General features: G+C 42.1%; 5 protein-coding genes across 11 annotated transcripts in view; 4 read left to right on the top strand and 1 right to left on the bottom strand.

The window, feature by feature from the left end:
* The window catches only part of LOC124040744, a 10,105-nt gene extending 4,687 nt beyond the window's left edge, over positions 1-5,418 (bottom strand). Inside the window, exons 1-3 of one of the 2 annotated variants that reach the window (XM_046357834.1) lie at positions 5,186-5,418; positions 3,706-3,865; positions 2,955-3,165 (exon numbers count right to left, since the gene is read on the bottom strand). In XM_046357834.1, the coding sequence (XP_046213790.1) occupies positions 2,955-3,165; positions 3,706-3,764 (270 nt within the window). In that variant the 5' untranslated portion in view covers positions 3,765-3,865; positions 5,186-5,418. The remainder of the gene's footprint in view (positions 1-2,954; positions 3,166-3,705; positions 3,866-5,185) is intronic. The other variant, XM_046357835.1, reaches the window with a different exon arrangement.
* A 2,815-nt stretch (positions 5,419-8,233) lies between these two features.
* Positions 8,234-10,175, top strand: LOC124040743 (probable rhodanese domain-containing dual specificity protein phosphatase). Its single transcript, XM_046357833.1, has 3 exons — positions 8,234-8,527; positions 8,820-8,956; positions 9,090-10,175. Exon 3 carries the CDS (start codon positions 9,161-9,163, stop codon positions 9,740-9,742), a length of 582 nt encoding a protein of 193 aa, XP_046213789.1. The 5' UTR covers positions 8,234-8,527; positions 8,820-8,956; positions 9,090-9,160; the 3' UTR covers positions 9,743-10,175.
* Positions 10,176-11,394: 1,219 nt separating this feature from the next.
* On the top strand, positions 11,395-28,027 carry LOC124041209 (prolyl 4-hydroxylase subunit alpha-1-like). Of its 3 annotated transcripts, none has more exons than XM_046358515.1 (15): positions 11,398-11,568; positions 19,049-19,146; positions 19,400-19,496; positions 19,580-19,731; positions 19,916-20,053; positions 20,128-20,367; positions 20,769-20,992; positions 21,210-21,386; positions 22,001-22,071; positions 24,833-24,932; positions 25,189-25,242; positions 25,703-25,768; positions 25,890-25,958; positions 26,072-26,168; positions 26,837-28,027. In XM_046358515.1, exons 2-15 carry the CDS (start codon positions 19,050-19,052, stop codon positions 26,905-26,907), a joined length of 1,653 nt encoding a protein of 550 aa, XP_046214471.1. In that variant the 5' UTR covers positions 11,398-11,568; position 19,049; the 3' UTR covers positions 26,908-28,027. The 3 variants fall into 3 exon arrangements, with proteins under 3 accessions (XP_046214474.1, XP_046214471.1, XP_046214473.1); XM_046358517.1 differs by lacking the exon at positions 11,398-11,568 and adding an exon at positions 13,129-13,185; XM_046358518.1 differs by lacking the exons at positions 25,189-25,242; positions 25,703-25,768; positions 25,890-25,958; positions 26,072-26,168; positions 26,837-28,027 and adding an exon at positions 22,737-22,948 and having other exon boundaries at positions 11,395-11,568; positions 24,833-24,906.
* A 5,733-nt stretch (positions 28,028-33,760) lies between these two features.
* LOC124041208 (alpha-actinin-2) lies at positions 33,761-52,429 on the top strand. Of its 2 annotated transcripts, XM_046358514.1 has the most exons (22): positions 33,761-34,090; positions 39,517-39,631; positions 39,730-39,849; positions 40,174-40,260; positions 40,490-40,577; positions 40,785-40,863; positions 42,258-42,339; positions 42,893-42,978; positions 43,342-43,434; positions 43,682-43,912; positions 44,151-44,298; positions 44,497-44,647; positions 46,091-46,199; positions 48,436-48,576; positions 48,904-49,086; positions 49,190-49,324; positions 49,504-49,683; positions 49,841-49,987; positions 50,389-50,466; positions 50,925-50,990; positions 51,156-51,314; positions 51,517-52,429. In XM_046358514.1, exons 1-22 carry the CDS (start codon positions 33,962-33,964, stop codon positions 51,673-51,675), a joined length of 2,766 nt encoding a protein of 921 aa, XP_046214470.1. In that variant the 5' UTR covers positions 33,761-33,961; the 3' UTR covers positions 51,676-52,429. The 2 variants fall into 2 exon arrangements, with proteins under 2 accessions (XP_046214470.1, XP_046214469.1); XM_046358513.1 differs by lacking the exon at positions 50,389-50,466 and having other exon boundaries at positions 33,762-34,090.
* Positions 52,430-60,033: 7,604 nt separating this feature from the next.
* LOC124041207 (ryanodine receptor 2-like) lies at positions 60,034-143,156 on the top strand. Of its 3 annotated transcripts, none has more exons than XM_046358511.1 (102): positions 60,034-60,092; positions 62,353-62,472; positions 62,576-62,680; positions 62,790-62,864; positions 63,032-63,110; positions 63,271-63,383; positions 63,654-63,777; positions 63,926-64,010; positions 64,138-64,212; positions 64,485-64,641; positions 64,739-64,903; positions 65,083-65,204; positions 65,445-65,628; positions 65,769-65,904; positions 66,053-66,148; positions 66,363-66,481; positions 66,560-66,693; positions 71,605-71,846; positions 72,101-72,293; positions 72,500-72,704; positions 72,849-72,953; positions 73,117-73,220; positions 73,306-73,389; positions 73,475-73,634; positions 74,836-74,983; positions 75,181-75,389; positions 75,564-75,738; positions 75,836-76,044; positions 78,294-78,616; positions 78,757-78,871; positions 80,081-80,241; positions 80,407-80,566; positions 80,790-80,876; positions 81,110-81,336; positions 81,558-82,452; positions 82,599-82,799; positions 85,154-85,259; positions 87,676-87,819; positions 87,935-88,211; positions 88,452-88,566; positions 88,660-88,792; positions 88,970-89,073; positions 89,235-89,370; positions 89,483-89,669; positions 89,982-90,090; positions 90,450-90,570; positions 90,860-91,029; positions 91,541-91,761; positions 91,949-92,039; positions 92,152-92,292; positions 92,613-92,776; positions 93,204-93,282; positions 93,470-93,556; positions 93,711-93,848; positions 94,143-94,220; positions 94,302-94,377; positions 94,662-94,785; positions 96,269-96,384; positions 96,501-96,574; positions 97,179-97,300; positions 97,524-97,573; positions 98,623-98,683; positions 102,241-102,470; positions 103,392-103,473; positions 103,694-103,824; positions 104,060-104,380; positions 106,128-106,368; positions 107,695-107,782; positions 107,866-107,958; positions 108,134-108,298; positions 110,617-110,679; positions 111,219-111,353; positions 111,561-111,670; positions 113,603-113,699; positions 118,751-118,875; positions 119,746-119,797; positions 119,922-119,963; positions 120,173-120,272; positions 120,447-120,526; positions 121,020-121,096; positions 124,428-124,501; positions 124,663-124,743; positions 124,853-124,941; positions 125,087-125,215; positions 125,504-125,608; positions 125,777-125,858; positions 125,958-127,288; positions 127,517-127,584; positions 127,792-127,924; positions 128,042-128,128; positions 128,243-128,467; positions 128,950-129,080; positions 129,389-129,431; positions 129,625-129,761; positions 131,741-131,801; positions 133,545-133,691; positions 133,780-133,914; positions 134,457-134,613; positions 134,929-134,993; positions 138,267-138,367; positions 141,766-141,817; positions 141,930-143,156. In XM_046358511.1, the coding sequence occupies exons 1-102, from the start codon at positions 60,045-60,047 to the stop codon at positions 142,023-142,025; spliced, it is 14,925 nt and encodes a 4,974-aa protein (XP_046214467.1). In that variant the 5' UTR covers positions 60,034-60,044; the 3' UTR covers positions 142,026-143,156. The 3 variants fall into 3 exon arrangements, with proteins under 3 accessions (XP_046214467.1, XP_046214468.1, XP_046214466.1); XM_046358512.1 differs by having other exon boundaries at positions 62,772-62,864; positions 90,860-90,984; XM_046358510.1 differs by having other exon boundaries at positions 62,772-62,864.
* Positions 143,157-144,179: the final 1,023 nt, after the last annotated feature.

The following is a 144,179-nucleotide window of genomic DNA, read 5'->3' as shown; positions in this document are numbered from 1 at the left end:
GTTGTGGTCAGCAGTTGAGTGGTCAGTAGATGAGTGGTCAGTGGTTGTGTGGTTATGGTCACTAGAGGTGTTCAGCAGTTGTGTGGTTGTGGTCAGAAGTTGTGTGTTTGTGGTCAGTTGTTGTGTGGTTGTGGCCAGTATTTGTGTGGTTGTGGTAAGTCATTGTGTGGTTGTGGTCACTAGATATGGTAAGCAATTGTCTTATTGTGGTCAGAAGTTGTGTCATTGTGGTCAGTAGTTGTGTGGTTGTGGTTAGTCATTGTGTGGTTGTGGTCACTAGATATGGTAAGCAATTGTCTTGTTGCGGTCAGAAGTTGTGTCATTGTGGTTAGTAGTGGTGTGGTTGTGGTAAGTCATTGTGTGGTTGTGGTCACTAGATATGGTAAGCAATTGTGTTATTGTGGTCAGAAATTGTGTGGTTGTGGTCAGTAGTTGTGTGGTTGTGGTCAAAGGTTGTGTGGTTGTCGTCAGAAGTTGTGTGGTTTTGGTCAGTAGTTGTGTTTTTATGGTCAATAGATGTGGTCAACATTTGTGTGGTAGTGGTCAGAAGTTGTGGTCAGTAGTTGAATGGTCATTAGGTGTGTTATCATAAGTTGTGTGGTTGTGATCAGTAGTTGTGTGGTTGTGGTCACTAGATGTGGTCAGAAGTTGTGTGATTGTGGTCACTAGTTGTGCGGTTGTGGTCAAAAGTTGCGTGGTTTTGGTTAGTAGTTGTCAAAAATTTGAGTTATCAGTAGTTGTGTGGTTGTGGTCAGGAGACTAGTAACCGAAAGGTTGCAAGTTCAAACCCCCCAGCTGAAATGTATTATAAATAGAAAAGTGAAATATCACATTTACATGTTACATAAGTATGCAGACCCAGCCCCTGAACAGGCAGTTCCTAGGCTGTCATTGAAAATAAGAATTTGATCTTAACTGACTTGCCTGGTTAAATAGAGGTTTAAAAAAATGAGGTATTGTGTGTAGATTGATGAGATGAAAATATATATTCCCCGATATTCTATTGTTTCCAGTACTTGTCTAATATTATCTCCAATATATCGTCCATGTAAAAAAAAACTGTCTGATTAGGATAAATAATATCTGAAAATACCTTTTTAATTCTATGCTCCAAGCATTTATCTGGAATTTTTGCATTCAGCACTGAAATGTAAGAGGCCTCCAATTTTTTAAATGGACTGGATCTTCATACTGTATATACCACTTGGATCCTGTTTCAGTAATAATTAAATCAGACCTTCTTGTTGCATGACCGATAATCTACTGTTTATATAGGAGTGGTTAAAACATGCTAAAAATGGTCCTCTGAGTATATCAAAAAAAGTTTGGTATACTTCCACCGGTATGCCATCCAGCCCTGGAGTTTTCCCGGACTTAAAGGCTTTAATTGCATCAAGAAGTTCTTCCTCTGTAATTTGGCCTTCACACGAGTCTTTCTGTACAGATGTACATTTTACATTAATAATAGGAAAAAAATCTATACAATTAGCTTCGGTTAGTGGAGATGGGGGAGACTGAAATGAAAACATATTCTTAAAGTACTTCACTTCCTCTTTCAAAATATTGTTCGGTGAATCATACAGGACTCCATCATTTGTAACAAGTTTCAATAAAAAAATTGGTAGCATTTCTATGTTGAAGACTGAAAAATTATTTTCCCCATATTCCATCCAGTCCATTTCTTTTTATAATATGTTACACTGGATCTTTCTTGAATAAGTTCCTCCATTTCTAATAGTTTTTCCTCTATCTTAACATATGCCTCTATGGTACAGTTTTTATTGCTATCAAACTGTACTGTTAGTCCTTCAATTTCCTTTGTTAATATGTACTCTTTTGACCTAAATTGCTTTTGTTTTATTGATGAGTACTGAATTGCATGGCCTCTAAAGGCACATTTAAAAGTGTCCCATACAATAAGGGGAAGATGTACATTCTCCCTACTTCCACTCACACTACAACCAGCACTGCAGCTGCAATGAATGAGTGTAGCAAAGTGTTCCAATGAGCTTGCGTTGTTATTATTAGCGGCTTCTGTCTTCTTTATTATCAAGGAATATTTCACTTTCTCTGGTTATAGGAGTAATGCAGGAATAATGCAGTGTGACTTGAGTTTTGCCATCAACTGGAAGACTGTGTCCCCTTTTCTCAGTGGAGGGAGAGAAAGTGGAAGGAAGGTGAGTCGGGTGAGAGGCAGCCTCAACGCTGCTCTTTGCCTCCCCTCAGACTGACCATCAGATGCAGGCCATCAGCTGAGTAAAAAAAAAGCTAATGATTATGCTCACTCAGCTGTGCCTCACAAATTATACAACAAATGACCTATTACCAGTGTGATCATATACTGTACACATCTTTTTTTATATGTGTATATATAGATGATTTCAAAATGGTCAGAGAAGAACAACATTGGCAGGGCAATTCAAGCATAGCCAAAATGCAGTTATAATGTATTGGGCCTATAGCTTACTACACAAACGTCATTGGAACAGAACTGTTTTTAATTGGTTAATGTTGCATAGGCTTACGCTGTTGAAGTCATGTTTAAAAATAATTTGAGTGGTAGATCTCGGCTTGACTCAGAAATTGATCTCGACTCAGAAAAGGTTGGTGACCACTGCTGTAAGTGTACACATACATGGAGACTCCCTAATATACAAGCATACATGTTCACTCATAACCCCATTATATAAGCACATAAATCAAATCAAATTGTATTGGTCACATACACATATTTAGCAGATGTTACCCATACTAATATATGGGAACAGATTGATAATATGTGACTAGAAGCACATTTCAGGAATTAGCAATATTATTATTTGTAAAAGTTACCACATAGGAAAGGCCTAATGATGATAAGAAACATTATGTTGGCTCATGAAAAATCCCAACACCACAACTCAAAACCCGACACAGATTATTCCTATAATAACCCTGAACAAATGGTGGCCTACCTGTACAAAGGTGATTGGTACAGCAAACGGGTAGTGGTACTGGGGAATGAAGATGTCAGCTACAAAGCTGCGGAGCCGATCTGCCAGGGCATATAACACCACGACCACAAGGGTGGCGCTAAAGCAGAGTAATGGCACAAGAGGCTTCCATACATCAGATGAAAGCCTCCTCAGTGTACAAGCACTCCTCCTCCATCTCATCCACCAGGGACTGCTCAGGAAACACAATGGTACAGAGTGTTATACGCATGGAGTGTAGTTCATGAGATTATTGATTAACACGTACACTAATTGGAATGCACTGCAATTAACTGCTTATCAAACAAGTGTCTACATTTAAGTACTATTTAACTACTGTCTACTATTATACAAAACAGGTCAATCAATCAATCAATCAAATTGTATTTATATAGCCCTTCGTACATCAGCTGATATCTCAAAGTGCTGTACAGAAACCCAGCCTAAAACCCCAAACAGCAAGCAATGCAGGTGTAGAAGCATGGTGGCTAGGAAAAACTCCCTAGAAAGGCCAAAACCTAGGAAGAAACCTAGAGAGGAACCAGGCTATGTGGGGTGGCCAGTCCTCTTCTGGCTGTGCCGGGTGGAGATTATAACAGAACATGGCCAAGATGTTCAAATGTTCATAAATGACCAGCATGGTCGAATAATAACAAGGCAGAACAGTTGAAACTGGAGCAGCAGCACAGTCAGGTGGACTGGGGACAGCAAGGAGTAATTGTTAGGTGAATACCATTCTGTGAGGAGACAGCCCACGGTAGTGGGGTGGGTACCCCTGTGGTTCATTGTCATAGTCCAACTGCCTCTCAGCGAGGGGAAGAGGGGCTGGAGTCAAACTATCAGCCCTTCTACTGCAGCAGGTAATGGAGGTAGAGTCATCGTTCCTCCACTCCCTAAATATTGGGCGATCACCGATCACTTCCATGGCATAAATCACATTGATATCTTTATTTCTTTATTATTTTAACTTACCATTGCAGTGAGGTACTGTAGTTGTAATTTCCAAAACACTTTGACAGAACAATAAATGGAATACACCCTATATATACTCAGACACTAATCTATAAGCCCTGAACTTTAGACTCTGTCACTAACCGGCTACCACCTGGTACTCTACCCTGCACCTTAGAGACTGCTGCCCTACATTCTTAGAAAAAAGGTGCTATCTAGAACCAAAAAGGGTTCTTTGGCTGTCCTCATTGAAGATCCCTTTGAATAACCCCTTTTGGTTCCAGGTAGAACCCTTTAGAACCCGTTCTATCTGGAATCAAAAAGGGATCTCCTATGGGGACAGAAGCTTTTTTTTTAGAGTGTATATGCTGTACATAGTCATTGAACACTGGTCACTTTAATAATGTTTACATACTGTTTTACCCACTTCATATGTATATACTGTATTCTAGTCAAGGCTTGTCCTATTTAAATACTGCTGTACACACCTTTTCTATTTACATACGGTCTATACTGTCTATAAACATAGCTAATTTCCTGCAATGCTATTCATTTTGCATGGGGTTTTATACTGTGTATTTATATACTGGATTCTTGACATAGCTCACTCTAATATATCTACACTACATATCATTCTTAGTTCATCTTGTGTAAATGCATCCGGTGTGTACTGTATATGTATAGGTTGCATTTGGATTACTGTTACAGTGCTATTTCGTTCTACATTTCTTCATTTCTTGTTATTTTAATAATTTTCGATTTGTGTGCTTGTTTGACATTTTACTGCATTGTTAGGAGCTAGTCAAATAAGCATGTCGCTGCACCCGCTATAACATAGGCTAAACTGTCTACGCAACCAATAAACTTTGATTTGATTTATAAGAAAATGTTCTGCTGTTTCCTAGACATTTCATATCCACCTTTCTATCTGTAATCTGTAATATAGGGTGGAAAGATTGGTTTGATTTTACAAAAGGGCATGCTATTAGTAACATTACCAGATTGGAAATGTCATTATGTAAATAAACCATGCATACATACTTATTTTACATCTTGGTAAATGGAACTTACTGAAGGGACGATGATACTGTACAATGGTAGTGTACATAGCTAGTCTGTTATGTAACCTCACACACGAGAATCATAAACATGTGACATGGGCACCATATAAGACTCAAATAGACCCAAGCACAAGAACAGCAAATCTAACAGTGTTACACTTAATATGTGCATGATGAAAACGGTCAAACTGATGGACTTACCATTGAGTCTCTATTCCATCATGGTGTTTTTACAGTAGGTGTTTATTCCACTTATTCAACATTCCACAATCCCCTCCAGCGTCCCTCTTCTTCCTCTCCTCTCCAAGCAATATCCACATATGAAACAGGTTGGTGGGGTATATTAACCACAGAAGCGTGTTCCATATCAACCAGGTTTAAAACAGTGCCCTTCCTCTGTTCTGTGGGGTAGCGGTGGAGTGTGTGATGGCCAATGGCCCGAGCGGAATGCATTTTCCATGAGAACCTACATGAACACTAAGCACTCATTTAGGTATTGACATCTAGATGGACTTTAACCTCACAAAGTGTCTCTGTTGGTGGGCAAAATCCACTAACAAATAAAGTATGTGTCTATATATTCTTGAATAGGGAAACATTGTTACATTTGCATTGCATCAAACCCCATCTCTATTTTGTTTAACAGAAAAGGATTAAGCAACAGTAGCCCTCTAAAATGAGTGATGAACAGTTGTTCTACACACCATATGTAAATAGATCACCCAACGGTGGCTGATAAAATCCCTAAAAGGAGAGGTGTTTTCAGATAGAACAATCTGACAGATTTTACCCAATGCATGCCAGCTGGTTATATACCCAGGATGAAATTGTAGGCATTGTATACCCTGAAGCTATTTGGAAAATAACTGTGAGCCACATTGTAGATGGTCGTAAACATTGACACATTGTACAAACAGCAAGGCTTGTTCCTGGTTTTATGCTATATGCTTGTAGAGCTCATACTATATGTAGCCTATTGTTAAAAGCATACATACAGTACATGTATGTGTCATGATTGCTTTCTGTACTGTATGGAAGTTCTGTTAGACCTATGTCTGATCTTTGACTTTCCTTTCTTAAATTCCTAAATAAACAATGTATTTGTCTGATCTATGCTCAGCATTTGTAGCCATACATATTTACCTTATCATTCAACTAGGATACTAGAACACAAATGTGACATGCCATACTGCTTAGTATGACTTCATGGAGGTGTGTCTAATCCTACAGTAACCCTGGTGGGAATCTCATCACTGATCATTCACAGCGTGGTACAGACATCTGCTTGTGACATTGTTGACCCCCCGTCTCAATTCAAAGGGCCTTATTGGCATGGGAAACATACATTTACATTGCCAAAGCAGGTGAAATAGATAATTAACAATAGTGAAATAAACAATAAAAAATGTAGAGTGAACATTACACTCACAAAAGTTTAAAAGGAATAGAGACATTTTAAATGTCATATATCTCTCTACTCTCGCTCTCTCTGTCTCTCTCTGTCCTAACTCTCCGCAGCACTGACACTCCTGTGCTATTCAAGCAGAGGAAAACAGCAATTATCAAGTATTTCTGAAAAAGAATATGCATGTGAGTGTGTATACTAGCTGGCCTCTGTATCTCCCTACCAAACTTCACAACACCTCAGAAATGTCTAGTAACCTGAGCCATGCAGCCATCTGGGCAAAGCGCTCAAAGTAAACAGACTCATGTGACTTGAGAAGAGAAGGAGGTCCTCTGGTCTCTGTATTCAAACAGCAGAGAGGGCCTAATGCATAGCCAGGGTACTATAGCAACATGCCTGATCAAACTACACAACACAGTGTGGAACCTGGAGAGACGGATTCATCAAGATTGGTTGATACTTTATCAGTAACATCAACAGTTCTATTTATCAAAATAATTAATCAAGCTGAAGTCCTCACCATTGTGTGGTTGTGTTGTATTGTATAATAATATAAGCTTATACCCCTAATATATTTCAGTGTCTATGTCTGGCTTAGGTATTCATAAAAAGATCAACAATTGAAATATCTGTTGAACATGTTGGAGGTGTTTAATGGATCTGTCGATTGTAGAATAATATAGAATAATTATTGACTGAATCATTTGAATTGGGAGGGATGGAGTCATACGACAGGGGTCCATGAGGAAAACCTGATTTGGGGCGGTGTTCATGGTCTGACTATATGTTAGACTGAGACCGAAGGCCATTCTCTTCTTTCTATCACTCTCCTCCCTCACCTGTCACAGCCAGCACCCATGTGGCATTCTAGAGCACTTATCACTGCTAAGTCGTCAAGGCAACACGCTAAAATAAGGCCCTGACAAGGAGGTGTGAGAGTGACTGAGACAAAAGGCAAGGAAAACAACTATTTTACAACGGAGCCAAGCAAAACAGTTTTGTGGCAATTTGACAGACATTTAACCGTATATATATTTGGTTGGCTGGTCAAGAATTTGCCAGAAATTTGGACTATTCTCACTATGGAAGGATATCTCCCTGATAAGGGAACATAGGGGGCAGCAGCTGCGCCTCCCAAATGTCTGGCACTGGGAAACAACATGGGCATAGTGGTGTCCAGGTGAGTGTAAGGTCTAACTGCTAGCTATAGGCATCTCAGCTTGTGTCAGTAGTCTAAAATGGGTTACCGTCCATGCATCCCTGAAGAATATAATTATGTTGGTCAAATATATTGCTGAATAAATAATACATCTAATGTCCTTTGTTAACGCTGGGTAATGCAGCTCTGTCTTTGTGTATTTGTCTCAGAGTGACTAACTGTCGTGTAGAACCATCCAGAAAACGCAGCAGCGCCTTGCAACCAAAAAACAACACCCCCTACAGGAAGGTCAATGGTACTATCAAATCATCCCAATGTCACACACTGACTCCAGTGCAGAGACAGACCCAAGGTAGGTTATCAGCCCATATTAGATCAAGTGGATATAAGATTAAGTATAAATGTGGATTTAAAGTTGTGACTGGAGTTATCATGAGGGGATTTATGATCAAAGGACCACAATCTGGGCCTCCCGAGTGGTGCAGCGGTCTAGAGCACTGCATCGCAATGCTAGATGCGTTACTACAGACCTGGGTTCATTCCCGGGATGTGCCACGACCGGCCGCGGACGGGAGTCCCATAGGACGGCACACAATTGTCCGGGGAGGGTTTGGCCGATGGGGCTGTACTTGGCTCATCATCATCACGCTCTAGCGACTCCTTGTGGCGGGCCGTGTACCTGCAAGCTGAACCCAGTCGCCAGTTGAACATTGTTTCCAATATGCATTTCGGCTCTGTATGATTTTCTCTGATGTGTGTGTGCGAGCGCAGGTACATGTGTGTGTGCATACTGTTGTCCAGTAGTGTGTGAGCCTGAGGTGCAGGAGGTGTTAATTCCTACCTTCCCAGAGAGGGTAAGTGTGCAGAGAGGCTACATCACCCCCCAGCAGGTATATAACCTGTTGAACGCAGAGGCTGGACATCCCGCTCTACATGATCCGAATTACATCCTCATCCTGGACTGTCGCAGTGCAGAGAGGTGGGAGCACTCACACAACACAACTTCAGAACACAAACATGCACAACCAATGTAGCCACTTGATCACTACACCTCACAAGACTTGTTGTAGATACATGTAAGTAGTGTAGGGGCCTGAGGGTACAGACTTAATGTGTTATGAAATCTGTTAAAATTGTATAACTGCCTTCATTTTGCTGGACCCCAGGAAGAGTAGCTGCTGCCTTGGCAGGAACTAATGGGGATTCATAATAAATATAAATACTTACTGTAAAAGCATTGTGTTGATATGTGTGTGTTCATTGGTTGTCAGGTACAAGCAGAGTCATCTGGTTACAGCCAGGGCTAGTGTGACAGTGATCCACCCAGATCTGGGCTGTCTGATCAGCTGTGTGCAGCTCCAGGAGTTCTCTATCATATTGTTGTACGCTGAGGAGGGCCACAGCCCAGGTAATACACTGCACACTCCTTTGCTACAACATCCGACACAATCAACACAGACACTGTACAACCTCAGCCACACAAAAGCACCCTTGTATCCTTCACTGTGTGGTTGTTTTATGTCTGTCTGTGTGTGTATCAGTGGGCAGTTTGGAGGCCAGGGCAGCCTCCCCGTTCCTCCAGCGCTGCTTCTTCCAGCTCAGTGACCTGGGCATGGACCCTGTCATCCTCCTAGGGGGCTTCGCCGCCTTCCACACCCTCTACCCCTTCCTCTGCAACTCCCGCATGGCTCTTCTAGAACCCGACAGGTACGCCCTCACCATCTACCCCTCTGAGATCCTGGAAGGGGAGCTCTACCAGGGCTCAGCTGCTCAGGCCTCTGACTACCACATCCTTGAGAACCTTAACATCACCCATGTGGTCAACGCTACGGCTGAATGCCCTGATGCATTTCCCAGCACCCTCAGCTACCTGAGGCTGCGGCTGAGCGATGACGCCCAGCAGGACTTAGTGGAGGCGCTGCCCCAGGCTGCGAGGTTCATCGCTGGAGCCCTGAGCAGCGAGGTTGGGGGTAGGGTGCTGGTGCACTGCAGCATGGGGCGGAGCCGTAGCTCAGCGCTAACGCTAGCCTTCCTAATGCAGCACCAGCGCTGGACACTGCTGCATGCCATCCGCTGGCTGAAGGAGAGGAGAGCATGCACGGCGCCCAACGTGAACTTCCTGCGGCAGCTGTTGACCTACGAGGAGCAGCTGTTCGGACGAAGGCTTACCTCGCTGGACGACATCCGCCTGTGAAGTTATGTGGTTTGGGCAGTGCAGTTTCTGTGCATAATTCATGGAGAGGGAGGTGGACTGTGGACAGAGCCCACTGTGATTCAAATAATGCCGTTTTTAAAGACTCATTGGGAGAGTTGTATGACCTTGATGGTCTTAATAACTTTAAGCAGTTTGGTTTTCTTTGTCATTGTTGCCCTAGGTCTAGGACTGTGTTTTATTAAGGGTTATTTGAGGGATGATGTTTTTTCAGAACACTAGGATGCTGATGTTGCAGCATTAGAGTCAATAAGGGGAGAGGAAGTGAATATATTTGCATCAGTGCTGATACCAGCTTATACAGAGGCCATCTGTGTATTCAATGCTTGGTTAGAAACTTGTTCAGCTCTAATATTTTGTCTGGGACCTGGTAGAGCTACAAATAATATAAACATATTTCCCTGTTCTCCTATCACTGAACATAAAACTACTGAACAGTTATGCTTAGAAGAAAGCAGTCATTTGGTGGTTACTAGACATTTTGCATTCAAAGTGAGGATGCTCTGTGTATGAAACAAGTGGACATAAATTCCAGTTGAAAGGGCCTCAAGAGGTCAAAGTTGGGTTGTTATTGCCATATCGTTTACACCTGTGTCCAGGCCTTTGAATGGAGTAATGAAAGGCAGAGGAAATGGAGGAAGTAACCTACATAAATTAGTACAATAGTGTGTTTTAAAAACTGTGAACAGGTCACTGCAGGGATAAAGGAGAATGGGTATTGAGTTGTTTTTTCCCCCAATACAAAAGTGGACACACATACAACAGTTTGTTCACACTGACTGTACCATGGAGAAAGGTACTCTCTTCCAAAGTAATAGATGGTCGTTTCTGTACACAGTGCTAACAGTGGATTATCCCATTTGATTCATAAGACTGAATGTGACTGAATGTGGCTGTACCCCCCCCCCCACACACACACACACACACATACACCAAGCTCCTCCCCTGCAGCTCTCTCCAGCCAGCTTCTTTCTAGAACAACTGGGAAGCAGATCGAGACTCTTCTGGAATGTGGAAGGACTACTGGGGTGAAATTGGGGTCTATAAAGTTCTTAGTACCTGTGCCTGTTAAAGAAATCACCATGAAACTTACAGTTAACAAATCCAAATGGAGAAATTCAGTTTGGTGTGACTATTGCAGCCTGACCTTTAGGCTAAGGGCCTATAATGGCTTACATTGCTTAAATTAGTTAGATACACATATTACATTTTTAGGGGCAAACTGTCAAAGTAAGAATCAACCAACATAAAAGGAAAAAAACATTTTTAGTAGGGCTTGGGTCTAGGCTAATTAAATGTAAAAGTGTTCAGATGTGGACATAAACCAAACACTAGTGGTCCTCCACAATACACACTGTAAACAGTAGTGCATTCTGGAATGCCTAATAGGCTAATTATTCATCATATTTAGGAGTAACATCATTTTATCACGTGTCTGGAGCAAAACGTCCATGCTAATGGTTATATCCCAATAATGACAGGGAAGTAAGGGAACACTTCAGAATTGGTGTGGAAGCATGCTCAAAAATTCTCCCCTGAAATTCCCCAGTACCAAACTAGGGTTGAGTGCGTGTGTGCGACTCTGCACGTAGCAGTTTCCGTGGATAGAACCTACCGCCAGATGGCGAGCCGAGGACCGATGACACGCCGAGGATAAGAGCGACTGGAGGTTGGGGCTGTCATAAACGGTACCAAAGCAACGAGCAGGGACACCTTTGGAGAGCTTGCGAGCGGCTGCCGGGAATATATTTTGGCCACCGGAGTGTTTTTGTGCCACCGTTCCAAGACAAGTCTCTCTTATCATTTCGGTAATAATTAATGTTTGTTTGCATGTTGACAATTATATGTTTGTCTAAACCTAGCCTAGTGTTAAATGTGATTACCATATCGGATGAGACCTGTATTATTAATATATCAATAACTTTCTCTACAAACACGTTGCATGTCCAATATGTGATATCAATTGCTTTTAGTCAGCCTATTGTCTCTATTCTATCAATCACTCGTCTTGTCATTTATTTATTTGTAGCCTACTTTACGCACAAAACCTAGCGCCATGCATCCTATTCCAAACCCATCCACTGCGTAAAATTCCGATGCAACGTGGGTATGAGTTTATTTACACATGACTGTGCCTGCGAAATCTCTCCGTCTCAATAGACTAGAATGCTTTGAAAACGTTACAGATATTGCTATATTAGGCTATATTTTAAAATGGACATAGTTATGAATATGCTATGGCATTAGCAGGCTATCAAAAGGAAATGTTATACAAACCTTCCTTGGCTAAAAATTAATAAACCTGACACTAAACGAAATCGACAACCGTGGCTGTTACATCGTTGTTTGTGATTGTTACATAGCGGCAAGTCATTTATGCACACGTTGTTACATAATTAACGTGTATTTACTGACCTACAAAGGTAAATTGTGTTTATTGACTGAAGGGGCTAACTTAGTTACTTACTGAATTAAGAAGTTGTCTCAATATTCAGTTTCTTGCCGATTGCACGTAGTAGAGCGATCACATCATTCACAAACTCACATCCCGAGAAACGTCCTTGCGGGGGAGGGGCGAAGACGTGGCAGTGCTCTCCACCTTCTCTCTAGCTGATTCTGGAACTTTCACTCATAGCTACAATACCGGTCAAAAGTTTTGGAACACCTACTCATTCAAGTTTTTATTTATTTATTTATTTACAATTTTCTACATTGTAGAATAATAGTGAAGACATCAAAACTATGAAATAACACGTGGTAACCAAAAAAGTGTATAAACAGATCAAAATACATTTTATATTTGAGATTCTTCAAATAGCCACCCTTTGCCTTGATGACAGTGGTGCACACTCTTGCCATTCTCTCAACCAGCTTCATGAGATAATCACATGGAATGCATTTCAATTAACAGGTGTGCCTTCTTAAAAGTTAATTTGTGGAATTTCTTTCCTTCTTAATGTGTTTGAGCCAATCAGTTGTGTTGTGACAAGGAAGGGGGGTATACAAAAGATAGTCCTATTTGGTAAAAGACAAAGTCCATATTATGGCAATAACAGCTCAAATAAACAAATAGAAACAACAGTTCATCATTACTTTAAGACATGAAGGTCAATCAATACGGAACATTTCAAGAATTTTTGAAGTTTCTTCAAGTGCAGTTGCAAAAACCATCAAGCGCTATGATGAAACTGGCTCTCATGAGGACCGCCACAGGAAGGGAAGACCCTGACTTACCTCTGATGCAGAGGATAAGTTCATTAGAGTGACAAGCCTCAGAAATTGCAGCCCAAATAAATGCTTCACAGAGTTCAGGGAACAGACACATCTCAACATCAACTGTTCAGAGGAGACTGTGTGAATCAGGCCTTCATGGTCGAATTGCTGCAAAGAAACCACTACTAAAGGACACCAATAAGAAGAAACACGTAAGTCTTTATTCTTCTTAGCCTGGTGTCATAGACTAGATTTAACATATTCAACTTAAATCCGGATCACTAAATTGAGTATGTTAAGCTTGGCATGGTTACATAAGACAGAAGGTTACTTAACACAAATACGAAAGTAGGGTGGCTGGTTAGGCATATATGGAGAATGTCATGCAACATGTTCGAATCTCATCACAGACAAGTTTCAAATTTGTGCTCATTAACAATTTTACAACTACTTAGCATGTTAGCCAAACCTAACCATTTAACAGAACTCCTAACCATATCCCCTTAGCCACCTAGATAATGTTAGATAAAGTTGCGCCCTTGCATTGTATGGTTTATGTTGTATAAAATTGTAAAGATAAGACCTTTATTAAATGACTTGCGAGGTTAATACTTATCTTCTATAATATCAGTGGTTTTGTATGTCTAGGATATTGCAGGTTTTACAGAGTATCTGTACAGACGGGTGCTCCACGACTCTCCCTGAAAACCACAGGAATGGAATATCTACATTTCAAGTGTCAAGTCATGCAGTCTGAAATTCCTCCATGGCATACACTCTTAGCAAAATAGGTGATATCTAGAACCTAAATGGTTTCTTCAGCTGTCCCCATAGAATAACCCTTTGAAGAACCCTTTTTGGTTCTAGATATCACCTATTTTTCTAAGCGTGTAGGCCATGGAGGAATTTCAGACTGCATGACTTGACACTTGAAATGTAGATATGAAGGCTCCATTCCTGTGCTTTTCAGGGAGAGTCGTGGAGCAGAGAGGGTTCTACATGGAACCCAAAAGAGTTCTACCTGGAACCCTTTTTTGTCTTTGTGGTCATAACAGATCAGTTAGCATCTATCATAACAGGTGATTTTTATTTAACTAGGCAAGTCAGTTAAGAACAAATTCTTATTTACAATGATGGCCTACTGGGGAACAGTGGGTTAACTGCCTTGTTCAGGGGCAGAATGACAGATTTTTACCTTGTCAGCTCTGGGATTCAATCCAGCAACCTTTCAGTTACTGGCCCAACACACTAACCACTAGGCTACCTGCCACCCCCTGTGCTTATAAGATATTCCAGTTGAAGGTGAAACAAAGCTCAAACAGAAGGTTTCATTCTAATAGTGTAGGATGTTGACACTTAGTCTGGTCATCCAAAGTTTAGTCATGACTGTGTGTGTTTCATCCAGCCTTTGAAATACACTAACAGCCCCTATAACTCCCTTTTAAAGTCAATTTAATACAGTCATTAGTTATATTACAACTTCACTTCACAAATGACGAAACTGTAACAATGTGAGGCTAATGATCTAAAACTTTTTTTAAATGGGATTGACAGACCGGGATGTTTTTTTCACTCACAAGTGATATTCTGTCTGTGGCACTGGCACAATACCTCTGTCACCTAATACAACCACCAGCTGCTTTGACAATCCCTTGTCAATATTTCATTTTCCCACTGACTTGCTCTCTGTTTGCCATGCATTAGTAACTGGAGGGTAATGACTGACTTCTGTAAGTGTAGCTTGGACATAAGCCTCAAACTGTGAATGAGTGATTGAACCTCATTGAGGTGTGTGTGTGTGTGTGTTTCCCAGGTAACACATAGTAATGAGAGAGTTGACGTAAAAGGACTTAACTCTACAGTAGCACTGGATAACACTAACCTCAGGCTTGTTTGAAACAAGTAGGCCCTACAGACATATGACAAGTACTAACAGATTATTGGTCCAAGGAGGTTAAACCTCAGGGAAAGAACGCAGACTCATTTTGTAAAGTGGTTCGTCTGTTTTCTATACAGGCATAGTGATTTCTCCTGGGACTGGTTACGGCTAGTTGAAACCCAGTTACTGATGGGCGTCTGTAGAGCAGCCATTTGAGGTTAGTGGCTCTCAGAGGCTTGGTAACAGTAACACTTTACATGCTCTGGCATAACACTTTGAGACCATTATCATAACAGTGACACTGTCACTACTGTCTCTCTGCAATAAGATTGATATTCTTATGAGTTTTATAGCAGATTGGCAGCATAAGTGAAGTGTTACTGTCATTTGAGCAGCAGTGAGAAACATTACTGTAAGTGGTGTAGTACTGTGTAAGACAACTCTGTGTCTCTCTGTGATAAATAGAATTGAACACGTGAACGTATAAAGCATTACAGTTCTTGGCTTCTGGCTCTTTCCACTCCCTGTTGACCTTCATAGAAATATCACCTGTATGTTTCCTTTGTTTTCAATCAAATCCTCACTCTGTTTAAGAAAATGAGGACTTGCCTAAGCCTGTCCATTGCCTAAACCCTCAGTAGATAGTCTCTGTTGGCTGAGTTGGTGCCAGAGGGGGGAAGGTAAGTGCAGTGACCTTTACATTGGCAGCGGGTTAGTATTTTTTATACATACTTCATACTTTGCGCTGCTTTCAATCCTGTCTCTCTTTGACCTCCTTATTCATATCATGGTGAGTTATGTGTAAAGGTAATCCTATATGCCATAATTATAGATATCCAAATATTATAAATAGTACTTGTGACCTTATTTTTTGGGTCCTTCCTACTTCCTCACCTTTTTTTTTTTTTTTTTGTCTATTTGTGATCACCCTGTTTTTTACATTTATTTAACCAGGTAGGCTAGTTGAGAACACCTTTATTTAACCAGGTAGGCTAGTTGAGAACACCTTTATTTAACCAGGTAGGCTAGTTGAGAACACCTTTATTTAACCAGGTAGGCTAGTTGAGAACACCTTTATTTAACCAGGTAGGCTAGTTGAGAACACCTTTATTTAACCAGGTAGGCTAGTTGAGAACACCTTTATTTAACCAGGTAGGCTAGTTGAGAACACCTTTATTTAACCAGGTAGGCTAGTTGAGAACATGTTCTCATTTACAACTGCGACCTGGCCAAGATAAAGCGTAGCAATTCGACACATACAACAACACAGAGTTACACATGGAATAAACAAAACATACAGTCAATAATACAGTAGAACAAAAGAAAACAAAAAGTATATATACAGTGAGTGCAAATGAGGTAAGTTAAGGAAATAAATAGGCCATTATGGCGAAGTAATTACAATATAGCAATTAAACACTGGAATGGTAGATCGGCAGAAGATTAATGTGCAGGTAGAGACACTGGGGGTGCAAAGGAGCAAAATAAATAAATACCAGTATGGGGATGAGGTAGGTAGATAGATGGGCTGTTTACAGATAGGCTAAGTACAGGTGCAGTGATCTGTAAACTGCTCTGACAGCTGGTGCTTAAAGCTAGTGAGGGAGATGTGAGTCTCCAGCTTCAGAGATTTTTGCAATTCGTTCCAGTCATGGGCAGCAGAGAACTGGAAGGAAAGACGACCAAAGGAGGAATTGGCTTTGGGGGTGACCAGTGAGATATACCTGCTGGAGCGCGTGCTATGAGTGGGTGACCATTGAGCTGAGATAAGGTGGGGCTTTACCTAAAAGAGACTTGTAGATAACCTATAGCCAGTGGGTTTGGCGACGAGTATGAAGCGAGAGCCAACCAACGAGAGCGTACAGGTCGCAATGGTGGGTAGTGTATGGGGCTTTGGTGACAAAACGGATGGCACTGTGGTAGACTGCATCCAGTTTTTGAGTATGTACAGTAGATAACACGTGCACAGTAGAATGCAGATGTGTGTCACCAGCTTGTATGTTTTAGATGTCAGCGACCGTCAGTCTTGTGTCAAGTGTCTTCCAAACTATCTTCGAGGTTGCCAGATTGGTATTTCCGCATCAGTGCAGCTAGGATTTAGATGTATGCACCTGTTTTGAGTTATGTTTTGACTGCAGGATTTAAACAATATAAACTCTTACACTAGGATGAATTGGTGTGTGTCAGCTACAGGACAAAGAGTGCTTCTGCTTTCAGCCAGACCAGCTACTGTTAACACAGGGAGGTTATACTGCAGTCTCTGTCCAATGTTGCCATTAGTTCTTGCATGCTTAATGAGTAGTAGGTATGCTAGGTAAGCTAATGTGTAGAGTGGTGATTCATTTTTGTTGCTAAATAGATAATCTGCTGGATAGTACTGTGGCATTCACGGAACTTCCAGTGATAAAGTTTCCCGCAATGTGGTCTCTATTGATCAAATCAAATTTTATTTGTCACATACACATGGTTAGCAGATGTTAATGTGAGTGTAGCGAAATGCTTGTGCTTCTAGTTCCGACAATGCAGTAATAACCAACAAGTAATCTAACTAACAATTCCAAAACTACTGTCTTATACACACAAGTGTAAGGGGATAAAGAATATGTACATAAAGATATATGAATGAGTGATGGTACAGAGCGGCATAGGCAAGATGCAGTAGATGGTATCGAGGACAGTATATACATATGAGATGAGTATGTAAACAAAGTGGCATAGTTAAAGTGGCTAGTGATACATGTATTACATAAAGATGCAGTAGATGATATAGAGTACAGTATATACGTATACATATGAGATGAATAATGTAGGGTATGTAAACATTATATTAGGTAGCATTGTTTAAAGTGGCTAGTGATATATATTTTACATAATTTCCCATCAATTCCCATTATTAAAGTGGCTGGAGTTGAGTCAGTGTGTTGGCAGCAGCCACTCAATGTTAGTGGTGGCTGTTTAACAGTCTGATGGCCTTGAGATAGAAGCTGTTTTTCAGTCTCTCGGTCCCAGCTTTGATGCACCTGAACTGACCTCGCCTTCTGGATGATAGCGGGGTGAACAAGCAGTGGCTCGGGTGGTTGTTGTCCTTGATGATCTTTATGGCCTTCCTGTAACATCGGGTGGTGTAGGTGTCCTGGAGGGCAGGATGAGGTATTGTCTGTGTGTTTTAAAGACCCCAGGCTAATAGGGATGTGTGTTTGTGGAATAGATGTAATATCTATGTGTGAAGTCCCCTCCTCCCCTATCTGGCCCATCCATCCCCCTCCACGTCCATCCCTGAGGGCAATATAGACAGGCATGTTTGTTCAAACAAGGCCCACGCTACTTCCCTGACACACACACACTGGACGTCTAGTGGAGGCTCGCTATGGGGGTATGAAGAGCACAGTACCACTCCCGCAGTGCTAAGTCATGTCTAGATAGGGGCAGCCAGGCAAAAGCCATGACAGTGCCAACTCCAGAGCTCATGTGCCAAACTAGTCACTCTATGGCCACATCCTAGGGGTTATATTCATCTCAGTGTGGTGGGTGAGGCAGAGAGGAAGTCATTCAATGTTATACTGTTTTAGAGGACTACTCTCTTTGAAACACACGCGCATGCATGCACACACCCACCCACACACACACTCACTCGCTAACACTCCCTTTCTATTTTCTGTTTGCTATTTCCCCATGGCTTATCCTTCCACGGCCTCACACTGACGAAACCACTCTTTGGGGGTTGAGGATTGAGGCCTTGCTGTGTCAGCCTGCAGACAGCCAGGGTTAGGGTTTGTCCTGCCTTCAAGGAATGTCCATTCCCACTTCTATTTTAAGTATTTGAGAGGCAGCACAGGTATAGCTAATTGTATGTGTTTTCTGACCTGTGTGTCAGGATAGTCTAAACTGTGGGGGGAAAAGATCAGTGGACTATGATGCTATAAGTTTCAGATGTATCGGAGAAATTCTGTGAAATATAATTCGCAATTATATTCTTCATCGAGAAATTCTCTCCTGTAGATCATTGGACCATTCTGTCAAAAGGGAACGGCGCTGTTGATTATGACTATTTCTAGTACATTAGATGACAGAGTGTTTGAGTGAGCAAACCATATACGTTCATTGTCCTTCTTTCACTCCTCCTCATTCTGGCCTCGTCTCTTTTCCTCTCTCTGCCACCTCATCTTTCGCTATCTCTCTGTCTTTCTCTCTCCCAGTATGTCCAGGATGGAGCGACAGTGTTGGTGGTATTTACTGGTGTTGAGCTGCCTGTTCCAGACTCTTTCAGCCCACAGTGACTTTTACACATCCATCGGTGAGACTCCTCCCTTCCCTATGAGATACATAGTCATATGGCTGTGAGACAGGTGTTGGGTCTGCCCCCAAAGCCTGTCTGTCAAGCACATACTGGGCCTTTTATCTACCCGGAAGTACGGGCTTCTACTCATTTCTCATCTACACAGAAGTTGAAAGATATAGTACACAGTGTATTCCTTATCATCACGTGTATGATTGGTTTAACTAAACTTAAAATAAAGTTTGATAATGTGTGTATTTTCCTCCCTTAGGTCACATGACAGATCTGTTGTACACAGAGAAAGACTTAGTCACTTCACTGAAGAATTATATCACGGCAGAGGAGAACAAGCTGAAGCAGGTTAAACAGTGAGTGTCCACACGCACACGAGCAACAGCACACACACACACAGAGTAGCTGAATTGTGTCTCTTCTCCCATCCCTCTCTTAGGTGGGCAGAGAAGCTGGATGTGTTATCAGCCATAGCCATGCAGGACCCCGAGGGCTTCCTGGGAAACCCAGTCAACGCCTTCAAACTGATGAAGAGGCTGAACACAGAATGGGGAGACCTGGAGAGCCTGGTGCTGAAGGACACCAAGGAAGGTTAGATATGATGACACAATGAAGTTCACATTAGAAGAGATGAAAAGGAAGTTGAAAGGTAGTCCCAAAGCAGAAACGACAGATACTAGTTTTTTAACAGAAAATATTTGCTGCAATGTTTGTTTGTCTTTTAGATGCTCACAGTGAGCATCCTCACAAATGAGGATCTCTGTCCATCTCTCAGGCTTCATCTCTAACCTGACCCTCCAGAGGCAACACTTCCCTACCGACGAGGACCAGACAGGTGCAGCCAAGGCACTGCTCAGACTGCAGGACACCTACAGACTGGACACCAACACCATCTCTACAGGAGACCTGCCAGGTAATTTGTTAGGGAGCGCTAGAACCTCAGGCCTTTTATAATTTGTAAGTTTGTAACCACTGACTCATCCAAAGGAGTGACGCACAAGAGCCCTATGACGGTGGAGGACTGCTTTGAGCTGGGGAAGATTGCCTACAGCGAGGTGGACTACTACCACACAGAGCTGTGGATGGAGCAGGCCCTGAAGCAGCTGGATGAAGGAGAGGAGTCCACCGTGGACAAGGTCACCGTGCTGGACTACCTCAGCTATGCTATTTACCAGCAGGGGGATCTAGGCAGGGCCCTGGAGCTCACCAAGAGACTACTCATGCTGGGTGAGTTACCCTAATGCGGCTCAGAATGAATGAGTTAAACTAGTCACACCGGGAGTGATTTGAAGGACACACTGACAGAGTTAAAGGAGAGCACACTAAAGGAGCTAAGTTACGGGTTGGGTATACTTGGAGGTTAACTGGTAGTGTAACACTGTGAATGTTAATGAGTGCTGAGGGAATATGAGGCCCTCCAGGTGAATCATTGAACAACAGCTGCTGACCTGTATGCCCAGTATAAACTGGTATAGAGGATCACTCATGAAATGTCCCAGGTGGCAGTAGGGTCTGAAGTTAGTGATTCAGATAGATCCAGATGAAAATTCTAAATGACTCTTCCTTGTCCGTTTACTGTATGAGCATCAGTATTCCATCTCACTGTCCCCTCTCTCTCTTCACTCCAGACCCGGAACACCAGCGTGCCAACGGCAACCTGAAGTACTTTGAGTTTCAACTGATAAATCAGAGGAAGGCCCAGGCCCAGGAGGCCCAGAAGGCCAGGGAGGAGGGCAAGGAGCGAAGGAAGAGACTGACGAGTGATGCCTCCAAGAAGAAGAAGCGCTTCAGGGAGCCTGTCCCAGAGAGGAAGATGTATGAGATGCTGTGTCGAGGGGAGGGCATCAAGCTGGTGAGGAGGAATTACTCACTCACATACACACAAAAAAATATATCAACCCCTACGAAAAATGTCCAATCATTATAATCAACATAATAATGAATATTTCCTGTTACTGCAGGATTATTTTCCTGCTATAAAAACTGGCTCAAATGAAGATCCTACATCTGTACGTGTCAATCTGTCTGCCTTCTTACCTCCCTCCGCCCGCCCCGTCTCTGCCTTGTAGACGCCCCGCAGACAGAGACGGCTTTTCTGCCGTTACTTTGACAACCACGGTCACCCCAAGTACCTCCTGAGCCCGGTGAAGCAGGAGGATGAGTGGGACCGGCCCTACATAGTCCGCTACCATGACATCATCTCTCACGGCGAGATCGAGAAGGTCAAAGAGCTGGCCAAGCCCAGAGTGAGTTCCACTCTCTGTCAGTGTGTGTGTGTGTGTGCTATATTGAGATAATAAGGGTTCAGAAGGGTGTCATGACCACACAGATATGTCTGACGGGAGGGTTTCATGGTCCTACAGAAGTGGATTTGCTGTGGATATGCTCTGAGGCTCGTACTAGTAACTGTCTGACCAGCTGCAGCTGTGTCTGCAGAGTCAAGGCCACTAGTAGACAGAACGAATAGGAAATGTTCATGCTAAACATAAACACTCTTCCCACTGGGTACAGACATAATTTCAACATCTACTTTTGATTTACATTTGGTTGAGTTATCAACTAACATGAATTCAAGAAAACATGTCACCATGTCATTAGATTTAGGTTCAAAGACAGCATTTCCTTACATTGATGACTTTTTCAAATCCAATCAGTCAGACACAGGACTTTTGCTATAAATGGTTAGACAGGACGTATTCCCAGAGGGAACAGCAAGCTTTTAGTGTGTGTGGTGAGGGGTGTATACCAAAGAGCCATGGAAGTGGAGGTAGGTTGAGCCCTGTTAGCCCACCCAAAGCAGGGTCTGGGGGGTGGAGGTGGTGTCAGGGTACCCTCTAAACCCCCTCTCCCTGCCTTATAGCTCCGCCGGGCCACCATCTCCAACCCCATCACTGGTGTGCTCGAGACTGCCCCCTACAGGATCAGCAAGAGGTAAGGTGTAGCCAGGTGCAGGCAGGGGTTGAGGAGGGTGTCGAGGGGAGGGGTGGAGCAGGAGGGAGAGCACCCATAACCCCTCTCCTCATTCACACCCCAGCTCAAACCCCTCCTCCTATACCTGCCACTGGCCTATGCCTCTGAGTCCAGACCGTATTCCTCCCTCCCTCCAATGCTGGAAGACTCCTCTGCAGAAGCACAGAACCATACTTTTACTGAACCCTCCTTCATGAATCATTGAATCATTTTCTTAGTCTAACCATAAATCAGATTCTAGAATAGTCCAGGGGTGTTCTAGAAGCTCAGAGTATAAGCTAATGAATAAGGAGATATGATTGTATGGTCCTGTCTGTGGTGAAAATGTGTTTCTGCTCAGGAGTTCTCTAGGATGTGAACCCAGTGGAGTGGGAGGAGAAAAGGTGTAGTTGCTTTTGGCCAACTAAGGGTGTGTCGGGAGCAGTACTTTTCACAAATCCTCTGTTCCTTTCATCACTAATGTAATCACTAGTTTAGCATTCTCCTAAACTAGAGAATAAACCATTAAGTTATACTACCCTTGGTTAAAGGACTGGCGCTGAAACAACCCCTGGCATACTGCTGGAATAACATTAACCGCTTGTGACCGAATCTACTTTTCTCTCTCCTCTCTCTGTTTCTTTCAGTTCCCGTTTCCCTCTACTTCATCTATCGTTTTGGTGTGTTATCTCTCTCGCTCTCTCGTTCTCTCGCTCTCTCTCTCTCTTTCCCTCTCTCTCTCTCTCTCTCTCTCTCTCTCTCTCTCTCTCGTGTGCCCGGGCAACTAGCCATGGCAGCCACAGTACATGACCCCCCTAACTGGGAAACTCACCACGGCCATGTACAGAGTCTCCAAGAGGTAAGGGGTCAAAGGTCATAATACATTTGGGTCTCCAGAGACCCCCCCCATCCCCTCTGGTCTCCCATCCCATACTGCCCTACATCCCCAGGATGTGCTACCCAGGTTTTGGAAGGTCTTTGGGTCAGTAGGGCCACCTCTTTCTGCAATGAATCTATGCTGCTCTCTTACAATCAGATTAATGAGGTCATTCTGGCTTCTCTCCTCCTCTGTGCTACTGTGCAGACAGGGCCAATTACACCTCAAGTTTGTGCACACGAACGAACACACATCCACACACATTCTCTCTCTCAGTTCATGATTTTGATGAGTAGTGAGTGCCCACTTGTATAGATCTAATATACCAGACAACCCCAATCTATGGTCAGACTGCTGATTGTAGGGGAACATGCCAATCTTTAGTCATAGTTACTTTAATAACTTTCATCTTCTTAAAAATAGAAATGCTCATGCCACACCCATACCACACCCACACCCATACCATCCCACATCACTTTGGTTTTTACTGCCCCTGCTTATTACTGTGTATATTGGAGTGTATATTTGTGTGTGTGTGTTTGCTAGGGTGTGCACGTGTGTCTGCATGCAAGTGTAGATGTGTGTGTGTGTCTGTCTGCCTGTGTGTCTGGGTCTGTGTCTTCGTGTTGAAGTTTGTGCAACTGTGTGTGTGGTGAAGGGTTAACTGAACTGAGCGTGAACCTCATTTAAACTGACAACGAGGTCAAAGTGGGAGAGTAATCACCGAAGGGAGAGAATTTGAAGGAAGAGAGACTTTTTGACCTAACCACCACTCTATCATGTCCAATTTATATTTTACTGTCTTCACTTCCCTAACAGCAACTTCTAATAAATCACTTTACTCACACACACACACACATAGACTAACACACATCTTAGTTTTGAATTTGGCTAACCTCACAAGGAATTTCAGTATTAAGTAATACACACAGTATGTAGCACTGGGAAAGAGGAGTCATCTTATTGGCTGAGAGATTCAACAATGTATCCAATAAAAAGGGATGGTGTGTGTAGAGCAGATGGCTGAACTTGAATGGACCTCAAACGTTAGCCCTCTCGCCGTGAAATCATTACGGCCACAACTGCTACAACTCTCACTTTATGCAGTGTATGGCAAATCTACTAAGCAGAGAATCTACCATTTTAATGCTATTTTCTGTGGTTTGACACTTTTTATTTTCACACTGTGCCTTGTGGTGCATGACCCAGAAAAACGAAATAATCTTGAGGTCCATGAAATGACAGATAGGTTATTGTGACGTCTTTATATGATATGTGAAAGAAGCCATGACTCCCAGTGAGAATGGAATGCTCCCTGTTGGAGGGGGTGGTTTAGACCACTGGGCCAGGGTGGATGGTGAAAGGCTGGTAGTGTTCACTAAAAGCATTCAAATAATTCTCCCCTCTGGGCCCCTAAAGTAAACTCATCAACCTCCAAAGCCCTTGTGACCTCCAGAACTCTCCCAAGTCACGCGATGACTGCAAACTCAGAGCTTCAACCTATAGAAGGCTTACATTATTGAAAAGTACATAAAAAATACGCACAACTGTATTTAGTTACTCCTAAACTTCACTCTGACCAATGTACGCTGAGCTGATTGGAGACTCTGTCGGGACGCTTTCTAAAGTCCTTCCTCTTCCTGTCTTTACGCTCCTCCCACTTCTCATGTATCATCTGCATGTAACACATGAACCTATTGTAGTTTATATATTTAATCTTCAGCAGTAGCTTGCAGCATGCTTTGTCTGTTCTCTCTCCCTCTCCTAGACTGTTCATCTGTAATAACTACTGTACAATAGTGACTCTACCACCCCCCTGTATTTGACCTGTTATCCCTGCACCCCTGTGCCCTTCCCCTGTCCCAGTGCATGGCTGACAGCGTATGAACACCCAATGATTGACCAGATAAACCAGCGGATTGAGGACCTCACAGGTCTGGAGATGGACACTGCGGAAGAGTTGCAGGTAAAGTGTGTGTGTTTGTAATAATAATAATAATAATAATAATAATATATGCCATTTAGCAGACGCTTTTATCCAAAGCGACTTACAGTCATGTGTGCATACATTCTACGTATGGGTGGTCCCAGGGATCGAACCCACTACCCTGGTGTTACAAGCGCCATGCTCTACCAACTGAGCTACAGAAGTGTGTGTGTCGTTGATTGAGATGGTTGACAGTTACATTTCCAATATTAATGATCTCACTGTCGCTTTGCAGGTTGCAAACTATGGTGTGGGTGGGCAGTATGAGCCCCACTTTGACTTTGGACGGGTTAGTATTGCCCTGCAGCCTTGATTTAATGACAGCACACATTACTGCTGTATGACGTTTTTGGATTGCATATAGCAGGAATCATCAACTAGATTCAGCAGCCAGACGATTATTTTCTTGAGCAGATGGACAGGGGGCCGGACCATAATTACTAATCATTTGTGGACTGCAAATTGACCGCAAGAAGCCCAAACAGTTATGCTGTATGTGATTGTACACAAATGTTAGCAAGGTTTGAAATTATTATGTTTTAGTCAAATGACATATCTCTCTATTATTTATGGGACTACTTTGGAAGAGAATTCCAAAATTAAAATAACTTGGAGCTGTTTTGATGGTGTTGTTAGAGTCTTTTATGTAAACAAGAAAATCGAATGGGTAACCGTGACATTTAGGATCTGGCATTTCTGCTCATAATGATCATGTGATGTCATGATCATTTGTTTTTCTCGCTCTACAGAAAGATGAGCCTGATGCCTTCAAAGAGCTGGGCACTGGAAACCGCATAGCCACCTGGCTTTTCTATGTGAGTGCTCTGTATTCATGGGACTGCTTCCTTCTTTGCCCCCTAACCTAAAATAAATACTATTTTTTTGGTCTCTTGAAGAGTCCAAGGTGATAATAGTTTATTCTTTAATCGATTCTAGATGAGTGACGTGGCAGCAGGAGGTGCTACAGTATTCCCAGATGTGGGTGCTGCAGTATGGCCCAAAAAGGTGATTAAAAGCTTGTGAGCAATGAGCATGTGTATTTGCAGCCTAGAGTGTGTGTATGACTGTAGGTACATAGTTCCCAGTAACCTGTCTCTACTGTGTGTGATGTATTACAGGGGACTGCAGTGTTCTGGTACAACCTGTTTCCCAGTGGGGAGGGAGACTACAGTACAAGGCACGCAGCCTGCCCAGTATTGGTGGGCAACAAGTGGGGTGAGTTTGTGTGTTGAAACTACCTAAATTTAGCTCTGTAAATGTCTATGACACTGTTATAACCATAGACATCCTATTAAATTACCATTATTACTAGTTACTAGTTCATTCCTAAATCTGTAGTTATAATTCCGCTACTGTCATTCCATTACTTTTCTCAAGTGATCATTGTTGTGGTCTTCACCAAGTTATCTCTGATATAAACTGAGTGTAGAAAACATTAAGAACACATTCTTAACATTGTACTTTGGATGGGGGGCCATTCTTAATACACACTGGAAGCTATTGAGAGTGAAAAACTCAACAATGTTGCAGTTCTTGGCACATACTACCATGCCCAGTTCAAAGGCACTTAAATATTTTGTCTTGCCTATTCACCCTCTGAAAGGGGCACATACATAATCCATGTCTCAATTGTCTAAAGGCTTAAAAATCCTTCTTGAACCTGTCTCCTCCCCTTCATCTACACTGATTGAAGTGGATTTAACAAGTGACATCAATAAGGGATCATAGCTTTCACCTAGATTCACCTGTCTATGTCATGGAAAGAGCAGATTCTCCTAATGTTTTGTACACAGTATTCCAGACTAGAGTACTGTAGATTTTTTACCAGACTAGGCTATGGTACAGTAGCCAACTTCTTTCTCTGTCCTCCTTGTCACCCTCAGTATCTAACAAATGGATCCATGAAAGAGGGCAGGAGTTCCGGCGACCCTGTGGCCTGAATGAGACTGCATGATAGGGGAAGGCTTTCCCTTCCACGCCCCTCTTCCTCTACCCCTCTCCTCCTCTATCCCTCTCCTCCTCTACCCCTTGCTTTCTCTTCAACCCCAGGGCCTGAGAGCACTGCTGTGGATGACAGGCCGTGAAAAGGGGGCCATTGGCATCCCTCCTTCTACTCCTCATCCTACCTCCTTCACGCCATCCATTCCTTACCCCAGCTCTGTACCTCTCTGAGCCCAGGATGTTTTGGGGCTTCCAGCTTGGACAGTATTAGTGGTGTTCTGACTGACATGGTGCTCTCATGGCTCTTTGATATGTCTCAAGTGAACACGTTGTGTGTTCACCCTTATGTCTTTGTTTGCACTCTTTACGGGCTCTGTACACAGCAAAAATGGTCATTTCAGAGCACAGGTTCTGCGTCTTGCTCTGTTCTAATGTAAATAATATGTCCTCTCTAAGTGCATGTCCATAGTATGCCATGGACTATTTTCTCAATTCAGGTCAAGTGTTCACTCCATCTCTTATTTCAATACTGATGTCGCTCCAGTTTATACTAACATATCTCTCTCAAAAACACACACCACACACACTCCAACACTCCCACATACAGCACAGACAATCGTATGTGACGTTTAACTGTTTATAGCTGAGGTATCATTTGTTTATTGTTTTTTAAGATCTGGTTTGATATTTAACCGACTTTGGATTTGAAAAGTCACTCACATTTTTAACAGAACATTTGATTCTTTGGCCATACAGATGAGTTGCACTTGCCCATTTGTGTGATGGAAAAGAGGGAGGGAGAAACGTTGGACATGGTGTCTTTAAAATCTTGGAAAATTCAATCAGATTCATGCAACCTTAAAGTGTATCAATGTGGGCCCATCCCAAAAAAGTTGTGGTGTTTTTTAGAAGGCAAGACAAATCATTTCTGGTGTTTTCCCCAATTAAAAAAGTATTGTGAGGCCTGTTTCTTTATATAATACTATCTGGGGGCCTCAAGGAGAAACATGATATTTATATCTGACAAGATTCACCCATTGTGTGGTTTGTACGTCCTTTCAAATATGCAGGAATATTTTTGGAAGTGTGAAATTAATGTTTTATATAGAAATAAAGTCTAAATGTCATTGCTACCCACCTGAGTGATGTTGTTTTTCCCCCCTCTCATCAACTACATTTTTAAAGCCCTCAGCTATGACCCCTACATTTTCAGGTGGGTGTTTTGTAGGCCATCTTCACTAAAATATCCAATAGGAAGTAGTGTAGTCTATGATGGTTTATAAAAGCTACAATGGATGTGAGAGATGCTATGTACTGTTTATGTGTGAGGAAGGAAGAGAAAGTGTGTGTGTGTGGTCAGCTGTAGATACACGGGGCCATATCAGAACACTGGCCTGGCTCCAGATTGATTGGAAGGGAGGAGGCTTCTGTCTGTGTTGGTGAATGAAAGAGTGTGTTTGGTATCATCAGAAATACAATATTGTGTGCATGTGTGCATGGATGGGTGGGTGAGGATGCGCCTGTTAAATCACTGCTAGGACCTGATTTCTCACACACCCTTGCCTTATTAGAGTCCAGAATAACATTCCTAAGATCTGCACTGTTGGAGGGGACAGTGTCCAGACCTGGGAATTCAATTCCAAGAGCTAACTGCGGCTTCTCTCCCTAATCACTTCAATTATCCTATGGTGTCCTACAGTGCCTCTGTGTGTACACAGATGGGAAAGCACTTATTATCTCCGAAGTTATTATCACTAGGGCCATTTTCTTTTCTTTTTTTTACCTGGTATTTCCAGCATTATCCACTAGGTTTGCTGCCTGTAGAAAATACTAAGAAAAGTTATATAATTGACACAAGCTGTCTCCAATCAATGAATCCGACCGGGACTCAAACTCGGGTCTAGCACCTGTCAAGCCAACAAAATGAACTATAGAGTACCACAGTATGAGTCATAAGTACTACTACTGCAACCACATCAGTTGAAATTATATTGTCAATGCTTTGGATGCTAAGATGAATTGTGCTGCCCTATTCCTAGATTTGTCAAATGCTTTTGATGCAGTTGATCATTCAATCTTGTTGAGTAAGCTGTCTGTGTTAAGCCTTGGCACTGATTCCTGTATGGTTTCAGAATTATCTTAGCGACAGAACCCAGGCTTTTATGATAGACGGATATATGTTTAATATTGTGTATTATGTGTTTTATTTGTAATGTATACAGTGCATTCGGAAAGTATTCAGACTCCTTGACTTAGAGCCTTATTCTAAAATGGGTTTAATTGTTTTTTCCCCCTCATACTACATACTATACCGCATAATGACAAAGCATGAAACAGGATTTTAGAATTATTTTTTATTTTTACATTTTTTAGAATTGTACAAAATAAAAAACTGAACAATCTCATTTACAGAAGTATTCCGACCCTTTACTCAGTACTTTGTTGAAGCGCCTTTGGCAGCGATTACAGCCTCAAGTCTTCTTGGGTATGATGTTACAAGTGTAGCACACCTGTATTTGGGGAGTTTCTTCCATTATCTGCAGATCTTCTCAAGTTCTGTCAGGTTGGATGGGGAGTGTCGCTGCACAGCTATTTTCAGGTCTGTCCAGAGATGTTCAATCAGGTTCAAGTCCGGGCTCTGGCTGGGCCACTCAAGGACATTCAAAGACTTGTCCTGAAGCCACTCCTGCGTTGTCTTGGCTGTGTGCTTAGGGTTATTGTCCTTTTGGAAGGGGAACCTTCACACCCAGTCTGAGGCCCTGAGCAGAGATGGAAAAAGTACCCAACTGTCATACTTTATTAAAAGTAAAGATACCGTAATAGAAAGTGACTAAAGTTAAAAGGAAAGTCACCCAGTAAAATAATACTTGAGTCAAAGTCTAAAAGTATTTGGTTTTAAATATACTTTAAGTATCAAAAGTAAATGTAATTGTTATATACTTAAGGATCAAAACTAAAAGTATATATTACATTTCACATTGCTTATGTTAAAACTTCTACGGGATTGGTGTCCCCCCTGTCGGACGGTTGAGCTAACGTAGGCTAATGTGATTAGCATGAGGTTATAAGTAACAAACAAAATTCCCAGGACATAGACATATCTGATATGGGCAGAAAGCTTAAATTATTGTTAAATCTAACTGCACTGTCCAATTTACAGTAGCTATTACAGTGAAAGAATACCATGCTATTGTTTGAGGAGAGTGCACAATTATAGATAAATAAACAAATAAGGCATATTTGGGCAGTCTTGATGCAACATTTTCAACAGATATGCAATGGTTCATTGGATCAGTCTAATACTTCGCACATACACTGCTTCCATCTAGTGGCCAAAATTCAAATTGCACCTGGACTCGAAAATTATGGCCTTTCCCTTGCATTTCAAAGATGTTTTTTTTTAAACATTTTTTTTCTTTGTATTATCTTTTACCAGATCTAATGTGTCATATTCTCCTACATTAATTTCCCATTTCCACAAACTTCAAAGTGTTTTCTTTCAAATGAAATCAAGAATATGCATATCCTTGCTTCAGGTCCTGAGCTACAGGCAGTTAAATTTGGGTGCGAAATAACAACACAATGTCAAATACAGGTAGCCTGGTCAAATAATTAACATCCAATCACATTAACTGTTACTCTCTCTTGGGAATTCCACTAACGGTCCTTATGTAGCCAAACGTAGCTGCTGCTCATTCCATTTGCTCGAAAATTGATGAATGGTTCAAAAAAGTAAGGCCCGCGTCCATGGAGACATACCAGCTCTACTGGTAGTACTGCTACTACCAGCAGTACTACACCTGCACCTGTCGACGACACAAGTTGTTCTTCCACGAGCACATCCAATGCTAATTCTACATTTGTTGTAAACCCAGCTAGCATGGACTCTGACAGTGTGAATCTGATGCAGCCGAAGAACCACTGTCCCCTTACCCGGGAAAGCACTGAACAACAGACAGGGAGGTTGGACAATCGAAGAGGCGCAAATATAATGAGAAATACATTGATTTGGAGTTCACTTATATTGGGAGTAGTGCCTTTCCTCAGCCACAGTGTGTTATATGTGCAAAAGGACTATCTAACAACTAGATGAAACCTTCACTCTTCAGCAGGCATTTAGAAACAAAACATGCCAATTTGAAAAAGCCACGGGAGGTTTTATTGCGAGAATTAAGATTACTTTTATTTTTTAGAATAAGGCTGTAATGTAAGAAAATGTGGAAAAAGGGAAGGGGTCTGAATACTTTCTGAATGCACTATTGTGTTTTATTTATGTATTGGGTTTAATTTGTAAACATATACAGGGCTCTCTTGTAAAAAAATAGTTTTTTAAAAATCTCAATCCCTGTTTAAATAAAGTTTTATACAGAATAAATCATATCCATTAAACCTAGCGGTCAAACAGGGAAATGGTTCCAATCGTTTTTCCACAATTCATTTTTCCGGTAGGGGATTTTAGAAAGACTAAAATAAGGGCTGTTTCGTGTAGGCTTACCCTGGCATGACGTTTTGATATCCATGTACATCTCTCTAGGACAAGGTGACTTTTATCAATATATTCAGCTCTATTTACTCTCAGATTCGAGAATGCTAATCAGCATCAAAGTAGACATCAAGCAAAACTACAAATCCCTGCAAGCTCCTGCGTGTCATCTCTAGCTGAGACCTTTGCTAAAAGGTGTTGTGTTAATTTAAAACTTGCACAAGACAGTTCACAAAATTGCAGCTTTTTTCTTGTTTTTCAAGCGAAGGTCTTTCGGGAGTATGCATTGCCTAGCCAAGTTCTGCCAGGAGCAAACCAAACCTATCTATGCGGACACTATAAGGGGATAGCGTTTCTTCATTTTTCTCTTTTCCAAGCCTCTCACTTGTACACGCCTCTCCGATGACCTCACAGGCCCCATACCACTTCTGACAAGACAGTCAAGCTAGACCAGATGCTTTTCAACTTTCTTTGGAGAAACCGTACCCATTACATTAGGAAAACTGTTGTAATGAACACTTATGAGAATGGTGGACTGAATTTTCTGGATTTTACTACTTTAAATAATACTTTCAAGATCAATTGGATAAAACAACTCCTAAGAAGACCCACTTCTATCTGTAATTTTATTCCTCATCATGTCTTCTCTACTTTTGGTGGCCTTAACTTCATGTTGTTTTGCAATTATAATATTGACAAAGTTCCAGTGAAACTTTCTGCTTTTCATCGGCAGGTTTTCTTGTCATGGTCCTTAATTTATAAACACAATTTTTCTCCACACAGATATTATATATGGAATAATCGGGATATATTGTATAAAAATACCTCTCTGTTTTTAGAATATTGGTTCAGAAATAATATCCTATTGGTGAGCCAACTGGTAAATGCAGAGGGTCTTTTACTCAGTTATAAAGAATTCTTATCACTTTACAAGGTCCCTGTAACACCGAAAGATTTTGCAATTGTTTTAGATGCCATTCCCTCAGGTGTTGCTATGTTATTCAGGAACATGTCAAGACCTGGCCCTCAGAGCCTACCTTCTATTGACCCTGTTGACTCATCAGTAGGAAAGATTTGTTTCTCTTTTGGTCCATTCAACAACAGAGCGATACGATCCTTGTTTCAGCAGGATGTTGTATCTATACCTTATGTCATGCCTTATTGGAATGGATTTATTGATAATATCTGTTGGAAAAAAGTTTGGATGTTGCCACAAACATACCTACTTGTTAACAAAATTAAGGAAGTTTCCTTTAAAATTATTCATAAATATTATCCTGCCAACCACTATATGAAGAAGTTTAAGGAAAACATCAACTCAAATTGCTCCTTTTGTAATGACCACCCAGAAACAGTTGTGCATCTTTTTTGGCATTATATGCATGTAAGAAAACTGTGGCAAGACATCAGTAGGTTTATAATTGAACACATTTATGAAGATTTTACACTATTGTGGAGAGATGTACTGTTTGGATTCTTTACATACAATAGAAATAAGCGGAATCATTTTTATGTAATTAATTTCATTATTCTTTTGGCCAAATTTCATATACACAAATGTAAATTTACAAACAGAAAACCACATTTTCGTATCCTACAAAAAGAAATTGAACTGTATTTTAAGACGGTTAAATGCTCTACTAACAAAAAAGCTGTTAGAATTGTAAGTATATGCATGTCCCTTAAGGTCCTTGTGTAATTGTAATGTGATATTGTACCCCCTAGCTCGATTGTCCATTGTTTGTAATCTATGTATGCTTGTGTTCCCTCATGTGCTTTATGTATTGATTTGTTGTTAATAAAAAATAAAAAAATATTTTTTTTTAAAGACAGTCAAGCCAACACATGCACCATTACGCCAATAGGTCGGACATTTTGGTATAACGGTTAAGGTGTTGGCTGGACAGTCACAGGGTTCGAGTCCAGGTCCTGCCAACTCCCCGAGTTCGCCACAACATGGTTTCATTGTCTCAACTGCCCCTAATTTACTACAACTTCCGAGTGCTTTGGAGAAGGTCATCTTAAGCAAAGTGAGGTGTAGAATAACTGATCTACAAATAGGATTCCTTTACAAATTATAGGCTTTGTTCAATTAAGATCCGTAGAGTAACGCCTCCCCTGGCTTATTAGCCGATCCGCCTACCGATCCCCCACAATCATGATGGGGCACACTCTTTTCACGCCACTTCGATACAAAGTGATATTCGTAGCAGGTTAGGGAAGCATTTTCACTAACCCTTTCCCTAACTTTAACCTCAGTCTCCTAGCCTGCTTTATACGTTTCCCTAACCGGCTACATCGAAGTGGCGTGATAAGAGTGTTTCCTCTAAGTGTATAGCGCCCTGCGCGCCTGTCATGTGACCTGTCAGTACTAATTGCTATCAGCATTTGTTCCACTGTGGCAACTGCGGCCAGACCGAACACCGGAAAGCGTGTGAGAGAGGGAGTCAAATAGAAAGATAGGGAGACAGAGGAAGTTACCCAGCCCAGAAAAAAATATTAAATTATCAGTCTAAATAAACAAGGATATTGGAAGACAAAAACTAATTGAATTTGGGAGAATACAAAGACTTAAGACGCAACGATGACCGAAATAGAGACGACAGTGCATTATAATAACGGATTCGGGGATGAGGAGGACTACATGATACAGGAGGATGAGTGGGACAGGGACATGTTGCTGGACCCTGCCTGGGAAAAACAGCAAAGAAAGGTAAGTCAAGAGAAGATGACCTGCAGATAACCAATTTAACAAATTCACTTTACGCAGTACAGTAGGACTACTTTACGCACGTGATTGGGAGTTCATATGAGAGCAAATTAACATTTGTTCGCATTTCCATTGTTTTATTAATTTAATATTGAATTATTCACGTTGAGCGCAGGCTCAAAACTCTGTCTCTTGTTCCTGGTATTTGGTTCAGCCGGAGCCGGGGGTCTGTCTTGGCTCCAGTTGACGGGAATATTGACGGACGGATGCGGTGGGTACCAGCTAACAATAGCTCAATGAGCGGCTCTTAACTTGCCATTCCACTGATACGCGAGGAATGAGAACTGTCAACAGATGCTTCTAACACATGATGACGTCCTTGGGATTAAAATGGATGCTATATCTAATTTTAGAGTCGAGACCAAAAGGCATTATAGTAGGTTAATCCAGTGTCCTTAGTGTGGAATTATTTAGTTTATTGAAACCACAGAATACTGTTCCAAGCATCTGAATATTAGGCCCCCAAATCAGTATCCGCCATGAGGGTGCTGCAGCACCCCTGATAAATCACAATTTGTAACCTATATTTAACTAGGCAAGTCAGTTTAAGAACACATTCTTATTTAAAATGACGGCCTACCCCGGCCAAACCCAGTCCCAATCACGGCTGGATGCGGGACTGTAGTGACGCCTTTTGCACTGATATGCAGTGCCTTAGAGCACTGCACCACTTGGGATATATATATATGGGCTCCCGAGTGGTGCAGTGCACCCCTTCTTCCCGCTGCGATGAGCATTTCGAAAGGAAGACATAATAACCTTTTGTTTTACTATTTTCTACATTGTAGAATAATAGTAAAGACATTAAAACTATGAAATAACATGTAGTAACCAAAAAAAAAGTGTTAAACAAATCAAAATATATTTCAGATTCTTCAAAGTAGCCACCCTTTGCCTTGATGACAGCTTTGCACACTCTTGGCATTCTCTCAACCAGCTTCACCTGGAATGCTTTTCCAACAGTCTTGAAGGCGTTCCCACATATACTGAGGCTTCTTTTCCTTCACTCTGCGGTCCAACTCATCCCAAAACATCTCAATTGGGTTGAGGTCGGGTGACTGTGAAGGCCAGGTCATCTGATGCAGCACTCCATCACTTTCCTTGCTCAAATAGCCCTTACACCTCCTCCTCCATGCTTCACGATGGGAACCACACATGCGGAGATCATCCGTTCACCTACTCTGCGTCTCACAAAGATAGGGCAGTTGGAACCAAAAATCTCAAATTTGGACTCATCAGACCAAAGAACAGATTTCCACCGTTCTAATGTCCATTGCTCATGTTTCTTGGCCCAAGCAAGTCCATTATTATTGTTGGTGGCCTTTAGTAGTGGTTTCTTTGCAGCATATTCGACCATGAAGGCCTGATTCACGTAGTCTCCTCTGAACAGTTGATGTTGAGACGTGTCTTTTACTTTACCTCTGGAAAGCATTTATTTGGCTGCAATTTCTGAGGCTGGTAACTCTAATGAACTTATCCTCTGCAGCAGAGGTAACTCTGGGTCTTCTTATCCTGTGGCGATCCTCATGAGAGCCATTTTCATCATAGTGATGGTTAGTTTTCTTGAAATTTTCCATATTGACTGACATTCATGTCTTAAATTAATGATGGACTGTAATTTTTCTTTGCGAATTTGAGCTGTTCTTGCAATGATATGGAATTGGTATTTTAACAATTAGGGCTATCTTCTGTGAACCACCCCTACCTTGTCACCTCACAACTGATTGGCTCAAACGCATTAAGAAGGAAAGACATTCCACAAATGAACTTTTGACAAGACGGATCCCAGGTGACTACCTCATGAAGCTGGTTGAGAGAATTCCAAGAGTGTGCAAAGCTGTCATCAAGGCAAAGGGTGGCTACTTTGAATAATCTCAAATATACTTTTTTGGTTACTACATGATTCCATATGTGTTATTTCATAGTTTTGATGTAGTCACTATTAATCTAAAATGCAAAAAATAGTAAAAAATAATGAAAAACCCTGGATAGAGTTGGTGTGTCCAAACTTTTGACTTGTAATGTATATACATACAAAAATTATAATATTTGTGCTCTTGGTCTTTATTACTACTGTATGAGCGGGTTGAAAAATACTTGTCAGCAGAGCATTTCACCATTTCCCCAAATTTTATTGCTATGAAAGAGGTTGAACTGTACCTCAAATATCTTGGTTTAACAAGGAAAAACAAATATTTATTTTAGGGGCATGCTAAAGAAGACCTACAGTTGAAGTCAGAAGTTTACATAGAGGTTGGAGTCATTTAAAACTCGTTTTTCAACCACTCAACAAATTTCTTGGCAACAAACTGTAGTTTTAGCTTGTCGGGTTGGGACATCTACTTTGTGCATGACACAAGTAATTTTTTCAACAATTGTTTACAGACAGATTATTTCACTTATAACTCACTGTATCACAATTCCAGTGGGTCAGACCTTTAAACAGCTTGGGAAATTTATCGAAAATTATGTCATGGCTTTAGAAGCTTCTGATAGGCTAATTGACATAATTTGAGTCAATTGGAGGTGTACCTGTGGATGTATTTCAAGGCCTACCTGCAATCTGAATGTCTCTTCACTTGACATCATGGGAAAATCAAAAGAAATCAGCCAAGACCTCAGAAAAAACATTGTAGACCACAAGTCTGGTTCATCCTTGGGAGCAATTTCCAAATGCCTGAAGGTACCACGTTCATCTGTACAAACAATAGTACGCAAGTATAAACACCATGGGACCATGCAGCCGTCATACCGCTCAGGAAGGAGACGCGTTCTGTCTCCTAGATATGAACGTACTTTGGTGCGAAAAGTGCCAATCAATCCCAGAACAACAGCAAAGGACCCTGTGAAGATGCTGGAGGAAACAGGTACAAAAGTATCTATATCCACAGTTAAGCGAGAGCTATATCGACATAAACTGAAAGGCCGCTCAGCAAGGAAGAAGCCACTGCTCCAAAACCGCCATAAAAAACCCAGACTACAGTTTGCAACTGCACATGGGGGCAAAGATTGAACTTTTTGGTGAAATGTCCTCTGGTCTGATGAAACAAAAATGGAACTGTTTGGCCATAATGACCATCATTATGTTTGGAGGAGAAAGGGGGAGGCTTGCAAGCCGAAGAACACCATCCCAACCTTGAAGCACGGGGGTGCCAGCATCATGTTGTGGGGGTGCTTTGTTGCAGGGGGGACTGGTGCACTTCACAAAATTAGATGGCATCATGAGGTAGGAAAATTATGTGGATATATTGAAGCAACATCTCAAGACATCAGTCGGGAAGTTAAAGCTTGGTCACAAATGGGTCTTCCAAATGGACAATGACCCCAAGCATACTTCCAAAGTTGTGGCAAAATGGCTTAAGGACAACAAAGTCATGGTGTTGGAGTAGCCATCACAAAGCCCTGACCTCATACCTATAGAGAATTTGTGGGCAGAACTGAAAATCTGTGTGCGAGCAAGGAGGCCTACAAACCTGACTCATTTACACCAGCTCTGTCAGGAGGAATGGGCCAAAATTATTATTGTGGGAAGACTACCCAAAATGTTTGACTCAAATTAAACAATGTAAAGGCAATGCCAAATATTAATTGAGTGTATGTAAAGTTCTAACCCACTGGGAATGTGATGAAAGAAATAAAAGCTTAAATAAATCATTTCAGATTCTTAAAATAAAGTGGTGATCCTAACTGACCTAAGACAGGGAGTTTTTACTCTGATTAAATGTCAGAAATGGTGGAAAACAGAGTTTAAATGTAGTTGGCTAAGGTGTATGTAAACTCCCGACTTTAACTGCATGTGCCTACTGAGGGCCTTCTGCCTGATATAGTTGGATAGCAATTTTGACCACGTGGGATTTGTTTCAGTTCTCAGTATCTTTTCTGGCGTCTTAAGTAGGACTCTATATTAGTTTTTCTAATAATTTCCCTTAACTTTAATCCTTTTACCCAGTAAGAGCCACAGGGGAAGACAGGGCTGCCCTTGAATAAGACCTGCTGACACCCTGAACTGTCCTTACCTTTATACAGTATCCTAACATGCCCATTAGGCTACAATGTTGTAGCACATGCTAGGTGTTCCACCTGACACAACCAGGTATGCCACCCACTGATTTGGCCTGGTGTCGTGAAAATAACCTTGGCACATAAGACATTCTCGGAATCAAGAAGAACAATGAAGACACAGCCACAGGTGTTTGAACAAGTTTGAAATGATCTAGTAAAATCACCTATTTTTCTTTCATCAAATAAATGTAGGATTCTTAGACACCTTACAAAACATTATTGAACTTAGATTCTTTACCTCCGGAACACACCCCATAAAGCCACAAATGCTCAGCTACTTCAATGACGGGTGGTCCTCATTGGACATGATTCATAAATATATTTAGCTCTGATCGTCAGGGCTGATGGAGGGGGGGAAAAGGGGTGGGGGGGTCAGCAACTCTGGCGGGGTCGGGTCTGGAGGGCCAGCCATGTTCTAACTAGGAGGCAGCCGTTCAATGTCACATACACTTTGGTCTCTTTTGTCATGTGGAATGCGGCCTTTGTTTCAAAGCCTCTAATATTCCTAATTTGGACAGGCATTCCACCGGGCAGCCTCTCCAGATGGGTGACATTAACCCACAGCCTCTGGGGGACCAGGCTATGTGCTATAAGAACTTAAGGGCCAGAGGATCACTCTCCCAGTCATGCTGCGTGAACTGGAATGGCTTGAAAACACAGCATGTCAATAAAGCCTACAGACATTCCCTGTGTTTACACACAGTACCGTCAACACTGTAGATGGAAGCTGGAGGCAGATTTAGAAATCACATTCCTGGTTGTTGTAAGGAGTCTAATTGAGGCTGATCCACTGAGGCCTTTTGAGAAGAGATGTTCAAAGTATCCCGTTCAATTTACTTTAGATCACTCCCAGTTTGTGATACATCCAAGAAATGACATATTTAGGTGTTTCAAATTAGTCCCGGCTAAGTCCTGCTAAGCTGTTCTCTTGTATGTTTACAACCAGGCTATATACCAGAGCTGGGCGATATGGACAAAAATCCATATTGTGATGAAGGAAATTGGGGAGGTAGCTACATTCATAACGTTGGTTGGCAAACACTTTCAAATGGGAAGCGTATATGATCCTTCCAATTGGAAAAGTTCATGTCAAATTCACTGTTCAAGTTTTAAAACGTGGAACATTCTACTTTAGATGAATAAGACCATTGATGGAAAACTCACTCAAGGTTCTCTGATGAGCTCACAGGAAGTCTCTATCATCAATGCTCAACGCCATCCTAATTTGAATTCACTGCATCAAAGTTATGTGAAAATTAAATTGTACTATTTGTATTCTACTCACCAAAATATAATTTCCTTTGTAGACCTTCACAGCCTGGTGTAACTCCCACCTGAGGAAAGCAGGAACACAGATTGAGAACATTGAGGACGACTTTAGGAATGGCCTCAAACTCATGCTTCTCTTGGAAGTTATTTCAGGTAATGTTTGTTGAATATATAGTTGTATACATACTGTAGTTGAATACATTGACTTGTAGTCATTCAACTTAGAGTTGAATGCTGTTTGTTTCTCCCAGGTGAGAGGTTACCCAAGCCTGACAGAGGGAAGATGCGTTTTCACAAGATTGCCAACGTCAACAAAGCCTTAGATTTCATCACCAGCAAAGGAGTGAAACTTGTCTCGATTGGAGCTGAAGGTGATGTTTTATTCAGGCAGTACTTCATGTTCAGACAGCTCAGTATCTTTTGATTTGATTAATCCATTCATTATTTTATATTTTAGTCATTTAGCAGACACTTTTATCCAGAGTAATTTACAGGAGCAATTAGGGTTAAGTGTCTTGCTCAAGGAGACAACGATAGATTTTTCACCTAGTTGGCTCACGGATTTGAACCAGCGACCTTTCAGTCACTGGCCCATCACTTTTGATCGCTAGCCTACCTGCCACCCCATTATCTTATTGCAGTTCCCACTCTAATTATGTGATAGATCTGATGGTAATTGGATGTTTTCCCCTCAGAAATTGTGGATGGTAACATTAAGATGACACTTGGAATGATATGGACCATCATCCTCCGCTTTGCCATCCAGGACATCTCTGTAGAAGGTAAGATACAACAATTCAAACAAAATAGGATACTTAAAAAGATGCCTTTATTACCATTGTATAATAGATGATGTCCTGCATATGGATACACAGTGTTTTTATACTGCAGCTACCTTCTTAGCCAGGTCTCCCTTGAAAAGAGATGATCTGTATTGACTTCCTGGTTTAATGAAATAGAGATCTCACTGGGGAATAGAGCTGTTGAAGAACTATTTATCTCTCCTCTCAGAAACCTCTGCAAAGGAAGGCCTTCTCTTGTGGTGCCAGAGAAAGACTGCCCCCTACAGGAATGTCAATGTCCAGAACTTCCATGTTAGGTGAGAACACTTTTTAGGCTTTGACTTATATGTATTTTTTCTATTTTATTATATTCGGTACTAATGTGTTAGTACTAAGTGATAAGATAGGCAAAGCTTGCAAACACTGTAGCTCTCTAGGACCAGCACTGGTAAACTTTACTCAGTTATCATACAACTCTGACTTCTGACCTCTGACCTGGTTATCTCTGCTGCCTGCTGGTGAAGCTGGAAGGACGGACTGGCCTTCTGTGCCCTGATTCACAGACACAGGCCTGACCTCATCGACTACGCTAAGCTCAACAAGGTCTCTTGTGTGTCCCAAACACTAACCATGATGGTGTCAAGTGCCTCCCACATACTAACAGAGAAGGGTTCCCTATGTCCAGAGTAATAACTCCACAGTCTTTTCCCACAGCGTGGATTAACAGAAAGTTATTGACTTTTGAGAAGCAGATATTAGAGTGCTTTGTTGTGTTTAACTCTCCCAATTTCTCCTTACTGATGTCTGCATTCACTGTCTTAATGACATGCTCACCTGGCCCACCATTGTATAAAGCTGGAAGGACGGTTTAGCCTTCTGTGCCCTGATACACAAACACAGGCCAGATCTAATCAACTATCAAAATCTGAAGGTATCGTATGTGTAAATAAAAAGTAGACTATGTTGTGTGTTGAATTGCGTGTGCACTGTGTAGTTGTATGCTGTTCTAGGCATATCCTTTGGTAGACTGGGTCACTGTAGTGCGTTCATTAGAGTTCAAGAGTATATTGGTGTATCAGTGTTCAGGTGTTGTGTATAGACACATATTGTCAAATAAAATGTGTACATGTAAAGAGTAGGCCACAGTGTGGAATATACATGTCTCTCCTTACACTATGTAAGCTGTGGTCTTTTTAATAGTGACTGACATTTACATCTCCATCCTGAACTGACTTAGTCCTGACTGGGAATAGACAGAGAAATGTGAGTCACATCCCAGGAGAGCCCAGGGTTTACCTCAGCTGTGGCTGGCAGATACCTGTGCCTGGTACTGCTCTTTATAGGGCAATCAATCTATTCACGGTTGTTTGGAAATAGACAGGAAAATGGATAGATCAGTGGAGCCCAAATCTTTTGGAAAGCCAGAGGCTTTGGGTTTCAGTAGAGGAGTCCCCCCTCTCTCGTACATACACGCACACACACACCTATATCAGAATCACCTTTATATGCCCCTCTGCCCCCCCAACACTCTCACGAGTGCATTGAGCCTAGACAGACCCTGTCAGCTGTCATGTCTGGCTCCAGGTGAGCAGGCTCAGTAAGCCCTCAGTGTTAGCTTGCTGAAATGTCTCCGTGTGGGGAACAGGCTCATGGGTATCTGCCCGCCCTGGATCTCTGCAGCTGCCACTGTCCTGTAACAGGCCTTTTCCCCTCGGCCGGCATCAGTGGAACAGACTTAGGACAATAGCAGCAGCATGAGCCCTCTCCTCCCACTAAACACATTTACACAACCCTACCCCATTAGTGAGGAGGCACTTACTGACTGACTGTCTGTCACCTGATGGTTAATTCCATCACTGGATACACGACAGTTTGTAAACTGGTTTCAAATACTGTACACATGCACATGTTTTCTCATATAAAAAGTAAATGAGAAGATTACTTTGTTTATCCGTTTAATTGGAAAGTATGTTTCTATAATATTTATAATTTTCTAGGATGATCCCATGGGGAACCTGAACCTGGCGTTTGAAATAGCAGAGAAGCACCTGGATATTCCCAAGATGCTGGACGCAGAAGGTAATGTCTTCTAAGGAAACAAAGTTTTGAAAATCGGTATTAGCTATAGGTATATCATTCTGCTCATTATGAAAACATAAACCATCTTATCTGGTACTGTAATGGTGGGAGTCAGACTGAGTTTTGTTACAGGATTGCCTGGAAGAGATTTCCAGGAAGATTGTCTGTACTTGTATGCACATTGTAATGATGAAGTCCTATGTGCCTGGTCTCCCCACACAGATTTTATAAGCGCAGCCAGGCCAGACGACAGGACTGTTATGACCTATATGTCCAGTTTGTATCACACATTTGCAGTGGTACAGAAGGTGAGGGGACATTGATGCTGTGTAGTCCTAGATACAACGTGACCTGGTCCTTGTTTAGATCTCTTTGCCATAGACCACCCCACCTTCCCTCCAGGATAGCCCTGCGCTAAGATGTTCAGGTTTGGAGTCGATCTGTGGTCCTTTTCCTCTGTCAGTGCTCTTGTGTTTCCTGTCTCCACCCTCCTATCTTCCTCCTTTTGTACTTGTTGTCTGTCACCCTCTTCTGTCCCTCCCTCCCTCTGTAGACATCATCAACACCCCCAAGCCTGATGAGAGAGCTATCATGACCTATGTGTCCTGCTTCTATCATGCATTTGCTGGAGCCGAGCAGGTATACAGCTTGCACCATGAACAGTTTGAATTAAGTTTTTGAATTCAATGTATTGTAGGTACAATACTTCCTAAAACAATTGATGATGATTACCATATGCCTACCCCCCCTTCCCCTCACCTCACCACTCTTTCCCCACCCCTCACTTCTCCTTCCCCTCCCCCACATCACTCTTTTCCCCCTCCCCTTACCTCTCTTTCCCCCTCCCCTCAAATCTCTTTCCCACCTTCCCTCACTTTTCCTTCCCCCTCTCCTCCCATCCCCTCACCACTCTTTCCCCCCTCCCCTCACCTCACCTCTCTTTCTCCTCTCCCCTCACGTATCTTTGACCCCTCACTTCTCTTTCCTCCCTCCCCTTGGTAGGCTGAAACGGCAGCCAACAGGATCTGTAAAGTTCTGGGTGTGAACCAGGAGAATGAGAAACTGATGGAGGAATACGAGAGGTTGGCCAGCGAGGTAAAGCAACACAGAAGCATACATTTGGACGTATGCTTTCATATAGGTCAACTTTCTTAGGAGAGCTACTTCTACCCCAATCTGAATACTAAAAAAGTCAATTGTCTTACACAAACTTGTAGGAATGGAATTTCCCAGTATTTAAAACAAATTCAATGTCGAATTCCTACTTAACTAAATTGAGAGGAATGACAAAAAATGAACCGCAAATGAAGCTCCACCTCATCACCACCCACTGTGTTTGTAGCTACTGGAGTGGATCCGCCGGACCACCCCATGGTTGGAGAACAGGACTGCAGAGAAGAACATGGTTGAGATGCAGAGAAAGCTGGAAGATTTCAGAGACTACCGCCGCATGCACAAGCCCCCCAAGGTGCAGGAGAAGTGCCAGCTGGAGATCAGCTTCAACACCCTGCAGACCAAGCTGCGCATCAGCAACCGTCCCGCTTTCATGCCCTCGGAGGGAAAGATGGTGTCTGTAAGTGTAAACACCCAGCATTCAATGAAACATCATATCAAACTGATGAAATAGTCAACAGTCCAATTACAGTAGTTGTAGATAGCTAATTATATAGATCATCCAAAATACCAAGGTAAACACCAAGGCACTTTTGCCAAAACGCTGATAGACTTACAAGCCTTTTTAATAGCATATGTACTGAGCGTGGTGCTTTGCTGGTTTTGACCCGTGTCTTTGTGTCTCGGTGTGGCTGTAGGACATAGCCAGTGCATGGCAGGGGCTGGAGGGGGCAGAGAAAGGCTACGAGGAGTGGCTTCTGACAGAGATCCGAAGACTTGAGAGACTGGACCACCTGGCTGAAAAGTTCCGCCAGAAATCCAGCACCCATGAGACCTGGGCTAATGGTCTGTCTGCGATATGATTGTCTGTCTGTCTGTGGAGGGTTTTACTTATGTTTCTGGTTTGTCTAGAGTTTGAAGTTTGAATGTAATTGATTAGCTCCAAATCCTTAGAGATTTGTCAATGGGAAAATGTCAGTAAATCTTCAGCATTTGTTTTGGCTAATGTCTCAGTCTCTCTCGCTGTCTGTGTGTATGACCCAGGTAAAGAGCTGATTCTATCTCAGAAGGACTACGAGACTGCCACCCTGACGGAGGTGCGGGCGTTGCTACGGAAACACGAGTCATTTGAGAGTGACCTGGCTGCTCATCAGGACAGGGTGGAGCAGATCGCTGCCATCGCACAGGAGCTCAAGTACGGATCCTTCCTCTGATCTTCAGGCTAGGCATCCCGCTAGCGGGACAACTTCCGGTGAAACTGGAGGGGAATTCACGCAATTCAAATAAATAATCATAAAAATGTTGGATATTAATCGTTTAGGTACATACAAGTGTCTTATATCGGTTGAAAGCTTAAATTCTTGTTAATCTAACTGCACTGTCCAATTTACAGTAAGATTTACAGCGGAAGCATGTCATGCGATTGTTTGAGGACGGTGCCCCACATCAAAATATTTTTCCACCGGCACAGGTTTCATAAATTCACAAATAGCGATGAAATATTCACTTACTTTTTGAAAATCATCCTCTGATTTGTCATCCAAAGGGTCCCAGGTATAACGTGTAGTCATTTTGTTAGATAAAACCCTTCTTTATATCCCAAAAAGTCAGTTTAGTTGGCGCCATCGATTTGAGTAATCCACTCGTTCAACATGCCAAGATAGGAATCCGAAAATCTACCCCTAACCTTTGTTTCAACAAGTATGTATGCATGTTCAATAGGAAACCAATATTAGCAGGTGCGTGTTCTCTTCATTGCGTGCTCACACACAAATTTCCAAGACTGTGTCCCTGTAGTTAAACTCATTATTTTTACTCGTTTTGGAAGAAACAAGCCTGAAGCCTTGAACATTGAGTGCTGACACCTAGTGGAAGCCATAGGATTGAATAATTCCCATTGTCAGAGCATGGGCTCTCAAAAAAAAGAATTCTTTGGATTTTCTCGTACCATATCTATTGTGTTTTACTCACCTACATTATTTTTTACTCACCTACATTTCTACAAACTTCAAAGTGTATTCTTTCCAATGGTACCAATTATATGCATATCCTGATTTCAGGGCCTGAGCAACAGGCAGTTTACTTTGGGCACGTCAGTCAGGCGGAAATTGAGAAAAAAGGACCCTCAAACCCTCCTAACCATCATCCCAACCAAGTCCCATTCCTAAAATCATGGCTTTGACAAGGACTGCGACTGGAATTATTCTTAAATAATACCAATGTCACAATCGTCGTATTGAGGAGACCAAAGCACAGCGTGGTGTGAATACATACTTTAATGAATGGACGAAAAAACACGAAGTACACTAAACAAACTAACGTGACCGCTATAAAAATTGAGTGCTAACATGCAACATGACATAGACAATAACCCACAAACCACAATACAAAACAGGCTACCTAAATATGGTTCCCAATCAGAGACAACGACAAACACCTGCCACTGATTGAGAACCATATCAGGCCAAAACGCATAGAAACAGACTAACTAGACATTCAACATAGAATGCCCACTCATATCACACCCTGACCAAACAAAACATAGAAACAAACAACGCAAATAATGGTCAGAGTGTGACAACCAAACCGTCTGAAGTTGCTCTTCATTGACCTATATGCTGCCTGTGGTGTTGTGCAGTGAGCTGGACTATTATGATGTGGCTGCTGTCAACCAGAGGTGCCAGAGAATCTGTGACCTGTGGGATCAACTTGGTACACTGACCCAGAAGAGGAGAGAGGCTCTGGAGGTGAGTGAAGGGGGGTTGAAGTTTGGGACATGACATGTTATATTCTCAGCTAAGGTAAACTGGCTAAGCTGTTGTGCCAAGTGAAAAGTAAGCCAGCACATTACAGCTTGGTAGTGTGGGAATGAGAACCAGTTCCATGAATCCAAGAGAGCTGAAGAGGTAAGGCAGTGAATGACGTTACCTTGGGGTGGGGCGGATTGTTCACAGGACAACTTAACCCATAGTAATGCTAAATCTCATGTATATTATATTGAGATAGCTAGGGGTGAGATATGAATACACAGTTGATTGAGGAGGGTGGGGTAATTGGTCCACTTAGTCTACTGATGGCACATATACAGTGCCTTCAGAAAGTATTCACACCCCTTGACTTTTTCCACATGAAGTTGTGTTACAGCCTGAATTTCAATTATATTATATTGAGATTTATAGTCACTGGCCTAAACACACAATAACCCATAATGTTAAAGTGGAATTGTGTTTTTAGAACTGCTTACAAATAAATAAAACATGACAAGTTGCAATGTCGTCAGTCAATAAGTATTAAACCACTTTGTTGTGGCAATCCTAAATAAGTTCAGGAGTAAATCATTTTCTCATCAAGTCACATAATAAGTTGCATGAAGTGAGTTCAATAAGTGTGCAATAAGTTGTGTGCAATAAGTGTTTAACATGATTTTTAAATAACTACCTCATCTCTGTACCCCACACATTCAGTTATCTGTAAGGTCCCTCAGTTGAGCAGTGCATTTCTAAAACAGATTCAACCACAAAGATCAGGGAGGTTTTCCAATGCCTCGCAAAGAAGGGAACCTATTGGTAGATGGTTAAAAATGTAAATAGCAGATATTGAAAACCCTTTGAGCATGGTGAAGTTATTAATTACACTTGGGATGGTGTATCAATACTCCCTGTCATTGCAAAGATACAGCCTTCCTTCCTAACTCAGTTCCCATAAGGCCAATGGTGACTATAAAACAGTTAGAGTTTAATGGCTGAGGATGGATCAACAATATTGTCGTTGTCACGATCGTTGAAATGAGCGGACCAAGGCACAGCGTGCGTAGAGTTCCACATACGATAAACAGCTGTCTCTGATTGGGAACCATACCAGGCCAACATAAACCATTAATCACCTAGATGACCCACCCAAGTCACTATCACGCCCTAACACAATATTAACCTAATTGACAGAGGGAAAAGAAGGAACCCAGTACAGAATAAAAACATTCCAAAACATGCATCCTGTTTACAACAAGGCGCTAAAGTAGTACTGCAAAAATTAAAGCAAATTAACTTTTTTTTCTGAATACAAAGTGTTATATGTTTGGGGCAAATCCAGTACAATACATTACTAAGTATCACTCTCCATATTTTCAAGAATAGTGGTGGCAGCATCATGTTATTGGTATGCTTATAATCGTTAAGGACTGGGTAGTATTTCAGGATAAAAAATAAATGGAATAGAGATAAGCACAGGGAAAATCCTAGAGGAAAACCTGGTTCAGTCTGCTTTCCACCAGACACTGGGAGATGAATTTACCTTTCAGAAGGACAATAATCTAAAACACAAGATCGAATCTACACTGGAGTTGCTTACCAACAAGTGAATATTCCTGAGTGACCGAGGTACAGTTTTGACTTAAATCTACTTGAAAATATATGGCTAGACGTGAAAATGGTTGACAGAGCTTGAACAATTTTTACAAAATAATGGACAAATGTTGCAAAAGCCAGGTGTAGAAAGTTCTTAGAGGCTTATGTAAATTAGGTATTTCTGTATTGCATTTTCAATAAAACATGTTTTCACTTTGTCATTATGGGGTATTGTGTGTAGATGGGAGAATTAAGGCTGTAACACAACAAAACCTGGAATAAATCAAGGGGTATGAATAATTTCTGAAGGCACTGTATATAGATATGGTTACCTGTCCAGCATCTGGCTGGCAGGATGCCCACAGTCCTTTTCCTCTGATCCATACTGGGCACTCATGCCCTACAAATTTGTCAAGACAAACAGCCAGGCCTGGGATTAGGGTGACTCAAATGGGCTGCTGTCTGCCCCCTCTCCCTGCCCAAAGGAAGGGGTCTAATCCATGCAGACCACCTTGCCAACTCAGCAGTCAATTGGGTCATGTCAATGTGATGCATCCTGGGATTAGCAGTCCAAACAGGCAATGTTGGTGAATTGTCAATGAGATTAATGACAAGTGTTTTTTTCTCTCCTGTTTTCCAGAGGACAGAGAAGTTGCTGGAAACCATTGATCAGTTGTTCCTGGAGTTTGCCAAGAGATCAGCACCCTTCAACAACTGGATGGAAGGGGCCATGGAGGATCTGCAGGACATGTTTTTTGTACACACTATAGATGAGGTCCAGGTACATAATTTGTATTTATTTAACTAGGCAAGTCAGTTAAGAACAAATTCTTATTTTCAATGATGGCCTAGGAACAGTGGGTTAACAGGCTTGTTCTGTGGCAGAACATATTTTGACCTTGTCAGCTCGGGGATTTGAACTTGCAACCTTTCGGTTACTAGTCCAATGATCTAACCACTAGGCTACGTGCCGCCCCATAATGCTTGCTATTAGTATTTTAATCATTCTATGGTTGCTACAACTGTTACGTCATTTTGACACAGTGCTTGCCATGTTCTTGTAAGTACAAACCAACATGGCAACTTCTCCTCTCCTCCTTCCCTGCAGAGCCTGATCTCTTCCCATGAGCAGTTCAAGGCCACCCTCCCAGAGGCAGACGGAGAGAGACAGGCCATCCTGGGGATCCACATGGAGGTGCAGAAGATCTCCCAGAGCTACGGCATCAAGGCCAACCTCATCAACCCCTATAGCACCATCACCACCGAGGAACTCCTCGCCAAGTGGGACAGGGTAGGACCTCGAAATTCACATACATACACTTGAGACACGCATGCATATACAGTCACTTTCTATGTCAGGTTGATGTATGTGTTGTCGTCATGTTGCTGACCAGGTGAAGAAGCTGGTTCCCCAGAGAGAAGGCTCCCTCCAGGAAGAGTTAGCCCGGCAGCATTCTAGCGAGAGGCTGAGACGGCAGTTTGCTGTCCAGGTTAACCTCATCGGACCATGGATACAGACAAGGATGGAGGTCAGAGAGTCAGCCATCTGTTTAGTGTCTAGGGCAGGGGTCTCTAACACTGTTCCTGGAGAGCTACTCTCTGGTTGTAACCTACAGGATGGTAGCTCTTCAGGAACAGGGTTGAAGAGCCCTGGTCTAGGGGTATCTGGAACAAAAACCTGAATTGCTCATGTGTGTGGTTCTGACAGGAGATTGGCCACTGCTCCCTGGAGGTGGGTGGTACCCTGGAGGACCAGATGACCCAGCTGAAGCAGTTTGAGCACGTCATCGTCACCTACAAGCCCAACATCGACAAGCTGGAGGGAGACCACCAGCTCATCCAGGAGTCTCTGGTGTTTGACAACAAGCACACCAACTACACTATGGAGGTACTGCAGAGCACCACAGAGAGACGGTCTCTGCATGCAGTCTATTAAGATTAGATGTGGTCAGGGGGATAATGATGATGGATGTCTTTGAGATTTCATTGGCAGCTGGTTAATCTGCCTGTCTGTGTCTATACCTGTCTTGGCATCATGGTAACAGCACATCCGTGTGGGCTGGGAGCTCCTCCTCACCACCATCGCCCGCACCATCAACGAGATCGAGAACCAGATCCTGACCCGTGATGCCAAGGGCATCAGTCAGGAACAGATGCACGAGTTCCGCTCTTCCTTCAACCACTTTGATCGGGTACAGTGCTCCTTCCACTTCCTGTACTCCCGGTTCTCTGATTCATATATTAACATTTAACCTGAATGGCATGATAAGTAGCATAATACCACTGACAAAAGAAATCATTCTCACCTGTCTTGCCTTTCTTATTCTGAAGCTGTGTAAGGAAACTGGGATAACTGTATATTGTTGTGATACTGTACTACGGTCACTGCTCTCTGGGCTTGGTTGTTTAGACAGTTAAACAATATAATACAACAACTATTGTATGATAGTGTAATGTACAGGTCTATAAAAAAACAAAGTATTTGATATTGGTTCCACATAGTTGTAATGCTATATGTTATAAACACTTGCATGTGTGTGAGAGAGAGACACTTCTGAGTGTGACTAACACCCCCTCTAACACCTGGCCCCAGGAGAACACAGGCAAACTGCGTTGTGAGGAGTTCAAGGCCTGTCTGATCAGCCTGGGTCATGTGGGCAATGACCATCAGGTACTCAACCCTACTGACCTCTAAACTTTCATGATCCCTGACTGACGTCTCGCTGATGACTTGGCCTTCTTCCATCCCTTCTAGAGTAGACCACACCTGCTGCTACCTCTCATATGTTTTTAGTTGTATCGATATTTTGACAGTTGGGCTCTACAGCATGGCAATGTTGGTGGCAGCAGCTTTGGCCTGTTATGACAGTTCATTTAGAATTGACTCCTAAAGTATTTATTGTCTCTCACTCCATGTCTTCTAATGTTACTGTCACTGTGTCCATCTGTCTGGTTGTGTCTGTGTCCATTTCTCTGTGTTAGCTTTGGCCTTCTCCCCTTCCCGATCTCCACTGCTCTGCCATCCACCTTCTCTTGGTCTCCCTTCTCCTCCCTGTCCCATCCCTTCTCCTCCCTGTGCGGTGACCCACTCCCAACCTCCACCCTACGACCCTTGACCTCTGACTACAGAAGAAACACGGGGCGATGGACACTGATGACTTTAGGGCCTGTCTGATCTCCATGGGTTATGATTTGGTAGGAGTCTCAATATGCTCATGCAGAATTACAGTATGCAAACAATGCATAATAATACCAAAAGGTATTGATAATATACTGTATGTGTAATGACGCAATGACGAATAAAGATATGTGTTCCTTTCTCTGATCTCTCTCTCCCTGATCTCTGTCTCTGACTGTCAGGGTGAAGTGGAATTTGCCCGCATCATGATGCTGGTAGATCCCAGTGCCACTGGCATGGTGTCTTTCCAATCCTTTATCGATTTTATGACCAGAGAAACCACTGACACAGACACCGCCGACCAGGTCGTGGCATCCTTCAGAATCCTGGCAGCCAATAAGGTGTGTGTGTGCGAGAGAGAGAATGTGAATGTGAATGGGAGTGTGGCAATTGAGTGTACCATGTCAATCACACAGAAGGGGTGAATTCAGTATAACAGTAAAGAGGCATATTATTCTGACAGATTAGGAAGATTTGGTAGAGCGGACTTCTCTAAATGAGCCCGTTCTCTCCCCCCTACCCCTTCTCCTCCCCCCTCCACAGCCCTACATCCTGGTTGAGGAGCTGAGGAGGGAGCTCCCCCCTGACCAGGCAGAGTACTGCATCTTGAGGATGGCCCCCTACAGTGGTCCAGGGGGACCCGCGGGGGCTCTAGACTACACCGCCTTCTCCACTGCCCTCTACGGAGAGAGTGACCTCTAACCCTGCAAGATGACCCCCAAGATTGACCTTTTGATGCCAGCCAACACTTCTGGATGAAATCCCCTTTAACCAAACACACTGTAAAAGCAAGGCAAAGTTAGCTATGTTAGATTCACATTAGGTAGATATTGTACATTTGCCTACTATTGTGTGGCACAGTAGTTTCCCTCATATGAGTTCTGCGGTGAAGTGAAGATAGCAGATAACAAAAACTGTTCTTCTAAGAAAAATGATATGATTGTATAAGCTACAATAGTTTGATTTAATAGAACAGTTGACTACAGTAATAGCAGCAGTTGGATATGTAGCTAGAACAGAAAAATAGCAGCCTAATAGTAAACATTGTGTCCTCATCTCCTGTTAGTGCCTCATCAGGAACTAACATACAGTATGAGTTCTGATTGGGAATAAGACAGAGTGGTATATGATGATCCAAACATCAGGATTATGATTATTTAAATGTTGGGATATCCGCTTGCTGATTTGTGAGATTAGATCTGGACTATTTGAGCAAAAGCTTGATTGAAATGACAGTAAAGTATGCCATTTAAGTATCATAATAGGTTCTATGATAGCACACTGATAACTGTGTAAGGTTATCAAGTGTGCCTCTCATACTCCATTCTAAAAAAAGTAATGACCAACATGTTGTTTATGTCAACAAAATGTACTTGTGATATAGTCATAGCACATGGTGCCTGCTCTATGCTAACTTTTCTCGCAAGTTACCCAATATAAATGAAGAACAGTTTGGCTAAAGGCTATGAGTGATTAATTGAACAATACGTTCCACAGTTCATACACAATATATACATCTCAAAGCTAAGAGCCTCTTCACACACTTACCTGACATTTTTCGTAAACATGTCGGCTACACGTTACTCAAATGTAAACCTCTGGAGGTAGTGCACAACACTCTCTCAACAGCTGCCCCCCTTGAAGCAGTGTAAACAGAATTGTCTGGTTAATTGGGCCAACACTCCTACAGTATAAATGGTAATAGTTGAGCAATGTTTTTCAAACAGTTGAAATGTATAGACATTTTCCTAATATTTGAGACTAAATATTGCAGTAACAGTCTGTTACATTATGAAATTGTTGCAGTAGCTGCCGGCTGCACTGAGCCAGGTAAAACTATGGAAGCCCATCCTCACCACCAAAAACATGTCAAATGATGGCTATGATTTAAAAAAAAATTGTAACATTTGTGTGGCGATTTCAGAGGTGGCACCACAGTAGTAGTGGGAGAATTTTTTTTCCTAGGGCCCAATGTTTTTCACGATCTGGCAGTAGGCTAACCTAACCAACTCTGTACTATAGTTGTAGCATTTGACGTAGTAATAAATCAGCTGTACAAAAAAAAATGGTTTTATATGGGCTATGATGGCACCAGATAATTTTTCTGATCACGTCATGTGTTTTTTAAAAGCCCCCGGAAAACTCCTGGCGCTAGGGAGGATGGAAACATTAAAACCCTTTACACAGACAAAGAGAGAACAACTGCCATTGGACAAAAAAAGACAAATGAACAGATCTGAGCTCGCTGTATGCAGGATTGCATCATTTAGGTCTTTGTATCTGTAATTAAAAAGATACTCATAATGAATGTCATCACTATTGTGTTGATTCATTAATTCCAGTCAATACTTGTTTTATTAAAAAGGCCTAGGTAGCCTAGCCACCCGAAGTGTGAATATAAACCAAATTTGATCACATTCACATTTTCTCAAAAGACAAATAAATGGGCCTATTTTGGGCTATAAATACATGTCTTATGCTATAAAATCGTGATGTTAAGTTTTCCCTGGCCAGGTGTAACGGATATGAAACGGCTAGCAAGTAATAGCGTTTCAATCGGTGACGTCACTTCTGAGACCTTGAAGTCGTGGTTCCCCTTGCTCTGCAAGGGCCGCGGTTTTTGTGGAGTGATGGGTAACGATGCTTCGTGGGTGACTGTTGTTGATGTGTGCATAGGTTCGCGCGAGGGTACGGTCTAAAGTTATACTGTTACACAGGCCCAGATAGGATCAGAGCACAAAGGCTACCTGCAGCTGTCGTTGTAACCTGTAGGCTACAGTTGAACAGGCGAAAGCACACACTAATTGTTCATGTTGGCAAATCACGATTCATAAAATGAAATAATATTGGTGGCGTTTATGGGCTTCCAAAAAATCCAGCTCATCACGGTAAATTATCTTATACCCACGTTTTCAGTCGCAATTATTTGCTTCTAACATGGAATGATTTGCATGATTTTGATCAAAATTAAGCCTGGTTTGTTGTAATACTGTAAGGTAGGCCTTCTGTACTTGTATATTCGTGTGAGAGGGTTAATCGTTTGTTTTTTGATAGGCTAACGTTACAGTACTTGAAGACATGCCATTATAGCAACGCCGTGATTTTGTCTTGAAGCTAAACATGCAATGAGTGTAGCCTACAGACGAGAAAATAAACCCCTTTAATTGTTGAATTATTCAAGATTGTAATATGATTTGGTTGCATTATTCAATAGTGTAATACGTTTTACAAGAACGGTTCTGTCATTGTTGAATAGTTTGTGCTTACCGGCTAATGGATACTGTGATATTTATGGTCAATTTGAGCTGCGGTCGCGGAACAAGAATGTTCCGTTGCCAGCCACAAAAAAGGGTAAGCAAAGATTATTGATATACTGACAATATACTTGTCTCTCCTCCCTAACAATGAGAGTTTTTGTCCAGTGACACATCGAGCTGTCCTAGCTCCCGCCTATGCTTTATTTGGATTAGTGCATACATCTAATTATTTTAATACTTTAAAACATATTCGATGAGGGTTGTTGACGTCAACCACATGTACTCAATGGAGAGCGATGCTACGCTGTTAGCTTTATTTAATGAATATGCATAGGCATCTCAAGACAACTCCAATATAAAGTGTTTTTTCTCAAGGTTGCCATCACGTGTCCTACTTATCAATAGAGTAGTAACAGCCTAAGCATGGCGTAACTTCAATTTGAGCAAATAAACCTCACTTAGCAAATATGCCATACATTTTTTTCGACGCTCATTGACGTCCATACAAAAACTCATTGGTTGGTGACAAAAACGCCACCTGCTGGAGGGAGACAGATTTTCAGCCGAGTTGGGCCTCTTTGCCTGCTCTCTGAGGTAAAGCAAGGATTTAATGTTCATTGAAAATTAGAATTCTCTTTGCCACACATAATTTTCTTATTTGCGGACAAAAGGAGTTTGGTCACACCAAAATGAATAGCTTTGCCTGTTTGATGATGTTGCTTATTGTCTTAAATAAATCCTATCAAATTCCTACATACTTTGTATCAAACTTCAGTGGGCTTAGCCTGACTCTCATAGCTTGCTGCCTGTGGAGCAGTTGGGATTTCCCAGTTGAAGATGGGGAGGGAGGAGATAATCACTGTACTAAATGTGTGACTGTTTGAGACACTGTAATGTTGACAAGAGTAGTATACTTTGCGCTTTGAAGTGAATTGATTATTCAATAAACCCTTATCACTTATGTTTATTTTACTTTACATATTAAGAGAGTGCAGTTAAATACAACATTGTGTTTCTCTCTTTGGGGGTAGAAATGTGGAAACTATACTTTTTGTAGGCCTAGACTGTAAAAGCCATATTTCTGTTTCTTACAGCCAGTAGGCTACTGGTTTAAGACACTGAAAATTAAATTCACAATTCAAACATATGGATACAGATGTAGGATCTTAATTTGATCACCCAGTTGCAGGATCACTTTCATGTGATGCAGGAAATGTCAAAAGTTTAAAAGTTTAAAAAAGGTTCCACTGACATTTCAGACTTGATTTTTACCTACGAAAGATGTATCAAGCCCTACAAAAATGTAAATTCATTGTAATCCACGTAATAAATCACATTTCCTTTTGCTGCAGGATTGTTTTACTGCTGTAGCAGACTGGCTCAAATTAAGATCTGTATAATCAAATAAAAATTGTCTGTAAAATCTGATGTGAATATGGGGCAGACACTTAGTGTGTTGTGAATTCTGTAATGAATGTATTTTAATGTTTTTAAAATGGTTTAACCGTTTTACGGACCCCAGGAAGAGTAGCTAATGGGGATCCATAATAAATACAAAATACTGTATGAGTGTGATTATGAGCCCAAAGAAGAGCATCATCATGTGTGTAGTGATGCACTATTTCCGCTACACACAAACTATTTAATGTTGCTAAATACAGTTAGACATGGACTATAAAAATGTGTGACCCACACTGAAAAACATTTTCTTCAGCGTTAATTGATGCTAATGTCTCATACAGTGACAGTCGTTAACATATTCATATCTCAGACATATTCCCTGTAGCTGATTAAAATTGTTGTCAATATCTTCCTGCCTTTGAGAAATTGTTGTTATCAATCCAGTATTCAAGAAAAACCTTTCTTACCTGTATCTTGTCTATGTTTCCCAGGGGAGGGGTATGCTGCTTTTGTGTGCATGCGGCCAGTGGAGTGCAGGTAGTAGTTTATGAATAAGCGTATACATTGTCGTGTCACGATGGGGTGTTTACTTTGTGAGACACATATTCATGTTTTGAGAACTTTTGTGCCAACATGGAAATGTCCCACTATGTACTTCAGATGAGAAGGCCGGAAACAGACAAATGTATGGTACGATATGTCAAGTTTGGTCCAATTTATTTCGCTACAGGTTATTTGCAATGTCACACTGAGCCCAAGTGTCTTTCTTTGGAATACATGTTTTTTCTCCTTTAGTATTGAGCACACGAATGCAATCTGAATGACTAGAAATTGAAGTTTACATTAAGTAAAATATTGTGACTTGCTTCAGCACTTTAACACTTTAAAAGTATTTTTGTGTTACTTGAAGAAGTCTAAAATGTTTTACTCAAGTGAAGCAGTGAAATATATAGTTAAAGTTAAATATATTAAAATATCTGGTCTGATTACTTTGACAGACTACTATATCAACCTTGGTGTCACACCTAACTATCTTATGTTGAATCAACTAATGTAAGCTCTGCTAAATGACTAAAATGTACAAATGTAACCTTATTATTTTTGGAGTGTTGGGCAGTTAGATCACATATTTCATCACAAACAACTACACTCAGACTACTACACATTTAATCAAAATGAATTAGAAAAGGGGCACTTAGTCTGGTACAGTTTCATTGCCATGGCCATTCATACTGTACTGAATACTGAATATCCACTGTTAATATGGATATATTCAATAACAAACCATGTGTACTCTTTCTCTGCTGTTGATTAATTTCCTAGTATTTTTCTCACTTCCCCTATGTCAGATTGTTACAGTACGTACTACTGCTGCTCAACTTACTGTATGGTTTGAAACTTAACGTAATATATTCTAATTATAATACAGTAATTATTCTGTGATAATAACCAGCAACATACACAGTTAAACCATGTTTTTTTTTTGAAGGTCAAACTGACACAATTATCCAAAATAAAATATCATCATGGCTGCCTCTGCATGCATGCAATACACCCTCCAGATTTATGCTGCAATCATTTCATCAAAGATTATATATCAGTCCCTCCAGGATTTTGCAGGCATTTTTGTTATATTTGCGGGCAGAGATGCTTGATTCTGCTGCTGCAATTCTGAAATTTTGCATGGCAATATGCAATGATTTTATCCAATTGTCATGCAAATGTGCCGATGAGGGGGATATAGTTTGTTGACGTGTGGCTTGATTGAACCATATATTGCGAGCCTTGTTTTGTACTGTCAGTTTTGTGCAATAATATTGAGATGATTTGACTGTTTTATGCAGAAATAGTGTGAGATTGGTCAAATTTGCAAGCCCTCGCATTGGGATCGCAGAATTGCAGAATCCTGGAGGCACTGATATATGATACTTCCGATTGATTCATACTATGACAGATCATCAGTTTATGAACTCTACGGGTTTGGAGAGGCACTTCTCACTATCATGCCTGTTTGTTTGTGGCCTCTCTATCACTCCCTCTGCCTGTTTGTCTGTTCATGATAACAACAAACAAAGTCTTAACACATGGAACACACCTTCATGACCCATAATTACTGTGATGAAGTTCAAGACCTTAAAGCACTCACATTTTCCAGATAGTTTGCCAGGAGTGATGTGCAGGCAGTTTCCAAGAACCTTACTTACAGTCATTTGAACTTCTTTGAATAAAACTCTTGTGCCCTCTTTCTTTCTGTTCTTGACTGGTGGCACATTAATTAGACAGTGATTGTGCAATTAATTATGTAGCTAGCAAGTATTCTTGGCCTCAAAACATTCACTATCAGTTTTTCACACAGTCAGAACTACCCAGCGTTAGCGTGGGTAATGTGCAATCACTGGAGAACAAACTGGATGAGCTCCTGTTTGAGGCTATCCTATCAATGGGACCTGAAACACTGTAATATCTCATGTTTCTTGTGGCTGAACGAGGACATGAATATACCAGTCAAAAGTTTGGACACACCTACTAATTCAAGGGTTTTTCTTTGTTTTGACTATTTTCTACATTGTAGAATAATAGTGAATACATCAAAACTATGAAATAACATATATGGAATTATGTAGTAACCAAAAGAGTGTTAAACAAATCTAAATATATTTTATATTTGAGATTCTTCAATGTAGCAACCATATGCCTTTATGACAGCTTTGCAAACTCTTGGCGTTCTCTCAACCAGCTCCATGATGTAGTTACCTGGAATGCATTTCAATGAACAGGTGTGCCTTGTTAGAAGATAATTTGTGGATTTTCTTTCCTTCTTAATGCATTTGAGCCAATCAGTTGTGACGATGTCTCACTGGTTTTGCTATGCATTGTCAAGACCGAATGGGAAGATGAAGGGAGAAGGGGCGTGCCTCTTTGCTAACAACAGCTGGTGTGTGATCTCTAATGTTAATAAGGAAGTTTTAAGTTTTTGCTTACCTGATTTAGAATACCTCATAATAAGCTGCAGACTATACTATTTACCATGAGAATGTTCATCTATATTTTTCATAGCTGTCTGTTTAACACTACAAACTGATGCTGGCACTAAGAGCACACTCAAAGAGCTGTATAGGACCATAAGCAAACAAGAAAATGCACATTCAGAGGTGGCATTTTTCATGGCCGGTGATTTTAATGCAGGGAAACTGAAGTCCATTTTAGCATGTCACCTGGTGAACTAGACAAAACCTCCAGGGGACAATGACACAACATCCCCAAAATGTCCTAAACATCCTCTGGGACCAATCAGTAACTAGACAAAACTTCCAACTTCCAACATGACACAATGTCTTTAGGCAACTATTTTGTGATGTGCCAGGGACGTCGTAACGACTCATTATTGCTTGCAGGGTATCACCTGTAGCACATGTTCATAGCTATGAAATTATTTGAAAGGTTGGTCATGTTTCACATCAACACCATCATCCCAGACACCCTGGACCCCCTCCAATTCGTATAACGCCCCAACAGATCCACAGATGATGCAATCACTATTGCACTCCACATTGCCATCGCCCACCTGGACAAAAGGAATACCTATGTAAGAATGCTGTTGAGCTCTCCCCGTAGATTTTGCAGTGACATAGTGTCCCTATGAGTGACAGAATACTGAGCCAATCACTGAGCAACTAGAGAACATTACTAACCCCTACACCCTGTTTTTTCTGCTGGCTGCCCCACCACTACAGAAAGCACTGAGCTAGGCTGAAACACCTGCATGTTGAAGCTGCTTAATAACTCAAGAAAGCAAAATAGAGACCATATTTGTATGCGGCTTTATTAACTCAAATGTTTTTTTGTAATTTTTTATTTTTATTTTTTACATTGTTTGTAAACTGATATGTGACATGTATTAATTCCAAAATAACATGCAAAACAGGCACACACACAAAACGGTGGGGCTCAAAACAGGTGAGGTCACCCTGAATGAAGAGCTGCCACTTATAACAATAAATAATTTTTCAAATATTTAAAGTGGGAACTTTTGCTGTGGCAAGTCTTATTCATTAGGCCTACTCTGCACTTTTCAATAAATCGTCTTGCCTCATGTGTTATAGGGCTACCTGTCCTATCAGCTCCCGTGGCTGCCTGTGAGATATTGTGCGCCTTGACAATGAGAGACGTGGGTGGCCAAGCTATTGAGCAACAATACATTTAGCATATTGCGCTTTTAATGGACGGAATTGCGCAGGTTGGTCGATGCATGTGCGTGGTCGTTGACAGTGGTAGACTGTAGCCTATTTTTACCTGCCAAGCGCGCGCTGTGTCAAAACTGATAAGGCGCCACCCAATGAGCGTTGGTCAATCTCACTGATTATTTTTCAACTAGGCCTTCTACAGACAGTGAACTGCATTACATATTTGGACATGGCTGAATCAGGAGAAAGCGAAGATGAAATCCAATTTCTACGTACGGTAAGTAGGCTAATGCTACGGAGTATTTAACTCTGGTGGTGGCATTTGCGGCAAAGTTGGAAGAAGGTTGGGTTTTGCAGGGCATCGATACGGTAGCCAGAAAAAGAAACATTTACAGGTGTATTATAATAATCACTGGGACGTTTGGCCACAATTGTCAGGTGTAACGTTACATGCTTTTTTAGTTGTTAACTTTTTTCCCACGGTCACTCACTTGTTTGAAAGTTACTTAAACAAATAAGAAAAGCCAAACCTTTGTTTTCATGATAGAGTTTAGAGTAGAAACGTACTTTTTTGTCTATTTGAAAGTTACTAGGATGTATTGAATGGCTATTACTTGTCTTTAAAACGAACTGTGTGTTGGCTACCATGACATGTTTTGTTTGCTAAGGAAATAAGAGTTACAGAATTGTTACTCTCTCCATTGCTCTCCTCTCATTTGAACGAATAACAACAACCATTTGTCTCTTTTTCTGTCACTCTGACAAATGAATTGTTAACCTTTACTCCAAATTCAAACTCATTATTTTTGTAGAAATGTATTCGTTTATTTTTTTCTGTTCAACAACTAGCCACTGTATTTTAAACTCACTACTGTCGTCTAGTTAGTTATCCGATTTAATTTCATATTCTACTACAGTAAATTGAGCTTAATGGTTTGTTCTATTTTTAACTGTATTTTCAACCACAGAGAATGATGGAGGCCTATCATTCTGTGTGGTTGTGTGTGAGTCCTCTCAGGGCTTGGTATCTCAGCTCTCTGATAAAGACATGTCACCAGTGGAGTGCTGGTTGATGCTGTATGGGACAGTCACATGCTTCGGTTGACTGGTGAGGGCTATGGTGACAGGTACTGGTGAGGGCATTTTGGTGTCTCAGCCCATACTAAACGTTTCAGAAACTAAGTATGCAGTTAATTTTCAGTGTTTCCCCTATGATTGTTTTTAGCAGTGGTGGCAAAGTTGAATGAGAGATGTTTTGTCATTTGCCAAGGGAATTAGGTTTTTATAAATGTGTACAAATTCATTAAAAATGAAAGAAATGTCATCAGTGCAGTTTAAAGCTCATTTCCTGCAATTCTTTACATTTTGTCATGGCTTACGCTGTGTTCTTTCAGTGCCTTCATAAAATATTCCAACAAAGAATGCCTGAATTTAAAATATATTGAGATGTTTTGTCTCTGGTGTACACAATACCCTATAATGTCAAAGTTGAATTAGGTTTTTATAAATGGAACTTATAAATTTATAAGGACAGTAACCTGAGTTGCTTACCAAGAAGACAGTGAATGTTCCTGAGTGTCCAAGTTACAGTTTTGACTTAAATCGACTTGAAAATCTATGCCAAGACAGGAAAATGGTTGCCTAGCAATGATCAACAACCAATTTGACAGAGCTTGAAGAATTTTGAAAATAATAATGGGCAAATGTTGCACAATCCAGCTCTAAGAAACTTACCCAGAAAAACTCACAGATGTAATCGCTGCCAAAGGTGCTTCAACAAATTATTGACTCAGGAGTGTGAATACTGTATTTCTGGTTTTAGTCAGTTTACACTGAACACATTTGACCAACTATTATATTTTTTTACCATGTTTTTTGGAGGGGTGGCAATAATTTAGAAGTGGCGGCCCGCTGCTGTTAAATTAATATGGGGAAAAACTGATTTGGCTGTGGCCCTTATCTCTGCTTGTAAAGAACTTGTGATGGGCCATGTTAGCCTCTCTGCCCTGACCTGACTGACTCTGCAATGCATGATTGAGGTTAGGATCCAATTCAGACCCTTTCAAAGCTTATGGGATATTGACCATTTTTTATTTATGGCCTGAGTGGAAAGGGCATTCTTGACCCCAGCCAGCTCTGAGCCCTATTCCTTATTCAGTTAGGTCCCTAAGTGGTTCTACTGTGCAGCGGGACTGATAAAGTCCAGAGGTTGCTGATAGTAGAGTGGAATGGAGTGTGAGGCAGGGGTCAGACAACACAGTGACACCTCAATGGTGGCATCATGCCCTGGGAACTGAGAGGTGTTCCAGTCTGGCTGCTAGTCCCTCCTCTCCAGTCTCTCAGCTCTCCTTATATGGCTGTGACCTGATTTAGGGTTAATCACTCACTGTTATACAATGTTGAAGTACTGTCTAAGTTCATTTTACAGCATGAAATTATTTCTGTCAGTTTCATTGGATGTTTTTCAGGTGAAAACAACTAGCTCACAATATTTATTAACAGCGATGTGGTCTACTATGTGCCCCTGCCTCTGACAGAATGATGAGGTGGTGCTGCAGTGCATCTTCACATCCCAACAGGAGCATCTGAAACTGTGCCTGGCTGCAGAGGGCTTTGGCTGCAGACTCTGCTGTCTGGAGTCCACCTCCAACTGCAAGGTAAAGCTTCATCCCACAGCATGGTCTTTGGAATTAGAGAATGCCAGATCAGAGGATTGATAAGATTCTGATTAATCAGGATTATGTGCACTGTGTTCCCCAGAATGTTCCTCCAGACCTGTCGGTGTGTTCCTTTGTGCTGGCTCAGTGTCTGTCTGTCAGAGCTCTGCAGGAGATGCTGGCTAACAGGGAGGACCAAGCAGCAGGGGTGAGCTAACAGCTTGGGTCTCATTCTAGCCTAACTATAATAGATTTCTGTGAAGTCATGGTTCATGGTTGTGTTCTAATAAGAGCTGTAGTTATGTTGTGTTGTGCAGGCTGGTCAGGGAGGTGGTCATCGCACCCTCCTCTACGGTCATGCTGTACTGCTCATACACTCCTACAGCAGGATGGTGAGCTTTCTCAACCAATCACAGTATCTCTGTGGAGAACTAAGACTTTTAATTTTGGTTGTGTAAATCCCATGAGGAAACCTGTGTGTTTGATTATGTCGTTTATTCCAGTCATAAGGGGTTGTTCAAGGTTTAAATGGACCTTTCTACGTTTTCTTCTTCTTCAGTATCTTTGCTGTTTGTCCACATCCCAGTCTTCGACAGATAAGCTAGCGTTTGATGTTGGTCTGCAGGATGATAAAACAGGTATTTCACATAATTTTAAAGATGTGTTCCAGTGCTTGGTGGAACATCAGAAAGTGCTTGTGTTTGATGATGTTTAGATATCAATTCAGTAGGCCTATGAGTAGTATGCCCTTTGTTCTGGCCATCAACCACATTCCTTACAAATGACCTGTGTGTCCAGGTGAGGCATGCTGGTGGACCATTCACCCTGCATCCAAGCAGAGGTCAGAGGGGGAGAAGGTCCGTGTCGGGGACGACCTCATCCTGGTCAGTGTGTCATCTGAGAGATACCTGGTGAGTTACCAGAGAAGTGCATGAAGAGATATGATATAGCAGACAAGGCAGGTACCCTTCAAAGAGGAGAGAAATAGCTAATGTGCTAATGTTTGAATAAACTTCAATAGTGTCTGAAATAGACCCCAGAATAATAGCAGCCACTTTATGGGGATGGTTTATTTAGAAACTGTTTCCATTATGTGAAATCCTTGTTAATCCTGATCTCTCTTGATTCTCCATAACTGTCATGATCTTGTTAAGGCTCTTGTCTTGGTTGTTTCCCTGCAGCATTTGTCCTATGGGAGTGTGATAGACAATACGAGTGAGAGTGGCAGCCTTATTGTGGACGCAGCCTTCCAGCAGACCCTCTGGAGGGTCGCCCCCATCTGTTCTGGGAGTGGAGTTGCTCAAGGCAGGTTACCTCTTTCTGTCATTACAAAGAACACAACCTAAATGCACATTACAACCCCTGCCATTTTGGGAGTGTACTGTATATGGGATATTATTACGTGTTATTTCTTGATTGTAATCCTTGACTTTCCTTTGTGTGCTAATCGTAGGGTATCTGAAGGGCGGGGACACATTGAGGCTGCTGCATGGACACACAGACGAATGTCTGACTGTCCCATCTACAGATCAGGGGGAGTAAGTCCCAGAATCACACCCATACACACGACCAAGCATTTTGATTATTTAAATGCTCCCAATCATTCACTCAGGCAAGCCTGTGCACTCTCATCGCTCATTCTCTTGCGCTCTCTCATTTCCTTAGGGTGGTGCACTACGAGGGTGGAGCAGTGTCCAGTCATGCCCGCTCTCTCTGGAGGCTGGAGATCCTTCGTGTTGCGTAAGTCTCTCACATCTTTTTCCCATACCTTTCATAGAGATTTTCCAAATCCACCCCATAAAATGCAGGCATGGGTATCTGTGGTCGTTAAAGATACGCTCACTTGTATTTGGTCAGGTAGAGTGGTAACGGTAAGATGAGGCAAAAATAATTATAAGATTTGAGTGCGGACAGCATTCTTCCCTCTCCTTACCGCTGCTGCCATAACTCCATGCACTTACTGCATACTGACTGAGCTCTAGCTGACTGAGCATATCAACTATTTCCAACAGCTGGAGTAGTAGCCACACACGCTGGGGTCAGCCATTCAGGCTCCGTCATGTCACCACAGGGAGGTACTTGAGTCTGACCGAGGAGAGAAGCCTTCACCTGGTGGACAGGGAGAGGGCCGACGTGAAGTCCACATCCTTCTGCTTCCGACCCTCCAAGGTCTGAGGTCAAATGCCAAATTCATAGGCCAAATCGGATAACCAGTGGTGTCAATTGTTGATGTTGATCAGAATTACAATTCCATATCACTCTTTAGGAGAAGCTAGAATGTGGCCCAAAGAAGGACACTGATGGTATGGGTGCCTCAGAGATCAAGTATGGAGACTCCTTGTGCTACGTCCAGCATGTGGACTCTGGTCTGTGGCTCACCTACCAAGCCATTGATGCCAAGTGTGCCCGCTTGGGAGCGGTGCAGCGCAAGGTAATATAATGTATTCTTCCAGTACTAATTTCTACTGAACTTCATCACACTGTAGGCTTACTCAGTATTTGAGTCATTGCTTGGACATATTGCGTAGCTTTTAGTTGTTGACTTTTTTTCTGTTAAATGTGTACTGTATTGTGTTTTATTGTCACATTGTCCTATGACCTTTTCTCCAGGCCATTATGCACAGTGAGGGTCACATGGATGATGGTCTGAGCCTGTCCCGTTCTCAGTGGGAGGAGTCCCATACGGCCAGACTCATCCGCAGCACCGTCCTCCTCTTCACAGGCTTCATCAGGTAGGCCATCATACAGCCCTCTGAAACCTGGCTAACTGGGTTCCCCCGGTGAGGGATTTAGTTGAGGTAACAGTGTGATTGGTTGAGCGTGCAGAGTGTAAATGATGAAGCCATTGTGTAGTTTGTGGCCATTTGGGCTCGTATTAGCAAGGCCTGGACAAAAAATCTATACATTTGGAAATTTAAAATGTTCTAATTTAATATTTTCTATCTTCTCTCAATCTCCTCTCTTGTTTTTAGGAGACTTGATGGTCTCAGTGAGCGAGCGAACATCCCCTCCTTCAACCTGCCACTGGGAACAGTGGCCCTAAGTTTGCAGGATCTGATTGGCTACTTCCAGCCACCTGGGGAGGGGCTAGGACATGAGGATAGGCAGAACAGTGTGCGAGCTCTGAAGAACAGACAGAATCTATTTCAAGAGGAGGTAATAGTGGATTTCTTTAGCCTTGGGGCCTTTGAATCTATTGTCTCTAGAAGTGCCATGACAAAATACGTTTTCTGCATTTGTATGGTTCAAGGATGTTTTTGTTTGGAAATGTGCTATTTTATCTCTTTCTCTTTCAGGGGGTCATCGGTTTAGTTCTTGACTGCATTGACCGTTTACACCTATACAGCAGTGCCTCTCATTTTGCTGCAGCTGCTGGGAAGGAGGCAGGAGATGACTGGGAGAACATCCTCAACTCCTTCTATGAACTACTGGGTGAGAATGACCCACTCAGCATCAAATACTCTGTATAAGAACTTCATGCACCCCACATTCGAGTGACTTTAAAAAGTATGCTTGGGAAATCTGTACAGATCTACAAGTAATCCTACAATCACATCCTTTGTTTTCTATTCCCCTCCAGCTGCTCTTATCAGGGGAAATCGCAGGAACTGTGCCCAGTTCTCAGGCTCCCTGGACTGGCTGGTGAGCAGGCTGGAGAGACTGGAGGCCTCCACTGGTCAGTGCATAATTTTGGGGTTCTACTTTTACCCATGACCTCTTAGGACAAGAATGGTCCCTTTCAGAAAAACCACATGATTTCATGTGAAAACGTGTGTTTTTGGAACACTTCACATGTGATCACGTGAAATACATGTGTTTTTTCCATAAAGGGGTGACACACATTCGATTTTACATGTAGATGCTGCCACTAAGTTGTGTCTGTTGTGTAGGTGTCTTGGAGGTTTTACACTGTGTCCTTGTGGAGAGTCCTGAGACTCTCAACTTTATAAGGGAAGGACACATTAAATCCATCATCTCTCTACTCGATAAGCATGGGCGGAACCATAAGGTACATACACTACAGTACCATTTCTCTGTTAAATAATTGTTTTATTGACCTATTAACCTGTGTATGGTTTTATCCCAGGTCCTGGATGTGCTGTGTTCTCTTTGTGTGTGTCATGGTATGGCAGTGCGTTCCAACCAGCATCTGATCTGTGATAATCTGCTACCAGAGCGAGACCTGCTTCTCCAGACTCGCCTCGTCAACCAGGTCACAAGGTACACAACCATTATTCACCCTCTGACTCACACTGACATTTCCATTCGTTAATACATACAGTTGAAGTCAGCAGTGTACATACACTGTAGCCAAATACATTTAAACTCAGTTTTTCACAATTCCTGACATTTAATCCTTGTAAAAATTCCCTGTAATTTAGGATCACCACTTTATTCTAAGAATGTGAAATGTCAGAAAAATAGTTGAGAGAATGATTTATCTCAGCTTTTCTGTCTTTCATCACATTCCCAGTGGGTTAGAAGTTTACATACACTCAAGTAGCATTGCCTTTAAATTGTTTAACTTGAGTCAAACGTTTTGGGTAGCCTTCCCACAATAATAATTTTGGCCAATTCCTCCTGACAGAGCTGGTGTAAATGAGTCAGGTTTGTAGGCCTCCTTTCTTGTACACGCTTTTTCAGTTCTGCCCACACATTTTCTATCGGGCTGAGGTCAGGGCTTTGTGATGGCCACTCCAATACCTTGACTTTGTTGTCTTGAAGATATTTTTCCACAACTTTGGAAGTATGCTTCGGGTCATTGTCCATTTGGAAGACTCATTTGTGACCAAGCTTTAACTTCCTGACTGATGTCTTGGGATGTTGCTTCAATATATCCACATAATTTTCCTGCCTCATGATGCTGTCTATTTTGTGAAGTGCACCAGTCCCACCTGCAACAAAGCACCCCCACAACATGATGCTGCCACTTCCGTGCTTCACGTTTGGGATGGTGTTCTTCGGCTTGCAAGCCTTCCCCTTTGTCCTCCAAACATAACGCTGGTCATTATGGCTAAACGGTTCTATTTTTGTTTCATCAGACTAGGGGACATTTCTCCAAAAATAATGATCTTTGTCCCCATGTGCAGTTGCAAACCGTAGTCTGGCTTTTTTATGGTGGTTTTAGAGCAGTGGCTTCTTCCTTGCTGAGCGGCCTTTCAGGATATGTCGATATAGGACTTGTTTTACTGTGGATATAGATACTTTTGTACCTGTTTAATCCAGCATCTTCACAAGGTCCTTTGCTGTTGTTCTGGGATTGATTTGCACTTTTCGCACCAAAGTACGTTCATCTCTAGGAGACAGAACGCTTCTCCTTCCTGAGCGGTATGACGGCTGCGTGGTCCCATGGTGTTTATACTTGCTCACTGTTGTTTGTACAGATGAACGTGGTACCTTCAGTTGTTTGGAAATTGTTCCCAAGGATCAACCAGACTTCTGGAGGTCTAAACAAAAAATCTGATGTCTTGGCACTGAGTTTGAAGGTAGGCCTTGAAATACATCCACAGGTACACCTCCAATTGAATCAAACGATGTCAATTAGCCTATCGGAAGCGTCTCAAGCCATGACATAATTTTCTTGAATTTCCAAAGCTGTTTTAAAAGCACAGTCAATTTAGTGTATGTAAACTTCTGACCCACTGGAATTGTGATACAGTGAATTATAAGTGAAATAATCTGTAAACAATTGTTGGAAAAATTACTTGTGTCATGCACAAAGTAGATGTCCTAACCGACTTGCCAAAAACTATAGTTTCTTAACAAGACATTTGTGGAGTGGTTGCGAAACAAGTGTTAATGACTCCAACCTAAGTGTATGTAAACTTCTGACTTGAACTGTACATTATATTTCCAAGTATTGCCATGGCTATTTAAAGAAAAACAGCTTTTGTGAGTGTCACCTTAACACCTTATTTCGTCACTTGTAAATTGTGACTAGTAATTTGACAGGATCTCAGCTGTCAACGATTTATGGAGTTAGTGAAACCAAATCATGACATTTTGTTGATTAACCATTTATAATTCAGAAATGACATGGGATGTTTTTGTGGTAGTAAACTGCCTTATATTTTAAAATATATATTTTTTATTCCTTCTCACCACCCCTCTCTGTTTCTGTCAATTCACCATTACTTAGGAAACCACCCGGTGAAGATTTTCCCTTTCTTACCTTTGATATTCTCGTTTTCCATTTCAACACTTGACTGCTCTTCATCTTCTGAGCTTTCAAAGGCAGATTCACCAGCAACATCTCTGTCACTCCCACAGCTCTTCATCTTCTGAGCTTTCAAAGGCAGATTCACCAGCAACATCTCTGCAGATTTCACTCTTCATCTTCTGAGCTTTCAAAGGCAGATTCAGCAACATCTCTGTCACTCCCACAGCTCTTCATCTTCTGAGCTTTCAAAGGCAGATTCACCAGCAACATCTCTGTCACTCCCACAGCTCTTCATCTTCTGAGCTTTCAAAGGCAGATTCACCAGCAACATCTCTGTCACTCCCACAGCTCTTCATCTTCTGAGCTTTCAAAGGCAGATTCACCAGCAACATCTCTGTCACTCCCACAGCTCTTCATCTTCTGAGCTTTCAAAGGCAGATTCACCAGCAACATCTCTGTCACTCCCACAGCTCTTCATTTTTTCACCGCTCACCTGCTCCTTCTCTCTGCTCGTAATGCTCCCACAGCACTTGTCAATCTTCCTCTTCTTAAATGTTGTCCTGCTTTGCTTGGTCCCCCTATCTCCTCTCCTTCATTTTCATTACTTTTTCTCCATCCCTGCAAGGCTCAGATGCTCCCTCCATCTCTCTCACCATCACTTATTTCTCTAGAGGTCCCAGCCTCTTCTTCTTCTCATCTCCTCCACCATTTTCTCCATCTCCAACCTCCACTTTTCTTCTTGTACCCTTTGATCGAGGGAACTCTACATATCTTTCTGGAGACCATCCCTCTTCCTGCCCAACTCCCTCTTTATCTTCTTCTCCCTTTTTTAGTTTCTCTCTCTCCATTTCTGCCCCCTGTCTCCCTGATCTTGGCAATAGTCTCAATTTCACTCATTCTCCTGTCTTCTCTGTCTCCTTTCCTCCACCTTCCTCTCTCGTTCTGTCACACTTTCCTCCCGTCCCACCAACTCTGTCTCCTTTCCTCCACCTTCCTCTCTCGTTCTGTCACACTTTCCTCCCGTCCCACCAACTCCTTTTTCAGCTCGTCCACCATCTACAACCGACAGGGTGCACTCACTCTCGTAGTGCTATTGCTTTAATGGTTTCTAGTCTCTATAAAATTAGAATTACATTGTGATATTGCACTGGGTCATGTTGCCATAAACACTTTTTTTCTACAGTTACTTTGTCAACAATCTCGTGACAACATTCTGACATAATGTTTGATAACCATGACTATAGTTCTGTGCAGGGTTGTACACGTCATAAAAATATTTAAGGGATAATCAATGATGGTCTATGCGTTCTCTGGAACATGATGAATGACGTGGAGTGGAACCAAACTTCCACGGAGTTGTATTCTTTTCCAGAGAACGCATAGAGCCCTGAGTTGATTATCCATTTTATACCATGCCTATAATTTAACACATTTGCCACTCGAAATTTGCAGGTAGAAATGTGTTCAACATCCACTGTAGCTAACAAGTTTCTAGATAGTGACAGTTGTTGCCTTGGTTACCAAACAAACAGACCTGCTAGTTTAGCTAACCATCAATCAAATGGCAATAATGTTTTCAGTTTTACTTTTGCTTTCAAAAGCAGCTTAAACATAGAACATGTATGAGCTATAGCCATTGAATTGTGCCGTACGATATACCGTGCGTTATAGGGAGATAATGCATGCTCCAAAATGCCCTTCAATCCAATCAGAAATGAGTATTCAACAATGCCATGTTATAAAATTATGATATCATATGGTACACATTTCAGAGATGTCGTGAAAGTAATGATGACCATACCAATGTCAATGACCACACTTACATCCTTCACCATCAAATATACAAAGATGAGAATTTGATTGAAATTAGTTATCATATTTTTATGATAATTTAAATATGATAATATGAAACCATGTGGCTAAGGAAATAGAAAATGCCATCAGGAAGAGAGCAGAACTGCTGTTTTCCCGTGATTAGAAGTAGTGTTGTACATTGAGTGCTTGTCAGAATGCATATTTCCCTCCCTATGGCACTTGCAACTTGAATGCGCCTCGAGAGGAATATTTCTCTCATAGAACACACAACAAGCTGACTAGGAAAATAGATAAACTATTCTACAATGGGGTTGTCAGATTTGTTTTATTCATGACTCGTTTTGTTTGCAGAGGAAAAGTAAATGTGGACTGTTGTAGCTACTTCAAAGCGCCTCGGCAGAAATATAAGTTCATGTTCTATATTTTTTTGCCATGGTGTCAATGATTTTGCAATGGTGCAGCGCCACAGCTAAATGATTCCAGCGGAAACATTGATTTTAGTATTATTTCATACCCATGTTTGATAGTTAAATACTTTTCCAGGACCAACATGGAGCGTCTCGCTAAATATTTATGAATGAGTACTTACTCAATTACATCTTTGTTGCTCTGTACTGGATATTGCCAGGCTATGGTAATCAGGATACATCTTTATGGTTTCTATCTTTATGGTTTCTATCTTTTTCTGTCTTTATGGTTTCTGTTCTCTGTTGAAAGAACTGACGGAATGCCGTTTCAACTGATGTTCTCTTGAATTAGAATTGTAATTCTCTTGTGATGGCATGGTTCTTTCTAACATCATCAACTGTAATGTCATAATCAGTTGATGTTGAGGTAGTGAATAAAACAGCTTTATGGCCAACAGTATTACATTTAAAATGTGGGAAATAACTATTTGTATTTCATCATCAATAAGACCTGGCTCTGTGGTATACTGGAATAAGAAGTACTTGCCTACCACATTTCACTACACATCAACATTAAACCCTTCTGTTTAAAAAATCTATCTAGTTTCAAACAATCAAAATAAGAAAGAAACTAACCAATTAAATTCATATCTGTTAGACCAGTCACTATAAGACAAACAAGTGCTCCAGTCTTTTGTCCAGTTGCTGAAAGTAATGATGTATTCATCACACATCTCCTCTTTACTAAAGCATGAGGCCCAACATCTTCCTGGCTCTGGGTGATGACTCGGCCCAATACAGGAGGTGGTACTATGAGATGACTGTAGACCAGGTGGAGCCATTCCTCACGGCTGAGCCCACTCACCTGCGTGTAGGCTGGGCCAACACTGAGGGATACAACCCCTATCTCACGGGTGGAGAGGCCTGGGGGGGCAACGGGGTAGGAGATGACCTCAGCTCCTATGGCTTTGACGGGCTGTACCTCTGGTCAGGTGAGGGAACACTACAAGAAGGGAAATTAATGAATGTTCACTGGTGTTATTATGTGCTGGATAGGAGCAGTTTCATTGTGAAAGTCTTCACAAACATGAAGCAAATGCATCTCTCATTTCTGCCATGAACTTTTTGTGATTAGTTTATTTAGTTTTATTACATACTCAGGTTACAGGGGAAAGTATTTCATACAGAATCTACGTCTGCCAACTATGAATGTAAAGTCTGGCACTATATCTGTCCTGTACATCAGGCTGTGTTGGTCGGAGAGTGAGCTCTCCCTATCACCACCTTCTGAGGGAGGACGATGTGGTCAGCTGCTGCATTGACCTCGTTGCCCCCTGCATCTCCTTCCGGGTCAACGGGCAGCCGGTCCAGGGCATGCTGGAGAACTTCAACACTGACGGACTGCTCTTCCCAGTGGTCAGCTTCTCTGCTGGTGTCAAGTGAGAGTGTTACCTATATGTGTTGTTGGCATGCTTTCCGTTCTTTCACTGCATCTACCTATATTTCTGGAGTGCTTTTCTGAAAACACAATTTCCCATTTCTATATGAATGTCTATAGGAATGTGATCTGATTCTGTTTCAATGTCCAGGTAATAAATGGATGGCTCTGTCTGATCAAATCTGTCTGTCTGGACTGTGACCACAGGGTGCGTTTTCTGCTGGGTGGGAGACATGGAGAGTTCCGTTTCCTGCCCCCTCCAGGCTTCGCCCCGTGTTCCGAGGCTCTGCTCCCCAGGGTGAAGCTGAGGTTGGAGCCTTGTCAGGACTTCACCCAGGAGCAATACCTTCTGGGACCCACTGTACTCCTCACCCCAGCAACCTTTACCCCTAGTCCAGTAGACATCAGCCAGGTACCAAATCCAGTAGTACTTTGCACATTTGTCCATGGCCTTTAAAGCATGTCGGTGTATACAACCTACTTTAGCTAAGTGAAAACAGAGTAGGACCTATCTTCCCTCTTTTATCATATACCCCAACCCCATGTTGTTCCTTAGGTGGTGTTGCCCGTTCAACTGGAGCATATTCGTGAGAGACTAGCAGAGAACACCCATGAGCTTTGGGTCATGGACAAGATTGACCTTGGATGGACCCATGGAGCTGTGAGTGATGCAGCAACTGAATGGGTTATGGCCTTGTATCCAAATCCCTTACATACATTCCTGTTTCTTGGTCTACTGATTGTATGGTTTCCATAGCAAGCTGCTCACAGCTGTTCATGTCAACAGTGTATATGTATTTTGACCGATGTGTATTGTGATGTAGGTGAGAGATGACAGTAAGAAGCAGGACCCCTGTCTGGTGGAGTTCTCCAGGCTCCCAGAACAGGAGCGAAACCACAGCCTTCAGATGTCCCAGGACACACTCCGGTAAGCCTCCTCTGCCATTCACACATTCACATCAAGAGGACCTGTCAAGACACTTATTTTGTCTTTATTCTACTTCTTTGTGAAGGACTCTCGTTGCCCTTGGTTTTCATATTGGTCTGTCAGATGGCCGTGCTGATGAGGGAGTGAGATACCTTAGGCTCTCCAACAAGTATGTAGCTCTACTCTTGAGACTCTTTATGAATGAGTGTTCCTCCTGTCTTTTGTACTAAATTAACCTTTCCTCTCCTGTCTAGGTATGAGATGCCTAGTGGGTACAGACCAGCCCCGGTAGACCTGAGCCACATCATCCTGAGTCCTGCCCAGGAGACGGTGGTGGAGCTTCTGGCTGAGAACGATCACAACGTGTGGGCCAGGGACCGGATCAGGCAGGGCTGGACCTACAGTTCACACCAGGTAGGCTTTGACACAAGGGTAGACCTAGCCAAACTACAATAGCGGAATGAATGAAATATCTGCTTTACCAAGAGCCTTGAAATAGAAATCCATAAAAATGTTAGCTGGTCTTTTGATAGTGGTAAACCTGGTTTGTTATTTTGGATGAGAAGACCTTCCCGATATGTCTTGATGAAGGATTTGAAGGAGCAGACTAGTTTGGTCTGTACAGTGAGTGTACAAAACATTAAGAACATCTTCCAAATATTGAGTTGCACCACCTTTTGCCCTTAGTACAGCCTCAATTTGTCTGGTCATGGATTCTACAAGGTGTCAAAAGGGCACCTGGCAACCTTGGTTAGCGCTCACTGCGCTCGGCCCGCCACAGGAGTCGCGGACATCCCTACCGACCAAGCCCTCCCTAACCCAGACAACGCTAGGCCAATTGTGCGTCGCCCTACAGACTTCCCGGTCGCGGCCGGTTACGACAGAGCCTGGGCACAAACCCGGGGACTCTGATGGCACAGCTGGCGCTGCAGTACAGCGCCCTTAACCACTGCGCCACCCGGGAGGCCCTGATGCTGGCCCATGTTGACTCCAATTCTTCCCACAGTTTTGTCAAGTTGGTTGGATGTCCTTTGGGTGGTGGACCGTTGTTAATACACACAAGAAACTGTTATGTAAAAAACCCAGCAGCGTTGCAGTTCTTGACACACTCAAACCGGTGCGCCTTGCACCTACTACCATACTCCATTCAAAGGCACTTAAATATTTTGTCTTGCCCATTCACCCTCAGAATGGCACACATACACAATCCATGTCTCAATTGTCTCAAGGTTTGAAAATCATTCTTTAACCTGTCTTCTCCCCTTCTTCCACACTGATTGAAGTGGATTTAACAAGTGACATCAATAAGGGATCATAGCTCTCTTGGATTCACCTGCGGCAGGGTAGCCTAGTGGTTAGAGTGTTGGACTAGTAACCGAAAGGTTGCAAGTTTGAATCCCTGAGCTGACAAGGTACAAATCTGTCGTTCTACCCCTGAACAGGCAGTTAACCCACTGTTCCTAGGCCGTCATTGAAAATAAGAATTTGTTCTTAACTGACTTGCCTAGTAAAAAAAAAAAAAAAAACCTGGTCAGTCTAATGTTTTGTACACTCAGTGTATGTGATAGTAATATAGCGGTAATGAGTGCTAATTCTTTCTCTCTGTTTTGTCTAGGATGTGAAGGCCAAGCGGAGCCCCCACCTGGTGCCCTACAGCCTGCTGGATGAGAGGAGCAGACAATCTGGCAGAGACGGTGTGAGGGAGGCTGTGTGCACCCTGCTGGGCTACGGCTACAGTCTGGAGCCCCTGGACCAGGACAGAGGTATGGATGATTTCACGTTCCACATTAGCAATGATTTTAATCATTATTATAATCGTATATACCTCTAATAATTATTCAAAGGTTATTTTAATGTGCTGTGTGGTGGAAAATGTGTCATGCTATCCCAGGTTTTACTGCTTAAAGAATTGTCTCGTTATATGCTAGTATTTCTGTGCTGTTACTCCTTTGGATTTCAGCTGTGATGCCAGACCCATGTCACACAGTGGCTGAGAAGTTCAGGGTCTTCAGGGCAGACAAGTTGTATGCTGTGACCAGGGGGAAGTGGTACTTTGAGTTTGAGGTGGTGACGGCAGGGGACATGAGGGTAGGCTGGGCTCGTCCCCACTGCCCACCGAATGGGGAACTCGGATCAGACATGCAGGCTTTTGTGTTTGATGGCTCCAAGGTGAGAAGACTGAAATGACTACTGGTGACATGTTGTAATCAATAATATTATTTAGGATACATAGATAAGCTCTCACCGTTAGAAGTGAGTCATGGATTGGACATTACACACAGCTAGGCGTGTAGCCATTGGTAAGTTCTCTTGCAATTGCTCACTTCTGTCTCTCACACACAGGCCCAGTGGTGTCACCGGGGAGATGAGCCCCTGGGTCGGCCCTGGCAGATTGGTGATGTGGTGGGCTGTATGGTTGACATGGGTGAATGCACCATGATGATCACTCTCAATGGAGAGGTGCTTTTGAACGACCGCGGATCAGAGCTGGCTGCCAAGGACTTTGACATCAACCAGGGTTTGTTAATTTGGTCAATCTCTTCAACCTCATAAACACCAACTTAATGTGTTGACCTATTGGTTTTCCCTCCTTCCCCTGTTCCTGTTGTTGCTAGGCTTCCTCCCTGTGTGTAGTCTCGGGGTGAACCAGAAGGCCAGGCTGAATCTGGGTCGTGACGTGGCCTCATTGTGTTACTTCACAGAGTGTGGCCTACAGGAAGGTTATAAGCCATTTGCTGTAAACATGGCCAGAGACCCAGCCCTGTGGATGAGCTGGAGACAACCACAGTTCATCCCTGTACAGACAGACCATGATAGCATACAGGTTAGTCACCACACATCCACAAGCCAACCTGACCTGAACCAGGATCAATGAGTTAGCCGGCTAACTTTGGTAAACAACCAGAAATAACTATTGATTTGATTAGGGCTGACCCTATTTAGTCGACTGGACGATTGTTTGATCGATAGGCTGTTGGTCGACCCAGGTTTTTTTTTTGAGCAGTCTAAAATATGATTTTTTTAAGGCACATGAGACACCTGTCTTATTCACGCCTATCTCAGTGGACTTTCAAACCTCTTATGGATCAGGTCAGCGGGATCGATTTGACAACATCCGGTGAAATGGCAGAGCGTGAAATAAAATAAAAACTACTCGAAATATTTAACTTTCATACATTCACAAGTGCAATACACCAAATGAAAGCTTAACTTCTTGTTAATCTAGCAATTTCAAAAAGGCTAAACGGCGAAAGCAAAACATGCGATTATCTGAGGACAGCACCGCATCAAACAAAAGCATGACAATCATAATTCAACCCGCCAGGCACAACACAAAAGTCAGAAATAACGATATAATTCATGCCTTACCTTTGAAGATCTTCTTCTGTTGGCACTCCAATATGTCCCATAAACATCACAAATGGTCCTTTTGTTCGATTAATTCCTTTGTTATATCCCCAAAATGTCCATTTATTTGGCACGTTTGATTCAGAAAAACACCGGTTCCAACTCGCCCAGCATGACTACAAAATATCTAATAAGTTACCTGTAAACTTTCTCCAAACAACTTTCCTAAGTATTTTAAAACGTAAATAATCAATCAAATTTAAGATGGGATAAACTGTGTTCAATAGAGGATAAAAATGAATATGGAGCGAGCTTCAGGTCACTCGCCCCAAACAAAAGAGTACACTTGGCTGTACACCCAGAAAGGAAAGGGCTACTTCTTCACTACACAAAGGAAAAACATCAACCAATTTCTAAAAACTCTTGACATCTGTTGGAAGCCATAGGAACTGCAACCATATTTCTATTAAAACAGGCTTGCCATAGGAAACCAATGGAAAACAGATTGACCCCAGAAAATGTTTTTCCCTGGATGGATTGTGCTCGGGGTTTCGCCTGCCAAATCAGGTCTGTTATACTCACAGACATTATTCAAACAGTTTTAGAAACTTCAGAGTGTTTACTATCCATGCATATCCTCCTGAGTAGCAGGCAGTTTACTCTGGGCACACTTTTCATCCGGATGTGAAAATACCGCCCCCTATCCCAGAGAGGTTTTAAAACTTGCGCAAATGGCCTACAGCTGTGTCTGTCTGGAGCCTACTGGAAGAGAAACTCTGAGGGCACAGAATAGTTGATACAATGTTTCAAGTTCCGTGCAGACAGTCCATGCATAGCCAATGTGATTCATAGCATGTTTATTTTTATCAGGTTATTTTCAACCTGCAGGCTACAATGTTTTTATTTGTTGGCTTTATGGCTCTATTTTTACATAGATGGGAGTAGAACTTTTAGAATTGTGATTAACCACATGATAATGATGTTGAAATACGAAGACTATTATAAATTAAATGAAACTGTTCCACAAAAATCTTCATATAAAAGTTATAACTGGTTCGCAGATCAGTAGAAATGGTAAAATAAATTGGCACTCCAAATGGAAAAGGTTGCCGTCCCCTGATGTTGCTTATTAGGAGCGGAACAGCAGGAGCGTAACAGCAGAATCTGCAAAAGCCAGCAGCAGTGGGAAGAACAGTTTTTTTCTCTTCTGGTTAGGCTATCTTGATCTCCCTCGAGTCATTTGTGTGTCTTAATTATTTAATCACAGTGTGCTTAAAGCATCAGACTTTCTCAGTAGCCTACATATAGTTGATTTTATTAGAACACATAGGTGTGTCTATATAGGGAAAAATACACGTTTTAAACAATTTGACCAATCGATTGGTCGAAAGAACAGATGATTTGAGGTCAACCAAGATTTTTTGGGGTTGGGGACAGCCCTAGATTTGATACTGACTAAAGTTAAACTTAAATACGGGATGTGTTTGGTTTTTCAGTCAATTAGACCATGTCCATTTCAAGCTTATCTTTCTAAAAAATTGAAAGTTATTTCAGAATATTTATTAAAGTCATTGATCTTTTTGTAGTATACCCCTCAGTACTGTATGGGTCAATCTCTCGACTACAAGCATGTACAAGGGAGTTTAATCTTACCATTATATTTAGTAGCATAGGTCTTATTGTAGAAATGTGAGTATAATTCTATAAGTTGTCTTGTTTTACAAGGTGACAAGAATCACTGGGTCCACTGAGAGCCCACCGTGCCTAAAGGTAACACAGCGGTCATTGGGGCCCCAGAGTTGTGGCAGTGACATGGGGTTCTACAGACTCAGTATGCCTATAGAGTGTGCTGAGGCCTTCTCCAGACCAGTAGGGGCTACTCTACCTATCAGCAGCAGTGTCTCCACAGCCAGGAAAGACCTGCAGGAGTTTGAGGTGGACTCTGACTTTGAGATGCTGCTGAAATCAGCTCATGTTTACACTGGCTCAAGGGATGAGCTTAACCACAAGGACTACAGCCATGATAAAACATCCAAACTCAAACAACGGTAGGGAGAAGAGACCAGGCTATGACAAACAATACATATACTGTATAATGGTTTGGGAACATTTTCAGGGGGAAAAATACATTTCATGGTGTTGATATGCATTTTTAAATAAAAGTAAATCTGTGTATGTGTGCTCCTAGGTTCATGTTGAAGAAACCCAAACCAGAATTGAACAAAAGCCACTCATCTGCCCGTCTACTGCAGGAGGTTCATGCTGACAAAGATGACTATGACCATCTGGCCCAGTCTACTACGGTAATACTCTTCAACTATTTTTACCCATTTCAGACAGAATATGTGGTATATTACCTGTACAAAAATATAAGGCAATGTTTCTGTGATTCCCTTTCAAACAGCCCCTTATGAACTACTTTCTTGCATGTATACCTCTTTAATAATAATAACTTTATTTGTGTAGCGCTTTTCAATACAGGTAACAAAGTGATTCAAATTATAAAACAATACAATAAAATAAAAAATTACTAACAAAGAAACAAAAACAAAAGGAGAAAAAAAGATATGTAATTAAAATCATACATTGAAATCAAGCATCTTCAGAAAAGTGTCTTCAGCAGGGAGATAAAAAGAGGCACTGAATCTGCAGGCCTGATCTCCTCTGGCAGACCATTTCAAAGTCTAGGGGCCCTAATGGAAAATGACAGGTCTCCTTTAGTTTTCACACAGGCCTAGAGGTGTCACCAGGTTGGTGAGCCCCTGGGTTGGCCCTGGCATAGTGGTGAAGTGGTGGGCTGTATGGTTGACATGAGAGAATGCATCATGTCAGAGGATCTCAGGCAGTGTCCTGGCTCGTAGGGAGATAACATCTGAGATATAGGATGGAGCTAAACCAAGCCTAGCCTTAAACGTGATTAATAACATTTTTAAATATATTCTAAAAGTGACTGGTAGTATAGAGCAGCTAAAATAAGTGTGATATGGTTAAATTACCTGGTACCTTAAAAGCAGAGCAGCAGCGTTTTGAACTAATTGTAGACGTTTTGACTGAGACAGGTATACAAAGAGTTACAGTAATCCTGGCGTGAGGAAATCAGTGACTGGGTGACTTTTATACATATCAGTGGGTAACTGGCAAATTTGGAGGGGTGGGGGGTGTTGTTAAACCATGGAGTCTGTTTTGCATTTGAAATTAGGGAGGTGTTAAACAATGAAAGTGTTAATGAATTTACCTGCAGAAAGCAGAGAACCATTCACACAGCCCCGATAGCTGTATTTTGGTAACCGAGTCTGTCAAAATTCAGGAATCATGACTATGTCTTTAGTATGTCTATGGTATTATTTTTCCATGTTTTTTCCCCCTACCGCTTTCAGATGTACAAATGGTAAAAAGAAGCAGGCATGGTAAAATATTAAATTTTTTGTCTGTGTATGAAAAGGGTAAAGATAGCAAAGTCAATTGAGGGCATTTGATAAGGAAAATCAGTAACTCACTATAATCTTCCACAGTACTATTACTCAGTGAGGGTGTTACCTGGTCAGGACCCCTCCACTGTCTGGGTGGGCTGGGTCACCTCTGACTTCCACCAGCACCAGCTGACCTTTGACCTGGAAAAGATCCGCACAGTGACCGTCACCCTCGGAAATGACATGGGCAAGGTCCATGAGAGGTCGGTTCAATAAGGGACAAAGCAACATCATTTTGTGTCTACATTTTCTCTAGACATGTTTTGATCATAATGTTTAAAAAGTGTTTTACAATCACTGTATTATTATTACAATGCTTTCAGGCGAAAGTTAGATTTTGACATTCCCACCTTATTTCTGTATGTCAGTGTGAAACGTAGTAACTGCTACATGGTGTGCGCCGGAGAGAGCACAGGCCTGGGGCAGAGCAGGAGGAGTGCAGGCCTGGCCATAGGCTGTCTGATAGACACCACCACTGGTCTGCTAACATTCAGCTCCAATGGCATGGAGCTGGGGACCTTCTTTCAGGTAAAGTCAACTGTTAAAGGCAACTAACAATGTTGCAAAGACAATGTTGCTGTGACAAAGAGAAGAAGGCTCCCAAGCAAATACATATTAGTCATTAGTATTTAATGGGAATTTGTGTTTTTATCAATAGGTTGATTTATAAAGAGAAGTTCCTACCAGTTGGGATATGATAGAATGTGTGTCTGAGCTATTCTTATTAACTGACCAAACTGCTATCAACCAGGTGGAGCCCGGCACTAGGCTGTTTCCTGCAGTCTTTGCCAAGGCCAACAGCTCCAATGTGTTCCAGTTTGAGCTAGGGCGTGTAAAGGTAACCTAAATGCTTTATTCATTGGTCACACTGTGATGACTCTCTCAGTTTGTCCAATTTCAAATGTGTTGTTTACAATACTATACTATACTATACAATCCCCAATGCATGTCCATACTGTAAAAAAATATTTAAAAAAAAATATATATATTACCATAATGGCCCTGCTACCGTATCCACAGGGCTACTTAACATTGTCATGAATGAAAAACCCTGTGTTATTCTCTGTTCAGAACATGCTGCCCCTGTCAGCGGGTCTGTTCAGGAGCCAGAGGAGGAATGCTATGCCCCAGTGTCCCCCCAGGCTGCAGGTGCAGGTGCTGTCGCCCATCCTTTGGACCCGTGTACCAGACCACACCCTGAGGGTGCAGGCTGCCCACCCTGAAGACCGCCTCGGCTGGAGGGTCCAGTGCTTAGAGCCCCTGCAGGTCATGACCCTGCTCATCCCAGAGGAGAACAGGTCAGAGGTCAAATGTCATATTTACTAATTTCCTCAGAGCTTTCCAGGAGGAACCTATTGAGTCAGGAATGAATTTACTGTCAAAGCAAAGACACATTGTAACATTGCACTTAAAAATAAATAAAGTTGCACATTCTAAATATGCTCCCAACAATTTAATGGTTAAACCTGAGCTTTTTTTACATTGCATTTAGGTCATACTATTTATCTCTCCCCTGTAGGTGTGTGGACATCCTGGAACTCTCTGAGTTAGGTGACCTTCTGTCTTTCCATCACCACACCCTGCTCCTCTACTCTGCCCTCTGTGCTCTGGGCAATACTCGTGTGGGCCACGCTCTCTGCAGCCACCTGGACCAATCACAGCTCCTCTATGCCATCCAGAGCCCCCGCCTCCCCGGGCCGCTCCGCTCCGCCTTCTATCACCTCCTTGGCCAGGTGCACCTCAACACCCACGCCACGGCCCGCCTCGCTATGAACCACGAGTACATCGTCCCCATGACGGAGCAGACCAGGGCCATCACCCTCTACCCCAGCCCCAGGGCTAGTCGAAGCCCCCAGTGGGTTCCCAGAATGGGCCTCAGCACCTCCCTCAGACCCCGGATGCACTTCACCTCCCCCTGCTTCATTAGAGGAGATGGTATGGGAGTCAATGGTGATACCTATGGTGATGGCGTGGTTGTGACTGGGGAAGGCATTCATATAGACAGCCCAGAGATCCCACTGGAACTTCTGAAAGACCTGACAGGGAATATGCTGACTGAGGCTGTGTGGGCTGTGGGGCAGGGTGTGAGGGATCCTGAAGGGGGCAGCATTGAGCTGCTGCTGGTGCCCCTAATTCGGCTGTTCCACACCCTGCTGGTGATGGGGTTGTTTGGGGACGAGGACCTAGGGAAAGTACTGACACTGATCGAGCCTGGAGTCTTCTCCCAACCTGCAGATTGTTCCCAAGAAGAGGAGGAGGAGGAGGAGCAGGAAGAGGAAGAGCAGGAGGATGAAAATGTGCCAGATAGTGATAGGGAAAGTGTGGAGAGGGAGGGGGATAAAAGGAGGAAAATTCCAAAGCTTCCAACAAAAGGACTGCTACAGATGAAGCTACCAGAAGCTGTCAAACTTGAGGTACAATTTAGGAAGAAATAACTTGATTTTGGATCTGATGTTTTCTTTTGTGGTACATGATCTATCTTCTTTGTCAATGGAAAAATTGAATGACTTGACATGAGCTCACACCCCTGACCTGGATGTTCCTGTCCCTCTCTGTTCAGATCTGCCACCTGTTCCAATACCTGTGTGACTGTCAGGTGCGTCACAGGGTGGAGGCGGTGGTGGCATTCTCAGACACTTTCGTGGGGTACCTGCAGGAGAACCAGCGCTTCCGCTACAACGAGGTGATGCAGGCTCTCCACATGTCTGCTGCCCTCACCGCCCGCAAGACCAAGGAGTTCCGCTCCCCACCACAAGAACAGGTCAGGGGTCAGAGAGGAGACTGCTGAGGGAAATGTACACATCTGGTCTAAGTGGCTAAGATTATTGGAGGAATTAAATAACTTGAATACAAAATAGACACAGAGAGAGACTTTTTGTTCAAATCAAATCAAATTTTTTGTCACATGCGCTGAATAACGTTGTCACGATCGTTGTATGGAGTAGACCAAAGCGCAGCGTGGTTAGAATACATTCTTCTTTATTAATGAAGAACACGAAGAACACTTAAACAAAAACAACAAAACGAATAAGACGACCGTGACCACTATATAAACAATGTGCTAACATGCAACATAACATAGACAATAACCCACGAAATACCAAAAGAAGATGCCTAAATATTGTTCCCAATCAGAGACAACGATCAACACCTGCCTCTAATTGAGAACCAATCTAGGCAACCATAGCCCAACATAAACACCTAGATGATAACAACCCCATAAATCTACAAAATCCCCTAGACAGTACAAACACCCTAGAATAAGACAAAAACACACATATCACCCATGTCACACCCTGACCTAACCAAAATAATAAAGAAAACAAAGAATACTAAGGTCAGGGCGTAACAAACGTGAAATGCTTACTTACAAGCCATGAAACAACAATGCAGTTCAAAAAATAGAGTTAAGAATAAAAAAACAAGTAACACAATAAAATTACATAAGAATAACGAGGCTATATACAGGGGGTACCGGAACCGAGTCAATGTGTGGAGGTACAGGTTAGTTGAGATAATTTGTACATGTAGGTAGGGGTAAAGTGACTATGCAAAGATAATAAACAGTGAGTAGCAGCAGTGTAAAAACAAGGGTGGGGGGGGGCTAATGTAAATAGTTGGGGTGGCCAATTGTTCAGCAGTCTTATAGCTTGGGGGTAGAAGCTGTTAAGTAGCCCTTTGGACAATAGACTTGGCGCTCCTGTACCACTTGCCGTGGAATAGCAGAGAGAACTGTCTGACTTGGGTTACTCGAGTCTTTGACAATGTTTTGGGGGCTTCCTCTCACACGCCTAGTATATAGGTCATGGATGGCAGGAAGCTTGGCCCCAGTGATGTACTGGGCCGTACGCACTACCCTCTGTAGCGCGTTACGGTCAGATGCAGAGCAGTTGCCATACCAGGTAGTGATGCAACCGGTCAGGATGCTCTTGATGGTGTAGCTGTAGAACTTTTTGAGGATCTGAGGACCCATGACAAATCTTTTCAGTCATCTGAGAGGGAAAGGGTGTTGTTGTGCCCTCTTCACAAGTGTCTTTGTGTGCTTGGACCATGATAGTTTGTCGATGTGGACACCAAGCAACTTGAAACTCTCGACCCGCTCCACTACAGGCCCCTCGATGATAATGGGGGCCTGTTCGACCCTCCTTTTCCTATAGTCCACGATCAGCTCCTTTGTCTTGCTCACATTAAGGGAGAGGTTGTTTACCTGGCACCAAACTGACAGGTCTCTGACCTCCTCCCTATGGGCTGTCTTATCGTTGTTGGTGATCAGGCTCTGGCACTGGTGTGTCGTCAGCCAACTTAATAATGCTTTTGGAGTCGTGCTTGGCCACACAGTCGTGGGTGAACAGGGAGTACAAGAGGGGACTAAGCATGCACCCCTGAGTAGCTTCAGTGTTGAGGATCAGCATGGCAGGTATGTTGGGCCGCCACCAGGTGGTAAGGGTAGGCAACGTCTGGAAGTCCAGGATCCATTTGCAGAGGGAGGTGTTTAGTTCCAGGGTCCTTAGCTTAGTGATGAACTTTGTCGGCACCATGGTGTTGAACACTGAGCTGTAGTCAATGAAGAGCATTCTCACATACAGAAGGTGCTCCTTTTGTCCAGGTGAGAATGGGCAGTGTGGAGTGCAATTAAGATTGCGTGATCTGTTTGAGAGGTATGCGAATTGGAGTGGGTCTATGGTTTCTGGCATGATGGTGTTGATGTGAACCATGGCCAACCTTTTCAAAGCACTTCATGGCTACTGACGTGAATGCTACGGGGTGTTAGTCATTTAGGCAGAGGGAATATGGTTGTCTGCTTGAAACATGTAGGTATTACAGGTACATGTAGGTATTACAGACTCGGTCAGGGAGAGGTTGAAAATGTCAGTGAAGACACTTGCCAGTCCTGGTAATCCGTCTGGCCCTGCGGCCTTGTTGACCTGTTTAAAGGTCTAGCTCACGTTGGCTATGGAGAGCTTGATCACACAGTCGTCCAGAAGAACTGGTGCTGTCATGCAGGGGGGCAGTTGTAGTTCATAGTTGTGTCTATGTCCATAAAGTGTAAAATTAAATAATAAGATCTATATCTACTGGAGCATTACTGTATCTCCTCTACTCCCATCCACTCAGATCAACATGTTACTGGGCTTCAGAGAGGAGCAGGGGGACTGTCCGTGTCCAGAGGACATCAGAGAGCAGCTGCTGGACTTCCACCAGGACCTCATGACTCACTGTGGTAGGTACCAGATCAATCTAGACTACTGTACTGCTGTCCTCATGACTCACGGTGGTAGGTACAGATCAGTCTAGACTACTGTACTTCTGTCCTCATGACTCACTGTGGTAGGTACCAGATCAGTCTAGACTACTGTACTCCTGTCCTCATGGTATGGTACCTCCTGGGTTTTTCGTTTTTTTACATGTATTTCCCCAAAGCTATAAACAATGTTCTGTTGGTTGGCTTACTACAGTGGCAAGAAAAAGCATGTGAACCCTTTTGAATTACCTGGATTTCTGCATGAATTGGTCATACAATTTAATCTGATTTTCATCATTTTTCTTGTCTATATTGAATACATCATTTAAACTTTCACAGTGTAGGTTGGAAAAAGTATTGATTGATTGACTATGACTTTTCAAATCACCCAGTATTGCTATCTGCAGCGTTAGTTCTAGGCAAATGTTGCAATTCTTCAGCCATTCCTGGATCTGTGACCAAAATCGAGCTACATATGGACAATACCAAAATAAATTATCTAATGACTCTGCCTCCTCACAGCAAAATCTGCAGAGCTGGGAAGATTGTATCCCCCACATATACACTGCTCAAAAAAATAAAGGGAACACTAAAATAACACATCTGAGTGAATGAAATATTCTTATTTAATACTTTTTTCTTTACATAGTTGAATGTGCTGACAACAAAATCACACAAAAATGATGAATGGAAATCAAATTTATCAACCCATGGAGGTCTGGATTTGGAGTCACACTCAAAATTAAAGTGGAAAACCACACTACAGGCTGATCCAACTTTGATGTAATGTCCTTAAAACAAGTCAAAATGAGGCTCAGTAGTGTGTGTGGCCTCCATGTGCCTGTATGACATCCCTACAACGCCTGGGCATGCTCCTGATGAGGTTGCGGATGGTCTCCTGAGGGATCTCCTCCCAGACCTGGACTTAAGCATCCGCCAACTCCTGGACAGTCTGTGGTACAATGTGGCGTTGGTGGATGGAGCGAGACATGATGTCCCAGATGTGCTCAATTGGATTCAGTTCTGGGGAACGGGCGGGCCAGTCTATAGCATCAATGCCTTCCTCTTGCAGAAACTGCTGACACACTCCAGCCGCATGAGGTCTAGTATTGTCTTGCATTAGGAGGAACCCAGGGCCAACCGCACCAGCATATGGTCTCACAAGGGGTCTGAGGATCTCATCTCGGTACCTAATGGCAGTCAGGCTACCTCTTTCGAGCACATGGAGGGCTGTGCGGCCCCCCCCAAAAAATGCCACCCCACACCATGACTAACCCACCGCCAAACCGGTCATGCTGGAGGATGTTGCAGGCAGCATAACGTTCTCCACGGCGTCTCCAGACTCTGTCACGTCTGTCACATGTGCTCAGTGTGAACCTGCTTTCATCTGTGAAGAGCACAGGGCGCCAGTGGCGAATTTGCCAATCTTGGTGTTCTCTGGCAAATGCCAAACGTCCTGCACGGTGTTGGGCTGTAAGCACAACCCCCACCTGTGGACGTCGGGCCCTCATACCACCCTCATGGAGTCTGTTTCTGACCGTTTGAGCAGACACATGCACATTTGTGGCCTGCTGGAGGTAATTTTGCAGGGCTCTGGTAGTGCTCCTCCTGCTCCTCCTTGCACAAAGGCGGAGGTAGCGGTCCTGCTGCTGGGTTGGCCTCCTGTGCCATCCTGGATGAGCTGCACTACCTGAGCCACTTGTGTGGGTTGTAGACTCCGTCTCATGCTACCACTAGAGTGAAAGCACCGCCAGCATTCAAACGTGACCAAAACATCAGCCAGGAAGCATAGGAACTGAGAAGTGGTCTGTGGTCACCACCTGCAGAACCACTCCTTTATTGGGGGTGTCTTGCTAATTGCCTATAATTTCCACCTGTTGTCTATTCCATTTGCACAACAGCATGTGAAATTTATTGTCAATCAGTGTTGCTTCCTATGTGGACAGTTTGATTTCACAGAAGTGTGATTGACTTGGAGTTACATTGTGTTGTTTAAGTGTTCCCTTTATTAAAATTTTTTGAGCAGTGTATAACATTCTGTTGGTTGCAATAATTTAGTAATAGTAATTTAAATGGAAAAAGTTTTGAATCCAGCGTTGTTTTGTGTATCAATTCATAAACCATGTGCCATGGAATAGGTATATCGAAAATCTCTAACCAACTATTTTACAATTTATATGGCACTGCTGTCAGTTTTTTGGTCCTTAAATGAAATTGGTATATGTTTTTATTTATCACACTTTTTATCACAACGTGTAATTCTTTGTGTGTTATTAGTTTAAGCAGAGTGTGTTTGTCTATTGTTGTGACTTAGATGCAGATCAGATCAAATTTTATGACAAATCCAGGTAATTCCAAAGGGTTCGCATATTGTTTCTTGTCACTCAATGTACAGGAATTGAAGTTGACCATGATACAGAGGTTGTGGAGGATTCCAATCGCTCCATCAAAGATCGTCTCTTCAGCTTGGTTGGGAGAGTAATCAGCTTGACGAGGAGATCTGCCGATCCTGAAGAGGAAGACAGAGCACAGAATACCAGTGAGCCAAGCTCCACAACGGGGGTGGATCTTACGACACAACATTAAGGATGATTTTTTTATATGGTCAAGCTAGAAGTAGGCTACTAACATTGGTCATTGTCTCTCCCCCATAGTGACTCTTCAGAAGCTCATCTCTGACACGGTGGTGCGCTGGGCCCAGGAGTGTGTGATAGAGAACCCAGCTCTGGTCAGGGCCATGTTCTCTCTGTTGCACCGGCAGTACGAGGGCTTGAGGGGCCAGATGGGCACTCCCCTCCACAAGGCCTACACCATCAGCCAGGTGTCAGTGGAGGACACCATGGCCTTGCTGGCCTCTCTGGTGCAGATTCGCTCTCTGCTCAGCGTTCGCATGGGCAAGGAGGAGGAGAGACTCATGATCCGGGGACTGGGGTACGAATGGAGAACAATTGCTAGTTCTCTGCTAGCTCTACTCTTGCCTCTACATAAATGCCAAGCTAACCCATGTCTTGATTCATAATACAAGCTCTGTTCTGTGGAAATGTTCAAATGTAATTCAATTTACTTCTAAAAATGTGATCGCAACATTGAGCCCAAAAACACATTCATAATATCTGTTCACCAATCTTCAGCCCTGGCGCTGAACCCCTCCATTGTTTATTTCCTGCGCAGAGACATAATGAACAATAAGGTGTTCTACCAGCACCCCAACCTGATGAGGGCTTTGGGGATGCACGAGACAGTCATGGAGGTGATGGTGAACGTCCTGGGGGAGGGAGAGTCCAAGGTGAGACTGATGTGATATGTATCGAAAAAATAATGAACGTGTCCATTGTGAGAAAATGGAATTAAGTGTGAATTGTTCTCTCTGCTTCTTTAGGAGATCACCTTTCCTAAGATGGTGGCCCATTGCTGTCGCTTCCTTTGTTACTTCTGTCGCATCAGTAGGCACAATCAGGGATCCATGTTCGAGCACCTCAGCTACCTGTTGGATAATAGCAGTGTTGGCCTAGGTGAGCTGTGGAAGACTATATGATTACTATCAACAGTAACTTGAAATGTCATTCTCTCTGCATGTTTCCCAGTGTCAGCAACAGCAAATCAGCAACATTGTAAGCCTTATACTTATTATTATTATTATTTTTTAATTATCCCAGTGAGGATTTAAATATGTTTAGTACTCTCCTTAGCATCTCCGTCCATGCGTGGAGCCACCCCTCTGGACGTGGCAGCTGCCTCTGTCATGGACAACAATGAGCTGGCCCTGGCCCTGAGGGAACCAGACCTGGAAAAAGTGAGAAAGATCTGTCCCTCCTTCTTTATCTCCCTCAATCTTTTTTCTGTCCCTGACTGCATACAGTATGTTATCCTCTTAAGTCTGTTCAGCTCTCTCCTTTACCTTTATTCTCTCTCTCTCGCTCTCTCTCTCTCTCTGTCCTCTGTGTCTCTCTGTAGGTGGTGCAGTACTTGGCAGGCTGTGGTCTACAGAGTTGTCCCATGCTGGTGTCTAAAGGCTACCCTGACATTGGTTGGAACCCTGTGGAGGGGGAACGCTACCTGGACTTCCTACGCTTTGCTGTCTTCTGCAACGGTAACCTGTTACAACTGACTATACAGATACTCTAACTGTAGATGTAGTTCATGACTGATAACAGCTAGACTACAGAGTAAAATTAGGCTAATAATCAGTTGATTCCTGACAGGGGAGAGTGTGGAGGAGAATGCCTACTCGGTGGTGAGGCTGCTGATTCGCCATCCGGAGTGTTTTGGCCCCGCCCTGCGAGGTGAGGGTGGCGATGGTCTCCTGGCAGCCATGGAGGAAGCCATCAGGATCTCAGAGGACCTGACTATGGACGGACCCTCCACAACCTACGAGTCCAACAGAACACTGTGAGTTAGAAAGGGAACACTGGAAGAACAAGTCTTTGCCCTAGTAAACCAGAGACTTTTGGTTTTTCCTACTGGTCAGCCAGAAGATAGGCTTCCCCACACACAATTAGAAGACAAATACTATATATGTATATATATATATATATATATATATATACTATATTGTATGCACTGTAATTCTATGACCATCCCCTCTTCAGCTTGATTCAATAAGGCATCCAGTTATGTCAACTGACCTTTAAACATGAGTAAAATCATTATGTTTCACAGCACCCAAGTCATGAAAACGCTTCTCTCTCCCCACCCACACAGGAACGTGCTGCAGGATGAGGAGGATGACATAATCCACATGGGCCACTCCATCATGACCTTCTACTCCGCCCTCATCGACCTGCTGGGCCGCTGTGCCCCGGAGATGCACGTTAGTCTGTTTCACCTCCTGATGGGACCCTGTCAATAGTCCGATAGACTAGTGCTCTAATATAGGACTAGAAAAAGCTCCCCTGGGGCTACATTGATTGGCCATGCAGTGATTGACACTGCAGAATAATCCAAACCTTATGGGTTAAGAAGCTTTATTTGTGTCTGTGTCATATGTGTACCTCTGGCAACTGTGTCATTTGTGTCATGTGTCTGTCATATGCTGCACATTACCTGACAGCTAGATCATTTGACGTTGGCTGTTTCTCTAAAGTCTTTGAAGACATTGGAATGAATGGCAAAGCTTAAGAATTAAAAACCAATAAAGCTGATCACTTTGACTTGATTATGTTTGTCCAGCTGATCCATGCTGGGAAGGGCGAGGCCATCCGTATCCGGGCCATTCTGAGGTCCCTCATCCCCGTCCAGGACCTGGAGGGAGTCATCGGCATCCCCTTCCAAATCCCCTCTCTAGCAAAAGGTCAGTCCTCTGTGAGAAGTCACTATAGTCTTATGTGGTTGTAAACCCAATCTTTGCAGCTTGTACAGTACTGTTTACATTTTTGTTACAGATAAGTTTGTTCTAGTCTCATCCTCCCGCTGGTGCTTTCTCTGTTATATGGTAGCAATTAGTCTGGGGTTAAGTTGGCTCAAGTTTTGAGACGGCTCGCCAAGCATGTATTACAGAACCACCATAATTTAAAATTAGCAAAAATATAATGTGGTGAAATGATTGTCCAAATCTCCTTCTGTGCTTGTCATTTATACAGATGGCACAGTAGTCGAACCAGACCCATCCACTGTGTTCTGCCCAGACCACAAGGCAGCCATGGTGCTGTTCCTGGACCGTGTGTACGGCATTGAGGACCAGAACTTCCTGCTCCACCTGCTGGAAGTAGGCTTCCTGCCAGACCTGCAGGCTGTGGCCTCCCTGGACACAGTGAGGGAGACATTGACCATACTGACACAGCACCACTGGAATGATCCACTGTTATGGTCCTGAGGGACCTACAGGAATGCCCACTGGAGTGATTCACTATAACCCCCATTCGAGTGTTCAGCCACTGCACATTGTGGGACACAGAGTGTGACTATCACATCACAAGGATTGTCCTGTAACTCAAATGACGTGCAACATTAATACATTCATGAGATTTGAGTTAGGGTTAGTGTTGGAGATCTAGGCTTTGGAGTGTCTACTAACACACACGTGGGGCAGTGTTACCTTACCCACTGCATATTTCCTCACTCATTCACTCCCCCTTCCACTCATTCTTACTAGTCTTCAATGTCCTATCCCTCTCCATTTCTGACTCTGTCAGACTTTTATGGATCAAACACTTTTTTCTCTCTCCGTCTCTTTTGCCTCCCCTAGGCTAAAACTTCCCCTCTCTTTTTGGTCCTGACACTTCTGTAAACAAAATGTCCCCTGGCTGCTCCTCTCCCTGCAGACTGATCTGAGTGCCACAGACATGGCCCTGGCACTGAACAGGTACCTGTGTACAGCAGTGCTGCCCCTGCTCACTAAGTGCTCCAGCCTGTTCTCTGGGACAGAGGGTCAGGGGCCGCTGGTGGATGCTCTCCTCCAGGCCGTCTACCGCCTGTCCAGGGCCCTCAGCCTCACCAAGGCCCAGAGAGATGCCATCGAGGACTGCATGCTGGCCATATGCAGGTGGGGACATGGAGGAACTAATATTATTATAGTCACTCCACACAGCTCACTTCTCTCCTCTATCACTTGCACACCTTCTCTACCATAGAGGCAGAACGGGAGCAGTTATTTAGAATCAGATATAATTCAAAAGGAATTGTCGGTGCATAATCTATTTCTGTGTATGTGTTTCTGCTTGTGTCCTTAGTAAGCTCAGGCCGTCCATGATGCAACCTCTACTCCGACGGCTTGTTTTTGATGTGCCCCTTCTGACAATCCACACTAAAATACCACTCAAGGTTAGTTATATAATAGTAGTCACACACCTACACAGGCCATGTAATGTATGTGTGTGTTTGGACATGTACGACATTTCTGAAGAAATTTACTTTCGCCACTCCCTCCTTCCAGCTGTTGACCAATCACTATGAGCAGAGCTGGAAGTACTACTGTCTGATTGGAGGTTTGGGGCACCTGGGCTCTGCCTCAGAGGAGGAGCTTCACCTCTCCAGGAAGCTGTTCTGGGGAGTGTTCAATGCTCTGTCCAGGAAGGTACAGTTGGACCAACTCTTCAGCCTGTCTCAAAACAACCATTTGATATTAACAAAGCTAATGGAATGAGTGTAAGCAATAGCCTGCAATGGGAGCTCCCAAAAGCCTATTTGAAGGATAAGTCATATTGTAATTGGATCCCTTCACATCTATAAACATCTATTGGATATGGGAGGGGGCATGGGGTTTGTTTTCAGACCAAGCTTTAATGCTACTGCCCACACTAACCCGCCCAGTCTATGATTTATATTACGTATGTCTTTTCCCGTGTAGCCCCAAGGCATGTGTTTGTTCATCTCCCTGTCTCCTCTCCTAAATAGCACTATGACGCTGAGCTCTCCAAGCTGGCTCTGCAGTGTCTGGCAGCTACAGCTGGAGCCATCCCTCCTGACCACACGGACCCTGGCTGTGTAGCCTGGATTGAGAGACACCCCTCCATGGACGCACAGGGACACTTTGACCCCCAGCCTGTAGACACCTCCAAGTGAGAGCCTGTGGCTAGAACCTTAGTGATACCATTATTCATCTCCTCTCTAGTGGAAATGCTCTTTAAATAAATATATATATATAATTAAGTGGGTGCTTACATTTGCCCTATTTCACATAGGTGAATTGGACATTTGCATATATTACTTCCCCTGAGAGTGGGGTCAGAGCCAGGGATCAGCCATTATTGATGGCGACCCTGGCACAATTAGGGTTAAGTGCCTTGCTCAAGAGCACATCGACAGATTTTTCACCTAGTCGGCTCAAGGATTTGAACCAACGACCCTTCGGTTACTGGCCCAATGCTCCTAACTGCTAGGCTACCTGTCACCCTCTATATATAAAATATGCATGTCCATTTAAAGAGCATTTTATATATTATATTGTTCTGATATGTGATATAAAGTTATTTTTCCCGTTATTAGTGTGTCAGTACCAGAGAAACTGGAATTTGTGGTGAATAAATATGCAGAACACACCCATGAGAAGTGGTCAATGGACAAGGTGAGCTTTGAGTTTACTATGAGTATATTAGTTTTGAGTTTAAAATATGTACTGTACAAGAACTCTGTGAACACTGTCATTCTATGTAATGTGTGAACTGCTGTGTATGAAGTAGATTATGCTGTGTGTATAGGAATATCATACTGTATATGATTAATTATGTATGTTTATCTTTCCTATGTCTCAGTTTGCAAATGGCTGGGTCCATGGGGAGCTCTGTGAAAAGACCAAAGTACACCCTCTCCTGAAGCCTTACAGAGCTCTGGCTGAGAGGGTAGGTCTAAGCTACAACATACAGAGTACTGTTTGTTTTAGGATTTGATTGATATTTTGAATAAAATATTGTTTTGTCTAATATTTGTCTGTCGTGAACATATTGCAGTTCCAAAGTTTTATCATCCTGCTACTGTCACATTGGTTGTCCTCAGGACAAAGAGGCGTATCGCTGGTCTGTAAAGGAGACCGTGCGAAGTATGTTGGCCTTTGGCTGGACCATAGAGAGAACTAAAGAGGGAGATGGCCTTGGCCTACTCACCTGCTCACGCCGCATCTCCCAGGCTGGACAGGTAAAGTACTACATTATTATAGGACCTGAATCCATAAGACCTCACACAGTACTGTTGGCATGATCTTGTTTAAGTCCTGCTCTGATATGAAACTGACTTTTTCCCATATGTTGCATTTCTTCCTTCCTTGCTTTCTTCTTTAAAACTGAGCAGCTTTACTGTCCATATTGTTGTTGTAGATGTTGTTCCCATTTGTTGTTGCTGTTGCTTTCATTCAAACTGAATTTACTGAACTATTGCAATGGATGCATAAAAATATGTAAATGAATGCATGTCTCTGTCTCTACGGTTTAGCTGTCGTTTGAAGGAGCATCAACCTTCACCCCCAAGCCAATGGACATGAGCAGTGTGACACTCTCATGGGACCAGTGTGTAAGTGAGGACATAGACATACTGTATTCATATCCAATTAGGATTATTGTTATTGACTGATTGTTTTATACTTTCCTTCAGTCTGTGACTGAATTGCTGGCTGAGAACTACCATAACACCTGGTCCAGGAAGAAGAAGCAGGAAGTGGATGCAAAAGGTAGCATTTCATCACAAACCATGATGAATTAAGCTCTAACAGGGTTTTCGCCTCTACTGTAGGTGATTTTTGTGTACCTCTGGCAACTTGAAACCATGCGAAAAAGTTACTCAGTGGTTCTGAAGCAAAGTGCTATGCAGAATGATTAATTTACATAATGACTTTTCATCTCAAATAAATGCTTATGTGAAAAAGATTGGTAAATTCTCTCAAATGCGCTGGCTATCCTTTCTGAATTTCATTTACGTTAATCTATTATACTTTGATCTAATTTGTTACTCCAGGGGGAGGGGGTCATTCTACGCTGGTGCCCTATGATGCCCTCCCTACCAAGGAGAAAGCCAAACTGAGAGAGAAAGCCCAGGATGTCCTGAAGTTCTTCCAGCTGAACGGCTACACAGTGTGGAGGTGAGGAACTGTCTGTCAATGACTATGACAACTGATGCTAATGGCCAGTGGTCATTGTTCTGTAGCCCTTTACACTTGTACCTGTATACAGGTTGAAAATGGCAGATTTGGACACTGTTGGAGCTAGTAAGCATTTCATTACACCTGCAATAACATCTGCTAAACATGTGCATGTGACCAATAAAATGTGATTTGATTTGATAAGCGCCTAAATTGGAACGCAGTGGTTGTACAGTAACATGCTATACATGACGTCAAAGCTCTGGGTCTGCACTTCACAGTGCTGTATGGGTTTTGACTTACAGCTGTTCTGATCTTGAGCACAGCAAGCATCAAGAAGTTGCCCCTGTCCTTCCTGCTAATTGTGCAACTTTTGCAAAAATAATTGCTGTCATTTATTTTCAAATATGAGAAGTTGAGGATTATAATGAATTCCGCTTTGATGTCAAACAAGCAAGCCAAACACCTGTGAATATGAATGTGCACTTCAAATTTCCATATCATAAACCTCATAATGTTTAATGTACAGTTTCAGATGACATGACGTTATACTCTGTGTTGTTCTGAACATGAATGTGCCTATGTTTGTTGTATTGTGAAGAAAATCTCCTGCGGACCGCGCATCTGAATGCACCCATGACTCCGTTCTATAGCTATGAATTGCTTAGTGAAAGCCTAACACTATAAGGTCGTACTTTATAATTTAGCTATTCAAGTTGGCAATAGAAGAAGCTTTCAAATTAGGCCCACCTGACCCAGATTGCAATTTATAATGGACCGTTTTTGGATTGCGTAAACAACAACACTAATTGTGTGAAGGTGGGGATGCAGAGTTGTGTTCCAAAGAAAATAACTACACGTGTTTTTGCTCTAGTTCCTCAACGGCACAGCTAGGAGTGCCAAGAAAAGCACCATATAGTTGAAGACTCTTCTTCGAGTCATAAAAGTGCATCGAAATTACGTAGGAACTGTTTACACTTTGGAGAGGTGTGTGGCCATTAGGAAATAACATTTAGACCTCGCACTCAAACCCTTGTGATTTTTTGGTCTTATGTTGCGCCTACCCCAAAGAATATTCTTATGTTACTGAATGTGTCCAGAGTATTTTCAGATTTTGTTGTCAACAAATGCGGTGAAAAGAACAGTAATGCACATGAAATCAACAGTGTAACGTTTGGATTCAGTCCTCACCTTTTAGTCTAATAATTTTTCCATAATCTCCAAACTTTTACTTTTTAATTGCTACAATGTTTATGCATATGATATCCATATTTATTCAATGTAGCCATATCCATATAGTCTAATTTCCACCCGTGTAAGGGGTTAATGATTGTTGTGCATCCTTAACCTAAAACTTTCATTAAATATCGAACTGTTATGTGCCTTACTCAAATGTATACAGTAAACCTCTATTAGCCTCAGTGTCCAGACAATCTGTCTTCCTGACTTCTTGACGACATCACTGTGCTGCATCTCTGCACAGAGACAGAAAGGCAGCAGAGATGGACTCACCAGCCATAGCAAACCGTTTTGCCTACACTTTCCTACAGCAGCTCCTCTCATACACAGAGGAGGCCCAAGAATACATGCAGGAGCTGGGTAAGGATGGTAGCCATACATCACCAGACATCTTTCCTTTTATAAGTGACGTCAGACGTTTCACTCATCTCTTACAACACATAGCATGTAATTGGATATGTTGTGTTTTTCCTCAGAGCTTATTCAGGCAAGAGGTCAGATGCCAATAGTAGAGGCTCCCAACCAACAGCAGATTGACTTTTTCAGCAAGGTTTGTAAATGTAAAACCACTTTTATTTTCCAGTCCAACAACTGAGATGGGCATGTACTGTAGGTGGATGTGAAAGAACAGTTTCCACTCTGTAGTCCTGCTTGATTTGTCTCTGGCTATTATTCATTTCTTTACAACCACACACTGACATAGGCTAATTTGTTTTGTTGGGAGGTTGCCATGGGCAACTCAGTAAGTAAAAGCTATTGTGGCTCCAGGAATTGATACAGCCATTTTCGAAACCCATGTGGGCGTGTCGATTGCAATCAGACCGTTGATTAAGCCTCCCACGCTCCCTGTAAAGAGACAGAAAATAAAAGGGTCTAATTCCCACTGATGGGACCGCTGATTCATGCTGCAGCCAGCCATGTATCTCTGCAGCATCCACACAGAGATCAATGCTAAGACATAGCAACAAATACAGCACAACAACTATGACTTTTCCATAGGAAATAACTCAAAACAGATGCAATGGGTAAAACACGGTCAATTTACCAAACTACATTGATAAAGTGATATGAATAGTCCATATTGTGTGCTGACACAAATAAATAGTGTGTTAGGTCTATTGGGTTAAATTTGCCTAAAAACACATCTCCCACAGGTGGCGTTACCCCTTCTGGAGCAGTACCTGAAGAACCATCGCCTCTACTTCCTTTCCACCGCAGCCAGATCACGAGGCAACGGAGGTCATGCCTCCAATAAGGAGAAGGAGATGGTCACCAGGTATCAGTTATTAACACTATTATAATAATAACATGTTAGCAGTATTTAGCTTTTAAGTGTTTTTGTCATAACTGTCTAAGCACTTTAAAAGGGGCATTTAAACCAACTTGGCTTTAAATGTGCCCAGGAACATAGGTGTCCTCTGTCTTCTCTACCTTTTACATTCTCATCATATTTCTATTCCTCTTCTCTCCATCCCTCTCTCTTGTCCTCCCATCTTCAGCCTGTTCTGCAAATTGGGAGCTCTTGTCAGACAAAGGATCTCTCTGTTTGGTAAGGATGGTGTAAAGTTAACATGAAGCTTATTTACTCAAGATCTGTTTACATCTCAAGTCCCTGTTCATGTTTTCATATGGCTACTGTTTGCGCTCATCTGCATATACAATAGAAAATTATTTGGGAAGGGTGTAACATGACTCAGGAGATGGGTGACACCTGGAGGGGGTGGAGACTAGCACAAAGCAGGTGAAACAGATCAGGGTGTGACGGTGTGATGGTTTTATGTGGAATCATACTGCCCCACAGAACCCTTCAGTGGTTCTTTGCTGTTCAAAAAATGTTTCTTTCCTCATTTAGTAATAATTATAATGTAGGGCCGGTGGCTTATTCAGATATTTTGGGGCATGTCTTTTTGTGCAACAATGAATGAGTGTCATTTCAGTTTATCTAATCTATTGTGTTATGCTATTGCATGTTATACTGTATATAACTATGGCCAGTGATGGTGTCTTGTGAAAGACTCACGTATGGCCTTGTGTAATTTGAGAACTGTTGACTAAGTCAGTAGTTCTCAATTCTCTCCTCAGGGACTCCCAACTGTTCCAGAGCTAGCACACCTAATTCAACTTGTTAATACACACACCTATATACACAACCTGTAACTATTTAATATGGCTATTACAAAAGAAGAAAAAAACTTGAATCGTTCAACAAAAACCTTCTCCATAAAGGTTATATAAAGAGCCATAAAAATGATTGTAACTAGTGGAATCCTTTTTGATGCAATTTAGAACTTTTTTTAATGGTTCTTTATAGAACCTTATGAAAGTGTTATTTGTAGCACCATACATGTTCCATTTAGAACCTTGAGCATGGTTCTTTATAGAACCTTCAAAAAAAGGTTCCATATAGCACCAAAAAGGGTTCCGCTATGGTTACAAGACAAATAAGCCTAATTTGGCACTATATAGAACCATTTGTTCTTAGTGTGTACAAAGACACATAACCTATCCGTGTCCACACACCTAAGCCCCAGATCCTATTAGCAGTTTATGAGATTGTGATCCCTATGATTTTGATTTCCCCTGTGTGTGTTTCCTTAGGGAGCGAGGCACTCTCCATCGTCAGCTGTCTTCTCATACTGGCCCAGTCTCTGGATGTCAGGTAGATAACACTGTCTCACTGTTACCCAGGTCGGCTAAGCTGTTGTCACTCAGGCACTTGATGTTATCTGATCCTCTTGCTTCCCCATGGCTAACCAGTCACCACCAGTGACTCTAGTTAGCTACCTTTTGTCTGGTTAAGAAAGAAGCTTTTTTACTAAATGAAAATCTACAAAATCTTGTTTAAACCAAGATGGCATTGCAGTCAGATGTCCTTTGTTCTCGTCGTGTGTGTGTGTATATATATATATTTACATCTTTCTTCGCATATCTTTTATATATTTTATTTTCTAAAAACGCAACTTCAAAACACAATCCTGCAACCTGCCTCACCAATATATATATATATATATACAGTGCCTTGCGAAAGTATTCGGCCCCCTTGAACTTTGCGACCTTTTGCCACATTTCAGGCTTCAAACATAAAGATATAAAACTGTATTTTTTTGTGAAGAATCAACAACAATTGGGACACAATCATTAAGTGGAACGACATTTATTGGATATTTCAAACTTTTTTAACAAATCAAAAACTGAAAAATTGGGCGTGCAAAATTTTATATTATTATTAATATTATTATTAAGTTCAAGGGGGCCGAATACTTTCGCAAGGCACTGTATATATATATATATATATATTTTTTTTTAAATGTATTATTTACCTCAAATCTAAAATCCACAAATAGAAGCTAACCAGAAGCTAGCCAGTTTACTGGCTAACGTTAGTATTCAGCTAACCACGGTTGGTGGTCATCAGCTATCCTTTAGCTCGAAAAGCTATCGTGACTCAGACCAGAACATGCCGGACCTATTTTTCTCTCCATATCCTTGGATTTCTACCGCAAGCTCTGGACATTTACACCTGGATCTCGCAGCTAGCTAGCTGCTATCCGAGTTACTATTGGCTTACTTCGATCCCGGAGCAAACATCAATTATTCCGGAGCTAGCCAGCTAAAGAGTTCCATCAGCCACTCCTCGGCTACAATCACCTATCCGGACCCGTTTTACTGCCGATGCGGAACTCTACAGGGCCTTCACGACTAGACTACCGACGTTATCTGCCTGAGGGAGCTATCCAACTGGCCCCTCCATCGCGACATTACCTGAACGCCTGCTAATCGTTAGCTGTCTTATCGGCTGCTATCTAAATAGGTCTATCTGACTATTTTCTTGGGTCACTATAACTATATCTATTTTGCCAATTGGATTGATCCCCTCTACCACACGGAACCGCACTAATCTACCGACGGAAACGCACGAGTTGGCTAAAAACAGACCTCCATCCTATGCCAGCTTGCTACCGATAGCCCGGCTAGCTGTCTGAATCGGCGATACCCCAACCAACCTCACTACTCACTGGACTCTTATGATCAATCGGCTAAGCATGCCTCTCCTTAATGTCAAAATGCCTTGTCCATTGCTGTTCTGGTTAGTGTTTATTGGCTTATTACACTGCAGAGCCTCTAGCCCTGCTCATTATACCAACCTTTCAGTTCCACCACCCACACATGCGATGACATCAGCTGGTTTCAATGATGTTTCTAGAGACAATATCTCTCTCATCATCACTCAATGCTTAGGTTTACCTCCAACCTCTCTTTCATGTCGTCTGAGATTCCCAAAGATTAGAAAGCAGCTGCGGTCATCCCCCTCTTCAAAGGGGGGGGGCACTCTTGACCCAAACTTCTACAGATCTATATCTATCCAACCCTGCCTTTCTAAGGTCTTCAAAAGCCAAGTCAACAATCCCACCCGCCATTTTGAATCCCACCGCACCTTCTCCGCTATGCAATCTGGTTTCAGAGCTGGTCATGGGTGCACCTCAGCCACACTCAAGGTCCTAAACAATATCTTAACTGCCATCGACAAGAAACAATACCGTGCAGCCGTATTCATTGACCTGGCCAAGGCTTTCGACTCTGTCAATCATCACATCCTCATCGGCAGACTCGACAGCCTTGGTTTCTCAAATGATCGCCTCGCCTGCCCGCCTGTCCAACATCACTACTCTGGACGGCTTTGACTTAGAATACGTGGACAATTACAAATACCTAGGTGTCTTGTTAGACTGTAAACTCTCCTTCCAGACCCACATCAAACATCTCCAATCCAAAGTTAAATCTAGAATTGGCTTCCTATTTCGCAACAAAGCATCCTTCACTCATGCTGCCAAACATACCCTTGTAAAACTGACCATCCTACCGATCCTCGACTTTGGCGATGTCATTTACAAAATAGCCTCCAATACCCTACTCAATAAATTGGATGCAGTCTATCACAGTGCCATCCATTTTGTCACCAAAGCCCCATATACTACCCACCACTGCGACCTGTCGACTCTCGTTGGCTGGCCCTTTGGCCTTCCAGTTCTCTGCTGCCTATGACTGGAACGAACTACAAAAATCTCTGAAACTGGAAACACTTATCTCCCTCACTAGCTTTAAGCACCAGCTGTCAGAGCAGCTCACAGATTACTGTACCTGTACATAGCCCATCTATAATTGATCCCAAACAGCTACCTCTTCCCCTACTGTATTTATTTTGCTCCTTTGCACCCCATTATTTCTCTCTACTTTGCACATTCTTCCACTGCAAATCTACCATCCCAGTGTTTTACTTGCTACATTCTATTTACTTTGCCACCATGGCCTTTTTTTGCCTTTACCTCCCTTATCTCACCTCATTTGCTCACATTGTATATAGACTTATTGTCACGGGTGTCATCGGATGAAGGATGAGACCAAGGCGCAGCGTACTTTGAGTTCCACTTAATTTATTAACGAAGTGAAACTTTAGAAAAGACAAAACAATAAAGAATAAAATGACCGAACAGCTTCGTTGTGCAAACTACCTGCACACAAACAAATACAAGATCCCTCACAGAAGGAGGGTAAAGGGCTGCCTAAGTATGATCCCCAATCAGAGACAATGATAGACAGCTGCCTCTGATTGGGAACCACACTCAGCCAGAAACAAAGAAATAAAGAACATAGAATGCCCACCCAAATCACACCCTGACCAAACCAAAATAGAGACATAAAAAGGCTCTCTAAGGTCAGGGCGTGACACTTATTTTTCTATTGTATTATTGACTGTATGTTTGTTTTACTCCATGTCTAACTCTGTTGTTGTTTGTGTCAAACTGCTTTGCTTTATCTTGGCCAGGTTGTAATTGTAAATGAGAACTTGTTCTCAACTTGCCTACCTGGTTAAATAAAGGTGAAATAAATCAAAAAGATCTGTTGGTATCACTGTTGGTGCCAGGGCTGCCTTGTAAGATTGCGATCTCAATGGAACTCACTTGCTTAGATAAAGGATTCAGTTGATAAATGAACAAATAGTGTTGCCAATAGCTAGAGGACTCATGTGTAGTACTCTTTCTTTAGTGAGCAGATATATTTGATGAAGAAAAAGACTATATAAAAATGCTCTTCATTCATGTTTGTAAATTACACTCTTTGACATTATAAACAGTATATTGCTCATTTAGACCAGATGTTATATATGAGCCAATAATGGCATTCAATTCATTCAATAATATGGGTAACCTCCTTCAGGACTTTGATGAAGACTGCTCCAGAATCATCAAGGGTCTCGCTACGGTCCTTCTTCGAGGCTGCAGCGGTGGACCTGGAGATGACCGTGGAGAACCTCTCTATGACCCAGAACTGGACCCAGTCCAGAGGGGTGGCCCAGATCCTGGACTACACCAATACCACCCTGCTGCCGATTCTCACCTCCATTTTTGAACACCTCAGCCACAATCAATATGGAGAGGACCTCTTGGGTACGTGTGGCTCTGTATCCTGGGAGGTAGAATAATATGTGTGGTGTTATTATGAGAGTTTGTCAGTTTGGGGAGGCCATACATCAGAATAATCATTCATCCTCTCAAAGTTGAGTAAAGTATTTATGGTTACTTGTGGGATAAATTGATTTCTTGTGTATTTTCCAGGTTGATGTTTATTGGAATGAGTCTTGTGCTGGAGGCAGAACTGAGTAATTTTTACTACATAGGCCAGCTGGAAAGTCAAAATTGGCAATATTGTAAAAATTAATGAAAACTAAAATGAGCTTTTTGGTCTTAATTTAAGGTTAGGTTTAGGCATTAGGGTTAGCAGTGTGGTTAGGGTAAGGTTTAAAATCAGACTTTGTGGCTGTGCCAGCTAGTGACCACTCTGCAGAGCTGACTCCAGAACAAGATTCATGACGAAAAATGCTAATCTGCTGGCTGTATGAGTCACTCTCAAAACCCACAGTATCAATAGTGTAAATACAATCATCCAAATCAATCTGTAATCACAACCGCTTGTCTTCCAACTACGTTGTCCACAAGAGCCCATCTTCCATCATACCGTACATTGTCAATGCCCTCCATATGTCTGGGAGTGGGTGAGATGCCAGTGAGCAGCTGGATTTAAGACCTCTTAAATCATTCAGAAATGCCCAGCCAGCTTCCATGCCTCATCTCATTAAATCTCAGTCATTTGGCGAGGTGGCACATTCTCTCTGCCAGTGATCACGACGGCTATTCACTAATTATTTATTACATTAATCAAATCTCACCCACTGTGAGCCCTCGCTGTCTCTACATATCAACTTCCCTCTAGCCTTCACACTGTAGCTACTAGCCAACACTCATGAAGTTGTCTGGAAATCTTAAGCTTCAGAGGGCGAGTCTCAGCGAGTCTCACCTTCTCCTTTACAGTGGACAGTCTCCAGGTGTCCTGTTATAAGATCCTCAACAGCCTCCACTCACTTGGCATCAGCAAAAGTTTCTACGTGGAGGGGTACTTTTTGTCATTTAGCTTTGTGTGATGTAGCATTCCAGTATATGACAGTTAATGTATATGTTTGTAAATGCTCCAGATTAATACAGTCGTAAAGTATGCACGACTTTGTACACATCAATATTCCTCTCTCTCAGTGGCTTAATATGGCTGTGTTGTCATGCACATGGTGTATTGTGTGGGAGACAGAGCTGTCAGCAATCTGTGCGTGTGTTTGTAGGCAGAGGCCGTCAGCAGGAGCGTGTCTGGCAGCGCTGTCAGGGGCTTTCCCTGTATGTTTCCTGGAGCCAGCTCTGAATGAGGACAGCCCGTACTCCATCTACAACACCATGAGCCCCAAAGAGCGAGAGGGTAACTGTACACACACATACTACTCTGTTTAGTTACACTCTTAGAGAAGAAGTTGCTATCTAGAACCTAAAAGGGTTATTTGGCTGTCCCCGTAGGGGAACCCTTTGAAGAAACCGTTTTGGTTCCAGGTAGAAGAACTCTTTTGGGTCTCTTGTAGAGCCCTTTCCACAACTAACCTTTTTTTTCTTGGAGTTTAGCTGAGGTGTTTGAATCTGTCCCTTCTCCTTTGTTTCAGATGTGGGAGTTCCGGACGAGGTGGAGGAGGTGTGTCCTCTCTTGCCATCTCTGCAGCAGCTCCTGGGGGAGGTGGAGGAGCTGGCAGGGGCAGGCTCAGGGGCACGCCAAGCCCAGTACAGCCATGTTACCGAGATCACCCTACCCTTGCTCTGCAGCTATGTGTCCCGTTGGTGGCAGCACGGTCCCGAGGGCCAAATGGAGAGCCCGGTCTGCACCTCACTCACCTCCCAGCATGCAAGCACACTGCTGGGCAACATCCTCCGCATCATCCACAACCACCTGGGAACAGGCCAGGGAGAATGGATGAAGCGCCTGGCAGGTAGCCCTATACTGCTCTCTTTTCCATCTGCATCTTCTGTCCACCCTAAGGATGATATAGTAGTTGTCATCACAGCCCTGCACAGGATCCAGTTGTCTTCAGTCCATATGTTTGCCTCATAGCCTCAATCACTCACTATTACTCATTGTTTGTGACACCATGAAACAGTGTCGTGTCTTTGGCTATGCCGGATTAAGTGATATGACATGCTATTCTATAAAAATAATTTATCCGTAATTAAAATCACTAGAGAGTCGGGCACCACAAAATAATATTTATAGAGATGTTATCTTCCGAATAAACTCATAAAGACCTAGTAATATTTTACATCAATAGCAGTCAATATCAATCGTCATCTTAATTCAGTCTCATCTGAAAGTTGTAAATTCTTGGTTATCTGCACAAACCCTGGCTAACAATTTGAATCAACAATACAAAATTGGGTTTAATTATTTTATTTCCTAAATACCTAACTAATCACACACAATTACACATAATTAAATCATAACTTGATTACAAATTACGTCATAAAGGAAAATGTCCCTAGCGGGCGAAACAGATATGACAGCTTGTTACACAAAAGAAAAGGGCTAGGTTTGAGTGAAAGAGCGGGAAGACTGAGGAACAAAGGGAAGAAGCTGTGCTATCGCAAATACAGTATCTTATGCATTCTAAATTACCGCCCATTTGGAAAAGGAAAATGCAATAAATATTTACTCTGAGCTGCGCTTCGGTAGGTTGGTGGTAGATGGAAGGCCGTGTTGCCCAACCAAGTCTTTTGAAGAATGTCTCTGGTTGTCAATTGGACACGTTGTGGTAATGTCGTTGTGTGGTAGACGGGATATTCTGTCTGTTCCTTCCTAACCTGCTGGGAACATCAGAACCTGCTTTGCAGCTGCTGTTGCTAACTCAACGGCTAGGAGGTATCACTTCTGTAGTGAATAAGAGTTCAAAGTTCATTTGCAACCAAAGCTCACGCTGATGTTGGCTTCATTCTGTAGTTATTATCTGAACCATTCTGACATCAGACCGTCGTCCTCGGAACAGGAGGTTATATTGTTGTCAAGTGCTTATATAGGAATGGAGAGGAGGGCGTGTTTGAAAAGTTTTATAGCCCATGTCCCTTCACAGGGGCTGGCCACTGATTGAGCAGAGCCCTATCTTACGAAAACCCAAATCTCACATTTTAGAAGCTAAAATCACATTTCATCCCATCACAAATCATTTCATATTCAAACATTTATATTGAACAACAATTCCATGTGAATCCGATAACTCTGATGTGTGGCCTTTCCACTGTAGAGTTTATGTCATCTTATCATTGATGAGAATGTCTCAGATGACAACCGAACTGACATCATATTCATTAAGTACCACCGCATATGTTCCATTTGTCGGATTACCAGAACATAGTTCATTTCCCCCCACCTTCTGATGTTCCCAGAATCTCTATGTTAACCAAGGGTTTTGCAAATGTAACATCAGTAGGGTAGAGAGAGGAAAAAGGGGGGAAGAGGTATTTATGACTGTCATAAACCTTCCCCCTAGGCCAACGTCATGACAACAGTGTTAATTTAGATACTTTCAGGCCTAATTTCCCAGTTGTTTCATCTAGACATTCCTTCCACTCATGTCATGATTGTATCAATCAGTTCTCTCATTCTAAAGCACTAATTGTCAGTCTCTCTGAATACAAGCATCTGCTGAATGACAAAATGAATTAGACTAAATTAATCCTTCCTTTCAGTTTTCTCTCAGCCAATCATCTGCCAGGCCCACCCCCAGTTGCTGAGGAGCCACTTCCTGCCTCTGATGGAGAAACTGAAGAAGAGGGCAGAATCGGTGCATCAGGAGGAGGAGCAGATAAAGGCTGAGGGGAGGGCCGATGCGTCTGAGGCGGAGCTACAGATTCAGGAGAAATTCATTGTGCTGGTGCGAGACCTCTACGCCTTTTACCCTGTCCTCATCCCATTTGTGGACTACAATAGGTAAGGCATCCTGCCCAGGGGATGGGGATATGGGAGGTAAAATTATAATGTTCACTGATCATTATTTAATACATAACAAACCAATAATATATCAACAGTCAAGGTTATATTTTGACAACATGGAAAGTGGTGTTTTCTTATAAAAATGTTTATCTGAGATTCTGACAATATTATACTGAACAAAAATATAAACACAACATGCAACAATTTCAAAGATTTTACTGAGTTACAGTTCATGTAAGGAAATCAGTCAGTTAAAATAAATGAATTATGCCCTAATATATGGATTTCACATGACTGGAATACAGATATGCATCTACTGGTCACAGATACCTTAAAAAACAGGTAGGGGTATAGGCCATAAAACCAGTCAGTATGTGGTGTGGCCACCATTTGCCACATCCTCTTCAATAGCTGTGCAAAGTTACAGGAACTCGAACACGCCGTCGTACACTTTGATCCAGAGCATCCCAAACATGCTCAATGGGTGACATGTCTGGTGAGGATGCAGGCCATATGGAAGAACTGGGATATTTTCAGATTCCAGGAATTGTGTACAAATCATTGTGATATGGGGCTGTGCATTATGCTGAAACATGAGGTGATGGTGGCGGATGAATGGCACAACAATGGGCCTCAGGATCGCGCCACAGTATCTCTGTGCATTCAAATTGCCATTGATAAAATGCAATTGTGTTTGTTGTCCGTAGCTTATGCCTGCACATACCATAACTCTAACGCCACCATGAGGTACTCTGTTCACATCGTTGACATCAGCAAACCCCTCGCCCACATGACGCCATACATGTGGTCTACGATTGTTAGGACGGTTGGACGTACTGCCAAATTCTCTAAAACAACGTTGGAGGCGACTTATGGTATAGAAATAAACATTAGATTCTCCAGCAACAGCTCTGGTGGTCATTCCTGCATTCAGTATGCCAGTTGCACGCTCCCTCAAAACTTGAGACATATGTGGCATTATGCTGTGTGACAAAGGTTCACATTTTAGAGTGTCATTTTATTGTCCCCGGCACAAGTTGCACTTGTGTAATGATTTATGCTGTTTAATCAGCTTCTTGATATGCTACACTTGTCAGGTGGATGGGTTACCTTGGCAAATAAGAAATGCTCACTAACAGGGATGTAAACAAATTTGTTTACAAAACTTGAGAGAAATAAGCTTTTTGTGCATACGGAAAATTTCTGGGATCTTTTATTTCAGCTCATGAAACATGGGACCAACACTTTACATGTTGTGTTTTCTGTTCAGTGTAGAATGTGTTAATGCATTTTGTTTACAGCTCTCACATATTGTTGTTTCAGAGCAAGTTGGCTACGGGAACCGAACCATGAGGCTGAGAAGATGTTCGGCATGGTGGCAGAGATCTTCATATTCTGGGCCAAGTCTCACGTGTGTGAAATAACAAAGATTTGGATGTTGCCTCGCATCTTAATGATGTTCTCACTTGTAACCCGTCTGATTTGCTATTGCAGAACTTCAAATGGGAGGAACAGAACTATGTGGTCCAGAATGAGATCAACAACATGGCTTTCTTGGTCAATAATAACAATCACAAAATGTCCAAGGTGAGAACCTTACAGATTTGTTTCTTAACTACCACAAACAGCACTGGGTGTCCATTATGTGTGCTTTGTGGTTGCGCAAAACATATGAATAAATCATTTACATTCTAACCATGCAAAGTGAATGATTGAAGTATAAGTCAACTATGTATTTCTATTCATGGTTTTTAATGAGCAGGTGTCAGACCAGGAGAGGAAGAAGATGAAGCGGAAAGGGGATCGCTACTCCACACAGACCTCTCTCATCGTAGCCTCCCTGAAGAGATTGCTTCCTGTGGGACTGAGTGTGTGTTCCCCAGCAGAACGCAGCCTTATCACACTGGCCAAGAGCCGCTTCACTCAGGTATGGAATTTGGTATTTTATTAGGATCCCCAATAGCTGTTGCAAAAGCAGCAGCTACTCTTCCTGGGGTCCACACAAAACATAATACAGAATGACATAATACAGAACATCAATAGACAAGACCAACTCAAAGACAGAACTACATTTTTACAAAATGTAAAAGGCACACGTAGCCTACATATCAATCCTTTGTTTAATGCCAGTGGTAGGTCATTGGTAAAAATAGAAAAGAGAGCTGCCCTGTGCTACACCATACTTTATATGTTTGTCATTAGAGAAGCTTCTATTAAAGAAATCCCGTTGTTCTATTAGATAGATAGCACTGAATCCACAATATGGCAGAGGTTGAAAAGCCATAACACATATGTTTTTTTTTCAACAGCATGTTATGGTCAATAATAACCTGTTGTTGAAAAAACGTATGTGTTATGGCTTTTCAACCTCTGCCATATTGTGGATTCAGAGCTATGTGGAGTACTAAACACACACCTTCATCTTTCACTGCACAGTGAACTACAATTATGATTATTTTTCACCTTTATTTATACAGGTAAGTCAGTTAACTTCTTGCGTCGAGCCATCCCGGATCCGGTATCGTGACTACAGCCTCAAGCTCATTACCATAACGCAACGTTAACTATTCATGAATATCGCAAATTAAATGAAATTAATCTATTTGCTCTCAAGCTTAGCCTTTTGTTAACAACACTGTCATCTCAGATTTTCAAAATATGCTTCTCAACCATTGCAAAACAAGAATTTGTGTAACAGTATTGATAGCTAGCGTAGCATTTAGCGTTAGCATTCAGCAGGCAACATTTTCACAAAAACCAGAAAAGCATTTAAATAAAATAATTTACCTTTGAAGAACTTCAGATCTTTTCAATGAGGAGACTCTCAGATAGCAAATGTTCAGTTTTTCCTGAAAGATTATTTGTTTAGGACAAAACGCTCCGTTTTCTGCGTCACGTTTCGCTACGAAAAAAACCTGTATCCAGGATTGTGTAAATCTATCTGCAAGCTCTTTAGCATAACACAACGTTAACTATTAATGAAAATCGCAAATTAAATGAAATTAATCTATTTGCTCTCAAGCTTAGCCTTTTGTTAACAACACTGTCATCTCAGATTTTCAAAATATACTTTTACACATAGCTAAACAAGCATTTGTGTAACAGTATTGATAGCCTAGCATAGGATTATGCCTGTCTTTCAGCATGCAACATTTTCACAAAAACCAGAAAAAGATTCAAATAAAATCATTTACCTTTGAAGAACTTCAGATGTTTTCAATGAGGAGACTCTCAATTAGATAGCAAATGTTCCGTTTTTACAAAAAATATTATTTGTGTCGACTAATCGCTCCGTTTTGTTCATCACGTTTGGGTAAGAAAAAAAAGAAAGAAAAAAAAAGTCATTAAAACGCGAACTTTTTCCAAATTAACTCCATAATATCGACAGAAACATGGCAAACCGATGTTTAGAATCAATCCTCAAGGTGTTTTTCACATATCTATCGACGATAAATCCTTCGTGGCAGTTGACTTTCTCTTCTGAAGAAATGGAACGCGCATGGATCTACAGATTACGCAATAATTTCGACACAGGACACCAGGTAAATGTAGTCTCTTATGGTCAATCTTCCAATGATATGCCTACAAACACATCACAATGCTGCAGACATCTTGGACGAACGGCAGAGTGCATAAGCTCGTTCACAGCATATTCACAGCCTTATAATAATATAATATATGCCATTTAGCAGACGCTTTTATCCAAAGCGACTTACAGTCATGTGTGCATACATTCTACTTATGGGTGGTCCCGGGAATCGAACCCACTACCCTGGCGTTACAAGCGCCATGCTCTACCAACTGTGCTACAGAAGGACCTCCTTATAAGGAGACGATAGTAAAACAGAGCGTCAAAAATCCTGCTCATTTCCTGTTTGAAGTTTCATCTTGGTTTCGCCTGTAAGATCAGTTCTGGGGCACTCACAGATAATATCTTTGCAGTTTTGAAAACGTCAGAGTGTATTCTTTCCAAAGCTGGCAATTATATGCATAGTCGAGCATCTTTTCGTGACAAAATATTGCTCTTAAAACAGGCACGTTTTTTTATCCAATAATGACATAGCGCCCCCATAGGTTGAAGAGGTTAAGAATAAATTCCTATTTACAATGATGACATGTCTATTATACCTAGTACTGCTCAAAGATGTTTTGTCACTGTATGTCATGTAACTGCAATGTGCAAACCCCATGTTTTGTGTCTCCAATCTGCTATCGCTAATAATGACAGCTCACTGCTTTTCACAGAAGGACACAGAGGACGAGATTCGAGAGAGCATTCATAATGGCCTGCTACGTCTTCAGAGCAAAGTAATTGCAGTCATAGTACATATGATTTAAACCCCATGGTTTTCCTTGTCGTACTCATAGCACATAGAATACACAGGAACCATAGGTCCAAACTATCTATTAACTTGCCCACATCTTATGTAGCTATTACAACAATGCTTATTTTGCCACTTCAATTATCATATGACATAAATGAACTGAATACATCCATGTATAAAACACACATGATCAGCTCCAGTAATCTAACCCCACTAACTAGAACTGCCAATGATGTCTTTTGAGCATCATGTGAATTGAAAATTGTAATATCTCTGCCATTTTTCAAGTCATGCCCCCCGTCCTTGACTTTTCCTAAATAGTCTATTTAACACACTGATGTTGTCCTGCGGGGGGCAGCGGATGGGGCCTTCCTGGGGCATACATTAACACTTCATTATAATTACATTTATAAAACATTTTTGCAGTGGAGCTGTTAAATGCATATAAGGGAAACACTGAATGTGTATGTGCCAAGTCCCAGCGACGCTTGTGCTAACAGTCTGCTCTCTGTGTTGTACCAGCGGGAGGCTCCAGGGGCTCGATGGCAGGATGTCCTGTTCAGGGACTTCCCAGGCCCCAGACGGGACACCTCGGACCCTCTGAGGACAGTAGAAAGGGTCCTGGACATTGCTTGTGTGCTTTACCACCTGGACCAGGTGGGCTTAACAAATGCTGCTCTCTTACCCTATGATATGCTATTAGTAGAGCTTTTAGTAAAGCCTTGAATCACAGAAGTTAGCTACTCTCTGGCTCCCAAAGCTATTTAGACTTGGCTATGGTTGTGTAACTAAATACCTTTTGAAAACTAGCTAAAAATGCAATTTGATTGTTATCTGAATCTGAACATTTGCCTTTGTCTATAGGTAGAGCATCCCCAGAGGAAGAAGGCAGTGTGGCACAAGGTGTTATCCAAACAGAGGAAGAGAGCTGTGGTGGCCTGCCTTAGAATGGCTCCTCTCTACAACCTACCCAGGTATCACAGAAACCTCAGCTAGTGGATGAGTGGTGTCAGGTTTAATAGAAAAGACATGGGCACAGTTTAATTTACCAATAGACCACAGTAAACAGTGGTTCATTTGGTAAGTACAGTGAGAATATGAAATGGCAGAGCAGGATATTGAAGTGTGTTGGTGATTGGGATGCACTGTAAAACCCAGAGATGACCCACTGGGCACAAACTGTTGGAATCAGCATTGTTTCAGCGTAATTTGTCAATGTATTGTGATGTGGAAACTATGTAAAATGCATTTGATTTGTAAAAGTAATCAACCCTCAACTGTTGTTTTGATGATGAAATTTCAACCACAAGATCGTCATCCTGGTAACCAAATTTCAATATAGACAAACCCTTTAGAAAATATGTCAGATCTTCAATGTTATATCCACTATCAGAATTTTTTGGGGGCTGGACAGTACGTACACCTACTGGATAATTGATTTACAGCTACCTTTTGGTCCCCCGTCCAGAGTTTTAACCAAGTCCAGTTTAGCTATGATGTTTGTCACTGGCTATTACCAATGTGCTATCGCGAGAATGATTGTAAAGAGATCTCCACTTAAGAACTAAATAGATTCATTGTTGTTATCAAAGTCATTCCAAAGAGTAGATTTAGCAGAGGCAATCAAATGTGACCAGACTTTATCACTCAAATATCATCAATGATTCTATTTATGCCTACAGTATATAGCATCTGCAAAGTAATCAACAGCTATTGTTTCAATTCAACCCATAATTCAACTAAAAATAGACAATATAATAGGCATAGTGTTTCAAGCTCTGGTTGATTTCAAATGGAATGATATTTTGTGATGTTGAATTGTGTTTGGTTGTCAACGCAACCAAATATCAACATTTGAAGAAGATGTACAGTATATTCTGCTTGGATAGTTCCATCTGTGCCACTGACTTAGTCTGGCTTTAAATTCAGTTTGTCTGCAAATTAATAATTGATATGTTGGATTCACATCTCCATCTCAACCAGAAATCTAAGCTAAACAATAGGACTAAATCAAATCAAACATTATTTAAAATATGTTTAAGGTTTGATTTGATTTTGTCCTATTCTTGATGTGATTCCAGCATATCAATTATTACAAGTAATATTAAATTGTAATAATGAAAAGTGATATTGAATTGTGTTTGGTTGACAATGCAACCAAATATCAACATTAAGAGATGTACAGTGGGGAGATTTTGAAGGTTTTCCTACTTACAAAGAATTTAGAGGTCTGTCATTTTTCACATAGGTACACTTAAACTGTGAGAGACAGAATCTAAAACAAAAATCCAGAAAATCACATTGTATGATTTTTAAGTAATTAATTTGCATTTTATTGCATGTTTATTGCAAGTATTTGATCACCTACCAACCAGTAAGAATTCCGTCTAGGGAAAGACATTTGGGTGACAACTAAACCAAAAATCTGACATTGTTTTCCATTGGAATTTTGTTGTGCTTTAAGATGGTTGAAAGCATAGTGATAACACATTATAAATTCAACAACATTTTGGCTGTCTTCTTGAGTGGGTGAATATAGATTGTAATCTCAATGATCAACCAAATATTACCCAATTATCCATGTTGAAATGGCGTGGTGTTCTCAGTGGGAAGTCCATATAATCATACCCCTGTCAGGCAGGTTATATGAACACAGCAATGTTAGCATAGTAAAAGGCTTGTGGGTTTGTACAGTGATATAACTTCTAGATTTACATACAAGATTAACATATAAGCTAGCAGCCCCAAGACAATTCTCCACCATCTGTCCAATGCAAAAGGAGCCTGAGTTAGATTAAATAAGAAGCCTTGAACTCATGAGTCTAATCACAACTCATTCCTATACGCTATTCCTTCCTGTGTCTCGATTCTCCCTCTCTCCCCTGCTTCACTTACCTCCTCTATAGGCACCGGGCTGTCAACCTCTTTCTACAGGGCTATGACAAGTCCTGGATATATGCTGAGGATCACTCCTTTGAAGAAAAGTTGGTTGACGATTTGGCTGTAAGTGTCAGTGTGAGCATTCTCAACCGGCAACAGTGTGAAAGTTTAATTCAACTCATTACTTCATCTTTGTACGACTCTTTCACACGGTCTTATTATAGCTATCCATTCTTTCATGTTATTAGTTTTCTGGTGTTTGATTACTACTTCATTCATTGTTTGATTGGACACATTTGCCATGGAGTTTTACCTAGTGATTATTTGTGAGGACTCTATTATTTGGGTTGTCACCCTTACGTAAAAAACATGTGATTTTCAACATCTGAAATCATATAGTTTTTCTGTGAGGGCATTGTTACTCTGGGTTCAATTAGAACTTTGTTTTTCTCCATGGAAGTAGGATTGGGAGAAATAACATGGCAAAGCTCAATTCCCAGATACTTCCGGCACTCAGTGGGCTTAACAACTAAATAGAGTGCTAAAAAGGGTGTTAACCCTATCAGTCCCAAGACCGCAGCAAAAATCTGACTTTCATTTATCTGCATGTCCAGCCCTTATATTTAGCCTCACAATAAAGTGTTTTACCATTTTATTTTCAGGACAACCAGAGCACAAAACAATTTGACATTAACAGTTGCATTCATAAGTTTAAAGGTCCACCAAAGCAAAAAGCTAATAAAAAATGAATTTATATTAATGCTGTAAGTACAGCCATGGTTTACTCAGTGGGAAATTAATATCCAACTATTCAGGGATAACTGTTTGGCATTTGTGACAGCAACTACAGTGCCTTCAGAAAGTATTCATACCCCTTGGCTTATTCCACATTTTGATGTGTTACAGCCGGAATTCAAATTGGATTAAATAAAACATTCTCACACACAATACCCCATATTGACAAAATGGTTATTGTCCTGCTGAAAGGTGAATTTGTATCCCAGCGTCTGTTGGAAAGCAGACTGAACCAGGTAATCTAGGATTTATTCCATTTATTTTTATCCATATAAACTCCCTAGGCCTTACCGATGACAAGCATAGCCATAACATTTGAACATCCTTTGAATTTCATGCTGTCACAGTTACCAGCCCTTTCAAGCTTAACATCCTTATCATTTATCGCCCTCCAGGTCCCCTCGGAGAGTTCATCAATGAGCTTGATGCCTTGATAAGCTCCTTTCCTGAGGACGGCTCACCTCTCACAGTTCTGGGCGACTTTAACCTCCCCACGTCTACCTTTGACTCATTCCTCTCTGCCTCCTTCTTTCCACTCCTCTCCTCTTTTGACCTCACCCTCTCACCTTCCCCCCCTACTCACAAGGCAGGCAATACGCTCGACCTCATCTTTACTAGATGCTGTTCTTCCACTAACCTCATTGCAACTCCCCTCCAAGTCTCCGATTTGTATCCTTTTCCCTCTCGCTCTCATCCAACACTTCCCACACTGCCCCTACTCGGATGGTATCGCGCCGTCCCAACCTTCGCTCTCTCTCCCCCGCTACTCTCTCCTCTTCCATCCTATCATCTCTTCCCTCTGCTCAAACCTTCTCCAACCTATCTCCTGATTCTGCCTCCTCAACCCTCCTCTCCTCCCTTTCTGCATCCTTTGACTCTCTATGTCCCCTATCTTCCAGGCCGTCGGTCCTCCCCTCCCGCTCCGTGGCTTGAACTCAATGCAGCTCACAGAACAGGGCTCCGGAAGGCCGAGCGGAAATGGAGGAAAACTCGCCTCCCTGCGGACCTGGCATCCTTTCACTCCCTCCTCTCTACATTTTCCTCCTCTGTCTCTGCTGCTAAAGCCACTTTCTACCACTCTAAATTCCAAGCATCTGCCTCTAACCCTAGGAAGCTCTTTGCCACATTCTCCTCCCTCCTGAATCCTCCTCCCCCTCCCCCCTCCTCCCTCTCTGCAGATGACTTCGTCAACCATTTTGAAAAGAAGATCGACGACATCCGATCCTCGTTTGCTAAGTCAAACAACACCGCTGGTTCTGCTCACACTGCCCTACCCTGTGCTCTGACCTCTTTCTCCCCTCTCTCTCCAGATGAAATCTCGCGTCTTGTAATAAAACCCTATCCCCTCCTCTCTTCTCCAGACCATTTCCGGAGACCTTCTCCCTTACCTCACCTCGCTCATCAACTTAACCGCTGGCTACGTCCCTTCCGTCTTCAAGAGAGCGAGTGTTGCACCCCTTCTGAAAAAACCTACACTCGATCCCTCCGATGTCAACAACTACAGACCAGTATCCCTTCTTTCTTTTCTCTCCAAAACTCTTGAACGTGCCGTCCTTGGTCAGCTCTCCCGCTATCTCTCTCAGAATGACCTTCTTGATCCAAATCAGTCAGGTTTCAAGACTAGTCATTCAACTGAGACTGCTCTTCTCTGTATCACGGAGCGCTCCGCACCGCTATTTCTCCTCTGCTCTCATCCTTCTAGACCTATCGGCTGCCTTCGATACTGTGAACCATCAGATCCTCCTCTCCACCCTCTCCGAGTTGGGCATCTCCGCGCGGCCCACGCTATTGCGTCCTACCTGACAGGTCGCTCCTACCAGGTGGCGTGGCGAGAATCTGTCTCCTCACCACGCGCTCTCACCACTGGTGTCCCCAGGGCTCTGTTCTAGGCCCTTCCTATTCTCGCTATACACCAAGTCACTTCTGTCATAACCTCACATGGTCTCTCCTATCATTGCTATGCAGACGACACACAATTAATCTTCTCCTTTCCCCCTTCTGATGACCAGGTGGCCACCGCATCTCTGCATGTCTGGCAGACATATCAGTGTGGATGACGGATTCAAGCTGAACTGGCAAACGGAGCTGCTCTTCCTCCCGGGGAAGGACTTTCCATGATCTCGCCATCACGGTTGACAACTCCATTGTGTCCTCCTCCCAGAGCGCTAAGAACCTTGGCGTGATCCTGGACAACAAACTGTCGTTCTCAACTAATATCAAGGCGGTGGCCCGTTCCTGTAGGTTCATGCTCTACAACATCCGCAAGTTTAGACCCTGCCTCACATTAATCCAGGCACTTGTCATCTCCCGTCTGGATTACTGCAACTCGCTGTTGGCTGGGCTCCCTGCCTGTGCCATTAAACCCCTACAACTCATCCAGAACGCCGCAGCCCGTCTAAACCTTCCCAAGTTCTCTCACGTCACCCGCTCCTCCGCTCTCTCCACTGGCTTCCAGTTGAAGCTCGCATCCGCTACAAGACCATGGTGCTTGCCTACGGAGCTGTGAGGGAACGGCACCTCAGTACCTCCAGGCTCTGATCAGGCCCTACACCCAAATAAGGGCACTGCGTTCATCCACCTCTGGCCTGCTCGCCTCCCTACCACTGAGGAAGTACAGTTCCCGCTCAGCTCAGTCAAAACTGTTCGCTGCTCTGGCTCCCCAATGGTGGAACAAACTCCCTCACGACGCCAGGACAGCGGAGTCAATCACCACCTTCCGGAGACACCTGAAACCCCACCTCTTTAAGGAATACCTAGGATAGGATAAAGTAATCCTTCTCATGATGCACTATTGTAAAGTGGTTGTTCCACTGGATGTCATAAGGTGAATGCACCAATTTGTAAGTCGCTCTGGATAAGAGCGTCTGCTAAATGACTTAAATGTAAATGTAAATGTAAATGTAAATAACATGATTCCCCATGCTAGAAAATATGAAGAGTGGTACTGTACTCAGTGAGGTGTTGTGTTGGATTTGTCCCAAACACAATGCTTTGTATTCAGGATATAAAGTTAATTTCTTTCCCACAATTCTGTAACCATTTAAAGTCATTGGGCTCATGGTGAAATCCCTAAGTTTCCTTCCTCTCTGGCAACTGAGTTAGGAAGGACGCCTCTCTTTGTAGTGACTGGGTGTATTGACACACCATCCAAAGTGTAATTAATAACTTCATGCTCAAAGAGATATTCAATGTCAGTTTTTTTACCCATCTACCAATAGATTCCCTTCTTTGCGAAGCATTGGAAAAACTCCCTGGTCTTTGTGGTTGAATCTGTGTTTGAAATTCACTGCTCGACTGAGGGGCCTTACAGATAATTGTATGTGTGGTGTACAGAAATTAGGTAGTCATTCAAAAATCATGTTATACACTATTGCTCAGAGTGAGTCCATGCAACTTATTATATGACTTGTTAAGCTCATTTTACTCCTTCACTTATTTAAGCTTGCCATAACAAAGGGGATGAATACTTATTGACTCAAGACATTTCAGCTATTCATTTTTTATTCATTTATAAACATTTCTAAAAACATAATTTCACTTTGACATTATGGGGTATTGTGTGTAGTTGTCCAAAATCACAATTTAATACATTTTAAATTCAGGCTGTAATACAATAAATTGTGCAATTAGTCAAGTGGTCTGAATACTTTCTGAAGGCACTATATGTGAGCTTATTACAGTATTATAGACACTATGTCCTGGGATTTCCTTTTATCTTCTATGCAGAGGAACCCCTTACCTTCTAACTCTTGTGTAGCTTGTGCCATTGTGTTTTTAAGAGTCTCAGCTTTTCATAGGTAAAGTAGCTTTTAATAGTCTGTAGCTCAAACCATTTGGACTCTACAGACGTTTTTGTCAAGGGATCATCCCTTGTCTCACAAACACCGCTCTAGGTTCCCGTCAATCACACACACTAATGATTGTTACCAAAGTATACAGAATCTGCTACAACCCAGAAGTCTGTATCTCCAGCACACTATGTACAAAAGAGGATAGAAGTCCTAAATCATGCCAGCATTACGGTGGAACTCATTGGCTTAAGGGATGAGTGACTGAATTGATGTATATGACATTGGGTCTGAGGGGGGGTCAGCCATGGGCGCCTATACTGTAGATAGACGGTCAGTGTGACGCACATGTACAGAGTGGGTGTTGAGCCAAAAGGCTCCTTAACAGCTTCTACCTCAAAGCCATGAGACTGCTGAACAATTAATCAAATGGCCACTCGGACTATTTGCATTGACACCCTCCCCTTTGTTTTTACACTGCTGTTTATTATCTACGCATAGCCACTTTACTGCTACCTACATGTACAAATGACCTCGACAAACCTGTACCCCCCGCACATTATATTTGATTAGTGGTGTGTTACGTTGCAGAGAGCTGGAAAGCAGGAGCGTTCTGAGAGAGAGGAGGAAGGGGATGGAGAGGACGATGACAAACAGATTGATCCGCTCCTGCAGCTCATCACACTGTTCAGTCGGAGTGCTCTGACCGAGAGGAGGTGTGTGTGTGTGTGTGTGTGTGTGTGTGTGTGTGTGTGTGTGTGTGTGTGTGTGTGTGTGTGTGTGTGTGTGTGTGTGTGTGTGTGTGTGTGTGTGTGTGTGTGTGTGTGTGTGTGTGTGTGTGTGTGTGTGTGTGTGTGTGTGTGTGTGTGCACACTCCAGTGTTATTCCTGTATTAAGGACAATCAGAGGTAAAACATCAGAATATTGGGCCTCCCAAGTGGGGCAGCAGTCTAAGACACTGCATCGCAGTGAATGAAACATCACTACAGACACGGGTTCAATCCCAGGCAGTGTCACAATTGGCCGTGACTGGGAGTCCCATAGGGCGGCGCACAATTGGCCCAGTGTCGTCCGTGTTAGGGGAGGTTTTTGCTGGGGGGGCTTTACTTGGCTCATCAAGCTCTAGCGACTCCTTGTTGTGGGCCAGGCACCTGAGGGTGTGTTTCCTCCGACACATTGGTGCGGCTGGCTTCTGGATTAAGCGAGCAGGTGTTAAGAAGCGCGTGTCATGTTTCGGAGGATGCATGACTTGACCTTCGCCTCTCCTGAGCCCGTTGGGGAGTTGCAGCGATGAGAAAAGATCTTAATTGGATCGCAATTGGATATCACAAAATTGGGGAGAAAAAGGGAGTAAATAAAAAATAAACATCAGATTATTAAACTTCCTAGTTTTATTGAATTAGAAACATTTGCCTTATCCATTTTTTATTCGGAGCACCATAGTTTAGTTTTATCGGCTGTGCAATGAGTCATTATCTTTTCCTATCCTCAGTTACAAAGGAAAGTTAATTGAAATGTTTATTCAAATTCTAAAGCAATTAGCCTTGCCTGCGCTGACATTTCTCTGCCACTTCCCATGTCCACAGTAAGCTTGGCGATGACAGTCTTTACATGTCCTATGCTGCCATAATGGCAAAGGTAAGACAGAGGATACGGTAGCAGTGTGTATTTCTATACTTGGGAATGTTCTTATTCATCACTGTTCATCTGAGATTCTCAACTTCTGCTCAATCCATCTTTCTGGCCAATCAAATCTCCCCAGAGTTGCCGTGGTGAAGAGGATGAGGAGGTGAAAAGCTTTGAAGTAAGTGGCTCAATTCCGCCTTTCAATACAATCTCATGATGGAAATACAATTGATAATACGATTGTATTGGTTTATTAATGAGCTGATAATTAGTTTATTGAGTGGTCTGTTGCTTTGTTTGCAAATTGATTATTCAGTCCAATAGTTATTAACTGACTGACATCAGATTGATTTGATTATTTTGTTGGATGGATCTATGGATTATCAGGAGAAGGAGATGGAGAAACAGAAGCTGTTGTATCAGCAGGCCAGGCTGCATGACCGTGGAGCTGCTCAGATGGTCCTCCAGACTATCAGTGCTAGTAAAGGTAACCAGAGTACCAACTGTTTTTGAATGTGGCTTTTTAGATATCACTAAAGTATTCAAAGTTACCTACAATCCAAAATACAGTAATTTTTAAAGATTGAAAGTCAATTAAAAAATAGCTTGTGATTGTTGCACTTTGTGGCATTGAGTTGATTTAATTATTTATTTCACAAAGGTGACATGGGGTCCATGGTGGCCTCCACTCTGAAGCTTGGTATTTCTATTCTGAATGGAGGAAATACCACTGTTCAGCAGGTACGGTTAGCCTTTGATAACATAATTAATTACTGATTTTAGCTACAGATGAGGACACTTTGTTCTGAATGCTGGTTCAGGTAAACACCGTTCAGGCTAAGAATAAACTATATTTGTTACTTTTTTTGCAACAGCAGGAAAATAATCCTGCAGCAATAAGAAATATGAATTATTATGTGGACTATAATTAATGGCCATTTTTGTAGGGGTTGATACATTTTTCGTAAGGGAAAATCTAGTCAGAAATTTCTCAATGGAAATTACAGACTTCAGAAACCCAAATACACTACAAGTTTTACATTTCCAGCATTGCAGGACAGTTATCCTGCAACAGGGTGATCAAATTAAGATCCTGCATCTGTACTGCAAGTTACATGGCTGTTACATACAACATCATGATGATATTCTCAACAAGAGGAATATCCTTTTCTCTTTGTCATGCAATATTGTCTCATCCTATATTCAGCTAATTGTTTGATGTTTTGTTTCACAGAAAATGTTGGATTACCTGAAAGAGAAGAGGGATGTGGGTTTCTTCCAGAGTGTGGCAGGACTCATGCAGTCTTGTAGGTGGGTACATATGGGGCCGGCTCCAGGCATAAGTGACCTAAGCTGTTGAAGTCGAAAGTTTACACACACTTAGGTTGGAGTCATTAAAACTAGTTTTTCAACCACTCCACAAATTTCTTGTCAACAAACTATAGTTTTGGCAAGTTGGTTACGACATCTACTTTGTGCATGACACAAATAATTTTTCCAACAATTGTTTACAGACAGATTATTTCACTTATAATTCACTGTATCACAGTTCCAGTGGGTCAGAAGTTTACATGCACTAAGTTGACTGTGCCTTTAAACAGCTTGGAAAATTCCAGAAAATGATGTCATGGCTTTAGAAGCTTCTGATAGGCTAATTGACATCATTTGAGGTGTACCTGTGGATGTATTTCAAGGCCTCCCTTCAAACTAAGTGCCTCTTTGCTTGACATAATGGGAAAATCAAAAGAAATCAGCCAAGACCTCAGAAAAAAATGGTAAATGGTTCATCCTTGGGAGCAATTTCCAAACTCCTGAAGGTACCATGTTCATCTGTACAAACAAGAGTATGCAAGTATAAACACCATGGGACCACGAAGCCATCATACTGTTCAGGAAGGAGATGCGTTCTGTCTCCTAAAGATGAACTTTTGGTGCGAAAAGTGCAACTCAATCCCAGAACAACAGCAAAGGACCTTGTAAGATGCTGGAGGAAACGGGTACAAAAGTATCTATATCCACAGTACAACGAATACTATATCGACATAACCTGAAAGGCTGCTCAGCAAGAAAGAAGCCACTGCTCCAAAACGACCATAAAAAAGCCAGGCTACGGTTTGCAACTGCACATGGGGACAAAGATCGTACTTTTTGGAAAAACTTCCCCTAGTCTGATGAAACAAAAATAGAACTGTTTGGCCATAATGACCATTGTTATGTTTGAAGGAAAAAGGGGGAAGCTTGAAAGCCGAAGAACACCATTGCAACCGTGAAGCACGGAGGTGGCAGCATCATGTTGTGGTGCTTTGCTGCAGGAGGGACTGGTGCACTTCACAATACAGATGGCATCATGAGTTTGGGTAATGATGTGGATATATTGAAGCAACATCTCAAGACATCAGTCAGGAAGCTTGATCGCAAATGGGTCTTCCAAATGGACAATGACCCCAAGCATACTTCCAAAGTTGTGGCAAAATGGCTTAAGGACAACAAAGTCAAGGTATTGGAATGGCCATCACAAAGCCCTGACCTCAATCCTATAGAAAATGTGTGTGCAGAACTGAAAAAGTGTGTGCGAGCAAGGAGGCCTATAAACCTGACTCAGTTACATCAGCTCTGTCAGGAGGAATGAGTCAGAATTCACCCAACTTATTGTGGGAAGCTTGTGGAAGGCTACCTGAAACATTTGAACCAAGTTAAACAATTCAAAGGCAATGCTACCAAATACTAATTGAGTATATGTAAACTTCTGACCCACTGGAATGGGGTGAATGACATAAAAGCTGAAATAAATCATTCTCTCCTATTATTCTGACATTTCACATTCTTAAAATCAAGTGGTGTTCCTAACTGACCTAAGACAAGGAATTCTTACTAGGATTAAATGTCAGGAATTGTGAAAACTGCGATTAAATGTATTTGGCTAAGGTGTATGTAAACTTCCGACTTCAACTGTATATACTACTGGTCAAAAGTTTTAGAACGCCTATTCATTCAAGAGTTTTTGTTGTTTTTACAATTTTCTATACTGTAGAATAATAGTGAAGACATCAAAACTATTAAATAACACATGAAATCATGTAGTAACCAAAAAAGTGTTAAACAAATAAAACATATATTTTATGTTTGATATTCTTCAAATAGCCACCCTTTGCCTTGATGAAAGCTTTGCACACTCTTGGCATTCTCTTATCCAGCTTCATGAGGTAGGCACCTGGAATGCATTTCAATTAACAGGCTTGCTTTCTTAAAAGTTAATTTGTGAAATTTCTTTACTTCTTGATGTGTTTGAGCCAATCAGTTGTATTGTGACAAGTCTATATTATGGTAAGAACAGCTCAAATATGAAAAGAGAAACGACAGTCCATCATTACTTTAAGACATGAAGGTCAGTCAATACGGAACATTTCAAGAGCTTTGAATGTTTCTTCAAGTTCAGTCACAAAAACCATCAAGGACAATAATGAGTTTGGCTCTCATGAGGACAGCCACAGGAATGGAAGACCCAGAGTTACCTCTGCAGCAGAGTATAAGTTCATTAGAGTTACCAGCCTCAGAAATTGCAGCCCAAAGAAATGCTTCACAGTGTTCAAGTAACAGACACATCTCAACATCCTCTGTTGAGAGGAGAGCCTTCATGTCGGAATTTCTACAAAGAAACCACTACTAAAGGACACCAATAAGAGGAAGAGACTTGCATGGGCCAAGAAGCACGAGCAATGCACATTAATCAAATCAAATTTTATTTGTCACATGCGTTGAATACAGTGAAATGCTTACTTACAAGCCCTTTTAAACAACAATGCAGTTTCAAGAAAATACCAAACAAATTGTGAGATAAGAATAACAAATAATTAAAGAGCAGCAGTAAATAACAATAGCGGGGCTATGTACAGGGGGTACCGGTACAGAGTCAATGTCAATGTGCGGTGGCACCGGTGTCGAGGTAATTGAGGTAATATGTACATGTAGGTGCCAAGAGTGTGCAAAGCTGTCATCAAGGAAAAGGGTGGCTACTTTGAAGAACCTCAAACATAAAATATATTTAGATTCGTTTAACACTTTTTGTTGGTTACTACATTATTCCATGTGTTATTTCATAGTTTTGATGTCTTCACTATTATTCTACAATATAGAAAATAGTAAAAATAAAGATTAACCCCTGAATGAGTAGGTGTGTCCAAACATTTGACTGATACTGTATGAATATCGTAGGTTTTTCTCTTATGTCAGCCAATGACAGTCACTCAATTAGCCATGTCAACTAACAATTTTTTTATTTGATTGGTTGTTAGTCTTATCTAAATTTGTAGTAATCAAGGCCGAAAACTGACCGGGCACGCAGTGCACATGCCCAGGGGCCCTGACCTCCAGGTGGCCCCTGGGCAAAATTGCAAAATGTTCTCTCCGCCCCATGGCAAAATGTGTAGAACTGATGCAAATTAGCATAAAATGTTGGGTGGCCACTAAAATGTTTTGCCGGAAGGTGTGGGACCCACAAAAGGCTATGGCTGGCCCTGTGTACATGGTAACATAATCCTCAATATCACCTGTCACAGAGGCTATACTTTGTGAACATGACAGGACTCACATGCAGGGACTGCTTTCATCCTCTTTACGTCTTTTGTTGTCTTTTCTGACTCAGTGTGCTGGATTTGAATGCGTTTGAGAGGCAGAACAAAGCCGAAGGATTAGGGATGGTCATTGAGGAGAGCTCAGGTACATTATGGAAATGAAAAATCCACTGACCGCTAAGATCTGACTGCTGAAGTGAATTAAGATTGAATGTAAAGAATCTTGGCTCTGATACGTACTCATGACCTGTCATTCTGTACATATCTATTTTCTTTCTCTCTCGCTCCCTCGCTCTCTCTCTCTCAGGGAGAAGGTTATGCCTGACGAGAAGTTGACCTGTGATCTTTTTCGCTTCCTACAGCTCCTCTGTGAAGGACACAACTCAGGTGCTCATCCTTAACCGTTTTAACCAAAGTGCACTTCTCTCTGTGTGTTATGGCAGAGGTGTGTTATTGGACTGTTAAAAACTGATTACGATTGCAAATTGTCCCATAGATTTTCAGAATTATTTGAGAACACAAACAGGAAACAACACGACTGTGAACATCATTATATCCACTGTGGACTACCTTCTCAGAGTGCAGGTTAACAATTTGATCTACGAGACATTATCTGTATGATACATTTTGATTGATTTGGCCTGTAACCTGATTCAATATAATTTACAAGCCTTTTAAATATTTTGGTACTATCATGATTTGAATCTCCTTCCTACTAATATGTCTCCAGGAGTCGATAAGTGATTTCTACTGGTATTACTCTGGGAAGGATGTGATTGACGAACATGGGCAACGTAACTTCTCCAAGGCCATCAATGTGGCCAAACAGGTCTTCAACTCTCTCACAGAGTACATCCAGGTTGGTTGAGTCCTAGGTGCTGATTCATCACTGTTGAATCAACATTGTTTTCGACGTCATTTCAAGGAAATTACGTTGAACCAATGTGGAATAGACGTTGAATTGACATCTCTGCCCAGTGGGATGGGTGTCATTTTCTCCACTGAGAGGATAACCCATTTCAAATGGTATTTCATGTATTTAAAGGTTGTGAATGTTGTTATTTGTGTGTGTTTGTCTCAGTTCTGGCTATTGACAGTTTACCCAGCTGGGAAGCTAACTGGCTCATTGTATTACTATCCTCTCCAGGGGCCGTGTACTGGTAACCAGCAGAGTCTGGCCCACAGTCGCCTATGGGATGCAGTGGTGGGATTTCTCCATGTCTTTGCTCACATGCAGATGAAGCTGTCTCAGGTCAGTGTAGTGTAGAACCCAAGAGGTGGAGGACCAGGGTCAAGTAAAGAATGCGTGTAGAGCTTAACAAGCTTTCCCTTTTTCCCAATGGGCCGTTTCTTTGTTTAGGTTTTACACTTAATCAAACTAGTTGTTACATGGTTTGTTTTGGTGTTTTGTCATTTATAGGATTCTAGCCAAATTGAACTTCTGAAAGAATTGATGGATTTGCAAAAGGACATGGTTGTTATGTTGTTGTCCATGTTAGAAGGTAAGATTCAAACTAGTTGAGTTGTTTACATGGTGAATATATTTGTGAATTGCAATAGACAAAGCTAAACTTGTGAACTCATCTCACTTTCCTCTCTAGGTAATGTGATAAATGGAACAATTGGCAAGCAGATGGTGGACATGTTGGTGGAATCATCTAGCAATGTTGAGATGATCCTAAAGTTCTTCGACATGTTCCTCAAACTCAAAGACCTGACATCCTCTGACGCATTCAAAGAGTATGATCACGACGGCGAAGGTCGCATCTCCAAAAAGGACTTCCAGAAGGCCATGGAGGCCTACAAGCGCTACTCTCAATCCGAGACCCAGTTCCTCCTCTCCTGCACGGAGACGGATGAAAGCGAGCTCCTGGATTATGAGGCCTTCGTGGATCGCTTCCACGAGCCAGCCAAAGACATTGGCTTCAACATTGCTGTTCTCCTAACAAACCTGTCTGAGCACATGCCTCACGATTCACGTCTTGGTACCTTTCTGCAGCTTGCAGAGTGTGTTCTGAGCTACTTCCAGCCCTACCTGGGCCGTATTGAGATCCTTGGCAGTGGCAAGCGCATCGAGAGGGTCTACTTTGAGATCAGCGAGTCCAGCCGCACGCAGTGGGAGAAGCCTCAGGTCAAAGAGTCCAAGAGACAGTTCATATTTGACGTGGTCAATGAGGGCGATGGGAAAGAGAAGATGGAGATGTTTGTCAACTTCTGCGAAGACACCATATTTGAGATGCAGCTGGCTGCCCAGATATCAGGGACAGACACTGGGGAGAGGACCGCAGGCAAAGAGGCTGAAGAAGAAGAAATAAAAGACAGGGGGAAGAATGACGAGGAGGAGTTGGAAAGATCCAAAATGGGATTTTTCTCCATGTCTACAATTTGGCTCATCGTCTTCGCTCTACCCTATGGCTTGATGATGCTGATGTCTATGCTCTCTGTGAAAGACCTGAAGAAGCATATTAAGAAGACAACTCTGAGAGATTTAGTCATGGTATTTGCTTCCTTCTTCCAGGCCATGATCATGGGTCTGGTCCACTTTGTCTGTTCTGTAGTTCGCTTCTTCTTATATGTACTGTATATTGTTTTTGTAAATGGAGGACTCATAGAGGGGGCCAAGAAGATAAGGGTGTTCGACCTTTTTGGAGGCATCCTTGACCCCACACTCGATGAGGTTACAGGGGGGTCAGGGGGTTACAGGGAGAGGAGATACATCACAAGGTCCTCCCGGGACGAGCTGAGGGGGCTAGGCCAGTCAACAGTTTCCTCCAGTGACACCAATGTCCTGTCAGACATTTTCGGTCTGCGAGTGAGGAGAGAAGGAGGTCAATACAGACTAATGACTCATGACTTAACAGCCAGTCTGACTGACCTGTTCAACACAACCACTGGCCAACAATCCCCTGCTGAGCCCAATGGGAAACAACAGGTATTATTGCAGATTTTTGTGACTTGTCCTTTGTGAGCTAGTTATGGCATGCTTTGTTTGTTGGTGCCGTAGAACCATGCTGTATTTATTCCATAAAATCTTTCCCTTCAACATTTTGCTCAGTTTAGGTCGAAACCTGTTGGCAGTTTGTCCAAACACTATTGTGTGATCGAGGTTAGTAATGTACTCTTGGGTCATGTTTAATGCATATCCTATTAATGGCTTCAGGTTGAAGGTGCCAGAGAAGGAGATAGTAAAGAAGGAGAAGACAAAGAGTCTGAGTTGGAGAAAGCAGAGTGAGTATTTTTCAAATTCACCTTTAAAGACCTGATTACATTCTGATTGTAATCCAGCCTCAGAATAACTTCAGGCAAATTGAAACTAAGAAAATTACTGAATATTTTGTTGTGTTAGCATAATTTGTTTCCATCACAGGATGGAAACAAATAAATATGAAACAGTTTAGGTTGACTTTGAGCTGAAGTTTAAAACTGACTTTGCAGAAGGGAAGATTCTGAGAAGAAGGAGGCAAAGGCTAAACGGAGAGTTAGGATATGCTCCAGCAAACCTGAGGAGACAGAGCCTAAGGAATCAGCCTTCTGGGAAATGATAACCTCTCACCAGAAGAGACTGTTGGTTAGAGAGTTTCTATCACACAGATATATACACACACACAGACACAGATACACACACAAACAGACACACACAAGTATTTTCTCCCTCCTCTGAATTTGACCATATCTCATTTCTCAGAATTACTTTGCGAGGAATTTCTACAACATGCGGATGCTGGCTTTGTTTGTTGCTTTCTCTATCAACTTCATTCTCCTTTTCTACAAGGTGAGTTATTGTGTGACTGCCAGTGCAAATATTTAAATTGACATTTTCGGCTGGTCTGTGAAATTGAATAACTGTCTCACTGTCCTTAACTGTCTAATTGTTACTGTGTCCCAGGTGTCATCATCTTCTGTAAGTGAGGAAGAGGAGAAGGTGGCAGTGTTACACGACAGCTCAGGGGACCTGGATGAAGAAGTCCCCTTGGTCAATGACAACACCTCAGGCAGTATGCAGTTTGTCCTGGAGGAGAGCACTGGTTACATGGAGCCCTCTCTCAGCTTCCTGTCCATCGCTCACACCCTCATCTCTTTCTGCTGTATCATTGGCTACTACTGCTTGAAGGTACAACAGCTCACAGGGAACAGACAGCCAATCAGTCCTCTGTGACAGTGCATACCAATGAGTGTTGCGTCAATCTACATTACATCATATTCTGTCTTTAGTTTATAGTAGCTAGTAATTAGATGAGGGCTACACATCTTTGGTTTTCCAGCACCAACTACACTCTTAGAAAAAAAGGGTTCCAAAGGGGTTCTTTGGCTGTCCCCATAAGAGAACACTTTTTAGTTCCGTGTAGAACCTTTTCTACAGAGGTTTCGAACTGGAATCCAAAAGGGTTTTCCTATGGGGAACGTTTTGGTTCCAGGTAGAAAAAAAGGGTTCTCCTGTGGGGTCAGCCGAGGTACCCTTTAAGGTTCTAGATAGCATATCTTTTCTAAGAGTGTAAGGATAAAAATGTAGTGCATTTTAAATGTGAGCTTTAAAGTAAGTGTTTTTTCTACTTACTGTATCACTTTGTTGTTTGTGATTGGCTGCTACTGTAGGTCCCACTGGTTATTTTTAAGCGGGAGAAAGACGTGTCGAGGAAGATGGAGTTTGACGGCCTCTATGTCACTGAGCAGCCACCTGATGAGGACATCAAAGGCCAATGGGACAGGCTTGTCATCACCACACAGTCAGTCCTCTCATAGGGCCTTTATAGCTGCTTAATAAACTCTGTCTATCGGCTAACAAGACATGGTTTAACTACAACACTCTAAAGTCCTACATTCATCTGATCTACAGTTCTGTGTAGTTCAGTGAGGAGCAGGCTGAATTCTGGAATGACATACAGAACCAGTTTGTCAGTGCATCACTGTGCATGCGCAGATCTCTCTCATAGACTCTCATAGACCATTACAACTTTTACTGTAGAACTCTTTGATTTATTCTACAAAACAATAAGTTGTGTTTTATGATGCTCGATTATGTTTTTTGTTTCAGATCATTTCCCAGTAATTACTGGGATAAATTTGTGAAAAGGAAGGTAGGTACAGTAGCCCTATTCACCTCACATGATTCTCTGTGTATAGTTGCGTCAGCGTCTACCCATATATCACAGCACAGTCTAGTGTAATAAAAAGAGACTGGAGATCTATGAACCATGTAATGGCTTAAGCAATTATACTCTCTCCATAGCATTGCCGTTAAAGTCAATCACCCTCAACCTTTCTCTTCAGGTGATGGACAAGTATGGGAAGTTTTATGGTTGTGACCGCATCAGTGAGCTGCTGGGGCTGGATAAGGCTGCTCTCGACTTCAGCTCCGAGGGACAAGAGAGGAGAAGGCCCAGGAGAGACGGAGCCTGGACTGCTCTGTGAGTGGATATGTGTGATCCCTTAAATCCATGTACTGTTTACTGTACTATACTGTTCTGTACTGTACATACCTTCTGTGTGAGGCTAGAGTCTAGGTCTATCAGTCACTAACTTACATCGCTGAACTAAGTTGGCTGTAGCCACACCCTTCACTAGCCAGGGATAGATAGACGTGTTGGTTGTTTAGCATCAAAACCGACGTGTGCATAATTGTGTGGCAAAACAGACCGGGTTGGCTTAGATAGTTGACAACATGTAAACTATATTTCGTCTCCAATGTTTATTGAAAACATACATTTGCACAATGAGCACTTGTCTCTCAGATACATTGTTTCAGTTGTCGGTTAGCTATATGAGTCAAAATGTCTCCAAACAAGACATGGTATCAATAAGAACATAAAACTATCTGAAACGAGCCACCTACGATTCCCCACATGGCAGCTTCTTGTCGTTGTTGCTAGCTATCTGACCGTTCAGAATCATAACACTACACGGACTTCTGCCTCAACATTGCGCACCCATCATTTTCGTGACATTGCCAGCCAACCCATCTATAGAATCCCCACAAATGTTTGTCTCTAAACTAAATAGCATATGTAATTGTTATTCTAGATAAGCTTTAAGGATGTTTGGCTATTGTTATCCACCTCATGACTTCAACGACGGACACTTTACAAAGAAAACATGACCTTGTATTCAGCAGCACTTTGAGCATTATCGGCTAAAGTGACAGCACTGATGTCAGGCGTGGGTGTGTCTGTGTGTATCACTTACTTGAAGAAATGAGAATAAAACAGAATATGTAGTACATTCTGAAGTGTCTTGACAGAAGGTCGCAGTAATGTGCAATTTGAATCAGGTTGTATTGCAATAATCCAATGTGTTTTGTAAATGGTAATGACAAATTATAAAACAGGACGTGTGAGTCCTTTTGGTTACATATCTGAGTAATATGTGGTTATTCAAACTCAAGGAGTTCTATGTTAAGTACAATATACAGGTAACTGCCTAAATAAAAGAATCACCAACATAAACGAGCTGCCATAACAGCATCAATGCACCTTGGCATAGATTCTACAAGTGTCCGGAACTCTATTGGAGGCATGCGACACCATTATTTCACAAGAAATTCCATAATTTGGTGTTTTGTTGATGGTGATGAAGAACACCGTCTCAGGCGCCACTCCAGAATCTCCCAAAAGTATTAAATTGGGTTGCGATCTGGTGACTGAGACATACACACATCCTTTAAACCCCCTATGCTCCGTTGAGATCCCTCAGATCTCTTCTAGCCATGGTAGCCAAAATAATGGGCAACTGGGTATTTTTATACATGACCCTAATCATGATGGGATGTTAATTGCTTCCTAGGTTCTGGCCTTTCTAGGGAGTTTTTCCTAGCCACCGTGCTTCTACACCTGCATTGCTTGCTGTTTGGGGTTTTAGGCTAGGATGTAAGGGCTATATAAATATTTGAATTGCTTAATTAACTCAGGAACAGCACGTGTGGAAGCACCTGCTTTCAATATACTTTGTATCCCTCATTTACTCAAGTGTTCCTTTTATTATGGCAGTTACCCGCATGAAGAAAGCTAGTATGAGGGTTTGTGCTGGAATGAAAGGCGGCCGGTGCGTGGTAGAGAAAATATGTGTAGATATAATAAAGTACTCGCTCTCAAAACCATGAAAAGGAATAACCCAAGGAGGCCGATATGCTCCGTTCCTTTTGAATTTTTATATAGCACCTTGCACTCTTACTTTTTGTATTCTTTTGAGCATTAATTAAATCAGTGATATTATTTTTGCATTTCGGCCTCCTTGGGTTATTCCTTTTCATGGTTTTGAGAGTAAGTACTTTTTGAACTCTACAGTTACCTGTATGACTCTCTTATTTGTATTGAGGGTGTCCCCTTAAATGAAGAGACCAGACAGGGATGTATCCATGCCTAAGAATACTGACTAGATATGTCTGTTTCAGATTAAACTCCATTGATGTCAAGTATCAGGTGTGGAAACTAGGAGTAGTGTTCACTGACAGCGTAAGTAAAGCAGACATTTACTTTATCATCCTACTGTGTTGTATATATGATGATGACTCATCCTTACAGACAGTGGGGCAAAAAAGTATTTAGTCAGCCACCAATTGTGCAAGTTGTCCCACTTAAAAAGATGAGAGAGGCCTGTAAAATGAGACAAAATGAGAACAAAAATCGAGAAAATCACATTGTAGGATTTTTAATGAATTTATTTGCAAATTATGGTGGAAAATAAGTATTTGGTCAATAACAACATTTTTTCTCAATACTTTGTTATATACCCTTTGTTGGCAATTACAGAGGTCAAATGTGTTCTGTAAGTCTTCACAAGGTTTTCACACACTGTTGCTGGTATTTTGGCCCATTCCTCCATGCAGATCTCCTCTAGAGCAGTGATGTTTTTGGGCTGTTGCTGGGCAACACGGACTTTCAACTCCCTCCAAAGATTTTCTATGGGGTTGAGATCTGGAGACTGGCTAGGCCACTCCAGGACCTTGAAATGCTTCTTACGAAGCCACTCCTTCATTGCTCGGGCGGTGTGTTTGGATCATTGTCATGCTGAAAGACCCAGCCATGTTTCATCTTCAATGCCCTTGCTGATGGAAGGAGGTTTTCACTCAAAATCTCACGATACATGGCCCCATTCATTCTTTCCTTTACACGGATCAGTCGTCCTGGTCCCTTTGCAGAAAAACAGCCCCAAAGGAGGATGTTTCCACCCCCATGCTTCACAGTAGGTATGGTGTTCTTTGGATGCAACTCAGCATTCTTTGTCCTCCAAACACGACGAGTTAAGTTTTTACCAAAAAGTTATATTTTGGTTTCATCTGACCATATGACATTCTCCCAATTGTCTTCTGGATCATCCAAATGCTCTCTAGCAAACTTCAGATGGGCTTGGACATCTACTGGCTTAAGCAGGGGGACACATCTGGCACTGCAGGATTTGAGTCCCTGGCGGCATATTGTGTTACTGATGGTAGGCTTTGTTACTTTGGTCCCAGCTCTCTGCAGGTCATTCACTAGGTCCCCCCGTGTGGTTCTGGGATTTTTGCTCACCATTCTTGTGATCATTTTGACCCCACGGGGTGAGGTCTTGCGTGGAGCCCCAGATCGAGGGAGATTATCAGTGGTCTTGTATGTCTTCCATTTCCTAATAATTGCTCCCACAGTTGATTTCTTCAAACCAAGCTGCTTACCTATTGCAGATTCAGTCTTCCCAGCCTGGTGCAGGTCTACAATTTTGTTTCTGGTGTCCTTTGACAGCTCTTTGGTCTTGGTCATAGTGGAGTTTGGAGTGTGACTGTTTGAGGTTGTGGACAGGTGTCTTTTATACTGATAACAAGTGCAAACAGGTGCCATTAATACAGGTAACGAGTGGAGGACAGAGGAGCCTCTTAAAGAGGTGAGTGACAGTGAGAGCCAGAAATCTTGCTTGTTTGTAGGTAACCAAATACTTATTTTCCACCATAATTTGCAAATAATGTGATTTTCTGATTTTTTTTCTCATTTTGTCTGTCATAGTTGAAGTGTACCTATGATGAAAATTACAGGCCTCTCTCATCTTTTTAAGTGGGAGAACTTGCACAATGAAGGGGCTGACTAAATACTTTTTTGCCCCACTGTATGTGTTTTATAGTCATTGTTTTCCATAGATAATAATGTAGACCATATGATGATAGCTGCTATAGTGTCTGTGATGTACCCAAGCTGTCTTCCTGTCTTATCTTGTGTGTGTGTACACAGTCCTTCCTGTACCTGGCATGGTATATGACCATGTCTGTCCTGGGCCACTATAATAACTTCTTCTTCGCTGCTCACCTGTTGGATATTGCCATGGGCTTTAAGACCCTTAGAACCATCCTGACCTCTGTTACCCACAATGGAAAACAGGTACAGTATAGGAAACTATAAAACCCTGTTGCCGTGTGGGGGGTTTCAGAGAATATTACATTTTTATAATGCTGTATATGTTTGTCAGTTGGTACTGACTTTGGGGCTGCTGGCAGTGGTGGTGTATCTCTACACCGTGGTGGCCTTCAACTTCTTCCGCAAGTTCTACAACAAGAGTGAAGATGGAGTAGCTCTGGACATGAAATGTGACGACATGCTCACTGTGAGTTCAGCACATGTAGTAGCACATGCTACAGACACACTGACACATAGTCTAAACTAGCCACGGAGTCTGAGAAGCCAAAGAGAAGGATTTCTGACAGTGATGCCCATAGTTGAGGTGAACATAGCCTTTGCCTTAATGCCCCTCTATATCCACACTAGATTGATGGACACTTGGATTAAGATAACCCTCTCCAGCCTGAGCTGGGCTCTTTGTCTCACTGGGAATGAATTCTCCACTTTAATATGGTCTTGTCTGTTTTATTCCAATATGGATTTCACTGTCACTCACTCAGGACAGACAGACTTGTTATGCTTTAGAAATGCATTGCATTACAATACAATACACCAGACTTGAAGGTTCACCAGTAATGTTAGTATGGCACGTAGATATGTACATGCATGCAATATCTCAGCAACAACGTGTTTAGTTAAAGAATAAGACTGCTCAACTCGTTCACAATAAGAGCTGTGAATGCCCCATGGACTACCCCAGCAATGTTAAGTAGCAAAGTCAATTGGCTACTCCTTCTTGTTCTCCAGTGCTATATGTTCCACATGTATGTGGGTGTGAGAGCGGGTGGTGGCATCGGTGATGAGATTGAGGACCCGGCCGGGGACGAGTTTGAGGTGGTCAGGATCATCTTTGATATCACCTTCTTCTTCTTCGTCATCGTCATCCTCCTGGCCATCATTCAGGGTGAGACAGAATGTAGACGCTACACACACACACACACACACACACACACACACACACACACACACACACACACACACACACACACACACACACACACACACACACACACACACACACACACACACATTCTTCTCCGTTATTCACCAGTGGGTCAGATAGATTTGTCAGTCTTTATGAATATTTCATGTTATTGAGAACAGAGCAATGCTAATGTATCTGTTTATCCCTCCAGTGTCTTAAAGTTCTCCTGTAACTTGTCAGTTAATCATGCACAAATACTTGTGACACCAACACTCAAGTCTGTGTTTCCTGTAGGTTTGATAATTGATGCCTTTGGGGAGCTTCGTGACCAGCAGGAGCAGGTGAAAGAGGACATGGAGGTGAGATAAGTTACGTGCTTTCTTTAAAACATTCACACACACCTATGTAATTATTTGTAGAACCTACCGCACCTGTAATTCTCTCTTTCAAACATTTCCTAAAACATTATCTGTAAAAGTGACTTATCAAAGGAAGTTATCCTTACCCTACCCTACCCTAGTGCACTTTTGGGTGCGGTAACAATATTGGTTTTGCCATATGTTATCTTGAGGTCAACTCTAATCAGTGTGTAAATTGATGAGACTGTGGCTCATGTTTTAAGCGGATTCAGATAGTGTTGTCAGAGCATGTTATTCAATCAGTAGTCTTAATGAGGATACACTTATCTCTAATGAGATGGAGATAATTAGACCATGTTTGAAAAAAAGTTGTAAATTGCATATGCAGATAACCTGGGCTGTGGTTTATCAGAAAATACATATTTGCATCCCTATACATCTTTAAATTGAAGGAGATGGGAACCTTTTAGAGACAACAGTCAGATGCACATGCACACACCACTTTAAGGAATAAAGTGTTCTGAAAGTCGGAGAGTGTATTTGCTGCATAATGACTTGATCTTGTGAAATGCAAATGTGTTCATTTCATAATTTGATGACTAGGGCTGTCAAATGAAGAAAATAAATGTAGTCAAGTCCTGTGTGGCTCAGAAGGTACAGCATGGCACTTGCAACACCAGAGTTGTGGGTTCGATTCCCATGGGGGACCAGTATAAACCCCCAAAAATCTGAAACTGTATCCACTCACTACTATGTTGCTCTGGATAAGTGTCTTTCATAAAATGTTAATTGTCAGATGTGCTGTGATTAATCACGTTGTTGAGAAGCACACTTTAACCTCAATGTCAATTTGTTTTTACATCGCATTGTAGATTTTAGGTAGAAACAGTGCCTTCAGAAAGTATTCAGACCCCTTAACTTTTTCCACATTTTGGTACGTTACAGCCTTGTACTAAAATTGATTAAATCATTTTTTCCCCTCGTCAATCTACACACAATACCCCATAATGATAAAGCAAAAACAGTTTTTTAATACATTTTTGTATTCAGACCCTTGACTCAGTATTTTATTGAAGCACCTTTGGCAGCAATTACAGCATCGAGTCTTCTTGGGTATGATGCTACAAGCTTGGCACAGCTATATTTCGGGAGTTTCTCCCATTCTTCTCTGCAGATCCTTTAAAGCTTTGTCAAGTTGGATGTACAGTGTCGCTGCACAGCTATTTTCAGATGTTCAAGTCCGAGCTCTGGCTGGGCCACTCAAGGACATTGAGACTTGTTACGAAGCCACTCCTGCGTTGTCTTGGCTGTGTGCTTATTGTTGTTGTCCTGTTGGAAGGTGAACCTTCCCCCCCAGTCTGAGGTCCTGAACACTCTGGAGCAGGTTTTCATCAAGGATCTCTCTATACTTTGCTCCTTTCATCTCCCTCGATCCTGACTATTCTCCCAGTCCTTGTCGCTGAAAAACATCCCCACAGCATGATGGTGCCACCACCATGCTTCACCGTAGGGATGGTGCCAGTTTTCCTCCAGACGCAACTCATGGCATTCAGGCCAAAGAGTTCAATCTTGGTTTCATTAGAACAGAGAGTCTTTAGGTGCCTTTTGGCAATCTCAAAACAGGCTGTCATGTGCCTTTTATCAGTGTCCCTTCCACGGGACGGTTGAGCTAATGTAGGCTAATGTGATTAGCATTAGGTTGTAAGTAACAAGAACATTTCCCAGGACATAGACATATCTGATATTGGCAGAAAGCTTACATTCTTTTTAATCTAACTGCACTGTCCAATTTACAGTAGCTATTACAGTGAAAGGATACCATGCTGTTGTTTGAGGAGAGTGCACCATTTTGAACATGTAAAGTTATTAATAAACAAATTAGGCACATTTGGGCAGTCATGTTACAATTTTTTTAAACAGAAATGCAATGGTTCATTGGATCAGTCTAAAACTTTGCACATACTGTGATGCCATCTAGTGGCCAAAATCTAAATTGCACCTGTGCTGGAATAATACATTATGGCCTTTCTCTTGCATTTCAAAGATGATGGTACAAAAAAATACAAAAACAACGGTTGTTTTTTTCTTTGTATTGTCTTTTACCAGATCTATTGTGTTATATTTTCATACATTCTTTTCACATTTCCACAAATTTCAAAGTTTTTCTTTTGAAAGGGTACCAAGAAAATACATATCCTTACTTCAGGGAGTGAGCTACAGGCAGTTAGATTTGTGTATGTCATTTCAGACAACATTTTAAAAATGGGGCGGATTCTTCTGGAAGGTTCTCCCATCTCCACAGTGGAACCCGGCGGGTTCTTGGGCAACGCCCTTCTCCCCTGATTGCTCAGTTTGGCCGGGTGGCCAGCTCTAGGAAGAGTCTTGGTGGTTCTAAACATCTTCCACTTAAGAATGATGGAGGCCACTCTGTTCTTGGGGACCTTCAATGCTGCAGACATTTTTTGTACCCATCCCCAGATTGGTGCATCGACACAATCCTATCTCGGAGGTCTACGGACAATTCCTTTGACTTCATGGCTTGGTTTTTGCTCTGACATGCACTTTCAACTGTGGAACCTTATATAGACAGGGGTGTGCCTTTCCAAATCATGTCCAATCAATTGAATTTACCACAGGTGGACTCCAATCCAGTTGTATAAACATCTCAAGGATGATCAATGGAAACAGGATGCACCTGAGCTCAATTTTGAGTCTCATAGCAAAGGGTCTGAATACTTATGCATATAAGGTATTTCTGTAATGTATTTTTAATACATTTGCAAACATTTCCGAAAACCTGTTTTTGCTTTGTCGTTATTGGGTGTTGTGTGTCAATTTAATTCAGATTGTTTTTGTATTTAATCCATTTTAGAATAAGGCTGTAATGTAACAAAATGTGGAAAAATATTCTGAATATTTTCCAAAGGCACTGCAGATTATGTATTTTGGATGTTTTCAGTGTATTTTCAATTATTTAAAAAAAATGTGCACTAAAATTACAAAAATGTTAACTCGAGTTAACTGATTAACAGCCCTCATGATTTCCCAGTCTACAATGAATGACCTTTTACAATATTACAAATTACTTCTAATATACAGTACGCATGAAAACAACTAAAGCAGAGTTAGAATTAGGGAAATGCATTCACTATCTTTAACACAATAAGTACTTGTCTTGTTGCTTGTCTCTTTATGTTATTCACATGGAACAATATACATGTGCTATAAATGTGTTATGTAGATGTGAGATACCTCTCTCTTTATTCCCTGTAGACCAAGTGTTTCATCTGTGGAATCGGGAATGACTACTTGGACAATGTGCCCCATGGATTCGAAACACACACTCTGCAGGAACACAACCTGGCCAACTATCTGTGAGTTGATACCTGCGGTCTAGTTTCACTGATATGTAACACTTTACTTAAATAAACCTGCCATCTGTAGAGTCATGTGCCTGACGTCTAGGCTTTGGACTAACATGCTCGCAACACTGCCACCCCACAATCACAGGAATGACATGCCTGTCATACGATGATTGCTGACATATCATACCTCTGCCTTACACGAATTGTGAAGCAGAACATTTTCTTATAGTATTTTTTTTTACTTTTGAAATTAGGTAATTGCTTGTCATGTACTTCCATCAGATATTTTTACAGGTGTAATGTAGTTTTGTAGGCAGTAATATGACCATGATTAGGTATAGCCATTTAAAAGATCTGCTCTGTGATTAGTCAATGATTGAAGGAATCATTATCATGTCCACATTTGATTGCATCTCAATTCATGTGGAGCTTCACTTGTCCAACAGGAAATGTACAGTGGGGCAAAAAAGTATTTAGTCAGCCACCAATTGTGCAAGTTCTCCCACTTAAAAAGATGAGGTACATCATAGGTACACTTCAACTATGCAGACAAATTGAGGGGGAAAAAATCCAGAAAATCACATTGTAGGATTTTTTATGAATTTATTTGCAAATTATGGTGGAAAATAAGTATTTGGTCAACAACAAAAGTTTATCTCAATACTTTTCTGTAAGTCTCCACAAGGTTTTCACACACTGTTGCTGGTATTTTGGCCCCTTCCTCCATGCAGATCTCCTCTAGAGCAGTGATGTTTTGGGGCTGTTGCTGGGCAACACAGACTTTCAACTCCCTCCAAATATTTTCTATGGGGTTGAGATCTGGAGACTGGCTAGGCCACTTCAGGACCTTGAAATGCTTCTTACGAAGCCACTCCTTCATTGCCCGGGCGGTGTGTTTGGGATCATTGTCATGCTGAAAGACCCAGCTACGTTTCATCTTCAATGCCCTTGCTGATGGAAGGAGGTTTTCACTCAAAATCTCACGATACATGGCCCCATTCATTCCTTTACACGGATCAGTCGTCCTGGTCCCTTTGCAGATGTTTCCACCCCCATGCTTCACAGTAGGTATGGTGTTCTTTGGATGCAACTCAGCATTCTTTGTCCTCCAAACACTACGAGTTGAGTTTTTACCAATAAGTTACATTTTGGTTTCATCTGACCATATGACATTCTCCCAATCTTCTTCTGGATGATCCAAATGCTCTCTAGCAAACTTCAGACGGGCCTGGACATGTACTGGATTAAGCAGGAGGACACGTCTGGCACTGCAGGATTTGAGTCCCTGGCGGCGTAGTGTGTTACTGATGGTAGGCTTTGTTACTTTGGTCCCAGCTCTCTGCAGGTCATTCACTAGATCCCCCCGTGTGGTTCTGGGATTTTTGCTTGTGATCATTTTGACCCCACGGGGTGAGATCTTGCGTGGAGCCCCAGATCAAGGGAGATTTTCAGTGGTCTTGTATGGCTGACTAAATACTTTTTTGCCCCACTATATATAGATGTCAATACATACTATTACATTAAATGTGGTGATCAATGCTTAAATGGCCACTTTTAGCTCTCTTCAACAGTTTATTACTAATGTCAATATTAATAACACATTTAATTATTTAGGGTGTGTTATTTTAGCACTATTGGTTGATATGCATCTCTAATCATGTAAGCTGAGACTTATTTTATTATGAGTTGGAAATCACTGACATCGTTATAATTGGCGAGTCAATTATACCGGCCTCCCCATCAAAATTAGACAATACGTCCACAGTAGTTTACTAAGGCCAGTTAACATTGCATGTGGTTATGTAACAGTCATCACTGTGCTGCTTAGCAGTATTGCTTCCTTGCTCACAATATCCTTGCCAGTACTTGTGCTCACGCTAGTAATGCGTGGGTTGACTTGTAAAGTTAACGTCAATCCACAGAGGCAAAAAGGACAATGTCAGAGTTTCATTCAATAGGAGAAAAGCTGTGAAATGGAAAGTTGTAAATAAAGAGAAGGGAGGGACAGAAAAGTAATGTTTGGGAAAGATTTTGAAGTGGTAAAAGAGGATGATAGCGGGTATGTTGTGTGACGATTGTGAGGCGCTATACAAATTCAACAGTCACAAGACAGAGATTTCAAATAGGCCTATGTTACGTCAAGGGAACTGTAGCCTACTCTTCAAATGGGTTAAATGGAAACTGAAATCTGGACACTGACTTAGAGCTCTCGACGTGACAATATTCCCGCCACAATGGCAGTCACGAGTCATGATGGCAGTCAAATTCCCTGTTATTGTTGGTCATGGTAATCACATCTAAAACTGGGCAAATTAATGGCGCTGATGGGTAGCCTACCCAACTTGCGAATGGCCCTCACTAATGGCCTGGCAGTCCCTCTAATCACTCTTAAACACTTCATGATTGCTAAGGATTTTTTAAATTGAATCCATTTTAGAATAAGGATATAACGTAACAACGTGGAAAGAAAAAGAGTGTAGAGGTGCTTTATAAGCATCATAAAAACGGATAATATTTCAACTCCATAAAATATGCATCCAAGCCAAACTGAAACCTTATCAGAAACATGTTAGGTTTTCCTAGCTTTTTATTTCGTTACATTCGGTCAAACTGTCATTTTGGGAATTTTGTAAAGAAAAGTTATTGCATTTTCTCCACGGTCCCTAAATGTCTTTGCTCCTCAAAAAAAGCAGAGATGACAGAGTACTTTACCGTTGTCAACTAGATTTAAGCATTCATTCTATCATTTCTGACATTATTCTGGTGAGCAACAGTTTATTTAGTGTTCTAGGACAACATATAATGACAGAAAGGAAGCTGCATGTATCTAATTATAGACAAGTAGCCTACCAATGTATAAACATGAACTAAATCTGACAAAAAAAATCCTGCACCCCCTGTCAATTTCCCCCCCGCTGTCTCTGACTGAAGCCTACAAGACATTTTTGTATATTAGTGGGTTAGGGTTGGTTGCGGGCCTCGGAGTTTCACTTTATCACATAAAGTCAGGCGGGTGGGTTATTAGCGGCTGCAGATGAACAAACAGCTGACCCGCGCACCACTAGCTCAAGCCTTCTGCCTCGCCAACACGTGACTGTGCTGCTTTAGAATGTACAAACTAGTTGCCCACTAAAAATTATTAAATTCATTGGCGCCAATTCAAGCTGTGGGGTGAGTTTATCCTGTACGATCTGACTCCGTTACACTTACTGTTATTGTGTACTGTAACTTTCAACATGTGTTTTGCTACGTATAGCGTACATTTTCAATGGAGTAGAATGAGATTCCATTTCTTTATTGTGAAAGCCTCAACCCTGTTTCCAAATCGACCATGTTCTACTGCCTGTAACAGTCACATGTTGGTAGGAGTTTCTCAATGTGTCTCTCAACCTGTTCTCTCTTGACAGATTCTTTGTGATGTACCTCATTAACAAAGATGAAACAGAACACACGGGCCAGGTAATACTGCTGATATCCACCTATTCTGTGCATAAAGTTACATGAAAGATCATGATGTGGCCTAATATATGAATTCCTGTTGCCCTTGACACTGTTGACTTGTCCTTGACAGGAATCCTACGTATGGAAAATGTACCAGGAGCGATGCTGGGAATTCTTTCCTGTCGGTGACTGTTTCCGTAAACAATATGAAGACCAGCTCTGCTGAAGGGATGAGGGATATCTGATGTGTCATGATAACATCATCATATAGGATGACACGGTGCCTTCAGAAAGTATTCACACCCCTGGACTTTTTCCACATTTTGTTGTCACAGCCCAAATGTTATGTTGATTACATTTAGATTTTGTGTCACTGGCCTATACACACTACCCCACACACTAATGTAGAAGTCTAATTTTGTTTTTCAACATTTTTACACATGAATTACAAATGAAAAGCTGAAATGTCTTGAGTCAATAAGTATTCAACCCCTTTCTTAAGGCAAGCCTAAATAAGTTCAGGTGTGAAAATGTGCTTAACAAGTCACATAATAAGTTCCATGGACTCAGTCTGTGTGCAACAATAGTGTTTAACATGATTTTTGAATGACTACCTCAGCTCTGTACCAAACACATACAATTATCTGTAAGGCCCCTCATTCGAGCAGTGAATTTCAAGCACAGATTCAACCGCAAAGAAGGGCACCTATTGGTAGATGGATAAAAATGGAATATCCTTTTGAGCAGGGTGAAGTCATTACCGTTTGGATTGTGTATCAATACACCCAGTCACAAAAAAATATACAGGCATCCTTCCTAACTAAGTTGCCGGAGAGGAAGGAAACCGCTCAGGGATTTCACCATGAGGCCAATGGTAACTTTAAAACAGTTACAGAATTGTGGCAAAAACAATTACTTTATGTCCAGAAAACAAAAATGTTTGGGGCAAGTCCAAAATAACACATCACTGAGTACCACTCTTTATATTTTCAAGCATGTTGGTGGCTGAAACATGTTATGGGTATGCTTGTCATCGGCAAGGACTATGGAGTTTTTTATGATACAAAGAAACGGAATAGAGCTAAGCAAAGGAAGGTTTTTGTCCTGTTATTGACCTAGTTACAGTTTTGACTTAAATCTACTTGAAAATATATGGCAAGACCTGAAAATGGTTGTCTAGCAATGATCAACAACCAATTTGACAGCTTGAGGAATTCAAAAATAGTAAATGGCAAATGTTGCACAATCCAGATGTGGAAAGGTCTTAGAGACTTACCCAGAACGTGTCAGGATTTGGCCAGGGTTGTTCCGGTTTTTGGTCACTAGATGCCCCCATTGTGCCTTTTGACCTTTTTGTTTTCCCTTGATCCCCATTATTATTTGCACCTGTGCCTCGTTTCCCTGAAAAACTGAAAAGAGTAGCAACCCAGGGATGTGTGTGCTTTGGGGACCTTTCACAGAATGTGACTGGCAGAACGAGTGTTGTACATGGAGGGTGAGGACTGTAGTAGATATCTCAGATAGTGGGGAGTCAGGCCTAAGAGGGTTTTATAAATAACCATCAACCAGTGGGTCTTGCGACGGGTATACATAGATGACCAGTTCACAGAGGAGTATAGAGTGCAGTGATGTGTCCTATAGGAAAAATTGATGGAAAATCTGATGGCCGGATGGCAAAGAACATCTAGCTGCTCGAGAGCACCCTTACCTGCTGATCTATAAATTACGTCTTCGTAATCTAGCATGGATAGGATGGTCATATGAATCAGGGTTAGTTTGGCAGCTGGGGTGAATCAAATCAAATAAAAAAAGAGGAGCAATTACGATAGAGAAAACCAAGTCTAGATTTAACCTTACACGGAACCCAAACTGGATGCGCGTATGCGGCATCATGCATAAATATATTTTGTCCCCCCACACCGAATGCGATCACGACACGCAGGAAAAAAAATATCAAAACAAACTCTGAACCAATTACATTAATTTGGGGACAGGTCTAAAAGCATTAAACATTCATGGCAATTTAGCTAGCTAGCTTGCACTTGCTAGCTAATTTGTCCTATTTAGCTAGCTTGCTGTTGCTAGCTAATTTGTTCTGGGATATAAACATTGAGTTGTTATTTTACCTGAAATGCACAAGGTCCTCTACTCCGACAATTAATCCACACATAAAACGGTGAACTGAATCGTTTCTAGTCATCGCTCCTAGGCTTTTTCTTCTCTTGACTTTATATTTTTTATTTGGCAACTTTCATAAATTAGGTGCATTACAGCCACTGACCTCGTTCGTCTTTCAGTCACTCACGTGGGTATAACCAATCAGGTGATGGCACGTGGGTACCTGCTTCTATAAACCAATGAGGAGATGGGAGAGGCAGGA

The sequence above is a fragment of the Oncorhynchus gorbuscha genome, linkage group LG08 (assembly GCF_021184085.1).
Source record: "Oncorhynchus gorbuscha isolate QuinsamMale2020 ecotype Even-year linkage group LG08, OgorEven_v1.0, whole genome shotgun sequence".
Lineage (NCBI taxonomy): Eukaryota > Metazoa > Chordata > Actinopteri > Salmoniformes > Salmonidae > Oncorhynchus > Oncorhynchus gorbuscha.
The sequence above is the reverse complement of the archived record's forward strand: the minus strand, read 5'-3'. Positions and strand labels throughout refer to the sequence as shown.

Coding starts and splice junctions, on each gene's coding strand:
- LOC124041207 (XM_046358510.1), top strand. CDS start 60,045: ATGGCTGAATCAGGAGAAAGCGAAGATGAAATCCAATTTCTACGTACG. Junction 87,820..87,934: donor AGACAGAGCACAGAATACCA/GTGAGCCAAGCT, acceptor TCTCCCCCATAG/TGACTCTTCAGAAGCTCATC. Junction 88,567..88,659: donor TGGGGGAGGGAGAGTCCAAG/GTGAGACTGATG, acceptor CTGCTTCTTTAG/GAGATCACCTTTCCTAAGAT.
- LOC124040743 (XM_046357833.1), top strand. CDS start 9,161: ATGGACCCTGTCATCCTCCTAGGGGGCTTCGCCGCCTTCCACACCCTC.
- LOC124041208 (XM_046358514.1), top strand. CDS start 33,962: ATGACCGAAATAGAGACGACAGTGCATTATAATAACGGATTCGGGGAT. Junction 39,850..40,173: donor TGTCTCGATTGGAGCTGAAG/GTGATGTTTTAT, acceptor TTTTCCCCTCAG/AAATTGTGGATGGTAACATT. Junction 49,325..49,503: donor GGATACAGACAAGGATGGAG/GTCAGAGAGTCA, acceptor TGGTTCTGACAG/GAGATTGGCCACTGCTCCCT.
- LOC124041209 (XM_046358515.1), top strand. CDS start 19,050: ATGTCCAGGATGGAGCGACAGTGTTGGTGGTATTTACTGGTGTTGAGC. Junction 20,368..20,768: donor CAAGAGACTACTCATGCTGG/GTGAGTTACCCT, acceptor TCTTCACTCCAG/ACCCGGAACACCAGCGTGCC. Junction 24,933..25,188: donor ACACTGCGGAAGAGTTGCAG/GTAAAGTGTGTG, acceptor GTCGCTTTGCAG/GTTGCAAACTATGGTGTGGG.